Genomic DNA, 144,179 nt, shown 5'->3' with positions numbered 1-144,179 from the left:
AAATGAAAGTATGACACTACTTTTGGCAGAAATTTAGGCTCTGTTCGCAGAACAGCCTTATCCTAATGAAACAACAGAAAAAGAGAATTGCAAGACAAGTTTTTAATTCAGACCCATGCCTCATCGAAGTGATTACCAATAGAAACGTCAGTTTTCAAGACAAGAACTTAAGGTCAGCCGACCTTAACGGTTCAAACAGTGGTTTCTGCCGAACCGACAGCAGCAAGGTGCCACCGGCTGTCTAAATGGAGGTTTAAGATGGGTAACACCTTGGAACAAAGTCAGAACCTCGGGCAACAGAGCCACTCTCCTTTGAAAGAAGATGGACAAAGCAGACAGTTGCACTTTCAAAGACTGTAAGCTTAAACCAGCCGAAAAACCATCCTGGAGAAACTCCAGAAATCTAGTTCCCTTAAATTTAGAAGTGTGAACTCACTGTCTTTCACACCACCTGATATAAGTCTTCCAGACTTTATAATAATTGGCCGCCGATACAGGCTTCCACGCACTTATCCTAGTTCGGATAACTGCACCCGAGAAACCTTTCTTCTTTAACAAGGAGGTTTCAAAAGCCAGGCCATCAAATTGAGATGAGCTAGGTCCTCGTGAAGAAAAGGTCCTTGCTTGAGTAGGTCTGGTTGAAGAGCAAAAGGTCATGATGCTATCGACAACAGTATGTCAGAATACCAAGACCTCCTGGGCCAATCTGGAGCTATCTGGATGACCCTCGACCCCTGCGTCCTCACTCTCTTGATGACCCAAGCGATCATGGGAAACGGTGGGAAGACATGTGCGAGGCTGAAACACCACGGAACCATCATGGCATCCACTGCCCATACTGTTGGATCCCTGGTTCTCAAACAGAACTTTGGTACCTGACAATTGTGTCTGGACACCATCAAATCCACCTCTGGGAGCCCCAAAGGGATAAAATGTCCTGGAACACTTCCAGATGTAACGTCCATTCCCCTTCCAGCAGTTCTTCTCTGCTGAGGAAGTCTGCATCCACATTCCAAATTCCCAGAATGAATACAGCCGATAAAGCAGGAATATTTGATTCCGTACCAGTGAAATGTCAGAGAGACTTCTTGCATCGCCATCTTGGTGCGAGAGCCCCCCTTATGGTTGAGATTGTCCAACTGAATTCGAATGGGAGACCCCTTCAGAAATTCCGACACCTGCAGAAATGCCTTCCAAACTGCACAAAGCTCCAGTATATTGATCAGCAAAGTTGACTCCGAGCTGGACCACAGACCCTGTAACCTTAGATTCAGGGTCACTGCTCCCCAGCCCCTGAGACTGAAACATAGAATTTGATGGCAGATAGGACTTGGCCCATCTAGTCTGCCCCTTTTTTAAACATGCTACCTGAAACCATACTTGATCCTTATTTTTTTTGTAAGGATATGAATATGCCTATCCCAAGCATGTTTAAATTGTATTTGCCTCTAATACCTCTGATGGGAGGCTATTCCACTTATCTACTACTCTTTCTGTGAAGTAATTCTTCCTCAAGTTTCCCCTGAATCTCCCTCCCTCTAGTTTCAGTGCATGTCCTCTTGTTCTGCTGCTCCTCTTCCTGTGAAGAATGTCTCCCACCTGTACCTTGTTAAAGCCCTTGATATATTTAAATGTTTCAATCATGTCCCCCCTTTCCCTTCTCTGCTCCAAACTATACATTTTAATATCTTTTAGTCTTTCCTGGTATGTTTTGTGATGTAGGCCATGCACCATTTTAGTTGCCCTTCTTTGTACAGTCTCTAATGTATTTATATCCTTCTGGAGATATGGCCTCCAGAACTGAACACAGTACTCTAGATGAGGTCGTACCAATGACCTATACAGTGGCATTATTACTTCTTTCTTTCTACTGCTGATACCTCTCCCTATGCAACCAAGCATCTGACTTGCCTTCTTTATTGCTTTGTTACATTGCCTACCTGCCTTTAAGTCCCCTGAAATAGTGACACCTAGATCCCTCTCTTCCTCAGTAGTTTCCATTATAGTGACATTTATACTATAGTTAGTCTTTGGATTTTTGAGACCCAAGTGCATGATTTTGCATTTTTTGGCATTAAACTGTAGTTGCCATGCTCTTGACCATTCCTCTAATCTACCTAGATCATCAATCATTTGTTTTACCCTTTCTGGTGTGTCTACCCTGTTGCATACCTTAGTGTCTTCTTCAAAAAGGCACATTTTACCCTCAATTCCATTTGCAATATCACCAATAAAGATATTAAAAAGTACTGGTCCAAGTACAGATCCCTGGTGTACCCTTTTCCACCTTTGACTGTACTCCATTTACTACAACTCTCTTTTTTCTGTCCTGCAACCATGCTCTTATCCATTCAACTATATTAAAATCCAATCCCAAGCTTTCAAGTTTAACAGTCTGCGATGTGGGACAGTGTCAAAAGCCTTACTAAAGTCTGGATAAGCTACATCTACAGCCCCACCTTGATCTATTACTTTAGTCACCCAGTCAAAAAGTCAAGATTTTTTTGACATGATCTTCCCCCAGTAAACCCATGCTGTTTCGGATCCTGTAAATTGCTGGTTTTGAGAGATTCTACAACTTTGTTTTAAGAGTGTTTCCATCAATTTCCACACTACTACATACTAGTAAGGCTCACTGGTCGATAGTTGCTTACCTCTTAGTTGCTTACCTCTTCCTTTCTTCCACTTTTGTGCAGTGGGACTACATTCGCTGTTTTCCAGTCCTCTGGGATTACTCCAGTAGCTAGTGACTACTTGAATAATTCTGTTATTGGTTTTACCAGCTCCCCTTTAAGCTCTTTTAGTATCCTTGGATGTATCCCATCTGGCCCCATTGATTTATCCACTTTCAGTTTTGAGAGCTCTGTGAGGACTTTCTCCTCTGTAAATGTACTTGTTTCTCCCTCAGTTTTCTGACTATATTTGCAACTTAACTGTAGCCCCTTCCCCTCTGTTTCAACAGTGAATACTGACAGAAATAATTATTAATATAATCAGTACTTGTTTCCTAGCATGGTGCCCACGATTTTAATCTTGTTACATAGTTTTGATTGCATCGCATGCGACCAGATCGCATGCGATGCGATTAATGCAATCAAAACGATGATTTCATTGTACAATCACCCTGATGGGTGAATAGTATGTTATATGCACCCCCATTGTTAACGCCACCGCCACTATTAACGCCAACCGATACGCGTCCTCCGACCTTTTCATACCCCCACTATCCACGTCAGCATGGAGTTGATTTTATATAGTGTGGCGAGCGCAGCGAGGGGACGTGGATAACTTCACATGTATTACGCGTCCGCTCGCTGCGCTCGCCACACTAGATAAAATCAACTCCATGCCGGCGTGGATAGTGGGGGTATGAAAAGGTCGGAGGACGCTTACCGCCGCACTCACCACGCTTCGGGTTGGCGTTAATAGTGGCGGTGGCGTTAACGATGGGGGTGCATATAACATACTAATCACCCATCAGGGTGCATGTACAATTAAATCATCAATTTGATCGCATCACATGCCATTTCTTTTAGGACCCGAAAATCAGGTCCATCGCATACCACTAATTAAGGCATGCAATGGTATGCGATGGGCGCCGTGCTAGGAAACAAGTACCATATGATCTGCTATTACATTGTCCCCCTCAAGAAGACTTTCACTCTGTCTTTAGTCTTATTATTCCACTTTTTGATTTTCTCCTTGTGACCACCAACCAATCCCATGACCGAAGGGAGCTGCCCAATTGAAGGGATTCCAGATCCGTCCACCACATCAATGAGTCCCTTGAGACAGAAGAAGGGTTTCCTGTTTCATGGATTTCGGATTCCCTGACCAACTGGAAAGGATGTTCCATTGGAAGGGCTTCAAATGAAACCTTGCATACTGTATGGTCTTGAAGGTTGCCACTATCTTGCCCAGCAAGTTCAAGCACTGCCATATAGAAGGATTGGGAGACTGGACAATGGCCAGCACCAACAGACCAATGTCTCTGGCCTTCGCTTATGGGAGGAAAACATGATGTAGTTGTGTATCCAGAACTACTCCCAAAAACTGTAGTCTCTGGGTGGGAATCAGTTGAGACTTCGGGAGATTTAATAATCCACCCATGGTCTTGTAATAACTGAGTTGCAACCGACAGATGATCCTGCAACTTCTCCGCTGACTCCGCCTTAAACAAGAGATCGTCCAAGTATGGGATAATTACAAAAAAGGGAGAGCCTGAAACTGTAGATGAAGATTGCCTATTGTGAAACGCAGACTAGACTGTTTCTGCGCAAATAGGCACATGCAAATAAGCATCCTGAATGTCCACGGATTCTAGGAATTCTTCCGGTTCCATACTTAAGAGAACCAACCTTAGAGATTCCAACCTGAAGTGATCCTACCACAAATGAAGGTTCAACAACTTCAGGTTAAGGATAGGTTTGAAAGATCCATCTGGTTTGGGGACCAAGAAAAGAATGGAGTAAAATCCCTTCTTCCTTCCTCCCGAGGCACCAGCAACACAACACCTTTCTCGAGAAGAGATGTTGCCGCCCCCAAAAGGGCTTTTCTCAAGCAAGCTGCCCGTGGTAAGGGTGCTGTAAGAAATCTCTTTGGGAGGAACTCCCCTGAGATGGATAGTGTATCCTTGGGAAACCACATCATGAACCCAAGTATCCTGGATGGTGAGAACCCAAGAGTCTTGATACCGCAGGAGGCGACCCCCCACTCTGTTCCCAGAACAGGGAGCCTCCACCCCATGACGTGGACCTGGGAGCCCTACCTTTGCCAGAGGAAAATCTTCCCCTACAGGGTTGTCCTTTATTGGATGCACCCCACCCCCCCCGAAAGGAGGAATGGAAGGATGAACGGAAGGCTCCAAACATAAGAGCTCCCTGCTTAGTAGCCATAGTGGGAAGAAACGTACTCTTCCCCCCTGTGGCCTGTTTGATAAGGGATTCAAGTTCTAAGCCAAAAAGCCAGTGCTTCCAATGACGTATTGGACTTGCTACCAGCTTCCCAAGCTTTAAGCCACAGAGCTCTCCTGGTTGTCACAGAAATGGCGGACTGCTTTGATGCCATTTTACCGTCCTTGTCACCATCCTCACAAACATATACAGCATATACTAACTTCTCTGCTAAAGCAAAAGCTTCTGTATCAGGTTGAAGCTGAGAACACAAGGTATCAGCCCAATCAATCATGGCCTTAGAGACCCAGGCTGATGCAATAACCGGGCGCAGGGTAAATCCAACCCCTTCAAACACAGCTTTCAGACAGCCCTCAATCTTTTTATCTGTGGGGTCTTTGAATGCAGCACCCCCTTGCACAAGCTGTGGATTTTGACAACCTAGCAACAGAAGCATCCACCAGTGGCATCTTCTTCCACCAGTGGCATCTTCTCCCACAATTGCACATGCTCCTCCGGCATGGGATACAGATTTGCAAACCTTTAAGGCATAAGGAGCCTTTTAACAGGCGTCTTTCCCGCCACCCCAAGCAAGTCTTTCATGCCCTCATCCGAGGGAAAGGTAACCGAATCTCTGCGATGCTTCTTAAACACACTCAGTTGTGGTATCTTATCCACATCAGTAAGATTTAATGTCTGCTTAACTGCCATTATCAAATCTTCAATACTAGGGACAGAAGACTCAAACACCTGCCTGGGAGTAACAACCTCAGAGGCCTTCGCAAACTAAAAGCATTCATATTGCAGACACTGTGGAGTGTCCTGCATAGCCTGTAATAAGGCAGGGTCCCCCTGAGAGGGGGTAATGGAGCCCACAGAAGGTTGTGAGGGTGAGAATGGTCTAGGGGACCTAACCAACTTATCCCATTGTCTATTCAAAGCCTGCACCAAAGCAGTTATAGGCCTCCCCAGGGCAGCCGCCCACACAGGTTCAGGCTGCTCAGACATCTGAGACCAGATGTAGAAACGTCCAACCTGGAGATAGTTCTGCACAGCTTTAATCAGATTTTTCAAAAGCTGCTAGTGGGTGGATCTGTACCCGTATGACCGACCTCCTCAAGACGGTAACAAACAAATACAACAAGGGTTGTGCAAACCAACACTTTAGGGACAGATCCTCACACCAGTGCTAGTAGGATAGTTACTACTGTACATCCCTTGTTAGGAGACAAGGTTTCTCTTCTCAAATTAAGATATCATAGGGAGGGGTGCACTCCTGATACAGGCTCTTACTCACATCCCACGGAATCACTCACCTCAATGTGTTTATATAGTGAACTCGAGAGAAGGCAGCATGGACGGAAGTGGGGACATCATATATTTTCCCCGAATGTAACGTAGCCACGATCAGAAGTACACGGCCGCGAAACCGGAAGTACTCGCCGATGACGCGGCGGGACCCGGTGCTTTGAATGAATTGATTGTATTCGCCCTATATAAAGCGGGGAAACAGTTCTATGGCCATTATCCTTGATAAAGGACACAGGAGTGTCTGAAACGCGTTGGGGTGGCCACATTGGAACCAAGGAGCAGAGGGAGGATTGGAGTCTTGACCAGCTTTTGGTGTGGGACGTTACCCGGGTATACCATCTAGCCTCACCTTTTACCTGTTTGAGAGCCTGCTGGGTTCTCCATCTTCTCCAGTCCATTCTTTATCTCTCCTTGGGACTTTGTTACTTGTATTTTTAATTGTCTTGTCGAAATAAATGGTGTTGCACTATATCTCCTGTACCATGAGTGCACCCCTGCCTATGCTATATAAAATTGGAGAAGAGGAACCTTATCTCCTAACAAGGGATGTACGGTAGTAACTATCCTACTAGCGCTGGTGTGAGGATCTGTCCCTAAAGTGTCGGTTGGCACAACCCAAGCTCAGACATCTGGGCTTGAGCCCCACTGGGCACAGATTCACATGCAGGGCACAAATCCTCATGGTACATCTGTTAAGCAGTTAATTTTTTTACTTTGCATACTTACAGTCAATTAACAAGGCAGACGCTCCCGCCCCAACAACAGCACTACACCTTTCTGTCATAACACACACAGTGCAAAATGTCAGGCGTTCGTTCAGAATAATATATCATTGTACTTAACTGTCTGTGCTGCTGTAATGTACCCTCAGCGGTCACCAGGGAAAGCGCTGCTTCAGAAAAAACGTTCACTCCGGTCTGCAGATAGAAATCTCCCTTTCAGCTCTGCACAGTGTGGGGAAAAGGGAACCAGATTAGAGTGAAGGAAGAGACCAAGTCCCTGCTTCAGCGGGGAGGTAAGCTGTTTTGGCGCCCTCCCCCTGCAAGCCGCTCCTTACCAAGCGTTTCTTCTGCCTTCCAGTGTCTCCCCTCAGAACAGGATCATTTGGAAGTGCCCAGTTGCATTGGGCTCCTGAAACAGGCATCACCACCATAATGGAGTTCAACCTGTAAACCCATTAAAATGGCGGCCGCCATTGTGGGGGGTCCATCGCCCATGATTCTCCCCCCCCCCCCTAAGCAGGGAGCCAGCTGAGGACTATCCCCAGGGCCCAGGAGACCTCTCTATAAGGTCAAAGCGCTGTGCTGAGAGAACAGACAGCCTCACAGCCTCTCTCAGCACACAGAAATCTGCCAGGACATGTTTCGGTCAGCCTCTGCTACACTGTCAGTGTAAAGGCCCCCATACACTATGCGATTTGGGCACAATTTCACCCGATACGGATGAATCGGGCCGTGAAAACGGCCCAAATCGCACTTGTAGACATCCCTCCCGATCCGCAGTCCCGTGCGCATCGGATCGGGGTCGGGAGGTCTGACGGGCTACACCTAAAATTTGCTAAATCCAATTATCAATGTTGATATTTATATGATCAAAGAACAATAAGTGAAAAGCGTAGGTTACGTATTATGTCCGTAACCTGTGTACCCTTTATTCCTAGCTACGTGCGAACAAAACGTAGCGCAGAGTAGCGTACCTTTATCGTGTATTATACACGGAAGAACCAATGATTAATAGGAGATCCCTTCGCAGGACTCTGTCTCTAATCTGCGAATACACTTTTATGGACAATGTCCGTAATACACCTTATCGCTAGATGCGAATAATAGACGGGACCACAGTATAAAGGTGAGGAGATAGAAACTCCGTAAATAGTGTATTTAGTCCCTAATGGACAAAAGGGGATTACAGAAATAGGAAAAACACAGGGTTACACGTGATGCAATTGTCTAACAATGAATATACAAATCAAACTCTACTAGGGAAAGAAAACAGGCACAGAATACAATCAGCCAACAATACAATAAAAGTAAGTACAGGGACGGTCGGGAGGTCGGACGGGCTACACCTAAAATTTGCTAAATCTTATGTGCAGCCTGGCCCCAGAGCCATGCGGGGGACGGCAGCGGGCGGGGGATGCTGGCTAATATAGAGCCAGACAGAGGGAGCAGGGGCAGGCTGCATAGGGAGCCGGGCAGGAGGAAGCTGTTCCGACTACAGCGCGGGAGCTGATTGGCTGTCAAAGGTCTTAGGCAATCAATGGCTTCCTAGTCATCTGTATGGGCGGTTTTTTTTTCAAGTTATCTGCTTCTCCCGGCTCCCGCCGCTGTGCCCGGGAGCCAGAGTGTTCGCCCTCCCCGGCTCCCTGCTTCCGCGCTGTCATTGGAACAGATTCAAGTTCCTCCGGCCCCCTATGCAGCCTGCCCCAGCTACCCCTGCCTGGCTCTCTATTAGCCGACATCCCCCGCCCGCTGCCGTCCCCCACACGGCTCCCTCCTCCTGCAGCTCCCCGGGGACTGCATATGATAAATCCATACGATTTATCATATGCAAACCTTGGTACATCAAGTGCCTAATTGTGTGTCCACCTCCCGGGGAGCTGCAGGGGTCAATCCTAGGGACAAGATAAAAATCAAGATAGAAGGGAAAGGGGGGACATGATAGAAATCTTCAAATATATCAAGGGTTTTAACATAGTACAGGAGGGAAATTTTCTTCAAAGGAAAGGAAGTAATAAAACACGAGGACATGCACTGAAACTGGAGGGAGGTAGGTTCAGGGGAAATGTTAGAAATAATTACTTCACAGAAAGGGTAGTGGATAAGTGGAATAGCCTCCCATCAGAGGTGGTAAAGGCTAAGACAGTAGAACAATTTAAACATGCTTGGGATAGGCATATAAATATCCTTACAAAGAAATAAGTATTAAAAAGGGTTGAGATTACCTGAAGGGTAAAAAAAAGGTACAGACTAGATGGGTCAAATGGTTCTTATTTGCCGTCAAATTCTATGTTTCTAAGTCGGACTAATGTATGGGGGCCTTTAGGAAGCTTCCTCTGGAAGCTTTACACTGTCACTTGAACTAACTAGGTGAATATTAATAAAAAAAATAAACCCCTAGCTACTCTAAAAAATGCTCAGCATAGCACCCACTCCAGTGGGCACCTAAAACGAACTGAGGAATGCTGGGATGCAGAATGGAGGAGCCTGCCTCTAAAAGACTTTGCGCATAGGTGCCTAGCTCCTGCTGACCCTCCTACATCCCAAGGTTGAGCTGTGTCACCAGAATGGAAGAGAGAGAAATTATATTATACACACAATGGACCTGATTCTGGTTCACCCACAATAACAAACTTCTTCTTTAATAGGCAAAACCATGCTGCTTGCACTGCCGGTGGGGCTGATGTAACATGTGCAGACAGGGTTAGATTTTGGGGCAAGTTATTTTGTTTCTGTGCAGGGTAAATACGGACTGCTTTATTTTCACACTGCAATATAGATATCAGTTTGAAGTACAGACCCCACCCAAATCTAGCTCTCTTTGCACATGTTACATTTGCCCCACCTGCAGTGCAGCATGATTTTGTACATTAAGGAATGAGTTTGCTTTTGCGAGTGAAGTAATATGCTGCAAAAAAAAAAATGCACTCACTTAAAAAGCGTTTGAAGCTATTTTTAGAAAGTCATCTAAATTGCAAAACTTTGTGCAGCTATTTTATTTTGCATGGGGTCTCAGAATAGCAAAAGGAAAAAATAATAGAGGGTGTCCCATAGATTTTAAGGGACACCCTATTTCCTCCCCCTCCACACACACACACCCCAAAATAAAAACCCTCTCTCCATAACACAAACACTGGGTAATAAAGAATAACTTTATTTCACCTCTAATTCAAACCTTGGATAACCCATGTGTGTTTTATATGACAGCCCTACAACTTACTGGCACTTCTGCTTCACATGACTGTTGCTAGTGCAGGTAAAACACACCATAGGGGTTATTTTCGGGGAAGGGCTTATTTTAGCCCCTCAGTCCTGCTTTTATCCACATCATGCCCCTCAATCACCTTATACTTTAAGCACAACTGTCGCTCTCCTTTCCTTCTGCGTTTTTCAGCCACTCAGCCTTCCCGCCACCGCTCAGTCACTCCGCTCCCACCTGTGTACAGATGCTGCTCAGTCCTTGAGATGCACAGTGATGTCACATGCGCAATGCATCCCTGGGATCGCTGATGCCAGCAGAGGCTACTAGCAGCAGCATCCATTTCATGCAGCGGGGGGATGGGGGGTGGAGCTGGAAGTTTAGCGCAGGGACTGGGTAAAATGGGGATTTAGTTAGGGCTTATATTCGGGGTAGGGCTTATTTGGAACCGTTGTCTAGAAATAAGGGTAGGGCTTATTATCAGGGTAGGGCTTATTATCGGGGAAACAGGGTAAGTGGTTAGTCAGTGGCAAGCAGAACTTCCTAGCACACTTCTATTTGACTGGGAGCACTGGAAACAGCAGGTGAAAATAGTTCTTTAGAAGGGGACAAATAAAAAGCATCTAGAAGAAATAAAAACATACCTGCACTGTACGGAAAAACAATACTAAATTCCTCGGAAAGCAGTGATGCCCACAGTATAAATTATTATTCCTACATTTGCGCAAATATATGTAATAATATCTCTGAATTCTATTATCATGTAGTGTTCCAGACTGGTGACTAATACCGTTCATTGTGCGGAAAGCAAACCATGAACTATTTTTTACCCAGAATCATCCCTCCCTATCATGCACCTGAGTGATATTACTAAACTAATTGCATATTATTTTATTTATTTATTAACAGTTTCTTATATAGCGCAGCATATTCCGTTGCGCTTTACAAAGGAGACAGTGATACAACAAACAGGGTATTTACAGACAGTCAAAATGTAGGAGGGCCCTTCTTGCAAGCTTGCAATATATAGGGAAATAGGCATTGATACATAAGGATAGATACTGTATTCTTTATTGCATTGATTCCACCAGAATGCAAGGTTCTATGACTGGTTCTGGAATTTGATAAGCTTGCCTGAAGAGATGAGTTTTTAGGGAACGCTTGTAGGTTTGGAGACTGGAGGTTGGGACACATCTGCCAGTATATATATGCCCACAACATAAACCTGCATAGCAACATGACGAACATCCCACTATTGCCACACATGAATCCTGTTGGGCTGGGGAAGGATTATGGTTAAGTCTCCATGAATCTTTTTAATATTCTGCCTAATGCAGAACATTGGTCCCTGACCCTGCGCAGCTTGAACAGGGTAACTCATGCTGCTTTCACACCGCAAAACCTGCTTTAGACCAGGTATTTAAAAAATTTTTAAAAACGGGTCAGAGGCAGTTTTCCCCCTTTCACACCTAAATACCTGGTCTAAAGCAGGTTTGCGGTGTGAAAGCGATAGAGATAACGACAAATTCTGGCTGATTTGGGGGGGGGGGGGAGGCTGGGCAGCCCCCCCCCCCACCAATTAATCAATTTATACAGATGACGCCTGGGCAGCCTCACGCCGCCCCCCCCCCCCCCAATAAATTAATCAGTTTCGCGGGAGGACCCGAGGGCAGCCTCCCCCCCACCCCCCGGACTGGCCACAGTGCACGGGGAGCAGGACTGAATGAGAGCCCCCGAAACACTCACCGCAGGAGCCAGCTATCTGCAGCACTCCGGTCTCTGTCCGGCGATACAGGCGAGAGAGGCTGCCCGGGGGTCCTCGTGCGCACGGTATGGACACAACGAGGGGGGGGGGCAGCGAGGGGGGGGCTGCCCGGGGGTCCTCGTGCGCACGGTATGGACACGACAGGGTGGAGGCGAGGGGGGAGAGAGGCTGCCCGGGGGTCCTCCAGCTCCACAGCACGGATCCTACCTGGGCAGCGCAGCGGGTCCCTACAGTGTATGTTATATCAGTGGCGGGATCCCTGCAGCGTATGGGAACTAGTAGCTGCAGGGACCCCACCACTGATATAACATACACTGTACTGACCCCTCGATTATTCCCCTCCCTGCGCTGCCCAGGGGGAGGTGGGGGGGGAGGAATCCCGTTTCATATCCGTTTTGACACCAAAAAAACGGGTCTGAAACGGGTAGGACCCTGCTTTTTTACCGTTTACAAAAACTGTAAAATCACTTTGCACCTTTCAGACCGCACAGATTACCATTACAAAATGGTTAAAAATCAGCAATATACCGTTTTTTTAGTGCGGTCTGAAAGGGGCATTAGTAACACCAGTCTCCACGCTTCTGATGAAGGATAATATCCGAAAATGCGTTTAAGCGTACCACCATCCAGCTTGACCTTTGGATCTGTTTGGACAGCTACAGATTGGCGGACCTTGGACTGAGCCCCCTTTGTTTCCGGGACAAGGGACCCAGACTGAAGGAGGACGCGATAACCATCTCATGTATGCTGTTTGCCTGGTTTATATTGTTCATGCTTTTACCAAAGTCACTTTATTGTAAGTGCATTTTATAGATTAAAAACTTATTTTATTGTATTGACCTGCACTATGCTGCCTTTTATTCTGTCTCCCTGTATGTGCAATAGGGGAGCAGTTGATACAACCACGGGACCGTCTGGATTTTGGTCATATATGTGATACCAGCTGAAGTTGTATTTGGTTTTGTATCATTACCTGCAAGGCTATCAACACCTTGGGGTTTATTCTAGTTCATTCTTTATGACAAAATCCTTCTTAGATGGACAAAACCATGTGCACTGCAGGGGGGCAGATGTAACATGTGCAGAGAGAATTAGATTTGGGTGAGTAATTTTGTTTCTGATGCAGGGAAAATATTGACTGCATGATTTTACACTTCAATATAGATCTCACTTTGTAGAAAAACCCCACCCAAATCTAATTCTCTCTGCACAAGTAACATCTGCCCCACCCGCAGTGCACATGGTTTTGTCCATCTAAGAAGGATTTTATCAGAAAGAATGGACTAGAATAACCCCCCTTGTAACATAGCTATCACTGAGCGCTATTATTGCCTATCTACATCTTGTTGTTCTATCCTGTATTTTGAGTAGTCTCAGGTGTTTCTACTCTGTTGATTGGCTTATAGCTGCACTGTGTTTTAATTGCGCACCTATCTGGTTCATACCTTCTTTCTCTGGTACCAGTCTCCAAAGCAATCATGGCCTATTTAGCATGGGTTTGTTCAATAAACTTATTGTGTGGTAAATCCCCTAAAGGGGCACACACACTGAGCGATTTTGTGCTCTTTTCTAAATGATCGGACTAGATTGCTTAGAGGTTAAGCACAGCTCGCTCCCTGAGTATGCCCCCGAGGTATAGAGATGCGCAGTCCTGCACGCCACTATCGTCCACTAGTTAAGTCAGTGCAAGCAGTCAAACTCTAGTCAAATTGCTTTGCAAGTGACTGCAAATCTCGGTGTACAGAATGAGAGACAGCGATCATGATCTACATCATCCTGAGCCACTAACCCGCCTTTTCTCTGCTTAAGTAAAATTGCTTAGCACACATTGCTGCATATGTATGGGCTCTCTATGGGTGATCTGGACACCGGGAAACCGACTATCCTAAAAGGTTAGCAAAATGGCTTAGCACACATCTGAATGTGTGTATGCCCCTTAATATAAAAATACTACATATAAAAAGTGTTATTTATTTGTACTTTACAGCTGTTTACCAAAGGAACCAACTCGTCCTCATCTAGAACATAACGGCTGCCTACGGGTAGACAAGCTGAGCTTTTGTGCTAAAGCTAAACATTACCCCCAAATCCAGTCACTGGCACTTTTAAAGTACAATTGCAGATTTATTTATTTTTCTCTGTATGAGTATGACTGGATATATATCCTCAAACTCCACAAATATCTGACCCAATAAAGCTCTGTCTTGCAGTTTGATAAAGGGAAAGATAGGGACTGACAACGTTTATTAGCCTCTGAAGTGCCAGTATGGACTAGCTAGCCATAATTTCATGCATTGGATTCATATCTAAAAGACTGTCAGTTTTGGCATAATCAAAATTGGTCACATTCTTTGGGGAATCATTCTCTTCACACATGTTGTCATTCTCTATAAGGTAACTGACAGTCAGCAGTCAGAGTTTCAGTTAGAGGTGACAAATGTGGGAGGAAAACACACACGTGTGTGGAAGAGCATTCTTGGAACATACTGTATCATTGTGTTAGGGTGCCTTCCTCAGAGTAACAAATATTCATGTATCATAACCAGAATAAAAGGTGGTAGTTCAACAGATGTAGGGCTTAATATAGACCTGGCTACAGGGCAAATGTGTTCTCAAAATGGGCAAAACCATGTGCACTGCAGATGGGGCAGATGTAACATGTGCAGAGAGAGTTAGATTTGGGTAGGGTATGTTCAAACTGAAATCCAAATTTCAGTGTAAAAATAAAGTCAGTATTTACCCTGCAAGGACCAAAAAAAAAAAACTCACCCACCCAAACCTAACTCTGCACATATTACATTTGCCCCACCTGCAGTGTGAATCATTTTTCCCATTTTAAGAATACATTTATACTGCGATCAGGTCTGAATTACGCCCTTAGTGGTAAATTAAAAAAAGGTTTATTGCCAATGTTTCAGGGCCCGACAGTCAGATAAAAAGGCCATTGGGACTTGAAATGTTGGCAATAAACCAGGTTTCATTTCACATAGTACATATCACCCTAAGCCTCGAAAAGTGATAAAGTGGAAATAACACACCAGCCAATCAGCACCTAACTGTCATGCTACAGACTGGGTTTAAAATGTCAGTAAGGAGCAGATCGGCTGGTTGTTTAACTCCCCACCTTATCACTTTTTGAAGCTTAGTACATCTGGCCCTAAGTCGGTTGAATGCCACCTATTCTTCTGGTTATGGATTATTGAATATTGTTCATTTAAAGAACTATGAGACTGATGTAGAGATGGGCGCATTTTATGCAAGGGCGGAAAAAATATTTATATTGCATTGAAAGGACAGTAGTGTATGGATAATACGGAGGCTGTGTGGGCAGAGATAACTGAAAATAACAAAAAACACAAAAATACAATTTTAATAGGGGTATGCTACAGGACGCCGAACATTAATGAAAGGGATGAGTCTCTACTGTTAACCAAAAAAAAAAAAAAAAAAAAAAAAAAAATCGACAGACCAGGGGCAGGTACTAATTATATGGGATTTTAACTATCCAGACATTGATTGGGCAAATGAGTCATGTAAGCCAGAAAAAAAGCAGAGGGTTCATAAACCTACTCAAGGTTCAGTTTACCACACAATCAGTAGTAACTCCAACTAGGAACGAGGCACTATTGGATATAGTGTTAACAAACAACATAGATCTAGTTTGAAATACCAGAGTAATAGAACACCTAGGGAACAGTGACCATAACATGGTTTCACTAGAAATAAGCTTCTGCAAACTACAACATACAGGAATGGCTTAAATATTAAATTTAAGGAAAGCTAACTTCTAATTATTTAGGGATTCTTTAAAAGATATTGAGTGGGAAGCAATATTTGAGGGGAAGAATGCAAAAGAAATGTGGGAAACCATAAAAAATGTGCTCAAATCACTAACAACTAAATACATCACAAAAAGCAATAAAAGTAAATTTAATAAGAAAAAGCCATCATGGTTGGATAAAAAAGTAAGGACAGCAATCAACAATAAGACGAGAGGATTTACATTTTTAATTTTATAAGGAGAACCTGAATAAAGAGGCATTCAGCAAATACAAAGATTTAAATACAATTTGTAAAGGGGTAATCAAATTAGCTAAAAAGGGAAAATGAGGAGTGCATAGCCTCTTAAGAGCAAAACCAATCCCAAGAAATTTTTCAAACACATCAATAGTAAACAAATAATTAAAGAGAACATAGGCACATTAACCAATAAGGATGGTAAAAGCTTTACAGAGGATAAGGGTAAAGCAATACTGTTGAACAAATTTTTCTCATCAGTGTTTACCAGGGGAGAAAAGACAGTGGAACTTACAAGTACCGCAAATGAAACAAGCAAGCCAGATCTTAATTTTACTTTCACAACAGATGAGATAAAATTGCGGCTCAGCAAAATAAAAACAGACAAATCACCAGGCCCAGATGGGTTTCATCCTAGGGTACTAAAGGAATTAAGGTAGGAATTAGCAACCCCTCTGTATTACATTTTTGATAACTCCCTTACATCAGGTAAAGTACCAAAAGACTGGAGAATAGCGGAGGTAGTGCCAATATTCAAAAAAGGGATGACCCAGCTAATTACAGGACTGTGAGCCTAACATCAATAGTGGGTAAATTATTTTTTTTTAATTTAAGGTTTTGTAAGGGATGGCATCCTGGAATATTTAGATCTTCATAGTTTAATTAGTATTAACCAACATGGGTTTGTGAAAAGTCGTTCATGCCAAATTTACTAGGCTTCTATGAGGATGTCAGCAAGAATCTTGATAATGGAAATGCTGTAGACGTGGTCTTTTGATTTTGCTACGGCCTTTGATGAGGTTGATAAACAAAATGGAGGAACTGGGACTAGGGGTAAGAATTTGTAGGTGGGTAGGGAATTGGTTGTGTAATAGAGAACAGAGAGTGGTTGTGTATGGCGCATTATCACATATGATACCAGTACTAAGAGGAGTCCCACAAGGGTCGGTACTAGGGCCCATTTTGTTTAACATATTTATTAACGATATTGGGGTGGGAATACTCAGCGAAGTTTCCATCTTTGCTGATGACGCAAAATTGAGCAGAGTAATTAGATCAATTGAGGATGGCTCTGCACTTCTAAATTATCTCAATAAACTAACAGTGGTACCCAAACTGTGTGCCTAGGCTCCCTGGGGTGCCTCGGGAGACTTGCAGGGGTGCCTCGGGTTGGCCATCCAGGACCAATGCAAATTATTTATGATCAATTATTTCTGGACAAAACCAGTGCTGGTGGCTGCCAATCATAAAATGTGTACAATCAGAACCAAATCCTGCCCTTTACCACATAACTGAACCTAAGAAGCACATATAAACACAATCTACTTAATTGTATATATATTTTTCGGGACCTAGGAGTGCCATGGAAAAATTCTAATACTTTAGGGTGCCGTCATTAGAAAAAGATTGGGAACCCCTGAACTAGACGATTGGGCAAGCAAGTGGAAAATGAGGTTCAATGTAGATAAATGCAAGTTTATGCACCTTGGGAGACATAACCAATGTGCTAGTTATAATATAAGCGGGGAGGCATTGGGTAATTCAGAACTTGAAAAGGACTTAGGAGTCCAAATAGATAACAAATTGGGGTGCAGTGCTCAATGTCATATAGCAACTAACAAGGCAAATATAATACTAGCATGTATAAAAAGGGGTATGGAAACTAGGGACTCAAAAGTAATTATGCCACTCAGTGGTGCAAGTAGAATTTTTTTCTTGGTGGTACTGATAGCCTCCACCCAAAATGGGCATGGTCATGTGTCATCAGGGGGCGTGGTCACACAAAGCTAGAGGAGTGACTAAATGACAATAGAGGCGTGGACACAGGAGACAGGGAATGAGAAACTGGGAATGACTGGGGGTGGGTTGGCTCTTGCTTGGGGGAGAGCCAGGCAGCTTGTGCTTACAATAGTGGAGCCTGCTCTTCATGCTGTCGGCGCTGCTGATGCCTGTCAGTGTGACAGGCTAAATCAGCAGTAGCCGGTAGCTGCATACAGCACCAATCATAACGCTGGGTGGGCGGGCTGCGGATGCATTATATTTAGACTTAAAATGAAAATAGAAATGACAGTGGATCAGGGGTAAGTGGTACTGCGTACCTGCAACATATTTCTTACAGGTACTCCGTACCACACCGTACCCCCTTACTTGCAACACTGATGCCACTGTACAAAGCACTGGTTAGACCACATCTTGAATATGGAGTACAGTTCTGGGCCCCACACTATAAAAGGACATCATAGAACTGGAAAGAATCGAAAGAAGAGCAACAAAACTAATAAAGGGAATGGAGAATTTAAGCTACGAGGACAGATTGAACAAATTTTGATTGTTTACGCTAGACAAGAGACGTTTAAGGGGGAACATGCTTAAAATGTACAAATATAGGGAACTGTCCAGTGTACTTTTTAATACAAGGAAGAACTCTAGGACACGTGGGCACAAGTTTAGATTAGAAAAGATTTTGTTCCCTTAGAAGGAAAACGTTTTTCACGGTCAGGGCAACTAAACTATGGAACTCTCTTCCTGGTGAGGTGGTGTCGGCAGACACAATAAATAAGTTTCAAATAAGGTTGGACAAACATTTATTGATTAAATACATCCAGGGGTACAATTAAGAAAAACAATCTGTCTTCAAAAATAAAGTACAGGTTGAGTATCCCTTATCCGAAATGCTCGGGACCACGAGCATTCCGGATAAGGGATTTTTCCGGATTTTGGAATAATTTTTTTTAAACATACCTACCTGTCCCCTGGCGGTGACCCGATGGTCCCTCTGCGTCCATGGAGTCCTCCGGCGTCCATGGCAGGCCTTCAGCTTAATCTCCGGCGGTCTCAGGAGTGCATTGCGCGAGTTCCCAGGTGCGCCGGTGACGTCACCGGCGCGCGCACATACTCACGCAATGCACTACTGGGACCGCTGGAGATGACAGAGAGGATGCTGAAGGCCTGCCGTGGAACTTGAGAAGTATAAAAAAAGGGTTGGGGGGGGCTAAAAAAAATAAATAAATAAATTTGAATTATTCCCAAAAAAACACGGTTTTTGGAATAATTCGGATACTGGATGCCCGGATACGGGGTACTCAACCTGTATTCAACCTGTATTCACTACTTAAAAACAAGGGTTAAGCTAATAAACCAAGGTTGAACTAGATGGACGCAAGTCTTTTTTCAGCCTTAACCACTATGTAACTATGTATGCTCTAGTTTCACACTAGGATAAGTCAGTAGTATAGCGGCCTAGTCTATGCCAGTGGCTAGCCGCTAGAAGTGTTGGTACTTGTTTCCTAGCACGGCGCCCGTTAACTTAAGGTATGCAATGGATGCGACTGACACGATTTTAGGTCTATTTTTAGCCTTTTCCCCGACAATTAAAAAATCGCATCCATCGCATGCGATGCGACCGATGCGATTTTACATAGGGAGCAATGTTAAATGGGCCAATGGACCCGATTTTTCATTGTATACCCACGCTTATGGGTATTTTACATGACAAATGCTGCCCCCCCCCATTGTTAACGCCACCCCACGATGAACGCCAACCCGAAGGCGAGTGGCGGCGGTACGCGTCCTCCGACCTTTTCATACCCCCACTATCCACATCGGCGTGGAGTTGATTTTATATAGTGTGGCGAGCGCAGCGAGCCACCGAGCCCGAAGCGCAGTGAGCGCAGCGAGGGGACGCGTAATACCTGTGAAGTAATGCGTGTGCGCTCACCACGCTTCGGGCTCGGTGGCTCGCCACATTATATGAAATCAACTCCACGCCAACGTGGATAGTGGGGGTATGAAAAGGTCGGAGGACGCGTACCGCCGCCACTCGCCACACTTCGGGTTGGCGTTGATCATGGGGTGGCATTAACAATGGGGGGGCATTTGACCCATCAGGGATGGGAAACAATAAAAATTGGGGTCTGGGGGCCATTTAACATTGGGGGCCAATGTAAAATCGGGTCTCAGGGACCATTTTACATTGATTCCAATGTAAAAATCGCGTCAATCACATCGCATGCAATTTGGTTGCATGCGATGGGCGCAATTTTGGGGGGTTCCGATGAATACAATTTTTATCGCTAGCGCCGTGCTAGGAAACAAGTACCAAAGTTGGAAACACACAAGTGTAAGTGGATCAGGATCTGCGCAATAAGAGGCAGCTGGGACGTATACTCTATGAGCATATGCGAATCTAGGGGGTGGTCCGGGGGTGCACAGGACCACGTGTCTCTAGCCCCCTGGGAACCAGAGATACTGCCAAGCAAAGCTGGAACGTTTTCCCTATAGGATAACATGGGACCCGCTAATTCCGACCCCCACCCATTTCAACGGCTGCCAGTTTCCCCTTCGGCATCACTGAAGCTTGAGGTTGATCTTATTAAAATCCAAATCGCTGGGCCTTCAATCTAATACCAGGCTGGATCCATATGGGTTAATTGGTTCCAGGGATATTGAGGTTAAACCGTTTTTTTCATTTCTTAAATGTAATTTCATGACTGTTTATGTTCTTTGAGGGCAGATTTCTCTGGAACCAAACAGCCCTGGACCAAAATCATTCGAAACCAACTCAAAAGTTCTTCAATATGATACTGGTCTCATGTAAATGGGTCAGTTGGTTCAGAAGATATAGCTGGTTGGTTAAAGGGGGGTAGGGAGAGGGGAGTGGTTGTCTCTCTCCCCCTCACACCAGAAAATGCAGGGACTAGGCTGGTGTATAAGGGGTCAGCCTGGGAATGTCCCTGCATGATCCTGGGACCATATTCCCGGGTAAATCCCTGCATTTTCTGTTGTGAAAGGGGTATTTCAAACAGCCGTGACCTGCAGTGCTCTGAATACAGCCGGGCAGCCCCCTGCTCTCTGCCCAGCTGTCAATGACTGTCACCCCTGCAACTTCCGCTCCAATTCTTCACCCCGCTTTCACCTCAGCCCGCCCCCCCCTTTAATCATGTGGTGCAGGCGCCCGGCGTGCTCCCCCGACATCACGCACAACAATAGCATGCACAATATTTCAAATGTCCACTCGGCTAGAGGGGACACCAGGAGGGGAGCGGGAGCGTGCTCTGCACTCCGCTCCGCTCTGCTCCTCTCCCCATAGAAGCAGCTGCACCACTCTCCATCTCTCCCTGCAGCAGCAGCAAAGGCTCATATAAAAATTTACAGCAAGTGGCACTTTTGGGGGCATTGCTTAAGGGACGCTACAAGTGGCGGTATGTGGGGGCATTACGCATAATGTGTGGCTTAATGTGTAAGGGGCATTACTGTGTGCAGCATCATGTGTAAGGGGCATTATGTGTGCAACATCATGTGTAAGGGACACTATGTGTGCAGCATCATGTGTAATGGGTACTATGGTGCGCGGCATCATGTGTAATGGGTACTATGGTGTGCGGCATCATGTGTAATGGGTACTATGGTGTGCGGCATCATGTGTAATGGGTACTATGGTGTGCGGCATCATGTGTAATGGGTACTATGGTGCCATCAAGCAAGAGCACGTAGGTAGGCAGCACTTATGTGGCAAATATGTAATGGGCATTACGGTTTGTTATATAGTATGTAATGGGCATCATAATGTGTGCCACAATGTGTAATGGGCATTATGGTGTGTGGCCTTATGTGTAATTCGGTACTTGTGGAGTATCACGGCTCCTACGATGGCCATCGCACGGGAAAAAAAAATCGCATCGCATGCGATTGCATGTGATTTTTAACAGAAAAGCATCCAAATGCATTGAAATTAGTATGAAACATGTTCAATGGCCCCAAAATGTCATTTTTGAGGCTGTACCACCCCCACTATCAACGCGAACCCGAAGCGTGGCGAGCGCAGCGAGCCTGCGAGGGGCGGCGGTACACATCCTACGACCTTTTCATACCCCCACTATCCACGTCTGCGTGGAGCTGAGAATAGAAAGTGTGGCGAGCGCAGCGAGCCCGAAGCGTGGCGAGCGCAGCGAGCCCCATAGGGGACACGGATACCTTCACAGGTATACGCGTCCCTTCGCGGGCATCACAGGTGTCCGCTGCGCTCGCCACACTTTCTATTCTCAACTCCACGCCGAAGTGGATAGTGGGGGTATGAAAAGGACGTAGGACGCGTACCGTCGCCCCTCGAGATCGCATGCGATTTTGTAAAAATAAACTGTAAAAAAACGACAAATATCGCATCCAATCGCATGCCATTATATATGGCATGCGATGGGAGCCGTGATAATTCACAAGTACCTGTAATTCTTATTATGGTGTGTGGCTTTATGTGTAATGGGCATTACTGTGTATGGTCTAAAGTGTAATACCACACCCCTTTGTGATGCCACGCCTCCTTCACATGAGGCCACAGCCACTTTTTGCCACGCAAAGGTCCCCCTTCTGTTATGTCTAGATCCGGGACCACCCATTACCATAATTCTAGATTCGCCTATGTCTATGAGGGTGTTCTTCCTCACCCCAAATATATGTGAACACAAAGAGCAGGACGAGTACCCTTCACCAGCGCTTCAATAAGTAAATATATATGAAAGATCAAATACTTCCCCTTGTATATTTCAGGGAGATTCTCCTCAGAGGGCGAATGTGATTATATCCAGATGTGGAAGAAGAATATGGTCATAGCATAATACAGGTTTTTTTTAATGACACCTATATCTTTAAAAATACATGCTCAACATTCTTTGTGTTCATGTTTTAATATGAAAAAATTCTCCAATAAATATATTTTCAAAAAAAAAAAAAAACACACTTTAAGGTTAATCCACATATATAAGGAAAAAGTCATAAAAAATACAAAAAAGTTTTGCACACAAAACATCTCCAATGGTGAATAAATAGCCAGAAAACTTTTACCGAAGATGGTGGAACTGAATGGTTAAAAACAGTTCAAGAAGAGATTTGAACAGATTATAGTATATGAAGGGGGAAATGTACTAAAATGTGTATTCTACTTCACATGTGATGTTGCTATGGGCAACCAATCAGAATCTAATTCTTATTTATTTAGCACCCTCTGGAAGATAGTAGAGAGGATCGGATTGGGGCATATCAACTGTCATGGAGTCCAGGAGAGTGATGTTTGGGGTGGCAGTAGGTGTGGCTCACCTTTTTGAATATTGGACTGTGCTGCAGGCTCACATCTGCAACTGCCACTGGCAAGGATGCCCAGGAACAGAGCATTTTGTACCTAATGGAATAAGTCACGTTGGAGGGTATGCATTTGTGTTAAAATGCCCTTACTGTACTTGCTTAGGTAGGCAGAAGTCCATGCATATCATGAGCTCTAGTTGAAAACCAGATATACACATTGACGCAGGAGGGGTGGCAGCATGTACAGCCTCTGTCGAGGCCCCCTTCCCTCCTACACCTGCTCTAGCTGGTAGTGCAGTAGACTGAGCACTAGAATCAATAGTAGACACTATTACTGTGCCAGAGTCTAGTGCACACGCACAAGTCTCTGGGGAAATGGCACGGAAGCCATTTTCCTGGTGATTCTAGTACTGCACAAAAAAAATTCTAAGTGATTTCTCCAACCAACATGGGAGTCAGAGTGGTAAGCTTTGAAGTAAATGGGTTCATGATGTGCACCCTTCATAGATATGCCAGTGCATAGGAGGTGAACGCATGACAAGTACAACTCAGTTGTACTCTATGTCCGTAGAGGTGAATGTATTGCATTTTTCTCTGAACACTCTGCAGCATCCTGTAACTGCTTAAATTCATGTGGTACAACAGCCATTATTAAGGATCCCAAATTTGCTGAATGAACAGCATTGACATGATATTTCACCACCATGCCATTGTGGCCTTTTACATGGCCCCATGGTATTTCTGGGGGCTCTTAACAAGTCTATGAAGCTTTCATTTTTTCATTAATGTGCAATATCACACTGTAGCAATATAGAAGCTCACTTCAGTATGGTTTCCCTAGCAACCACCTTTTCTCTCACTCTCATTGCCCAGTGCTGTCAGGGTTGATATCTCAGCTGATTGCTGCTCTTCACTGGTTATCACAGGGATGTCACTTGCATAAACACTGTAATAATTATTTGGGAAAAACAGAGCTCAGTCATAATAAATCCATTAGATGTTTTTGAATGGCAAGTACATTATGGGGAAAAGACATGCACAAACAATATGTTCCCTAGACATGGAGCAAAATAGATTGTACAAAGGGAACAGCTTTGGAAATAAATGTAGCACATATTAACAGTTACATCCATGAATGGCTGATTGTACAGTATATTTTCAGATGGGGGGGGGGGGGATGAGTCTGTGCTACTTTACTGGAGAACAACATATGAATAATGCACATTTTATAAGCAAAACAGACACGCTAAACAGGAAGTACAGTAATAGGTTGCAGTGTATAATGTAGAAGTTAACTATAATTACACACATTCTGACAAATAGCAGAATATCATGCGGTTCATCCAGTGACCTAATGAAATACTTTACTCTGTTTCACAAGTTGGTGGTCCACTACAAAAATCTAATTATGTATGGTCAATGTGATTAGCAAAAGAAGTGCTGATAGCTGCCAATGGTAAAATACGAGGACAAACAAGCGGAACCATGACCACCACCTCATAACTAAACCCAAGGATGAACAATAAGAACAATTTACTTACACCCCTTTCAGACAGATGCAAAAATCCCAGGATTTTTCAAGTGCATAATCCCGGGACTAGCGTATGTCTGAATGGCTCTACCCAGGATGTTAGTTGACTAAAATACCAAGTAAGTACCAGGTTTAATATCCCAGGTAGAATGTTGGAAAGTGGTATTAGTTTAGTATTATTTTGCAGAGTATCTCAATAAAATATTTCTCTAGCAATCCTGTGACAGACACAAAAAATGTGAAGAAATCGTGTCGATCTTCCAGCAGTCTACATAATGCTTGTGTCAACCTGTTGTCCTATTTCATGTGTCGACCTAAGCCCTGTCAATATTAAGCGGTTGACCTAATGTTTGTCTACCTTCATAGTGTTGACCCTATGACCCCATACCCTTTACCTGTATGCTGATTTCTTTACATTTGGGAACATCCTCCGTAAGCATGCAGGATCTTCAGTCTTTATTGAATATTCACGTAGGAAGTCACATTGGCTGGGATATATCTGTTGGTGGAATATAACCAATGTTATCACCATACATCACGGGTTCAACCGGACTCATGTCCACCCTGTATCCACTCCTACCACTTCTCTTCAGACTCATCTTTCTAGCGTCTGACCCTTTGTCTCTCTTCACACTCTCTCCCCATCACTTTACCCTCCTCTCCTGTCTCAACCTCAACCACCTTCCTTGTGTCCTCCAGCCAACCTGTCTTTCCAGCTTGTGTCCTTAGCTCCAGAACGCGGCTCCTCTTCAGTGTCCAGGATTGTGATATTATCTCACTGCACTTCATCCCCATTCAAAAAAACTTTTATTGGGCTGCGTGGGCTCTGCTGCCTCTGGCCAGAGAGCCCTGGAGTGCTTTTTCCCTTTGGTAGGTCAGACATGAAAGAGTCAAATTGTGACATACTATGGGTATTCGGGTACAATGAACTGGGTATTAGATTTCTTCTCTATGGTACGTCGTACAGCCAAGAATTCACCACTAAGCAGTTGATAGGTTATTGGAAATACCAGAATGGATTAAAAAATATACACAAGAACTTATATATCTTCTACCCACACCAAACTTATAGCCTCTCTGCGCATAATAGTTTTCTGCACCTAGTACTGACCGTCGTAGTAATGCCCTTTGCATTTAAGCTCCATTTTTCAAGGTTTGTGAAAAGATGGTTATTCAAACCAGAATGTGAAGCTTAGGATTGATCGGATAGGTAACATAGGGTGAAAATGGGCTACAACTTTGTCACATTATTAATTTATTAGTTTCAAAAATACATTTTGACACAACTGCACATTTTCAGTGTGCATTCTATCGTAGTGCATTCAGCAAGACTGTGACGTTTATAGTAGTATTTGATCTAAGCTTCATTAGACTATGAGCTAGAGGTTTGCCACCAAGCCAGAAACCGGTCTTCTGATTATGCTTGCAGCATAATAAAAAAAATCATATTGGTCTCTAAATAGGTATTCTTGTAGTTGATAAAAAGAAGCTTTGTTAATTTGTGTAGATTTTCATGTTTTATTTCTGCCAGTGACAATATCATCATCTAGGTCAGTGTTTCCTAAATGTCATCCTCAAGGCACCCTAAGTGTACAGGTTTTAAGACCATCCATTTTAGTTCACAGAGGGTATAATTAAAAGTGGCACCAGTATGAATCAGTGATTAAAGGATACTCCTAAATCCTGGACTATTAAGGTGCATTGTGGACCAGGTTTGAGAACTGATCTAGTAAACATTGCATGCTCCTTATTCATTCTATTACTTGTTCTCAGGGTTGCATTGTGCCAGTACAGTCATCCTATTGATATTTTGGTAGCCGGCGCATGTGCAGGAGATAGCAAAGGCTCTGGCACAGGGTCATCTAAAGTGATCACTAGAAAAATTGCACTAACTTAATGGCAGAGGCATAGGCGAATCTAGAATTATGGTAATGGGTGGTCCCAGATCTAGACATAACAGAAGGGGGACCTTTGCGCGGCGTAGCAAAAAGGGGGCGTGGCCTCATGGAAAGGAGGCATGTCATCACAAAAAGGGGTGTGGTATTAAACTTTAGACCATACACAGTAATGCCCATTACACATTTTAGCAAACTCCGTAATACCCATTACACATAAAGCCACACGCCGTAATGCCAATTACACATAAGGCCACACACCATAATGCCCATTACACATTGTGCCACACATCATGATGCCCATTACATACTATATAACAAACCGTAATGCCCATTACATATTTGCCACATAAGTGCTGCTTACCTACGTGCTCATTGCTAGGGGGTTCTTGCTTGATGGCACCATAGTACCCATTACACATGATGCCGCACACCATAGTACTCATTACACATGATGCCGCACACCATAGTACTCATTACACATGATGCCGCACACCATAGTACCCATTACACATGATGCCGCACACCATTGTACCCACTACACATGATGCCGCGCACCATAGTACCCATTACACATGATGCTGCCCACATAATGTCCCTTACACATGATGCTCCACACATAATGCCGCTTACACATGATGCTGCACACCGTAATGCCCCTTACACATTAAGCCACACATTATGCGTAATGCCCCCACATACCGCCACTTGTAGCGTCCCTTAAGCAATGCCCCCAAAAGTGCCACTTACTGTAAATTTCTATATGAGCCTTCGCTGCTGCTGCAGGGAGAGATGGAGAGTGGTGCAGCTGCTTCTATGGGGAGAGGAGCAGAGCGCAGCGAAGAGCATGCTCCCACTCCCCTCCTGGTGTCCCCTCTAGCCGAGTGGACATTTTAAATATTGTGCGCGCTGTTATTGTGCGTGACGTCGGGGGAGCACGCCGGGCGCCGGCACCACATGATTAAAGGGGGGGTGGGCTGAGGTGAAAGCGGGAAGAATTGGAGCGGAAGCTGCAGGGGTGACAGTCATTGACAGCTGGTCAGAGAGCAGGGGGCTGCCCGGCTGTATTCAGAGGACTGCAGGTCACGGCTGTTTGAAATAATACCCCTTCACAACAGAAAATGCAGGGATTTACCCGGGAATATGGTCCCAGGATCATGCAGGGACATTCCCAGGCTGACCCCTTATACACCAGCAGTCCCTGCATTTTCTGGTGTGAGTGGGAGAGACAACCACCCCCCTCTCCCTACCCCCCTTTAACCAACCAGCTATATCTTCGGAACCAACTGACCCATTTACATGACACCAGTATCATATTGAAGAACTTTTGAGTTGGCTTCAAATGATTTTGGTCCTGTGAAACTGGGCTGTTTGGTTCCAGAGAAATCTGCCCTCAAAGAACATAATCAGTCATGTTTAACCTCAATATCCCTGGAACCAATTAACCCATATGGATCCAGCCTGGTATCAGATTGAAGGCCCAGCGATTTGGGTTCGACTGAGATCAACCTCGAGCTTCAGTGATGACGGGGGCAGCCGTTGAACTGGGTGGGGGTCAGAATTAGCGGGTCCCATGTTATCCTATAGGGAAAACATTCTAGGTTTGCCTGGCCGTATCTCCGGTTCCCAGGGGGCTAGAGACACGGGGCTGGGCTCGTTGGAAAGCACCATCCCTCAGCTACAAAATGGGCTAATGGGTGGTCCTGCGCACCCCCGGACCACCCCCTAGATTCGCCTATGGGCAGAGGGGCCAGGTAGTATCGGATTACAGGATGCCTATTGAATAATTCTCTGCGCCAGGAATCTGTGTGCAACTCACACATTGCTCCCACTATAGATATGCCAATGCCTGATGCATTGCTCTTCAGAGTGTGGAGAGTCCAAGCTATGCCAAATACAAGACTGTTTCATAGCAGCCATTTGTATTTATTGAGGAATTTCTTTGCAGTTTCACCCACTTCCATCTGCAGATACACTTGTGCTAGGTTTAGGTTTCATGAAAAAGTCCCCCCATGCAAAGACCAATGATAGCCCCAACAGAGGATATTTCACAATGCGCAAAACTGGCTTCATATTGAAATCTCTGAAGACTTGTTTGAGCCTTGATTTTTTGTAATGCAGTCACTCCATTCTACCAGAGAAAGTATACTTATTCTTCTTCCGAACAGAGTGGAAGGCTGGAATACTGTAGTTTATGGATGGATCGAAAACCATATTATTTTTTTTCCTAAGTAACATCTTATCCCACAAAAAATGGTCCCACTGACAAAACAACATCACAATATTAATATGCCAACTGCAACATTAATAATCACTGGTAGGTGAAGTGAACAACATTGATTATCTCGTTACAATGGGACCTGTCAGGTTAGAGTAGGCAGCAAGTGGTCAGTTCTTGAAGTTGGAAAAATATATAACTGGACCACAGGATGTATGCTCACAGGAGTCCAAAGGCTGAACCTTTGGATTCCTGTGAGCATACATCCTGTGGTCCAGTTATATATGGGCTTTCATTCTGGTTTTTCTTGGGACTATTAATACTCCCATTCAACCCGTCTCAGTGGTAGAGAATTCTCTGGGCAGTGCCCGATCCTACCCTAAGTGATTCTTTTGATCAATCTTTTGGCATACCCATTTCAATTTTATCGACATCTATGAACGCAGATCCTACCATTGCTGTATATATGAATTGCACATCAGTCGAGCTAAATTCAATGCTTTCTAAGCACCTGATAAAGTCAACTCATTGACGAAACGCGTTGGGCATGTTACTCCATTGGAAAGACCAAAACTCTAAAAGATCTTAAAATTTAAAAACATTTTATTGTGTTCATTATATTGCCCATGGGGCATCCTTTTATTAAATTATGTTTTTGATTTAATTGTGTGTAAATTACTCATAGCGTACTCTGAATTCTTTCTTTCTATCTCGAACACTCTTTTGGGTCCTGTCTAACAGGGGGTCCTCAGAGGTGCTGCTATTCATACTGTGTGCGGTTTTTTTTTGTGTTTGCATATCTAATGGTATGTTTGTTTATATGTATACATAAGAAAGTGGAGGATAAATAAAATAAGAGAAGGAGGAGTTAGTGGGATAGGCTGAAAGGTAAAAAAAGATGGAAGAGGAAAGAGAATAAGAAGAGGAAGAAAAAGGAGGATAAGAAGGAGAAGAGCACAGAGTCTGGCCTGCCCGTCTGCAGCCTTAATCTAAGGAATCACAACCGCATTTCTATAGTTTCTCTATTTGCGATTAAAGCATATATCAATTTGTTTCACCACGTCAGGTGATATGGTGTTAATATAGTTGTTCCATAATCGTAGTTCCATAGGAGGCCCTTTTGGGATAAAAGCATCTATCCGTAAAATTCTAAGGACAAAGAAGAGTTTTCCTTTAAACATATTTAAAGATGGCGGTAGAGGTGAGATCCATTGTTGTAATATGCATTTGCGTGCAACATTGGATATAATAGTAAATGTTTGTGGTCTGGAGAGAGTCTGGTGGAGGTGTCCATTATGCCAAGGGTTGTCCATTCTGCATTCCCAACCATGGTCCTCAAGGCACACCAACAGTGCAGGTTTTAGTTATATCCAGGCATCAGCACAGGTGACTTAATTAGTAACTCAGTTATTTTGATTAAACCATCTGTGCTGAAGCCTGCATATCACTAAATCCTGCACTGCTGGTGTGCCTTGAGGACCATGGTTGGGAATGCCTGATCGAAGGGATAGAATGTTGACATGTCATTTCACTTGGACCCAGAAGCTATGGATTCTTGGGCATTCCCATAAGCATGGCTGGTGAATGATGGCATTTGGTGCACAATGCAGATTCAAGCATACTTATTACATTAGCTCTAGATGGAGAGAAGTAGCCTCTATAGAACAATTTATATGTAATTTCAGTGTAAGAGGTGCTTGGTAGGACTGATAATGAATATTTTAGGGTATTTAAAATGTCAGTTATTTGGAGGTGTTCTAGCCAGGTTGTCATTCATGAGCCGTGATTGATTGAAAAGTAGGGGGTTCTTATAAGTGCGTAATAGAATGAGACAGGTTTTATTGGATGAATTGAGAGAGACATAGCTTCATTTAGTGGGTTGTTCCATTCTTTTATTTGGATATTTTTTAAGAGGTCTTGAATGTAATGAGTTGCCTGGAACAGGGCAAAAGTATTATTACGTGCGGAAATATATTTTTTCCATGATCTGGTTTATAGAAAATGGTTTTCGGAGGTGTGTATCAACTAATTGACTAATTGTCTTTAGGCCAGAATGATCCCATATATAGAAGGGGTAATTATTCTCTCCGTGTTGAAAAGCTGGGTTATGATATAAGGAAAGGAATAATGAGTATAACAGACAGTTTCCAAGTGCGTCTTATTTTATACCAAACCACACGAGTTGATAGAAAGAGTATTGGGTTTTCCAAGATTGGGGGAGGTATATCTTTTTTTTGCATGTGTAAGAAAGCAATTAGATGATGGTTTGGTAATAGTTGTTGTTCTAGGTCGGAATCTGCTTATTGGTTTGCAGAGGACAACCAGTCTTTAAAATAATGGCAAATAGCAGCAGGATTATAAAAGGATACATATTTTATACCTCATTCCTGTTTATTTCGTTGTGAGATTTTTAGGCTGATTTTAGGACTTTTGCCAGACCAGATGAATGAATGATGGCCGAATTAATGGTTTGTTCATCTTTGACTTTAATTAATAGAGGCAAGACCTGAATAGGGTATAAGAGTTTAGGAAAGGAGATCATCTTGATAAGTTGTGCTCGACCTTAAAAAATATAGTTGAAGGTTATGCCAGTGTTTTAATTCGGTGATAACTTTGTTTATAGAGGATTATGTTTAAAGAATAAAGTTGTGTTTCAGTAGTTGTATGCCTAAATATGGGATACTAGTAGAAGCCCAGGTAAGATTTAAATTGTGTGTCCATCGGGGGTATCTGTCAAGAGAAAAGAGTAATGCCACAGATTTTTGAATATTTATTGTGAATCCTGATATTTCCCCATATTGTGAGATTTTCTCCATCACTTGGGCAAGACTATCTTGGGATTAGAGAAGCACAGTAGTAGGTCATCAGCAAATGCTAGTAATTTTACTTCCCTTCTTCCCACTTGAATGCAAAAGCATTTTAACCCGGTTGGCAATAGAAATTCAAACATGATGCATTACAATCACATCTACAGTTCCAATACCGACACTGCATTAAAAAGCATCACAACAATGTCAACGTTGTTCCTTTAACACAATTCTGTTGGTAATACAGTTGTGTCCCATTAAATTTACTGCCACTTTACCTGTATAGTCACAGAAATTCTGATAAAAGGGATTCCATATCATACTGCTTTCAAAATCGCAAAATGAAGGTTCGCATAGGGACTTTGAAACTGTTCAATCCCAGCGCAAACCTGCATTTTGGGATAATCACGTCCCCACAGCGAACTGGCATTATTGCCAGGTCGCTGACATCATCCAGGGGTGCAGCAGGGAGCCGGCCAGTCATTGGAGGTGGGGGAGGAGGCATCCATTAGAGCTGGTGCTGCTCCAAGCACTGCCTCCTCCATAGTGTGAATGGGAAAGGGGTCACTTGACCCGTTTAACCCATTCACACTTCCAAGCAACATGGCAACAAACCAGTAAGAACTCTGCATATTTTACCGGTTCATATTGCTACGCGTTTATGGGACACTGTAACCCCTTTCACAATGCACTAGTTACCAGGTCAAACGGGCTTGTACCCAGTAATTAGTTGCAATGTAAAAGGGGTACTAGAGATTTTCAAAAGTAAAATGGATTTAATCCAAAAAACTATTTAAAATGCAATATTTGTGCACTTCATAGACAATACAGAGATCTATTGCACATTTGGCACACAAGTGGGTTAATAGATATATGAAAGACCTCTGCTTTAGAATGAATTTGTGCAGATATTGCCATAGCAACTGAATGGCAAGATGCTTTTCGAGGTAGCCAAATGCATTCCCAGATCTCAAGTCGTGAGTGGTGAAGGACCATGTCTATTACTTGTCATTATATTCTAATAAATGTTGGTAGAAAGACTAAAATCAATATACACTTCTTTGTGGCTGTTATTTACCCCAGTGACCGGATTAAAGGATTTCTGAAGGTCAAGCAGCTTCATAATTACCTTAGAGAATTGTGGACTTTAGAACATAAGAACCTGTACTTATTTTATTTTTAATCACTGTATATCGTTTTGAATAAGATAGAGTACACCAAAGAAAGCTGTATGGATGGTCTAGGAGCAGATCTTATTTCTAAGTGACTATACCTGGCTTCCTTCAGTCACATTCAGTTATAGTACTATTAGGACGCTGCATACTCTCACTGGGATCTTTTGATACTGGAGCAGTTACAAATAATGGATTCATGTATGTATTAAATATTTATGATGTAACAATTTCAAAGCATTGTGTTACATTTTGCCTAAAGTGTCAACTATACTACTATAGGACAGGCATTTATAAGTTAGAGCTCTTCAATGACTCCTAGGTTGCATTTCTGAGCAAACATTTTTAATTTAGAGACATACAGCAAGTGTAAAAAGCCCATTTACAGCCGAGAAATGAGGAAGGCGGGAGAAGGGATACAGAGTAGAAGTAGTAGAGGAAATGGCTGTAATTCACATCAGAAGAGCCAGCTGCTATCGGAATCCAGCACACATCACTTTAGAAAGTACCTTATTAGCAATGTACACCACAGACTTCATTATTGAAATTTTCTGATATGTCAAAGCTGACCATTGCCATAACCATAGATTCTTAACTGGAACATCTACAGCTAATAAAACATGCTTTTGATGCAGAGTTTAAAAATAATAAAATTGACATTTTTAAGGTTACCTTTTTACCATTTTCCAACTGTTGTATCTTGATGGCATATGTAATATTAACACAGAAGGAAGCTTCACCTAAATTCTGTTATCTATACCTTAACCTTCTCATTAATTACCATTATTTTAATGACTGACATAAGGGCTGAGTAAGAGTTGGGCGATAACCTCACAGCCACGGCATCTTTTTGCAGACTTCTCTGAACCACTACTTCGTCTGAGAACATAGGATTAGACCAGGGGTAGCCAACTCCAGTCCTCGAGAGCTACCAACAGTTCATGTTTTCCAGACCAACTAGCTGCTGCACAGGTGCACTCTTTACTCACTGCCAAATTACAAATGATCCACAGGTGGATATAATTACTTAGCTTGTGATTCTGTGAGGTGACCTGGAAAATGTTAACTGTTGGTAGCTCTCGAGGACTGGCGTTGGCTACCCCTGGATTAGACCATCTGCATGACCAGTGGACATCTAAGTTACCCTCAAATTACTCACGAGTTCCAGCCAATTCACATTACTGAAGCCAGTGGAGCCGTATCAAAGAACGTAGCCTAAAAATAGCAATAGACCACTGCTGACACATTCTACATTACTAATTGTACAAGTCTCTTCTTCATGGATCATAGGACCATTAACAAGTTTTCATTCTACTTTTCAATCCACTAGGTATTTGGAGGTAGTGCTTACAAAAATTATAACTAAAGGGGTTTTTAAATAGTGACATATCTATTTTTTGATGCAATTACAGGGTTCCCCATCTGGAGAATACAGGGTAGGGAGGTGCTTTATAAATGGCTGTATAAGAGTAGTACAACAACCTCACTCATGAATTGTAGAATTAAGTGGTATACAAACTTCCTTGAATCACTGTGATCAAACTTGATCAAACTTCCTTGATCACAGGTTATCAAAGTTCTCAGGACCCCACACAGTGCATGTTTTGCAGGTCCCCTCACAGAATCACAAGTAAAATAATTACCTCCACCTGTGTATCTTTTAAAATGTGTCAATGGTTAATAAATGCACCTGGGCACCTCCTGGGTGACCTGGAAAACATGAACTGTGCGGGGTCCTGAGGACAGAGGGCCTTATTCTAGTTCACTGACAAAATCCTTCTTAGATGGACAAAACCATGTGCACTGCAGGTGGGGCAGATGTTACTTGTGCAGAGAGAATTAGATTTCGGTGGGGTTTTACTTCAAAGTGAGATCTATATTGCAGTGTAAAAATGAAGCAATCAGTAGTTACCCTGCACAGAAACAAAATAGCTCACCCAAATCTAATTCTCTCTGCACATTTTACATCTGCCCCCCTGCAGGGCACATGGTTTTGTCCATCTAAGAAGGATTTTGACAGAAAGAGTAAAACTAGAATAAGGACCAGAGTTTCAGAACCACTGCCTTAGAGTATCAGCATTTTCTTTTATTGTCACAGCGCCCCTAGCATAAAAGTGGATGTAGACATTTTGAAAAAATATAAAATTAAGTTACCTGTGATCCTTCGGTTCAGTTATGTGGTGTAGTTATACTTCTGATTGTCCACATTTAGGATTGACAGCCACTAGAACTGCTTTTGTCTAGCACTTTGACCATAAATAATTCGAGTTGGTCCTGTACCACCAACCCAAGGCACCCCTGCAAGAGCCACATGGCAGCACGGTGCCTAGGCACACAGTTTGGGAAACCACTGCCATAGGTGGGGCAGATGTTATTGCGGTACAATAGTGGGCAAATTACTAAGCAAACAATTTATTAACCCTTGGAGTGCTGACGTTGCTCTGAGAGCTCCTCAAAATATCTGTTAAGAATACCAGCAATGCTCAAGTGACTGTTCTTTTTTGGTTGCAATATTTACCGGTAACTAAACTTAAAATTAATTGACTTGGCTGTATTTGCATTTATTTATACTAAAAGAACAGTCGCTGTGAGCGATGCTGGCATTTTTAGTGGATACTTTGAGGATCACTCACAGGAACATTGCTAAAATAATAACATTTAAGTGCCAATACACATATTCCTTATAATGTGTTGGATTATCCATGCTGAAATCGTTTATTGAAATGGATCGGATAATTATCAGGGATGTATGTAAAAACAGTTGGCAGTAACCAATGTATGCTGAAGTTATTTAAACATGTCAGCAATGGATCGACAAAAAGGTTTACTGTCATAGTGTCAACATTTACCATGTTAGATTATTTTAACAAACGGATAGCCGCATGCCACCTGTTGGCATGGTGAACATTGACACGTGGACATTCTAGACGTAGCACTGCACTATGCAAAGCAGTCCTCCCCCACTGACGGCGCCAGGCAGGGGGAAAGCCGCTCAGTGTGTATGAACAGAGATGATAGCAATCATCACTGTCCATACACGCTGGGCATAATCACCCAGTGTGTATGGACCTTATGTGTTTTGGATCAGAAGAAAAAAAAAATTCACACATCTTTATTACAGCATCAATGTTTATTATAGTTAACAATTAAAAAAAATGCTTTGAAAAGCTACCTGTATGTTAAATTAATTGTTAGAATAGAGCTTGAGGTCATGTCATTATGATATACTATTTTCAAACACACATACATACACACACACACATCCATTCCATATCTTGGGGATAAGGGGAGGGAAGGAAACAAACACATTACAGCCGATATGCTTATTTCAATTAAAAAAAAAGCTAACTTAAGAACAAAAAAAACATTTGATAGAAATACGTGTGCAAATTATCTCTCCAAGGACCTGACTAGAAGATTAGCAGTCCCTGGCTCTCAAAACTGGACACATCATAAAAGCGCTAGGCTCCATCCAAGCGGTTGCAAAGGTCTTAAATGGGAGCCTTGGATGTCGTTTTAATGCTTGGTGGAATGAACAAATGCGGAATAATGGGTAAGGAATCTACAGAGTATCCAGTGACCAAGGCACAGCCATGTCATCTGTGAAATAAGCCCTTATTTCCAGGAGATTAGGGATAGCCTCACAATACAAAAGAAGTGGTGACTGGTTATCATTCAGAGTTTCAAACACAAACCAGGAACTACATGGTGGCAATCAGTGGAGAAACGCCTGTGCTGTGATCATACATTATATAAAATATGGGATAATTGTGCATTCTTTTAACCGGTCAGCTATACCACACAAAGCATGAGCAGATCTGTCCCTAGTAATACCACAGACATTACTGTGACAGACTAGTGCCCTTATGGCAATAGACCACATTGAGTGGACAGACAACTATTTTTAGGGCTATCCACTACAACCACCCTTCACCAGGGTGTAATAACAGTGATCTAATAAATAAATGTAGAGGGACCATACACATGCATAATTTAACTAGTTTCTAGTATGTGTATGGTCTCTTTGGTGCAAATGTCATATATTCTGGCTTTGATCTATGAAACGTTACAAATCTAATGGCAATGCCGAATGAGTGTTACATTGGTGACAAGCTCAGTACATGCAGAGATCATCATTCTTTGGCAGTGGGCAGGATATTATATGAAATATCACACTTGCATTCTCTGCTGCATTACCAGGTATTCTGAGCACTGCTTGTGAGTGTGACACGCGGTGATTACAGGCACTCACTATTATAACTAGCTGCTAAACAATGTGATGGTGACAAAACCTTCAGAATGTGACATTTTCTATGTAACAGGCAGAGATTTCTAATTAATGCATAATAAGTACATTAGAGTTTCAATAGAAATTAAAATTATGTTTAAGAATCTCTCTATAGGAATACACAAGAAAGAACATATTTGTTATAGGGGGAACCCTTTAAAACACAGATGAAAATATTCTGGCACTTTCAAAAGCAATTTAAGTTCATATCAGACTGGTCTAGGGAAAGCAGAAAATACATTTCTATGCACTACCTAGAGGCAGTGAAATGGTTCAAATTTGAGGTGCACAAAACGGTTACTTAGATCGGTATATCCCACCAGGAGATAAATGGTCATCACTGAAAGAGAAAACTTCTAGGAAACCATTGGGCCCGGCATATATTTGTTGGCACATCACCAGTATCCAACTTGGGGCTCAACTATAGGTCAGCTACTGCAAGGATGGCCACAACTCAACCAATGGCCAGATGGTGAAAAAAAGCCAGTCAGTCATTTTGGCGGAACACCATGCAGTCAGATAAAGTCTCCTTAAATCAGGACCTTCCTTTGCAAGAATGATATACTTTGACCTAGAGGATTCATCTGTGAACTAGCTGGTTTACATTTCCTAGACCACAGAAGAGAATAACCTCAATACTCATGAAACAACCATTGCAATTAAGACAGGCAAAGTCTATAGAAATCATCCACTACTACATGCAAATGTTTCTACAAATAGGGTCTACCTGGACTTTATCACTTACCAGTAATAGAATATACAAATTTTGCATTCATTTACAAAGGGTTGCCTCTTTCTTTGAATGGCATTTCCTCTGGCTGGAATGTTCATTTTCTCATCCCAACTAAAGATCTTGGTGAGTGAAATTTATCAACTGGCAATGCTGACAGCCAACGCCAATAACTGACAGTGGTCGGCTTGGAGAAACCATATGGCTAATAGTGGTAGACTAAAAAGGGTTAAATAACTGCCCCTACATCACCACAGCATATGGCAAATGTCAAGTACTCATTAACTTCTAATAAAAAGTAACAGTTTCAGTAGGAGTCAGAATGGACAAGATGGCAGGTTTGTGTTTTGTTGCCCAACCTCTCCAGCAGGTGGTTAGAAGATGCTGTGTTGCTATTGCATACGAATATCACAGCTCTTTAAGTATTGAAGGATATGGTGAAGCAGTAGTGTGAGCAACGTATGCCAACTCCTCCAAATGAGTGCAATGGAAAAGGTTTCCAACATCAAGCATTTTTGCTTTGCATTATTTGATCAGTTAAGGAGCCGAAAGCCAGAACCGTCAACTTTTTCTGTAAACCAATTGGACACCCTAAACCTTCATGCATGGCCTCAGGAAGAGTCGGCGCCTTCTGTCTCGATGGCAGTAGTTCCCACAGCCTCCCGGATGAATGGGAGGCGCCAGGTGGGGGGCCAACGCAGGAAGACGGGGGGTCGGAGGGTGTAGAGAGTGGAAAAGTGCTGGCCCCAAAAGGAAGGGGAGAGGCGCAGGAGCCCATCCGGACAGGACTTCAGGTCTTGGGGGTGGGTGAGAGAAGGGAGCATGGACTCAGACAGAGGGAGGGGCTCTCTGTAACCAAAATGGAAGGCAAGGCAGAAAAAAAAAAAAAAAAAAAGAAGAACAGTAAGGGGAGGGGGGAACAAAAAAACATGAAAGAGTTATATAGGTTCTTATTATTAGGGGATAAAATGGAGAGGCAAAATTAACGTTTAAAAATGGAAATGCAGGAACCCAAATGACCGTGGATGGGGACACAGGATGGGCTGTAAAGAGGTGAAAATGGAAACCACAAGTAATGCATGGAAAGAGAACATAAAGAAAGATTATTAGCCCCATCTTACCATATACATTGAAAGTAACAACAGTAATTATCAGCAGAACAGGCCTCTAATGGCCAAGATGTTAAACTGGCTCTAAAGTAAAAATCCACAGACTGTTAGATTTTAGGGCATTACAGGTGAAAAGGGAGCGCAGCATGGCAACAAGTAGATACAGGTTATATGGAAAACTACTGCTGCACAAATTTTACATACAATATACACTGCTTTTTTTGCACAACTTTGCAAAAAAATTAGACCGGTTAGAAAAGAAAAAATATTTATATAAAATCAGCAGAATGTAGTTCATATATTTTTATAAGTGCTAGCCCAACAAATGGAAAAGTCCCTAAGGGGTATAATTACAGGGTAAAGCCCTAAAGCCTATCAGCGAATTGGAGAAATAATGACATATGACTGAAAATTTTATGTATGGGCAAAGGGTACAGTCATTCAATGGAGGTAAGGTGGTGGATCTGCTTTGTCAAGTCTACTCGTGCAGAGCTACCTGGATACCATGGAACTTGAGTGAGACTGGCTAGAAGTGGTGGTGGCTGCACTGAGTTGTGAGAAACCACTGTGGCTCGATTCCAGGCTGGTCATGGAACCCCTAAAGGAAGACAGAAACATTATACAACTACTATACAGAAAAGCATAGTTTTCAGTTTTCATGGTGTTCAGTTATAGACATTGTTCAGTACCTGAAATCGTCAGAGCCAATGATCTCTGTGTAGTACATGACTTTGCACTTGTGTGAGGAGACTTGTAAAGAGGCAAGAACATCATCCACACGTGGGAGGCTGCTGGTGGCACAGGCAGGCATGCTGTGAAATTTCCACTGCAGGATATAGAACCCCGGCCAGCGAGTCACGTGAGAGCCCTGCAGATGAAAACTTTAGTCTGTGCAGCAAGAAAGTTATTAAAAAGGACTGCAATAATTAGCAAGAAGTTACCTGTACACTCTCGCCCTCCTTACAAGTCAGCGGAGATTCCACCATGCTGTAATCTCGGCCCAGTTGCCAAGCCTTATCAATCAGCTGCACATTGTTGCCAACTGGAGATGTTATGCCATGAGCTCCAAGGGTGTCCCGTTTGGGTACTTGTGGTGCCCTCTTGGAGTGGTAAATGTTAAAAACGATGTCTCCTTTGCACACATCAAAGTCCCAGGTGATCACACAGGAGGCATCCACTATTTGAATTAAAATCTGGAAAAAGGTACAAAGAACACAAAAACTGTTTAAACCCTAGAACACGTGATCCATCACAGCACAATTTAGTACAAAGAGGTTAAAAAAAAAACAAAGTTTCAAACTATGCAGGCTAGTCTCCGCAGAACAGAATATATTAGTATTATGGAACACCAATCAGTTGAAAATAGGTACATCTATTAAAAAGTAAAAAAATACTGTGCATTCTTTAAAATACAGAATAACCCATAAGGTAACACAATATTAATTTCCTTCTTCAATATACCTTTGTAGTTGGTAGCACCCCTTGCGAATGGTCTTTAATATAAATGTTGTGCTAACCGGGTGAGATGGCCTTTGTTCACTTTTACACAATAGTAGTTTCAGAAGAAAACGCAGAGATGGACAGGTGCCACAACCAAGACAATAATGACACGCAAAGTAAGCAAAGATTATTAAGCTAATTAACAAAGAAAATATTTAGGGTGATCTCCAATCTCACAGACCCAAAACCTGACAGGGGAGATGGCTGCGAGGCCTTACTCAATGCTGTCTTCCCCCCACAGCATTGAACAGGGGTTCTCGGCAGAACGAGCCCGACATCACAAGCTGTCGGGCTCGTTCTGCCGAAAAAAGCAGGAAATAGGCGAGTTCACGGCTGGAGCTCGTCTATTTCCATCCTCAGCTCAAGGCCACACCCCTCTCTCGCCGCTCGGGACATTGAATCCCGACTGCCGAGCTCAAGTCGAGCAAAGCGAGAACGGGACAGGGGCATGGCTATCGAGCTTGCTCAACAGCCGTACCCCTGACATTGAATACCCCCCTTAAATTCCAAATACAGAAGAAATTTTTTTAGAAAAATCAATGGAGTTAAATGAGTATTTGGCTTAGAAAAGAAACAATTTGCCCTCAGAGAAATACTGCGATCAGGAAACCCTTATGGGTGTGAATCATGAAACATATTGGAATTTCAGCCAACCTACCTCATGTGGAGCACCCTTAAACACACTAGCTGACTGGTAGATCGTCTCTGTCCAGAGTCTGATATCCTCACTTTCCAGTTCCTCTGGAGTCCGGTAAAGTGCTTTGGGAACCAGCCCACCTTCCGGAACCTCACACTGCAAAACCAGTTATATGCATTAGGGACATGAAGCATAGTGCATGGTGAATGCAGAAACATCAGGATGTGGTTAGATCTAATAATCCTTGCAAGATGTGTTCCAATACTTATAGCAGTTTCTTTAAAGAATAATTATAGAGAGAAATACTGTAACTCATATTAATATGTAGAGACTAGGAATCAAACCTGCATCATCCAGTATGATTTACCTATGCTTCATTAATAGCCAGTATGGTTGACCCACAGAGACCACCTGAAAGTGCACCCCAACTACCCCAGTAATGCTCACCATGCATTCCCCGCCAAGAAAGTCTGGAATCACTTCTTTGTCAATGTAATCAATTAGTCCACCTGGGCCTTGATAGTCATTGCCGGCATAGATAAGGAACTTCTTCCTGGTATTCTCATCTATGAAGGGACTAACCTGAAAAATCACAAAGAAATGAAGGATTAAAATAAAAGGAGCTGAACTGAAAAAAAAAAATTCAAAATGTATCATAGTCGGAAGAATAGACCGTAACCATAAAAACCATTTGCTGATTTGAGGTAATTTAGTAGTAGTAAAGTAGTATAAAAGCCGAAAGATTCAGGTTGTATTTAGAAAATATACTTCCATGAAGAAGGTTTCCCCTTTTTTTTTCCTTAAAGAGAAATTTGCATAGGCTGGGAACAAATATATTGTTTTTTGTTTAATACAAACTTACCAATGTCCACAACACTGGAAACACTCTTGGGGCCCGTAAGATCAAAAGCCGCCCCAAAGTCTCTGGGTAATTTGTTTCAACCACTTCAATGATGCGTAGCAATGCTTTCACTCCAGGTCTCCATAAATGCCTCATATTTAGCCCCTCCAAATCTACTAGGCAGGTCCAAGAGCTAAAATGTAACAGCAAATCACATGAAAATTAGATCAACTTTAGTAATGAAGGGAAAGCTATTTAATTATAGCATTTATATAATTTTTGCTTCCATTTAGTCTATTTAGTACATCAGTGTTTAAAGCGTGTGCACCTAGGGCCAGAACATTTTATTGTAAACATATATTATTTCCCACTTGTCTAATCCGAAACATTCTGCAATTAGGTGAACATTCTGGAGATTAGCCTGGCAAACTTGCACAATTTATCCACTGGTGCAATTGTGCATGTCATGCCAGGAATACATGCATTCTGGTAGTGCCATAACATGAGGGCAATAAAGGCCAACAGAAAACCACCGACTGAGTTTGATTGTGAAAGGACAACGACAAGAACTTCTAACAATGGTGATCGATTAATACGGAATGTTGGAAGTAGTCAATAACCCTATTGCAGAAATCCACTGATATCACCATAAGGTGGCACAAATAAGAACCAGTATTAAACAGAAAAAAATCTGTATCAACAGATCAAACTAAAGCTACGTGACTGTATAGAACAAATATGTTTATTTGTAATAGAAGTGCTGAAATAGTAAAATAAATGTAGGACTATAAATTCATAATTTCCATAAGTATTAAAGAACCATACTCTGCTTTTGAATAAATGTCCTTATGGGGGCCAGCAAGCAAGTTTTGCTTAACTGGTGTAACTACAACAGACACATCAGAGCCACCTTGTGGTGCCAGTGGTATACTGCATTAGGTAAATGTATGTCTAGGTGCATTATATACTGTATTTTCTCATAGCTTAGCACAGGGGTTCCCAAACTTTTTTGAATCACGACACCCTAGTGTATCGGAATTTTTTCGCGGCACCCCTATGCCCAAAAACAATGAATTAGATTGGGTTTATATGCGATTCTTAGGGTCAGTTATGTGCTAAAGGGCAGGATTTGCTTCTGTTTGTACACATTTTATGATTGGCAGGCACCAGCACTGGTTTTGCCCATAAATAATTAACCATAAATAAATTGAATTGGTCCTGGACCACCAACCTGGGGCACCCCTGCAAGTGTCCCGAGGCACCCCAGGGAGCCACGGCACACAGTTTGGGAACCACTGGCTTAGCATGTTTTGCTTCATTTTTTGCTATGGTCTGTCAATTATATCGAGACAGAGTGTATTTTTTATACGTTACATTTGAAACAGCTTAACTAAAGAACATAAAAAAAAAATAAAAAATTAAGAAAACTAAACTAAAACTTCACCTGATGGGTCGCCCAAATATTTTCGTATTTTCCTCACAGCGCCTAAGCCCTTCTTCGTTAATGGACAGCACCTGAAACCAAAGCGGATACTAGGTTAATACGCTAGAGAAGATAAACAAATCCCTTTTCTAAATATACATTCACTTCTCATGGAAAAAAAGAATTTCTCACAGTAAAAAATAAGTCAACCAAGTCCATCTCGGATACACTGCAGACTGTGGGTTTAGAAAGAAGGCTGATCAACATCCACTAAATAGATAAAGCTATTGGCACTCTAAGCCCTCCCTTCTCTTCCAGCTAGTAATTTATTTTATATAAAGCCCAAAAAAAAGGGACAACGTCACATGTAACAGACAACCTAGGCAGTACCAAAAATTTACCCTCTATCGGCAGAACAGGTCCAACAGCTTCTAAAGTTGGGCCCGTTCTGTTGTGACACCGCTTCAATGCTTTCGCTAAAGACAGCACTGAATAGGGAGCTGCCGCTATTTCCCCTGTCTGAAATAGCAGTGGCAGATTGCATACCCCCCAATGTCTATCTGCTTTGGGAAGTCCCACAGTCTGCAGTGTATTTCAAACAGCTCAGCCTACCCTTTCACAAACCTGATGGACAAAACTGTTAGTTGTGGCCAAAAACTTGTGAAACCAATAAACGAACATGAAATGTGCAATAAAAACTAATAGCTAAGGCAAGTGTTTCCCAAATAGCACATGGCCTGAGGAGGATGTGCCTGGTTAGTCTAGCCATTGGATGCACACACGTAAAAAAAAAAACCTGAACCCCCAAATTTCTTGGACCAGGAGAGACTGGCAACAACACCTTCCTAGAAGGCCAGCTTAGAGTAGATCACTGACCAGACAGAATGGAAAAATTAGAGAAGAACAAAGTAGACTGAAGCATCAGAGACCTTCTTTTTCCTTCTTGAGGAAGCAATTACTACAGAATGCCAGCAAAGTGTAGCTAAGATGCCCACACAATACTAGAGCAGTAATTCTCAAACTTGGTCCTCAGGACCCCACAAAAGGTCCACAGGTGCATTTATTACTCACCGACACATTTTCAAATATTCATATTAATATGGGATAATATTATTTTACTTGAGTCTGTGTTGAGACCTGGAAAACATGCACTGTGTGGGGTCCTGAGGACCAAGTTTGAGAACCTATGAACTAGAGAAAAATAAACCGCGCAAGCTACTAGAGATGCTGCAGAATGGATGACACCAAAAAGGAACTATTGAAGGACATCCAAATGCAAACTGCCCCTAAAGCTGCATTTACAATGTAATGCAGAACAAAATAGACATTATAGTCTTGTATAGGCACCTCTGGCTGTTCATTTGGTCCAGGCAGACAAAACACTCCAATCTCAGTTGAGGGACACAGACCTTCAGAAGAGGATTCAAGACAAGTGCAGTAGTCCCCGATGCAAAATCGAGAAATACAGAATGCATCTGGAGTGACAATCAGCAGGACACTGAGAAAAAAATGAAACCGCATGCAAGGACAGGCTTGCAGTTAAACCTCTAGCCCCACTTATGGCTGCCTCCTAACCTTGCAGGTCATCTGACCAACATTGTATGGAGGGGGCAAGAAGATACTCATACAAAAAAAAAAAAAAAAAAAAGGAGCAGACAAATCTACCCGGCACCTGAACTGCGGTGGCCACCACCACATGGGGCTTAGTTGCCAGTAGAGAAAAGATCAATAGCTAGAAGACACCATTTAACAAAGCCTTGATGGAAATGATAGGAAGTCTCCACAGGCCTCCTTTTAGCAATGTGTGGTGCTGTATATCCCATAGTGTGTACGGGTCTAACACATTAAGATAGTTTTAAACAGGTGTTTAAAAGTAAATGTCTGATGTAGAGTAGATGCTAACTAAACACTGAACATGAATTAAAATGGATACCTTTCATGACCTCTTCCAAACTGAATGTTCTTCTATAAATAGGGAAACTTACATGCCTGAGGAGGGACTCTTCACCAAGAGCTCTGACCAAACCTTTTGTGTCCATCTGTCCAAGCCTCAGCACATACAATGGACGACCATCTAAAAGGTTACACATCAACATATAGTCACCCCAACATTACGTGCCAGAGCAAGTAAAGTTACTTTAGTGGTGGATTAAAAAAAATAAAATAAAAAGTAATCAATACTACAAATTGCAGCTTATGACCATAAAGGCCTCACTGGGGCTTTTATGGCACTTTATTCTTTTTTTATTAGTCTTCTAAGTTTATTTTTGTGCACTAATTGAAATGTATATTCCTCTTAAAATGGGCTCATTAATATCAGTTGGAAAAATAGTTCTGTAAAGGCCCCCATACACTAGGGCGACTTGTCCTTAGGACAAGTCGCCCCCGACTTCCCCCTGAGCTTCCCCGGCTGCTCCCCGGGGGAGCTTGATTAGATTGGCACTTGATGTGCCATTTTTTACATGTGATAAATCGTCTCGATTTATCACATGTAAAAAACCCGGGGAGCAGGGGGGGGGGCGCTAAGAGGTGGGAGCTGGTGGGAGCAGGGGGGCTGGGGACGCTGCGGGGGACACGTCTGTGTCCCCCGCTGCTGGGGACGCTGCGGGGGACATCGTCTGAGCGGCGAGAAGGTAGAGGGAGCAGGGGGGGCTGGAGACGCTGCGGGGGACACAGGCTGCATAGAGCCGGGCAGGGGAAGCCGGCCGGGAGCTGTCAGTAATGAATAAAAAAAAAAAGCCCATACAATGAATAGGCAGCCTGTGATTGGCTGAGCGCTCTCTCAGCCAGTCAGCAATTGGCTGAGAGAGCGCTCAGCAGCCAATCACAGGCTGCCCATTCATTGTATGGGCTTTTTTTTTTTATTCATTACTGACAGCTCCCGGCCGGCTTCCCCTGCCCGGCTCTATGCAGCCTGTGTCCCCCGCAGCGTCTCCAGCCCCCCCTGCTCCCTCTACCTTCTCGCCGCTCAGACGCTGTCCCCCGCAGCGTCCCCAGCAGCGGGGGACACAGACGTGTCCCCCGCAGCGTCCCGAGCCCCCCCTGCTCCCTCCACCGCCGCGCCGCCCCGCCCCACTAGGTCCCAAGTCGGGTGGTCGGACGTGCAGCAGGTCCGACCACCCGACGCAGATCCGATGCGCACGGGACCGCGCATCGGATCTGAGGGGACATCAAAACTAGCCGATTTTGGTCCGATTTTGGCCAGATCCGACTGATCTGGCTGAAATCTGACCAAAATCGGCTAGTGTATGGGGGCCTTAATGCTTTTCATTTTGTGTAGTTCACAGGCTCATACAATAATTGTCTGAATCATGTATGCATGCTGCGTATCATTTAATTACAGAAAGTAGGTAACAGCTGTTGCAGCAATTTGACCATCAGAACTGCTGCATGTTATGACAACCTTGAAAAAATGTTAAGGTATAACCTTAGGTATAACCTCTAATTTGGCATAAATTGTTTTCTTGTAGTCAAAGATCTGTAAGTCAGTAGGACAACTCCTCATAGCTAACATACTAACAAAAATCTGAGCTATTCAACGATTAACATGCAAATAATGAGAGCATTAGCATGGCTTCCATTTTAAGTTTCTATTTTCCAAAACTACTGTGTTGTTGGTACTCTTGTACATGATGGAGGTCTGATTTTACCTCTCATGAATTCATAACATGGAGCAAAAACAAAAATGCAGACCTGAATCATGGTGGTGCCAGCCCCCTGCATAAAAATCCTGGAGAACTTGTGGGGGGCTCCACGTGCTTAGTAGGTAGTCTACTTGGTGCTGTTTACGCCAGGTAAGAGATTGGCACATGAGTTCTCTGGCCTTGTCAATATTGAAGTCGCGTGCTCGCAGGAACCTCAGGATGTGCTCATCTTTCGGGATCTATACGTATATAGATTAGAAGTTATGTTACATAAATAATGTCTCCTTGAGGTATGAATATACAACAAGGACTATAGACTAATTTAAAAGGCTCACACAGAACATGGAAACACTTACTTTGCCCTTGTGGGTTTCCTGTAGCCATTGTCGCAGGCGAATAAGGCAGCTCTCTTGCAAAGGTGTGAGGTCTCCCAGATAACGTTTGATGTAATCTGCATCTAATTTATCTACAAAAAAAAAAAAAAAACAACCACACCAATAAACTAAGAAGATTCCGAGACACAGATATGAAAGTGTTCCCAACCTCACTAGTTTCCAGATTACAGTACTGCTCATGAAAGTGGCTGGAGACCTTCATATCCCATCACACCTGATCAAGATTAGGGTGTTTTTCTACATCAAGCTTTGCAACCGGAATATGAAAACATGCTTCCTCTGCAGGCTTCTTTGATACAAGATTATACCCTATAACAGTTTCCAGATTCTACAATTACGGTACAGATTTTAAGGATATCCATGATTGAGCACAGGTGACTTAGTTAGTACCTTAGTTCATTTGAATAACCAAATGCATTCTAGCATTGGTATCCATAAGACCAGGACTGTTACATCAGTGTTTGAGAAGCTCTGCCTTATAACATAATTACAGGTTACTAATAAAGATTCCAGACACTACTGGCATGTTTGGTCACCAGATAGATTAATAAAAGCTGCCGTCTTTCCATTTCATAACTTTGGTCATTTACAAGCTCCTCAAAAGACTGGAAAGTTCACAAGCACTGGTTTGAAGACTGTAGCTCTAGGACGCATACCGTCTGGAGTGCTGCTGAGGGGCTCAGTTGGACTGGATGATAGGACTTCCCTGCTACTGTTCCCATCACTAGAGGTTATGGTAGGTATATTCTGGGCAGCTGACACAGCATGGACTGAGGTAGATGTCTTAATCTCTTGTTGTGGTGTTGCGTTAGGAACCCATCGAGGCAAAGATGTAATGCCCTCTTCCTCCATTTGCTTCAAGTAATACTCAATTATTTCTTTACCCTGAAGAAAAAAAAAAAAAAAAAGTCAAGCAATGAAAGACTATCATTTCCTTTTTTTTCTATTTTTATTACTACCATATGTGGGATGTACTTACCTTTTTGATGTTGCTGGTGTACTGTTTCATGGCAATCTTTTCTACTGTGCTCTCAAAACCGAAGAATGACTTGATGTCCAGGCTAGCAGACTGCTCAAAGCAAGTCCAGTCATCATTGTCAGGGTGTACCTTAACAACAAAATTTACAAAAAAAAAGTTTAAATCATGCTTTGGGGAACTGGAAGCAAAAGACCATTCCCTAATATAACATTACACACATGTATGAGTAAAATACTCTACACATTGAAAATAAATAATGGAGGAATAGCAGCAGGCCCACCATAAATCTATACGTCAGGAGTACTCAAAATGTTTTATCGCTCATACACAGTAGCATTGCAAAGCACAAAACAAGTGAAGTGACTGCTAATGCGATAAATTCTATAAAGTCGTGCTCAGTACTCCCCTCCACCCCCCTCATGCTCAACTACTGCTGCTTTGCACAACCGCCCCTCCTGGTGCCCAAGGATAACCCTGCCTTCAGGCTGCATTTACAAGAGGTTCTTCACAGATTCCTGCTTATTGTGAGCTGGTTCCTCTGAGTGACTACGGTCTTTCTGTTTAATCTGTAAGTTTCCTACAGCTCAGAAGCCCCAGGACCTGAGAGGGGTGCCGGATGCCTCACTGACAGTCATGATCCAGTCAGTATACGACACTGAAATTCAGACCAACAGTGGCTATTGTCCTTCGACCCCCAAAGAGAGAAAATAGAACCTGTGACCAGCAAAGAGAGCCTCATAGCCCACAAGGGGCTTTTTTGCCCTCTCCCATCCATACCAGCGGCCGGAATCCGATGTCTGTATACTGGACAGCCGGAATCCTGACCGTCTGCCAGTCATACCACACCCCCTAGGAGTACCGTTGGTAAGATTATTGGTGATACATATCAAGCCATGCAAACAGGTTTGGTGAGGAGAAAAAACTAAGCACTCATCTTCAACAAGCTGGTAATGAAGCATTACAGTTATTTATTTATTTTTTAGGAGACAAAGCAGACGTGCAGGAGTCAGAGGGGAAAAAAGGGTTATGGCTTTTATGGTTTTAAAATACTTCATAAGGACTCACCTGTAAAATGTTTAGTTCATTACCATACACACTATAAACATAGAAACATAGAATTTGATGGCAGATAAGAACCACTTGGCCCATCTTGTCTGCCACTTTTTAAAACATATTACTTCAAACCATATTTGATCCTTTTTCTTGTAAGGATATCAATATGCTTATCCCAAGCATGTTTAAATTGTACTTCTGTATTTGCCTCTACCACCTCTGATGGTAGGCTATTCCACTTATCTGCTACTCTTTCTGTGAAGTAATTCTTCCTCACATTTCCCCTGAATCTTCCTCCCTCTAGTTTCAGTGCATGTCCTCGTTTTCTGTTGCTCCTCTTCCTGTGAAGGTCTCCCACCTTTACCTTGTTAAAACCCTTGATATATTTGAAAGTTTCTATTATGTCCCCTCTAAAGTATACATATTAAGATCTTTTAGTCTTTCCTGGTACGTTTTGTGATGTAGGCCATGCACCATTTTAGTTGCCCTTCTTTGTACAGTCTCTAATGTATTTATATCCTTCTGGAGATATGGCCTCCAGAACTGAACACAATACTCTAGGTGAAGTCGTACCAATGACCTATACAGTGGCATTATCACTTCTTTCTTTCTACTGCCGATACCTCTCCCTATGCAACCAAGCATCTGACTTGCCTTCTTCATTGCTTTGTTACATTGCCTACCTGCTTTTAAGTCCCCTGAAATAGTGACACCTAGATCCCTCTCTTCCTCAGTAGTTTCTATTATAGTGCCATTTATACTGTATTTAGTCTTTGGATTTCTGAGACCCAAGTGCATGATTTTGCATTTTTTGGCATTAAACTGTAGTTGCCATTCTCTTGACCATTCCTCTAATCTACCTAGCTCACCAATCAATCACCCTCCTGGTGTGTCTACCCTGTTGCATACCTTTGTGTCATCTGCAAAAAGGCACATTTTACCCTCAATTCCATATGGAGCCAAGGTAAGAAAATGTGACTTCGATCAAACATGCTTTATGCAACAGCATGGCAAGAAAAGGTAAATACTTACAGTGTAACAGCAATACTCGTGAACAACAATTCGGCTTGCAAAAGTCTCATTGTGAGCTTCAATGTGCAGAGTGCGGTCCCGTCTATTTAAGGAATTCTTCTGGATAAAGTATACGTAGTCTACTCCAGCAATCTAAAAACAACATGAGGGTGGGTTTAACTAGCAAAATAGGGATGGGGGCTTGCAGTTCCTATATCTGGGTGTTTTAGGTAGTGAAGAAGAAAACTAGTGGAGGAGGAGTAAGATACTACAAATAAAAAACAGAGTGAAATATCAGAAAAATACTATTGGATATTAAAATTCCAGTGCCCACCATTATACTTCATATTATGGGAAGATGGACCATTTTCTCTCAAAGTAATCCATTGTACGAATGTGAAATAACCTGCCAAACACTGAACAGGGCAATGGTGGTTGGACGGCAAGAATGGCTTTTCCGCCAAAAAAATAAATAGCCACCCTCGCCATACAAAACCACTCTTGCCGCTGCATTGAATACACCTCTTTATGAGTATTAAGTTGGATGGTGGGCACTGATGTATAGATATTATAGGAATACCACAATACTAGGTTTAATTTAGTCACCTTGGTTTGGATCTTTTGCCTCTCCAAGCTACTCAAGAGACTTTTCTACTCTCGCCTCACTTAACATTGTGTTTTCTGCGATTACTATTCAAGTGATAGTCTACACTAGTAGCCCTGTGTTATGAACACCCCATGGAGGAACATTATAACCTATAGTGGACTCACCTTTTTAAGCAGCCGTGGGGCATCAACATCCAGCTTGCAACGTCTCTCCGCCACATGCACTGCTCCATCCTCACTGATGTATTCATTCATGATATCACTGCCAACAAACATGGGGATAAGATGGCACGTGGGGAAACGACGCTCATACGCCTGCGTATATGAGAGGGGAAAAACAATGAGTAAGATCTGTGGAGTTAACATTTCTTGGGGATACTTTGTAACACAAATACAAAATTTGTAACAAATACAGCAGACATTTTTGCGAACAACCAATATTTGCTCTATTTGCCATGATTCGGCATATAACTGCAAATGACCCTATAAACTCTGTAATAAAGGTATGAAAATGTACAATCCTTTGCATCAATCTCATTAACAGCATACACTAAAAATTCTACACAAACGTTTTAACTTTTGAATCATGTAATCATTAATGTTTTCAGAAACAAAAACAAGACAAAAAAAAAAAAAAAGTAATCACATGCTCATGAAATAATATTCATCATAGTGCATTCAGAATAAAACAGCACTGGTGCACTACAACGGCAAGAGTATCAGGCCATTCCAAACCTACATAAATGGCAAACAGTATATAAAAGAACGAAATAGAAAAATAAATAATACATAGCATGATAAAAGTTTTAACGCTTAATCCATCCACAAAAGTATGTACCGTTCTTCACATATACTTTTCAAAAGCTCCCCCTACCATAAAACAAATCTGTTCTGAACAGACAAACATAGGACACTTAAATATTCATAAGTGTATATGTAAAAATACATTAGTCGAACAAAAGCCCAGACAGCGGGAACATTTTTATATGACAATATGAATGAAAGCTCACAAACTTTTCTTTCACTCATGGTTAGTGGTTGGGTGAAGCCATTTATTGTCAAACAATTGGTAGTGCGCCAGTGGTAGTGCACCACTGGTGCACTACCTTTAGGGGTCACCCCACCCTCCTGTCGCCCTCCTCACCGGCAATCATACGCCGGAGCTCCCCTGCCACCAGCCGCCATTCACTATTTGCATCAGTGACTTAGACGGCAGGCTCGGCACGGCTCGGGTGCGCTGGGGTGTTGAGGCGCCCGAGTCCTCCCGAGCTGCCGCAAACATCACCAAGCCTGCCGCCTACGTCACTGAGTGGTCGTGTCGGAAAAATCGCATCGGTCGCATCGCATGCGACCAAATCGCATGCGATGCGACCGACCCGATTTTTACATTCAATTAAATGTGAATAGGGTCCCTGGGACCCTATTTTACATTGGATACAATGTAAAATATTCCCCAGACACCCAATTTTACCCCCTCAACGCCGCCACCCCATGATTGACGCCAACCCGAACCGTCGGCGAGCGCAGCGAGCCCGCGAGGGGCGGAGGTGCGCGTCCTCTGACCTGTTCATACCCCTACTATCCACGTTGGCGTGGAGTTGAGAATATAAAGTGTGGCGAGCGCAGCGAGCCACCGAGCCCGAAGCGTGCTCGCCACACTTTATATTCTCAACTCCACGCCGACGTGGATAGTGGGGGTATGAAAAGGTCGGAGGACGCGCACCGCTGCGCTCGCCACGCTTCGGGTTGGCGTCAATCGTGAGGTGACGACGGGACCATATACAATGTGAAATGGGTCACATTGGCCCATTTCACATTGTTTCCTATGTGAGATGGACTTAATCAAGTCCATCTCATCTTGTGCCATTATAAAATGGCACAAGACCGACGCGATGCTCCCGATTTCAATGTTAAAAAATATTTTAACATTGAAGCCTATGGCAAAATCGCGGGCATCGCGTCGGGGGCAATGTTAATGGCCGCGACCGACGCGATGCCCCCGATTTTGACGGTAAAATGGACCTGTTTTCAAAGGAAATCGGGTCCATCGCGGGCATCGTGTACCTTAACTTTAAGGTACACAATGCCCACGATTGTGGCCGTTCTAGGAAACAAGTACCCAAGTTTTTACACTCCACCTTTCACAAATAGGATATATACCATATCCTAGCGGTTATGATACCAACCCCAAATTCTCAATACGAAGAATCTTGACAGGGGCTCTGTACATACCATAACCCTCTACCCATACCACCCTAACCCCTATTTGCATCAGCCAGACCCAGGTATGGGTCATTAGGTCACCCAATATTAGGTCAACATGCATTGGGTGTCCATGTCAACTGTCAACATTCAGGACCAAAACTGTGAAACTCATGTTGACCTTTTGACTGTCACCTTGCCATTGTCAAACTAATGCTTGTGTCGACCTTCCAACCCTATTGACCTAAGCCCTGTCAACCTTTAGTGGTCGACCCGAGAAGGCTGCTTCATGGCTTACAAGTGCTTTAGTTTCTATTCACAAGAAAGGTGCTATATAAAATGTAAAATAAAAAGCTAGAAGTGGCTTACTAAATGAGCCTTTGCACATCAGATTTTCTCAGCACCCAATAATATTTGGAATGATTAAGGAAACAGACATCTGAAGAGCAACTAAAGTAGATGGTACAGGCCTTGCTAACATGTCTTCAGCTGTTGTGAATCTATATATCCTAGCATGCTGCCACAGTTTTAGCATTTCTGGATAACAAATCTGAGACAGGGCACTGAAGTTTCACAAAAGCTGGAGAGCCACAGGTTGGCCCGTCATCTACTTGTATCCATAATGTACAGAGGAGGGATATGGTCACTAGGTCTACAGCAGGAGGGTCGACATGGGGAAGGTCAACAGTCAAAAGGTCGATATAGAGGTTTTCACATTTTTTTTTGAGCCGACAGGCGGTATTTCATGCCGTAACATCCACTAGGGCATGGGGGAAGAATAAAATAGTGTGCTGAGTGATGCACTGTGCCCGAAGCATAGTGAGCACAGTGAACCATGTGAGGGGAAACTACGGTTTAGTGTCCATGTCAACGGTGTAGAAATTCAGGGGAAAAAAAAAAATTGAAAACCCCCATGTCGATGCTATGACTGTGGACCTTCCCCATATCAACCTAATGCTTGTGTCGACATGACCGTGTTGACAGTCATGTCGACTTTAATGCATGTTGACCATACTGCTGTCTACCCAATGATCCATACCCACAGAGTGGGCAAGTTTGGCATCTGAATCAAATGCAGCCAAATAAGTAAAACAACGGTAAATATACTGTAGCTCCACTTATCATGCAGCTAGAACTCTAGGAGGGGGGGGGGGGGGGGGGGGGGGGGAGGAGATCAGTATCCGTGCAGATAAAGGCATGTGTTCTGCTTCCGAGGTCCTATGCTCATATTAATAGGGCCTAACTCCACTGATCAATAAAGTTGAATTATTAAGTGCCTGAATTTGTATACGGTATTCAGTCTAGTGCATGAATACTTCTCAATTTCTAAGTGTACATTTTTTGTGGGGCAGTGGTTAGCTTTACCACATTGTAGGTGCTGTACACACTATTTTAGCAGAGGCTTTATGCCTTCTTCTGTTATACTACACACTCAGGGTAGATGGGAAGTTCCGAGTTGCATTGTCAATTTTTTTAGAAAACAATCCACATGCTCTATTTTTATTAATACCTTGTGAACAGATGGGCATTTTGCAGCCCAGTGGTCAGTAGTGTTTCTCAAAGTGCCATGATCATGTATTCCATTCTGACCACAGTCCTGTCTCAGTGGGGTCTGTATGTTACCCTCTCTTCTCTTCCCTCACATACACTAGATCAGGGGTCCTCAAACGATTTTGCTCTGGGACCCCATCAGACAATACAAATAGTTATAGGACCAGAGCAAGTTACTGCAGAGGTCTTCACATCACAGGTGTAGTCAGCAGACCTCACATCATTTTGGGTCTCCACAATGCTGCTATGTATGTGCTGAGTCTAAAATAACAGACAATCCAACCGATTTTTCAGACTCCTTGAATCACTGACTGATTAGAAATGTCATCAGCCTGATTGTCAGCAACATGGAGTCGTGAACCCATGCTGATAAGATCGGGACCCACAGTTTGGAGAACCATTGCAATAGATACATAGAAGAGCATACAGATTGCAAGTTATACTGTGCTCGGATGATAGGGAAATTGTCAATAGGTCAACACCATATGGTCAACATGGTCAAAAGGTTGGCAAGTTCAAATGATCTAAAGGTCAATGGTTGACTAGTTTTTGAGATTTTTTGCAGCTTTTAATACTTTACATCCACGTGAACTATAACAGGGCAGCAGTAGCAGAGCAAAAAATGTTTCCTGAAGCAATGCAGTGTACTGACTGAGGTATTGAAACCTGCAATTTCACACACGCACATAAAAAAAAAGGTACTTATGTAGTATCTGGGCTGCCGATTTCTAAATCGGGTACATCGCATCGCATGCGACCATCGGATGCGATGCGATGCGATGACCCGATTTTTCCATAGGAATCAATGTTAAAATGGACTGAGTCCATTTTAACATGGAATTCAATGGGAAAAAGGGGTCCTTTTCATACCCCTACTATCCAAGTGGGCATGGAGTTGGATATAAACCTGTGGCGAGCGTAGCGAGCCACCGAGCCCGAAGCGTGGCGAGCCCCGCGAGGGGACACAGAATACCGTCCCCTCGCGGGGCTCGCTTCGCTCGCCACGCTTCGGGCTCGGTGGCTCGCTGCGCTCGCCACAGGTTTATATCCAACTCCATGCCCACTTGGATAGTAGGGGTATGAAAAGGACCCCTTTTTCCCATTGAATTCCATGTTAAAATGGACTCAGTCCATTTTAACATTGATTCCTATGGAAAAATCGGGTCATCGCATCCGATGGTCGCATGCGATGCGATATCGCATCGCATCTGATTGTATGCCTTAACTTAAGGCATACAATCAAAAAATCGGCAGCCCAGATACTACATAAGTACCAAAAAAAAAAAAAAAACACTCAGGAAAACCTTTTAATGTGACCAGTTCCATGTTGAACTTTTCAATGTGTCAATATTTTTTGTCATGTGCCGACTTGTGCATTTCAACCTTTCGGGGTTGACATAGATACAGTTTATTTTTGAAGTTATACCCAGTTGCATGGGACGGATTCAATATGTCCTACCTATTTTGTTAACACTATATAAAACAACGATAATAAAGTAGTCTTTTATTTCACTGGCTAATGATACCTACACACGTAGCAACATGATGTGTGCCGAGTGATCTGGCGAGAACACTGGCGATCTGACTAGATTTTACTGCATGCGGTATAAATCTAGTCAGATCGAAGGGCAATAGCACAGTGCATCCTTATGACTATGCCCCCCTCCACCACTATTTTGGGTAATTTTAGATCTAGTCAAAATCGCTAAGAAAACTTCCCAAGATCGCTCCGGTAAGATATGGCTTCCGATGTTGCCGATATAGTGAACATCGGAAGCCATATCGCATGCTTTTTTAGGGCTTGCGAGCCCGATGCACGCTCCCGTGTGAGCGCAAATCGGCAGCCAAGACTATATAGTGCAGATCTGCACTATATAATCTAAATTGTGCCCCTCCCATGCATGCCGTGCGATCTGATCGCATGGGGACTCTTAGTACGGCATATCGCCCCCGTGTGTACACACCATTTGTGTTGTATTTCAGGAAAATATAGTAAACACACTAGGTCAAGAATGTTTTTCTTCTGGTGGTTAATGCACGCCTGCATTGGTTAAATAAAAGCAGTAGTCTATTTAGCACAGTGATTCATTTTGTTTGCAATAGACAAACAAGGCATTAATTAGAAGCTTTATGACTTGGTGACCACAAATGCAGGGAGTGGTAAAACAGATATTTGATCACTTCCAGAATCATTTGAACATAGAAGAAAAATGTTTTCACCAATTTAAAAACCTCAGCTACACAGTTTTGTGTAAGAGAGAGATACAAAAAAAACCTAACAATAAAAAACCCCAAACAAATGTAATAAATATAAAATGGCTTTGAAATGTAGAGCAGGAATCCAGTGAGGTTTAAGTTTTTTCTGTCAGCAAAAGCAGGACTTTTTTTTGGCAGTGCGTTACAGAAAATATTTGGCCATTCACATCAGTCCCTGCCACAGTGAAGTTACCATCTAATACTACTTTCAGACCGCAAACCCGTGTCCAACCCTGCATTTTGAACACGGGTTTGTCCTTGCGGAGAGCCGTGTCAGACTCTTAAATTACCCCTTTCACATTGCACTTCAACCCGGGTATTCCTAGGATGTGTGCTTACACACTTAAACCGTGTCCGGGCTGGAAAACCTATGTGTGTCATTAAAAATGGCTCACAATAATGATGTCACATAGGAATCAAAAGTGAGGGGTGGAGATTGTTCACAGCATTGAAGCAGCAGCAGCACCCCTAATGTTGAGCAATTCCCTCACCTCCTCATATGTCCAGAGAGGACACATTGCTGGAGAGCAGGCTGTAAAAGTGTGGAATACACACTGGACAAGTGTGGATTGCAGGCTGAAGAAGTGTGGAGCGCAGGCTGGATGGTGCCTGTGTCCCGTGGTCCGCAGCTCCAGCGTGCGGCTTGTTGTTTTCTGGGGTCAGACTGCTGACCTCACAGGAATCCACCAATAGCGGCATTTCATAAACAGCAGTGTCGGATGACACGGGTCGGGGCCTTTCTGACCGCACAGAAACACGTGTTAGAGCCGTGCCCAACCCTGGTAAAGACAAGGGTTGAAAAGCTGTGTTGCTCAACACGGGTTTTATGAGTGTGGTGCTTTCATACCGCACCTTCACCAGTGTTTAAGCCCCGCGAACACGGCAATAACCCGTGTTCACAGTGCGGTCTGAAAGCGGTATAAATTTCCTACAACATGTACGCACAAAGGTTCATTTTTTTTTGTCAGAAATAAAGCAAAACATACCAATATATTTTTGGATTATGGGAGGAATCCACCCAAGCAAGACATGAAAACATAAACTTTACACAGTTAGGGCTATGACCTCAGTGCTGTGAGGCAGCAATGCTAGCCATTACACCAACCATGCTGTGCACTCTACTGTACTTTCAGGCAAACAGTACATTGTTGCCAAACAGTACATTGCTGGGATGTTGGAATGCAATAATATACACTATATTAAAGAACATTACTAAAAGCATTGCACCTCTAGTGCAATTTATATGTTCATTTTGAATGGTACTTATGATAATCATATATGTAAAAAAAGTTATGATTATAGTTTTTGGAGAGATTTACTTAACCCAAATCAGGCACTCCTACAGTTCTACCATTACCATTGTGCTGTGCAATGATGATGCTGCTGGCACCTCTAGCATCATGTCCAGCATACAATAGCTGATATAGAGTATATAGAAGCAGTTATTTGAAGAGGTCCATTACTCATGCACTTCGTACTATGCTCAGTTGGCTTGTACGTCACTCGAGGCACTTATTCTCCTTGACTGAATTGGGTCACAGTGGGGGAACACAGCTGTGCTCGCATGGGACACTGAGAAATCAAGCAGGGGGCCTGGGTGAAGTGAAAATCAGAATGAAAAACAGCAGACTGCTCTTATTTCATTGCAGAAAATCAAAGAGGAGTATAAATTGCAAATATTTCAGGGTTTTACTGTATATTTACTAGTCCCTATAAAAGCCATATTTCAAAGTTTTATTTTAGAAACGGATTATGTAGCAAGTAAAACAGAGGGGTTTGGTCACACCATGGCCTCAACTGTGCTTGCGTGGGTTTTCTCTGGGTTCCCCCACAATCCAAAAATATACTGGTAGGTTAATTGGCGCCTAATAAATTAACCCTATAATGTCGGTGTGCATGTATATGTGGTAGGGAATATAGAATGTAAGCTCCACTGGGGCAGGGATGGATGTGAATGCTCAAATATTCTGTATAAAGCGCTGCAGAATGTGTGCGCGCACTCTATATATAAAACTGGTAATAAATAAATATTTTTATTTAAAAATTAAAAATGTAAGCGCTGGCTTGTTAGCCACACCCAACAAGGCCTTTTATCGCTTTAAAAAAATTAGTAGTATATTCTTGTAAGTGCTGATAGAAGTCTTTCTTACTGTTTTGTACACACATATGGCATTAATATTGCCGCACAGCTAATACCATGGACAATATGGGCAAAACATGGCCATATTTCTCTTCTGTTTTATTGTATAAACACATGTATTTACTGACAACATGCAACTAATTATGTCCTACGCACAACAGTCATAACTAGCCAAAATCATTTTCATTAGGAACAACTAAAGTTTGGGTACAAACATAATGGTACTTGTGAGTTATCCGGGCGTCCGATTTTGAAATCGGGTCGGATCGGGACATCGCATCGCATGCGACCATCGGATGCGATGCGATGACCCGATTTTTCCATAGGAATCAATGTTAAAATGGACTGAGTCCATTTTAACATGGAATTCAATGGGAAAAAGGGTCCTTTTCATACCCCTACTATCCAAGTGGGCATGAAGTTGGATATAAACCTGTGGCGAGCGTAGCGAGCCACCGAGCCCGAAGCGTGGCGAGCGTAGCGAGCCCCGCGAGGGGACACGGAATACCGTCCGCTCGCCACGCTACGCTCGCCACGCTTCGGGCTCGGTGGCTCGCTACGCTCGCCACAGGTTTATATCCAACTCCATGCCCACTTGGATAGTAGGGGTATGAAAAGGACCCCTTTTTCCATAGGAATCATTTTAACATTGATTCCTATGGAAAAATCGGGTCATCGCATCCGATGGTCGCATGCGATGCGATATCGCATCGCATCTGATTGTATGCCTTAACTTAAGGCATACAATCAAAAAATCGGACGCCCGGATAACTCACAAGTACCAACATAATTTGTCATCTAATCTGATGTTTAGCCATAATTGCACGCTGCTGCCTGTTTGCTCTACACATCAGATGAGACGATCCGGCAGCCGAATGCAACCAATGAATGATATACTGCACGCTAGATCATATTGTACTGTGTGTAGAGGAAACCAATATATCATTACATTGGTTTGCCGTGATCCACATCATTGAAATGTGTAACCAGCCTAAAGGTGTGTACACACTGCAGGATATGCGAGTCCTGATGCGATCAGATTGCATCGGGACTCGCATCTCACGGCATGCTAGAGGGACACAATTTACATTACATATAGTGCAGATCTGCCCTCTCTATCTGGCTGCCGATTTGCACTCACACATGAGCGCGCATCGGGCTCGCAAAGTGAGTAAAAAAAAGAGTGCGATTTGCATTCAATATATCTATATATCGGGAACATCGGAAGCCAAATCTTACTGTGTGTACACACTATAAGGCTCTTCAAAAAAATAGAAGTTATAATATCAGCCTTCAAAATAAAGATAAGCAAAACTTTTACATTATTTCCAATCTCCCAATTATTGAATCACACTTCGTAACCACTCCACAATCCCTATTAAGACCTCACACATTTGACAAGGACTGAAAGTAAAAGGTGATATTCCGCACTGAATTTGGCAGAGAAAAAGCATTTGAATCGATAGGCGTTTTAAAAAGTGTGTTAAAAAGAAAATGACACCTTACAGTGTTTCACTCTAACCACACGTTCTGCTTTCAGCCGAGTACACACTGAGGCGATGTGTACCTGGACAATATGGAGGCCAACATGTTGTACAGTGCATACAAATACGATCCATATAATGAAGGGCAGAGTGACCTCTCGGTCTGTCATTCATTACATTGCAGTGTCGCCTGCGATATGGTTCAACGGGCCACGTGAAACGCAGCCATCTGGACGATACTGTATGCTAACACTGCCTGATCTGAAGGAATCAGAATGACATATTGGCTGGAATCTGCATAATTGGGCAGAAATCGCTCCAGTGTTTGCAAAGCATTACTTTCTTTTGTACAGTGAAAAAAAAAAAAGTTTGTTGAATTTGTTTGTATATAAAAAGGTTGTAACACAAGCAAAATAACATTACTTTACTCAAGACTTACCTGTGAAATAAAAAAAAAAAAAAAAAAGATTAATATTTATAATCCGGTACTCCATTTACACCCACTTTGCAAACTAGTATAGGCAGAAAGGTTTGTTTTGACACAACTTAGTTATTCACTTCCATACTGCAGCACTACTGGATCATTTATATATGGGCAATATCATCATGCCCATCTAAGTGACACTGGCAGTATTGCACCATTAATGGGTGGCATACTGTAGTACACTTACCGGTACTCATTAGGTGTCACAGATGGTAAGCTATTGCTGCATACCATCAGAAGTTAGTCAAAGGCTTGTATATAAGAGAGTGTGAACATTTACTATTTTGCATCTCTGAGACAGAAGCAGAACCTTAATTTAAATGAGTTTTATGAAGGGGAGTGGTATGATATCCTGGCGGTCGGGCCGTGGATCACCCCACCGCTGCGGGCTCGCTACGCTCGGCACACTATTTTATTCTCCCTCTGTGGGTGTCGTGGACTCCCATAGAGGGACAAAGTTCCGGCATTGCGGTGGTCGGGATTTTGACCGCCGGGATAGTGACCGCATTCTTTATGAATTATTGGTCTACTATCAACAAAGCTTTAGGAATGATCAGTGTCTATGACATTTAACTTTAGTAGTATCTGATAAAGAAAACAATTCAGGTTTCTTTGTGGCACAGAAAAGGGAAACTCTTTATTAGTAGTGCATGCAGGAAACTATGGGACAATATGGTAGGTTTACATTCTGTGGATTGAAAAAGACATTTATGTGTTACACAACGTTATTTGCACACAGGAAGTAACTGAAATGTCCTCCTTTCTAAACAAATGTCTATAATAATGCACAAATATTTATAATAGAGAACAAGAGTAATATATAATGGAGCGGGATATAGGAAACTATCTAGAAAGAGATTAATTAAAATGGAGCAAATGCTAATGGACCAATGAGATATGAAGTCACTTGCCAATATCCTGGTTCTTCTAGCCTTGTGCATTCAGATGAAATAAAATGGACTAACAGCATTGCAGACCTTGAGGACTTCTACAGTCATGGTTGGGGTGGTAAGTCTGTCTTTCACTTAGGTATATAAGTGAAAGGAGAAAATAAAAAAAGTGGAATAATAAGACTAAAGACAGAAAGTGGAAGTCTTCCTGAGGGGGACAATGAAATAGAAGATCATATTAATTATTTCTGCTCAGTGTTCACTGCTGAAAGAGAGGGGAAGGGACCACAGTTAAGTTGCAAGTATAGTCAGAAAACTGAATGAGAAACAAGTACATTTACAGAGGAGAAAGTCCTCACAGAGCTCTCAAAACTGAAAGTGGATAAATCAATGGGGCCAGATGGGATACATCCAAGGATACTAAAAGAGCTTAAAAGAGGAGCTGTTAAAACCAATAACAGAATTATTCAACCAGTCACTAGCTACTGGAGTAATCCCTTTTGACACTGTCCCACATCGCAGACTGTTAAATAAACTTAAAAGCTTGGGATTGGATTCTAAGATAGTTGAATGGATAAGAGCATGGTTGCAGGACAGAAAACAGAGAGTTGTAGTGAACGGAGTACAGTCAAAGGAGGGAAAGGTTACAAGTGAGGTACCCCAGGGATCTGTACTTGGACCAGTGCTTTTTAATATCTTTATTGGTGATATTGGAAATGGAATGGAGGGTAAAATGTGCCTTTTTGCAGATGACACAAATGGTATGCAACAGGGTAGACACACCAGGAGGGGTAAAACAAACGATTGATGATCTAGGTAGATTAGAGGAATGGTCAAGAGCATGGCAACTACAGTTTAATGCCAAAAAATTAAAATCATGCACTTGGGTCTCAAAATCCAAAGACTAAATATAGTATAAATGGCACTATAATGGAAACTACTGAGGTAGAGAAGAGAGGGATCTAGGTGTCACTATTTCAGGGGACTTAAAGGCAGGTAGGCAATGTAACAAAGCAATGAAGGAGGCAAGTCAGATGCTTGGTTGCATAGGGAGTGGTATCAGCAGTAGAAATAAAGAAGTAATAATGCCACTGTATAGGTCATTGGTACGACCTCATCTAGAGCACTGTGTTCAGTTCTGGAGGCCATATCTCCGGAAGGATATAAATACATTAGAGACTGTACAAAGAAGAGCAACTAAAATGGTGCATGGCCTACATCACAAAACGTACCAGGAAAGACTAAAAGATCTTAATATGTATAGTTTAGAGCAGAGAAGGGAAAGGGGGGACATGATAGAAACTTTCAAATATATCAAGGGTTTTAACAAGGTACAGGTGGGAGACATTCTTCACAGGAAGAGGAGCAGCAGAACACGAGGACATGCACTGAAACTAGAGGGAGGAAGAATCAGGGGAAATGTGAGAAGAATTACTTCACAGAAAGAGTAGTAGATAAGTGGAATAGCCTACCATCAGAGGTGGTAGAGGCAAATACAGTAGTACAATTTAAACATGCTTGGGATAGGCATATTGATAAACTTACAAAAAAATAAGGATCAAATATGGTTTGAGGTAACAGGTTTAAAAAAGGGGCAGACTAGATGGGCAAAGTGGTTCTTATCTGCCGTCAAATTCTAAAGTCTATCCAAAGAATATCAAAGCCCTCCACATGTGGCAAAGGAGAATGCTTAACCTCATGGCTCTACCGAGCTAGCAATACCAAAAGAATTGACCAACGCCCACTGCCCTGGGAGATCTCACCTAACCTATAGAAGAGGCACAGAAATAAGGTAGGTTTTAGAAAGAACCGATAAAGCAAACATGAATAGTTGTGCAATGTATATGAAAATAGACAGTAATGTCACTGGCAAATGGTATCTATTCAGCATAAGCTGTAATGCTAGTGTTCACGCTAGGCTGTTTTAGCAGGGCGCAGCGCCCTGCCCAATTTTTAAAGGACAAATCGTGCCCTGCCGGTTTACCAGCACCCTACTAAAACAGTTGACCAGCATGCGTGAAAGCAAAGGAACTAGGAAGAGCTTGGGGGAAGGAAGGAAGCCCAGCACCTCTGTAGTTGGGGCACGCCCCCAACAGTGACAGCGGTGGTCTGGACCGCATACTTTTGAATGAGGTGCATAGACATGTGTCGACCGAGTTTCCACACTCCTGTGAGCCGGAGCATGACCTCGCATTTAGAATTCCTGGGTAGGCCAGAGTAGCGGCAGGTGTCCTGTTCCATGGTCTGTTACTGCACTGTAGCCCCGCCGCTGCTGAAAAGACAGAAACTGCCTCCTCTCCAAATCCCAAAAGAGAGCAGAAGCTGAACAATAGCACAAATGGTTAGCACACATCTTTATGTTATAAGGCATCTGACTGGGGAAGCTCATCATTTGTTTGTGCGAATTAAAACTTAAAGGTCCATACACACTGGGCGACTATGTCCAGCGTGTTTGGACAGCGATGATTGCCTTCATCGCTGGGGGAAAAGCCGCTCAGTGCATACACACTGAGCGGCCTTTTCCCCTGGCCAGAGCAGACGGTTGGGTAGGACAGCTTCGCATAGTAAGGAACTATGCAAAGCAGTCCATCTGCTGGTAATACCAGCAGATGAACGGCTTTTACGGCAATGATGCAGGAGTGCGCAGCAGCGATCACCGCCGGGCCATACACACTGGGCGGCTTTGAGCTGTAAGCTGCTCAAACCTGCTGTTTTAAAGCGACTTTCACCTCAAAGTCGCCCAGTGTGTATGGGCCTTTAGACAGACTTTGAGACCACTTCACTTTCATTTAAGCCTGGCCTACACTTGCACCTGACAAATTACATGTAACTCAAAGTTCCTCATCAATTCACACTTTGCAGTAGATTGGTTGAGCCCACAAAAATATAGGTACAGAGGACTTCAATTAGGATATTAAACAAAGAAGCACCAGGAATGCAGTCAATTCAGTAAAACCAAATGGTTTATTCAGATTGTGCAAATTAAAGGCTCTGGAACATTTTTTTTTTTATATTTAAAAGGACTTTATACAACAGTGGTCACCTATGTTATCACCGATACTAACTTTGTGAAACTAAAACAATCTTAAAAAAAAAAAAAAAGGACAAAATATAAAATGGAAACGTGTAATCTCTGCTGCAACCCTTTGCACTGAGGGGGTTAAATAGGCAGCTCATTTCCCATACAACGCAGCACTGCTAGCTCACAATAGAGCTCTCTCAGAGGAGGCCCAATTCAGGAAGCCAAAATATTCCCCTTCTGTAGCTTTCCCATCGACTAGACCCACCCTAAAACTTTGTTAGTTGGAAAAAAAAAATATGTATGTATAAAATGGGGCATTTACTGATATAAGTCAAAGAAGACAGAAGTGTATGCTGCACAGAAGAAAAATTTAATGAAAGTAGCATCTCAACCCAGTAATCAGAATTTGTATATGCTCTTAAGTGACTTAAAATCTCAATGCGCTGGCGGTGACCTCTGAAATCAAATAAGGTACTAAAAATATATACAGTTATTTGCCAAGTGCAATCCACAGTACAAAAAAGGGGATTTCTTTTGTGGAGGAACAGTTTTATAAATTGTAATATCAAAGTTTTAGATTGATAATATAATTTATAAAAGTGTTCCTCCACCAAAAAAATAAAGAAAATATTATCTTTTTTTTTTGCTTGGTCTACGATAGTTTAAAAGAATGATTGGTTATTGTACTGTGCAAGCTTGCAGTCATATTCACGAACAAGTGTATTCAACCTATTTTATTATAATAAAAACAAAGCTTGAGATCACACATTTACATTACATTGGTAGGTATAGAAGACTTCTTACTTCTAGGTGCATGCTGTACACCATTGGTGTCAAACTCATGGCCCTCCAGCTGTTGTGTAACTACACGTCCCAGCATACCCTGCCACAGATTTCTATAATTATATAATGGATTGCTAAAACTGTGGCAGGGCATGCTGGGACCTCTAGTTCCACAACAGCTGGAGGGCCTCGAGTTTGACACCAGCAGCGATGGAATGAAGGAACTTGCATGCCTCAAGAAGAAACGATAGGTAGACTATAGTACATATAAATATTCTGAAAAACGTAACCACATCCACCACCAAATATTCTTTCTGTTCAATTTATTTTGTTCAACAGCTAGGAGTAAGCTTATTGACCTCATTATAAAAAGGCGGCCCTTATCAGTTAAGTAACAAGCAACAATAATTAAAAGGAGAACATGGAGAAACAAAAATACATTTTTAATGTTGCTTTTACATGGTTGGCCATGCCAAATATCCTCTCCAATATTAGCAATCATGTGAGCTAGGTCACTATAAGCTGCGTGTGTACTGGCTCAAAGGAAGCACAGATGTAGCCGGTTTCAGAACACACTGTTCTTGGGAGTGCTTGCATACCAGCTGACAAGCACAAGAAATCAACCCAGCCTCCCACATTCCATTTCCTGAACAAACTAAACACATATTCTGATTGTAAAAAAAAAATGATGATGATCAATGTGAAAGACTGCAAATATTCCAGATTTAATAAAAATAAATAAAAAAAAAGCATTCTGGAATTGTTTAATGAAAACTGTACAACCAAGAATTTGGAAGACACCTATGTGATATTAATAAATGTTCCGGAACGATAATCTGATCAGTATGCACCCCATACACACCGCGCTATTTTTAGCTAAGTCGCGGTGGTAAATACAGTTTTTTTTTTTGCAACAATACCTTGGCATCTAAAGTACCAGGAGATCAGATCGCACGCTGATATTCAATTGAAGGTGGATAATGCGCTGATTATGTTCGTGTTTAGCACAATCGAGCATTAAAACGGGTCACTTATTACCTAGATCAGTTAGTCACCCGAGAGACGTAAATGCAGAAATGCTGGCACAGCCAGGCAGCCATACGTGCAATGGTAGCTTGTATCGCACTGCTGCTCACCCAAAAGTGCTCACTACTCTATGGAATAGCTTACACTTTTGAGCAAGATCACAAATGCAGCAGGTGTCACAAATTTGTGCTAGTGTGTGCATTATATTCTCTTGTTTTCATTAATATCCCTAAAAATCAGTCACAATGAAGGGGGGTTTGCAATCCTCCGCTGCTATTGCTGACGGGGAAATAGCTGCGGGGCCTTATTCAATGATGTCTTTACTGACAGCAATGAAGAGGGATCACGGCAGAACGAGCCCGACTGTCGTCCCGTTCTGTTGAGATCCCGGCCGTAGATCGACAATCCACGGCCATTTACGCGGACACGCCACCGTCGCCGATGAGCAGGCGGGACATTGAATTTTAATGAACCACTCTAACTAGATTGGAGCTTCGTCATACAGTACTTTTCTTTATTTTTTGTCTAAAAAGCAAAACTTTAGGTGTCTTGCCGGAACGAAAGATATTGACTTACAGCAAAACGCTTTTGCACGTAACTTATTCAGGTCAAGTCACAACTTTTCCACACATATCTCAATTTCAACTTTTTCTAATGGACAGGCCTCTAATATTTATATATAACTTAACTGCATGAAACAGGCCAATCAGAGTCCGTGTCTTACTAGATGCACATCTGCAACTTTATGTAAGTGCCACTACAAGCCATTTCTGGTGTGTATTTGTGCGTCCTGAATGTGCAAGGATTGACTCGCCTATTTTCAGAAAGTACATTTTTCACAATAAACTACCAGTCCATAGGATTTTCACCAGTCCTATGGCAAGTGAAGAGTACTCATCTGAATATGGCCTTCAATATGAGCAACTATTTCAGCAACACACCCATAACACAAACCATCTCTATGGTGGAAATTTAGATGAGAGATTCAGAAAGTGAGATTTGGTAAGAAGTTAGGTGTGATGTGAAAGGGCTTACCGGTTACAGCTAACATGGTAATACGAACTGGGTAAAAAGAAGGGTTCTTACCGGTTCGTTGCCGTGCAGTGTGAACGGGTTCAATCGGGTCAAGCGTCCGTTTCCCATTCACACTATGGAGGAGGCAGCACTTGGAGCCATGCCAGCTCTAAGCGCTGCCTCCTCCCCCGCCCCCCATGACGTCAGCGAACCAGCAATATTGCCGGTTCGCTGATGCGATCTGAACAGACCGCAAATGCAGGGACGCACCAGGTCCTGATTCGACCCTGCATTTGCGGTGTAAAAGCAGCATTACACAACCTACAGTACAAAGTATCAGTATTTAATGGGAAACAAATGCAAATGCAGGACAAAAAGGGTCAATAGGAGGCATTCTGGATTGGTTCATCTTGTATGTTAAGGGTAATTGTACCATAATGAATTTATGCGATTGCTTCATGTAAAGATCAAACTTATTAGTTACAATTGCTTGTGATAGGAAAAGGCAACTTGAAAATACAAAGGAAGCGAAATGCCCTGAAGCAATAGAAAAATAAAAAGACATTGTGTACGCAAACATATTCAACATCTATTTCTCTTCCCATCACACAGGCGGCACATCTCTCTGACACCTAAAGGTTCAGCATATATGAAAATCACATTAGCAAAGCTGCAAGGGATTTTCATGGCAAATTATTACAGGAAAAAGCCTTGCAGCCTGAAAGACAGCTGAAGAGCTTTACAAATCTACTTTACTGGCTGTGCACTGGATTTACATGACATCAAAGCAGGCAGATTTTAACCAGACCCTAAAGGCCTGTATTATTTTGAGCAGTGACAGAAATAACCCTGTTGCAGTGGATACAGAAACCACCAAAGAGGAGCGCAGGAAAGCCAGGCATCCCCTAAATACGCGCAGAATAAAATGGCATTAGGAATACAGGGGCAGATTTATTAAGCTCAGTGAAGTGATAAAGTGTCTGGTTTTTATCAATCAGCTCCTACCTGCGAAAAATTACAGGCCGATTGGCCGGTGATAAAAACCAGACACTTTAAAGGCCCATACACACACAATGATGTGTCACTTACGAAACATTGTTAACGACCATCATTCACTTTCTCCCTTGAAAGATCATAAATATTCAGAAGAACGTTCGCCCTGCACGATGGTAACGACCATAGCCAAATATGCGCACCATCGGTTGTCGCCCGTCGTTGAAGGCCTACACAGTAGACTATGTATAACGATTCACCTCCAGAACGACATCCTTCATGGTCGTACAGGGAGGTGAATATAATGGAATCGTTTATCGTCGTTTGCCTGCTATCGTCTAGTGTGTATGGGCCTTTACACTTCACTCAGATTAATAAATCTACCCCACAATACTGTACAACCTGATTACTACATACAGTACACACACTATCTTAACAGAGTGCAAAAGTATGACGCTAGAACAGGTGTAATACATAGTACAGGTATCAGGTCTTATGCATAGAGGTTTGATTACTTACAGCCATAATTAATTCAAAGCCGTGTTTATATACCCGGACAGGCGATTGGTACTTCTGCACCATGGTGACGGTATCTTCGTGCACACTTTAGAAACCTGCAGAGGGGGGAGGGATGGAGATAAAAAGCTTTGATGAATAGAAGGGGATTATTATGGGACAATTTTATAATACAGACATATCATACAAACGTATAGCGGGTGCCCAATGCACTATGTACTCTAATCTAATGAAAGTATTCTGCACTTTATTCTGCTGGCATTCTAATAACAGCTGCCCCATTTCATCCTATGCTGCCTGCCTCCTGCACTCACATAAAGGGAAGACCAGTGACATGACACTGAGATACTACAGAACCCTCCATCAGCTTCTATTTGAGTGTTTTCATCATGTAAATTATGTGAAGCATGCAGGAGTCCTCAGCACTCATCATACACTTGGCTACTGGCTCTACATCAGGTAATAAAAGGGAATGCATGTTTGTTTTTATACTTCAAGCAAATCGCATTACTATCCAAAATCCTTTCATGAGCAGTACAGTCCCAGCTATAGCCTTCTTTGTAAAGGTCAGGATTAGCTAGATCTAGACTGAACAAGTCAGAACCCTTAAGAGGAAAACAATTGCAACTGTTTCTTGGAGTGGCACCAACTGCATGTAAAATTATAAACCGTTCTTTCGCTCATTCAAAAGAAAAGGAAAAACTAAGTGTCTGTTGGTACACCTTATTTATTCTAGGTAAAAGTATACCGAAAATAAATAGGGGTTACAGTACTGCTTGGAGGCGGAAAGGAAAGACGCAATCTTTATTTTACAGGCAGGCTCAAATTTCTCAAAGCTGCTAATGGTACAAATGAAAGCATTTGTATGTGTTCATGGGACAGGAGGCATAATTCAGACCAAAGCTGCAATTTTTGCAGATGGACAAAACCATGCTGCACTACAGATGAGGCAGATGTACAGTAACATGTGCAGTTAGTTTGGGTGGGGTGTGTTCAAAAATAAATTTTTAAACGGCAATCATTTACACTGCAAAACCAGTGTGATTGTACAGTGTAAACCAGTGATTTTCAACCTTTTTACCTTGCGGCACACTAAATAAGATTTGAAAATTGCCAAGGCACACCATGAGATCCCCACAGGGCAAAACACATTGGCCCCCACAGGAAAAAAACCAAACCTATTGCCCCCCCATATAAAAAACAATCACACTGGTCCCCACAGGTAAAACAAATAAAATACATTGGCCCTTTAAATGAAAAGAAGAGACCAGTAAATAACACTTGAACTGGTGGTGAATGTAAACTAGTTTGGGGATCTCTAGATCTGGAGGCACACTTGAGAACAGCTCAAGGCACACTAGTGTGCCACGGCACAGTGGTTGAAAAACACTGGTGTAAACGATTGCCGCTTTAAAAAAAAAAAAAAAAAAAAAAAAAAAAAAAGAGATTTCTCACCAAATCTTTCCCTTTCCGGTTCTCTCATTCTATTACATTTCCCCCACAGTCTTATTTTTCTTTAGATGTATGTAACATAAGTTCTAGATAAACTGACTGTGGGGACAAAACTGACTGTGGGGAACAAAACAGTAATACAACAAGAATGACAAAACCCCCCCCCCCAAAAAAAAAAACAAATAGACGACAGAGATTCCTTCCTCCTTTACTGTACTTAGCTGGGAAAATGGATAGAAATGTGCCCTCAATATAGGTGTTGTACTTTTACTAAACTAATCTATTATATTAACAGGGAGCATGGATGCATGAGAAATTGAGCATTTATAGTTTTAACATTAAAATTTTTACAATGTATTAGTTGAAACACTACACTGGCTAACTGGTCTTTTTAGAGCAACGTAAGCATGTATGTAAACATGAAGAAGAAAAAAAACCACAAAGCAGTAACAGCAAATAGGTGTGAATGAAACTGTACAGATAATGAACTAGATGCACCAGAACAGTATGAAACAAGTGACTGGACAATGTTATTCCTCAGTATGAAGGAGCATCAATACTCCACATTCCCCAGATTCCCCAGATACAGTATTGTACATCTTGGAAACCAAGAGAGCACCAATAAGGCCAAATGAGAAGAATGCAGCAGCAGTGTATTTTTCAGTGTGCTGAACCATATAAAGAACTACTTCTAACGTGGTTAAAGCTAATATAAACACATTTACTTATTTTATAACCAGTTATTTACTGTATAGTGCTCACATATTCTGCAGCACTTTACAGAGACTATTTGGCCATTCACTTCAGTCCCTGTCCCAGTGGATCGTACAATATATGTTCCCCACCACACGGACACATACACAAAGGCTACTTAGGTTAGGAGCCAATTAACCTACCTATTTTGGATTGTGGGATTAAATACGTTCCTGGAGGAAACACACACAAGCAGGGCGAGACTATATGAACTTCACACAGTGAGTGGGAATCGAACCCATGACCTCAGGCAATAATGTTAACCAAGACACTACCCGTACTGTGCACATATAACTTTTCAGATGTCTTACTGGCATTTTAGAGTGCTTAAGTCAGGCATAGCCAAACAATGGCCCTCCAGCTGTTGTGAAACTACAAGTCCCATCATGCCTTGCCACAGTTTTGCTATTAGGGAATGCTAAAACTATGGCAAGGCATGCTGGGTTGTGTAGTTTCACAACAGCAGGAGGGCCACAGTGTGGCCTTGCCTGGCTTAAGTGGTGACCTGTGCATCATATCAGACACAACATAGTGTTAGTAGACTTATACCCCCCCCTTTTTTTTTTCTGGAGCCGGAGTGGTGTGCTCCAACACCCAGTGCAGTGAAGTAAATCGTGCAGAGGGGACACACGTACATATGAACCCTCTCCCAAAGGAGAAGGGCCCCGTTACTCCCCTAACCCCTTTCAGCCAAAAGGCACAAGTGGGGAAAATAGGGATCGTTGGGTCCTCATCGCCGAAGCTCAGAGAGACCCTCTTCCCTCAACCCTCGGAAGGGTTAGGGCGTGTGGGTCCTCTGCATCGAAGTTTGGAGAGCCCCTCGGCAGGCTTTCCTTCGCCTTGCAGCTCAGGGTCACCGGCGGGGACCACAGCTCTCCCCAAAAGGAGAGAGCTTTGGTACGTGGGTAGTGGGTAGACCATAAGGGTCGTACACACAGCCCATAAAAAGACGTAGCAAACTAATGAAAACATGAAGTGACAAACGTGAGAGGGGGAGAATAAATATAGAGACCCCAGCCAGAAGGCCGGGGTGAGGACGTGCAGCACTAACCTAAAGGGAGAGTTTGCAGTGCAGGTGCCATACTAGTGCATGGTGCCCCAAGGTCCACCAGTGCAGGGTTCAGGCCAATCAGCATCCGACCAAGTATTTCTCTGCCCTACCTAGGGTGTTTTCCAACCCCTGGCATGGGAATGGATACTCCACTGGATTTTCCATTGACTCCTTTGAGGGTTGAGGCCCCCTCGGAAGAGCAATCTACTCAGTCTCAGTGTTTCTCGCATCCCAAGGTTAAGTACTAAGCTGGGCTTTTCGCTGAAGGCTATGAACCTCAGGAATGGGAGCAATCTGCTCGGTCCCAGCATTTCCCTGCTCCTTGGGAATGGATACTAAACTGGCCTTTTCACTGTCTCATACATCAGGGGCTAAAAACACCATCCAGAGAGCCACCTACTGGGCCCAGTGTTTCTCCCCTCCTTTACCAGTGAAATTACGGAATCACCTCCCACCAACTGGCAAGGGTGAAGGTACTCAGACAGACTTTTCCCTGCCCGAGCATAAGGGGTCCCATACCCTCCGCCCAATGGAGCAGTTACGCAGTCCAGCCTCTCTCTATTCTTCTGCCAGGGGCCGGTCCGCACCTACTGATAAGAACAGATATTACACTTGATCTTAGCCAAAAGGCAGAGAGACTTATACCCATTTCACACATAAAAATAACTGATTCCAGACACACTTTGAAGGACCTGTGGGTAGCAAGTCCTTTTGCAAAAACTAAATGGCAGGAACCCATGTAGATTCTAGCTCCTGTTGTACTCCTTACATATGCTGCTATCTGGGTGAACGGATCATTGTAGTTTTAAAATATTTTGGTAATAAGCTCATGACCATACAAAGTGTGATTTGGCCACTGCTTTGCAACACCGTTAATAATACCACTATTTTCATCATGCTTTACTATGTCGCTACAAGGTATCCACAACGCCCAATTACATAAATGAATAAGCAAAACAGTGATTTATAGTTGGATATAGTAGAGAACAAGTACAGGGTACAAAATAATGTATTAAACATTTCAAAGTAGTTTTCATTCTAGTACCTGCACCAGTCAACCCGGCCAGTTCTTTAGCCTACCTGGGGTGTTGCTATCTGCTCTATGGCTTCTAGCACATTCTGGTCGGTATCACAGTGCTGATAAACTGACCAGAGTGTGCTAGAAACAACAACTCAGAGAGCGACAACCCAGGCAAAAAAAGAGGAACTGCGTAGGTTGTGACTGGTGCAGGGTACTAGAATGAACACTATCAAAGCACAACAGGCACATGTATTAAGGTCAATTTAAGAACTATGAAGGGTTGGGGGAAGCAGAAGGGAAAAAAAAAAATGAACTGGTGCATTTTTTCTGTTTGTTAAATTAAGTACTCTGTCCACTATTTATACTGAAGCAGGATCAGCAACTTATGTAGCAGTAACAAAACAGTATGTGGACAAACATATGAGAGGGATTGAAGCAGCTTATGATAATAATAATAAAGAAACAAAGTTATATATAAACCTTACCTTAAAACAAACAAATAAAATAAATGCTGTACAGACTCCCGAGTTATATGGAAGCAAGGAACAGTGCTTTTGAAAGTGCAGGTTTTATGTAACACATCTGCAGAGAGAAAGCAGATTACATTTAGTTAATGATTTAAAAAAAAAAAAAAAGACATCTAATACACAAATGGTATAGTAAGCACGCCATATCATAACACATACCAGGTAACCTTCAATAAGGAGAAAGGTTTCTAGATTATAGACCAGTGATGAACAACAAAGTAATTCAGCCTTTACTTGTGACTCCCAACTGCTTTGCTATACTGTGTAACCCTGATTACAGTATAATTTTATTAATATAGTACTCTTCTCCAAAAGAACTCTTAGAGACCTCAAACATAATGCAAATAATACATAAGATTTAAGTAATACAGCAATAGACTAGCCAAACATATAAAAAGAAAACCTCAAGTGCACAGTATCCATAAAGCAGTATTATTGTACGCATTTTGAGTAATAACTTCCACGGGTTGTGCATTCCACCAAAATACTAGATGAGGCAGCCATCTTGTGCGCATTGAATAGGATTACCCTGGTTACCCCTAGAAGAGATTACACAAAATGGGTTGACTGCAGCGTCTAAACACTCAGAGTAGGGTCACAACAAAACCAACATGTCCATGTAGGTTTCATCCAATCCAGAACTGTACCAGATGAGGCAATCTTGTTGGGTGCACTACGAAGGTTACACTATGGGCCTTATTCAGATCTGAGCTCAGTACAAATTTGTTTGCAAATGGGCAAAACCATGTGCACTGCAGGTGGAGCAGATGTAACATGTATAGAAAGAGTTACATTTGGGTGGGTGTGCTGAAACTGAAATCTAAATTGCAGTGTAAAAATGTAGCCAGTATTTACCCTGCACCGAAACAAAATAACTCACAAATCTAACTCTCTCTATACATGTTACATCTGCCCCACCTGCAGTGCACATGGTTTTGCCCATTTTCCAAACAAATTTGTACTGAGCTCAGATCTGAATAAGGCCCTGTCGGAGGGGAGCCATACAAGGAGCCAAATGCATATATGGGAAAACTTACACTTCTGTAGCAGTATGATATACCCTGCATAGACAGATCCACACAAAACATCCTGTGAGCGGAAGGAACCGTCTGAGGCAATGTGTAGGGCAGTGGTGTCAAACTCATGGCCCTCCAGCTGTTGTGGAACTACACATCCCAGCATGACCTGCCACAGTTTTAGCAACCCATTATATAAAATTTGTGGCAAGGCATGCTGGGAAGTGCAGTTCCACAACAGCTGGAGGGCCAAGAGTTTGACACCACTGGTGTAGGGCACGAATGTGAGGTACACATTACAGGACTAGAACACAGTGGGATGGAACTTTGTGGATTCACTATTAATTACATGGTAAGGACACAGAAGGGGGAAACAATGGGAATCGGTCTCCCCTTTGAAGGTTAAAGGGCCAATAAAGGCATCCCCAAAGTTTAACAGTTTGCCAACTGCTGTTATACAAATTCCACAGCAGTAAGTTTGTAGATAAGGGAGTGCTCTAGTGCCAATACAGAGTCATCTTCCTTTAGGTAAGCATATACACTTACCAACTGACCATTGATAGGTCCTCTTAATGGGCATTATTCTGGTTCACTCTCAGAGGCAAATTCCTTCTCAAATGAACAAAACCATGTGCACTGCAGGGGGGGGTGTAACATTTGCATAGATAATTAGATTTGGGGCGAGTTATTTTATTTTTGTGCAGGGAAAAAGACTGACTACATTATTTCTACACTGCAATATAGATCTCACTGAAAAAAAACAAAAAACACCCAAATCTAATTCTATCTGCACATGTTATATCTGCCCCACATGGTTTTGCCCATTTGAGAAGGAATTTGCCTCAGAGTGAACCAGAATAAGGCCCAATGACATGCCTGGCCTGGCATTTAAAATATGTTGTTTACAGACATATCAGGTGTACACACCATCTTCCCAGCGATATCGCCTCAGGTTTACAACACACTTCAGCTAGGTTTAATCATTGGCAACCAATCAGCTGCTACTTATAATTTTATAGACTTCACTTGATAAATGTTACCTCGAGCGGATTGGTTGCCATGAGCAGCTTCTCCACTCTTTTACTGCTTCAATAATTTCCCCATTTTTTAGAAATTTAGCCATCCTTGTTCCAAAACCTGAATATCACATTGCTTGAATCAGGTTGGTTGGGATCGGCAACATACTTAATTTTTAGTATCTTTAGTAAAGCTATCCCTAAAACTGGTAGGATTTAATGGGGATGATTCAATTGTTTATGGTGCCTGATCTCCCATCTAATGTGATGTTAAATCAGACGGTCAGTACTCAATTATGTTTTTAATTGAATCCAGACAGGCCCAGTTTAGTCGCGTACAATGTCTTAACACAAACAAACTGGGCCACACCCCCCCAAAATAGAAGTCATTCCATATTTCAGCATACCAGCGAGTTGAAATGTGTCTCCCTGCAGGTATACCTACCTGAAAGGAGAAACAATTGAATTCTGTTGGGTGCTATCTAGGAGGTGGCTGCAGGGAGAAATAACTGAATTCCCCCCAACCATGTTAACCGTGACCTGTAAAGAAAGCAGTTTATAAGAAAACATAACGAACAAGAAAGACTCTTCTAACACAACCATCTCTGTGAAATAACAAAATGCAAATTACAAAAAAAATATGCAGTAGGTTAAGCTTTTCAGATGTGAAATAAAAACCCACAGAACTATTATTTTGGCCAATAGCACATTCTCTGCATAAAACATACTTGCATTAACATACGGTACCTTTCACACCTCCCACAAAAAAATAAAAACTTTTCTATTTGAATAACGGATTGAAGCATGGTCAAGGCAGGTAACATCACACTGGAACAAAAGCCAGGCAAAATGCATATACAAAAAAGCCTCCTTATAAAGTGGGTTATTTTCCCCTTTAAACCAAAGTGTATAAAGGACAGCAAACAACAAACACAAAAAAACCACAGCAACAGCCAAATAAATGAGAGGTACCCAGCCAGGACGCCACATGCAGTTAACTGTTCTTTATTCTCAGCCCACTAATCAGGAGTGATAAATAGAAGACTGGTTTACAAAGTGTGTATATTTTAATGCAGACTTTTTTCCCCCACAAAGGCTGATGTGACATTGCATTGCTGTGACAGATACTGATGAGATGCTGGCTTGTGGAACAGGACAGACAACTGCAGGGGAGATATGGTGCAAGAAAATGGTAATTTACTCTGAAAGGCGTCAAATCATCCCCACGCACAGCGCTGCTGCACACAGGCATCAGTACTCCATGCCCAAGCACTTGGATCAGGCACTGGTCACACAGCAGCACGGCATATGGGCTGTACCACCTCCCACAACAGCATCAGGCCAGTGTAAGGCTGTCCCCCCTCCCAATAACAGTGTATACACATAGCTAAACAGAACAAATATACAGACCCAAACCACATACTCAGTATATAACAAATACGCACATATATAACAAATAAGCACATATATAACACACACGCAATCACACAGGGCTGCAGGACAACCCATCGCCCAGAGAACGGGTGCTTACATAACACACAGTGGCTTCCGTACACACTCACAGCGCTAGACACACCAGCAGCACAGAGACCTCCTCTCATCCGCAAAGAACAACTTCATCTCCTATAAGAACACAACAGGACCTCTCACCTTGATGGATATGTGGGCTCGGGTCTGTGTCCGTCGGGCTCCCGTCCCGCCGCTGTGACACCAGACACCGGCGGCCACCGTCAGCTTTCCACCGCGCAGGCGTCAAACTGTAGGAGCGTGACGTCAATGATTAGACCCCTCCTCCTCCTCACAGCGTCTTCTCGCATTCCATGGCTGGTCGCGTGCCTTCTGGAGTAGGGATGGACATCGATGGTCGATGTTTCGGAAACATCGATGGTTTTCTTTCGATGTTAGTGTTTTTGCCATTTAATGGTGACCTTCCGATGTTTGTCACCATCGAATGCTAATCATTCGATGGTGTACCGATGGTGGCTTATTTTTTGTAATTCCCAAAACATATGCCTCCCCTGGCTGCTGTGTCTGTGTCAGGGAAACTTCCTAGGTTCGTTGGAGGCTGTCTGACTTTCTCTCTGCTTCCCTCCCTCTCCCTCTCTATGGTTGCTGTAGCTGCTAGGCAACAGGGCCCACTGCTAGTTCTGATTGGCTCTCACTGACTCAGAGAGCCAATCAGAGCACAAACCTCACCCTGCAGCACCAGTCACTCAAACAGCAGCAAATTTCACAGACACACTGAGCTCTGGAGGATTCAGAGGAGACGTCACTGAATGTTATACCAGCTCAGGCAAGCTACAATAATAATAAGTACACAATACAACTAGCTACAGATATCTGTGAATGTCAGTCACATACAACACTCATTAATATACTGCATTAGTATTACCAGGCAGCAACCACTATATGATCATCAGTGAAGTGTTGGTCAGAGATTGTCTGTTTCTGTGAATATAGTGAGGAACAATATACACAGTCCTGGGGTACCAGTGGAATGGACCAAGCTAAAGGTGCCCATATACTGCTGCGAGGCCTCGCAGCAGTGTACGGACACCCGACAGCCTGCAAGCTGCCAGGACCTTCTTGGAAGCACGGACGCATGCGATCCGTTGTGATGGATGCATGCGTCCCTGCTTCCGGCCCGCCTCACCGCCAGGAGGAACGGGTGGACGGCCTGCCGGTCCGACCACCTGGTCGGGTCCGATGCGCACGGGACCCAACGGCATGTCAGTGAGAGGCGATTTGGTCCGATTTAACGTGGCGATTGGTCGCAATTGGCCAAAATCAGACCAAATCGCCTCAGTGTAGGGGCACCTTAACTGTTTTTATATATAGTGAACTATTTTTTTATATTACGTGACCTGGTCGCTCAGCGACTGAATTGCTGGTTATCAGTATTTTACTGGTGACCAGCGATTCTAGCAAGTTCCTGCGACCGTCGCTGGGCTGCGGTGGGAGCGCACACATGGCGAAGGTCGCTAGGTATCACCGGCAATATGGTCACTGAGCGACCATATAGCTGACGATGGAAGCTAGAATCGCCTAGTGTGTAGCATTATTAGTGGTGCCCCCTCAGATCCTGGCACCCTAGGCAGCTGCCTAACGGTAGAGCTGGCCCTGCTCTTTGCAATATTTAACTCACCATATTAATGATGTGATGACCACTGTACCATCATCTCCCTTATTTGTGTGTGTGTGTGTAGTTACACTTGCCTTAATAAATAGACATTTTCCTATCTGGAAAAATAGTGAAACCTAAAGCGAGTTAGTTTACAATTTATCTATTTTTATTACATTTTGATTACTTGCTGTTAAAGTGTTAATAATGTGTACAAAATGAATATACTACTTTATCATTGGGCATTGTGTGAATATTATATATGTATATTATACACACAATGTCCAGTGATAAAGTAATATGTTGCTCAGAGCCTGGGCCCTGTCACCAAACCCAATTACCACCTTACAAATGGCAATACAGGCTTTTGCGCATGCGCTAGTCATATAACTAGTTTTCACCATCGAATACTTTTGATGCGATGGTTAATTACCATCGCATCGAAAGTTTCAATGGTGGAAGTACTTTGATGGTTGGCTTCCGATGTCCATCCCTATTCTGGAGCCCTGGGCGGGGACAATTTGCAAGCGTAACGGTGGTTACGTCGTCACTGTATGAGATCACGTCTCTTGCGTGAGCCGGGAGCAGCGGGGGGCCGGGGGATGTGTGCGGACTGCGGAGATTAGAGATGGCCAAAACGGGTCACTAGCAAAAGCTGGGATCCAGTAGATCAGTCAGTGAAAAGATACGTATCTTTTTAGGCAAAACACCGGTTCGCTTTGAAAGAAGGGGTCATTTGATAATAACGAAGCATAATTTGTTTTACAATCATTTATTGCCATTTTTTTTACTTTTTTTTTTAAAACAGTGAGCTGAACAAATAAGAACATACATAAACGAGTAAAACACTGATCGACGGCTGAGTGCAGAATCGCCATCGATGGCAACCATCGATGGCGTCTGCACCGATGGCCATCCCTAGCAGCAGCAGCCTTGTTATTCTTTCTTTTACTTGCAGTCGCAGCACTGAACTCAGTCTCCTAAATTAGTACATCTCAGCTGCCACAGGTGGCAGTGCTGAGCTCAGGCAAATGCATTGTAATGAAAAACGAAACTGAACGACGGATCACCTTTTTGGGATCGGCGGCTCCCTCAGTCTTTTATGGGATCCGTTCAAAAGACCCGCTTGGTTCGCAAACGACAAATCTCTAGCGGAGATGGAGCAAGTCCCGAGGTTAGCTGAGCTCTGCAGAGAGATCTGTCTTGGCAGATGGACCTGCTGTAGGTTTGCCCTCGAAATACATGCACCGGCCTGACCAGTCACACTATGGGGTCTATAGTGAAAAGCCCTTCGCGAAACATGCTGCAGAAACCGTGACTCATAGTTGCTTTCTCATATTTAAAAGGGGAGTATTGTATGCAGGGCCGGCGCCACCACTAGACAAATCTAGGCATTTGCCTAGGGCGCCGGCCACTGGAGGGCGGCATTTCGCCCCCCCCCTGCCGCGGGGGTACCTGTCCTGCGGCTGTGTTTATAAAGCTAGCGGCAGCGGGGGGTCCCTGCAGTCAAGAAATAACGAGCGCTATCCGCCTGGCTACGCGGAAGCGCTTCTGTTGTGGAAACACTGGCCGCACGCTGATTGGCTGAGATTCAGCCAATCAGCGTGCGGCCAGTGTTTTCACAACAGAAGCGCTTCTGCGTAGCCAGGCGGATAGCGCTCGTGATTTCTTGACTGCAGGGACCCCCCGCTGCTGCCGCCGCAAGCTTTATATACACAGCCGCAGGACAGGTACACAACCCCCCCCCCCCCCCCCGGGGCGCCCCCACCCCGACTCGCCTGGGGCGCTCCAGTGCCTTGCACCGGCCCTGACTGTATGCAAAAGGTTGCATACAATGGGCCAGATGTACTAAGCTTCAACAGTGATTACATGGAGAATGATAAATAACCAACCAATCAGCTCCTGCCTGACATTTTTAAAACATAGTGGGCAAGATTTAATGCCTCCCGAGTTTAGTGGCAGTGGGGCAGATGTATTAAGCCTTAACAAGAGATAAATCCAAGGGTGATAAGGAGAGATAAAAATCCAGCCAATCAGCTTCTTACTGACTTTTTTCAAACACAGCCTGTAACATGGCAGTTAGGAGGTGATTGGCTGGACGTTTATCTCTCCTTATAACCCTTGTATTTATCTCTTGTTAAAGCTTAATACATCTGCCCCTTTGTGAGATATATGCTGAACGCGGACGTTATTTTAAAAGGGGAATAAAATTACAATGCATTCTGCCTTGTAAGTTAATTCCCCTTTTAAAAAACGTCAAAGTTCGGCGGATATCTCACACTGCCACTAAACTCGGGCGTAGGGTGGCCAATTGCGGGATCCTGGGATTTGGCCCCAAAATGTTCAGGATTTCAATCCCAGGATTTCGGAATTAGACTGCGCATGCGCAGTCTAATGCCAGGCAACGTCTGAGCAGCCGCTCAGACGCTGCCCGGCTGTTCCCCACCCGGTGTGTGGCCTGCGCAGCGTGATTCGTCATAGGTCACAGCGTGGCATCCCCAGCACCCGGAAGACACTCATTGGCTGGCCTATACCAGCCTCACGCGTCATACCCGATGTGCCTCCCAGCTGCCCACATCATTCACAACGCCTGCCCCCCTCCACAGCTCCCAAAAAGTAAGTTATGTGGGGGTACAGCGGCAATTTTCTTTTAGGGACACCAATCCCGGGATTGAGTATTTTTCAATCCCGAATCCCGGGATTGAGCATTTTTCAATCCCGATTCCCGGGATTGAAAAAATGCCCCGGGATTGGCATCCCTACTCGGGCGGCATTAAATCTCGCACAGTCTGTGACATGGCAGGTAGGAGCTGATTGGCTGGCTCTTTATCACTTTCCATTTTATCACTTCAAGCTTAGTGCATCTGGCCCAATGCGATCCAGCCTCCCAGCAGCTGCGGAGTTTCACATGCAAAGTACTGCATGTGATGCCTCACACTAATAGATGGCCGCCTTTAGAACTGCTTTCCCATATACAGGTATGAAAAGAGGGATATAGATTATGGCAAAGTATACCCTTAAGCATCTCATACATAAAAATTTGTACCAATTGGGGAGGGGGCGTGATCACAGTGGCCCAGATCCACAGCAGAGGCTCCTACAGTGAAAGCAGCACTGATTGACGAGGAAGATGGTTATTGTACAGTAGTTGCCACAAAGGGAGTGAGGTCTTCCAGATTACTGTACAGCTGTAGCACTGACATGGAGTGCAGGGCGGCTTCTGCTGGAGTTGTGTACATGTGGCTAAAGAGTAGGGATGGCCATCTACCATCAATGATTTGAATGGCACAGCAAAACCAAGTTTTTTTTCCAAAAGTAGGTAAAGTTATCGATGGTCATCCGTCACATAGTTTGTTACTATTGATGGCTGGTTGCAATATCGCCATCAATGGTGACTGCACTTATGGCCAGCCCTACTTTTAAGTACTGGCGGCTGCTATACGCTATGCTGTGATGGCAGTGACAGGTTACACATACATTATACATCGTCATAATGATGGCTGCTTGCTCCCTGCCATGTAGTGTTCTGTTGTACAATAATTATAATGCAAGGCCACTCCAACATGCATCTATCATCACTTACTGATGATATATAGATTAGCTGCACGATCTATGGCTGCTGCTGACAAGGGATGGCTATCATTGCCTTTGTTATCGATGGCAATAAAGAAACTGGCCATAGATAGTCATACTATGCAATGGATAAGCATCAATGTTTTTAACATATCGATGGTCATCCATTTACTTAGACTGATTAGCCTTTGGGCAAATCAAAATAGGGGATCGGAGCAGAGCTATGCTCAGTGTCCCAGTCCCTAGGGGGGAAATAAAACTATTTGTTTACATATAGTTACATACTGTAGTAGGTAAGGCTGAAAAAAGACTTGCGTCCATCTAGTTCAACCTGGTATAGATATCCATTGCTGATTTGGTAGGTTCTGATATTTTACAGACAGATTATATTTCTTATTTGTACCCATGGATGTTTTTCTCCAGTAAATGTTTGTCCAACTTTGCCTTGAACGCATTTAATGAGCCAGCTGTTACCACCTCTCTGGGAAGAGAGTTCCAGAGTTTGACTGTTCTGACCGTAAAGAAATTCTTTCTACTAGCTGAATGAAATCTTTTTTCTTCTAATCTATACTCATGCCCTCGTGTCCTAGATTCCTTTCTAGTAGAAAAGAGGGTGTGTGACAGTTCCTTATATTGGCCCTTGATATACTTGTACATGTTGAGCATGTCCCCCCTTAAACATCTCTTTTCCAATGTAAATAGTCCCAAATTGCTTAATCTCTCCCCGTAGCTTAAATTCTCCATTCCCCTAATAAGCTTTGTTGCTCGCCTTTGGACTTTTTCTAATTCTATGATGTCCTTTTTATAGTGTGGGGCCCAGAACTGCACTCCGTACTCGAGGTGAGGTCTCACCAATGCTTTATACAGTGGCATAATTACCCTTGAGTCCCTAGTTTCCATTCCCCTCTTAATACATGCAAGAATTTTGTTGGCCTTTTTTGTAGCTACATTACAATGGGCACTACATCCCAGTTTGCTATCTATTTGGACTCCTAGATCCTTTTCAAGTATGGAATTACCCAGTTTAAGCTTGACATCAATGGTGGGAAACCATCTGGTTCTCCCTCATCGATGGCAAAACTATTCTACATTGGCCATAAACCATAGATGATTTGGGATCATCGATGGCCATCCCTACTGCTGACTGACAAGATGGCAAACTTTTCCTTCCAGTCACGTGGTATGGTACACCACACGGCATGTCTCCAAGTCCCAGAGCGCACACCTCATGGAAGCATAGACACTATGAGTCCCAGCATGCAGTTCAGCAGCCTTGTGCTTCCCTGTCCCCTCTCTGGTCTCCTCTCTGTCTGCATAGGGATGGCCTGGTATGGAAAACATGATGCATACTATATCACCTAATCTTAATAACCTTTCCCCACATACTCGCCAATTGCAATGCCATCTGTATTTGGGCATCCTGATTCTTTCAAGATTCCAGTGCCTGTCTTCTGACGGTGGTCTGTATGCCGGTGTCAGAATAATGCCTGCATCCTGACCGCATCCCTTGAAAAAACATGGGAAAATGAGCTGAAATGTATTTTGCTCCTTCTCTGTCACTCGTCTTTTCAGCCCAGTAACTGCCCTTTGACATGGGCACGTGTAGAGGATGTAGTGCAAGGTGGTACAGTATAAGCACATTCCGGGTGAAATGTAATAGGATGAGAGAATCAAAGTGAGAGATTTGGTAAAAAATGTCCAGTTTTTTTAAAGCGGCAATCATTTACACTTAAAAATCAAGCTGGTTTTGCAGTGTAAATGATTGCCGCTTTAAAAAAAAACTGGAGATTTCTTACCAAATCTCTCACTTTCTGAATCTCTCATCCTATTACATTTCACCCTCCCAGTGTGAAGACTTTTTGGATTGCCAGCATGTGAGCCTCCACCTCTCCCTCTTGCAGGGTCTTTATAGGAGGATGATGCCAGAAAGGCAAGTTTTCAGAAATGGCTACTAAACCTTACTATATGTTACACCGATGTCTTGCGCTACATAGTGATATTTTCCAGTAGACCGTTCATGTACTACGTAAATTAAGTCTTATAGATGTGTATACACATCTAGCCTCAATATGCAACACATCGTGAGATGCCAGGCCGCATGCAACTCTGTTAGTGTTAGGCAGTGGGGGTTTTTTTTATTGCCAAAAATGCATCTTAAGGCCCCCATACACTATGCGATTTGGGCACGATTTCACCCGATTCTGATGAATCGGGCCGTGAAATCGGCCCAAATCGCATGTTTAGACATCCCGTCCAACCCGATGCCTGGTCGGATCGGAGTCGGGCAGTCGCACCGGCTGCACATAAGATTTCCTAGCAGCGAGTGGGGAACGCCGGAGAGCCGGGCAGGGTCAGCGGCAGCAGATGCTGGGGAGCTGCAGGGGGAGAGCCGGGCATGGTAAGCCTGGCTTACTGGTGAACCGGTGAGGGAAACGAGGGAGCTGGGCAGGGGGAGCAGGGACTCACTCTGCAAGGGAAAAAAAAACAATACAAATGAATGGGCAGCCAGTGATTGAATTGCTGATTGGCTGAGAGAGCTCTCAGCCAATCACTGGCTGCCCATTCATTTGTAACGTTTTTGTTTTTTCCTTGCAGAGACTAGTCCCTGATCCTCCTGCCCAGCTACCTCGTTTCCCTCGCCGGTTCACCGGCATCCCCCCGCACGCTGCCTGTGTCCCTATTTGCCAAATATGCAGCGGGCGGGGGGGCACCGGAGAGCCGGGCAGGGGACACAGAGGCAGCGCGCGGTGAACCGGTGAGGGAAACGAGGTAGCTGGGCAGAAGGATCAGGGACTAGTCTCTGCAAGGAAAAAAAAAACCATTACAAATGAATGTATGGCCCTTATTCTGAATCGGACGGTACAGCCCGCGTGCGGCCGTACCGCCGATGTTTTTAGTCTGCACATGCGCAGAGGTCAATCTGCGCATGTGCAGCCCCATTCGCCGCAGACGTATTTCGTCCGCCGCAAAGGGGGCGTATAGGGGCGTGAGGGGCTTCATACCCTCATTTCCCTATGTATACGCCCCGCGTTTCATGGGCGTTCCCATGCAAACGCGGGGCGTATGCATGCTAATCAGGGTATGACGCCACTGATGGGGGCGGAAAGCTGACGTCGCCGGATGTCAGCTCTCAGCCCCCATACAAGCTATCACACGGACGATTGTCCGTGTGGTCTCAGCTTGCGGGAGCTGCTGTGGCGTGCGGCCCTGCCTTCGATGGTTGACGACCATCGAATGCAGGGGGCAGCTCCCACCATGGTGGAGGCGTACGCCCCACCATTTTTATGCGGATCGCCAGCCGTCCGTGTACGGACGGCCGTGGCGATCCGTCTCGTGGGCGGGGATTGGTTTGTGCGGCCGGAGCACCGTGTGCGGCTCCGGCCGCACCAACCAGAATAAGGGCCTATGTGAGGTAACATGTACCTACCAGTATATAAAAACAAAAGCCATGTGAGGTAACATGTACCTACCAGTATATAAAAACAATAAAACGTGTTTACAACATATCCTTGTGCCATGGTTTTGCAGTGAGCAGTCAACACCCACTTTTCATGACCTCATCTCTGTGTGCCTTTAAAACTGTCCTTTTCTTATGAAGTAAGAAAAATCCGGCTTCTGTGTGAAAGGGGTCGACACGGGAAATACCCAGTTTTTTGTTGCTGTTTGAAAGGGGGTCAGCACCATTCAGTGTAGTTCTACCCGGGTTTTTGTATCTGGGAAATACCTGGGTTTTTGGGGATGTTCTGTCTGAAAGGGGCACTAGTCGCCGCTGCAGCTGCCAAGTCCAGGCACCTATCACCGCTGACAAATGTCCAGTTCAATCTGCAGCCACCATCCAGGGACCAGCTGTAGGACCAACTGTCAGCTACCACCTCCCTGCTCCAGTCGCCGGCACCCAAAATAAGACCCATTCAGCAACCCTGACAGTACACCACCTCGTTATCCCCACATCACATGATCAGTACAGCCTCCCCCCACCACACACACAAACATGTTCACACCCCTATCCCCCCCCCTCAGGAAAACACCCACACATTTTATATATACTGTTAATGGTGATTAAACTATGACCAGAGATACAATATGTGAAAAGCGCAGGTTACGTAATGTGTCCGCAACTGGCTTACCCTTTATACCTAACTACGTGCGAACAAAACGTAGCGCAGCGTAGCGTACCTATTAATTGTATGTTATACAGTTAAGAACCAATACCTTGATAAGAGATCTCTTCGCAGGACTTTGTCTCTAATTCTGCGAATATACTTTAAAGGACAGAGTCCGCAATATACCGTATCGCTATTATGCGAATAACCAGACACGACCACTGAATAGAAGTAAGGAGGTTAGAACTCCATAAAAAGGTTGTATTAAAGTCCCTAATGGACAAAAGGGGGTTACAGAAATAAGAAATAAACAGGTATAACAAGTGATACAATATACTAACAATGAATACTAACAAACTCTGCTAAGGGGAAAGAATACGATAATACAAGACACAATCAGCCAACAATACTACAAGGATAAATACCGTGAAAAATGCAACCGTTACCCGTCTCACTCTAGTATGCGAAGCGCAGTCCGGTCAGAGCTCACTATCGTTCAGGAATGAGCGATAGTCCGGTAGGAAGGTCCAGGGAAGGTAGTTGTGCCGAAGTGACCGAGCCTGCTCCGGGTCGCCTATCTTATAGGGTCAGAAAGGGGAGGTCAAAGGCCATTCTCATTGGTCAGAGATCATATGTCCGGTCCACTGTGATTGGAGGTTAGACGCTGTACCTGGTCTGACCAGGTGCAGGGGAGTGAACTTTAAGAGTCCTTTGTTCGGTGGTTTCGGCGTCAGCAAGGATAAGAACCGGTTTTATCTAGTTTCCTTTGTTAACTACTTACAACAGAAACTGTCTCTGGAATATGGATTTAATCCATAACTTTCGGACAGTGTACATTGCGAAATATTCGCAATGACCGGAATACTCCGCATAATGAGCTGAACGGAACGGTACTAAACACGATATAGACAGGTGTGTGCAGGGCTAACTAAGCTATGTGTGGCGTTCTAAACCTTTTAACTATATTTCATTTCGTGTAAGTGTGTTATTATGAATTTATATGTGATAGTATGTCTACCCTTCTGGTCCACATTGTCACACATACTCGGGTATGGAAACTTTATTTGCGCAACTCTGCGAACCAAAATGGCGGCCATACTATCACAAAATGGCGTGTGTGTACCTAGACTTCCACAGTCCACCCTTTAACAGTAAATATAAAACTGTTACATTACAAAACATTTCACACGACAATACAGAAATTCATAATCCTAACAGAGAAATTGGGATACATGAATTAAACATATAAGGGGAGTAAGCCATCTGCTCTCGGCTGATCCAGGATCATGGATAAACGATGGGCCGCATTTATCGAACAACCTACTCAGGGTCACGAAGGATAATGTACAATTTTGGGATAAAAATAAAAACAGGGGTGGTTACAACATATACACGTTCACAAATATGGTTTCCTTAAAGGGAGGTGGTTTCGATTTTAGGGTCATATACCAAACCCTGGTCTTCCTCTGTATCTCTCGTTCTTACACTCATGATTTCGGTACGTTTTGTCTTTCCCCGGGTCACCACCTTTATACATTTGAACAATAGCACAAAGACTATGATGGTACCACCGATACAGAGAAGGAGTTTTCCTATGCTAGCTATGATCCCCTGCGCCCATTCTCCTAGACCAGAGAACCAGTGCATTGGATTCAACCAGGAGGTCCATTCGCTAACTTTGTTACCTATTTCTGCCAGGCTGATATTATGTTCCCTTCTAAATTCCCATTTAAGCTGAAGAATCTCATCCATCCGGTGATCGATGATTTCTTCTGGGTCTTCAGTATTGTTGGTGATATATGTACAACATTTCACCCCAAACTGTGTAGAGAGGGTGACACAATATCCTCCTGTCATAGCTGTCAGATAGTTCAACACCATTCGATGTTGAACTAGCTCTCTTTTATACGCTTGTAACTCCTTCCCAGTGTATCTAAAGGTGTCATCATAAATCTCAGTGATGTTATCTACCAAGCTTGCTAATGCTTGTATATACTTAAAATTGATAACTCCTCTGGCGGTATGGGTGATATCTAATGCAATGAGGAATTGGATACCGAACGACTCGTGTATCATTTCAGAAGCTAGGGGTTCTTTTCTTATTGTTAAATCCCTTTTATGGATTTGGTCATAATGGGTATGAGTGTAAGGAGGAGAAATACCTCTGTGTACGTTCATCATCTCATCGTGTGTGAGGGTCATCACTTCCGGTAACACTCTGCCTAGATAACAAATACCAACGTAGTTCATGGAGAGCCATTTGTACGCCCTTCTACCACAAATATAATAAACATCGTCAGGGAGAAAATAAGGGACAGAGTATTTCATTATCTTGTCACACATTATCCATAGGAACATCCCCGTCCCCTGCTCCCTGACTCGTTCCTCACATGTTTCTGGCTGTAGGGTCATATTACAGTAGCCGGCTGATACTCTGCCGGCCATCATTTTACTTTTCTTCACCGTGTAAACATATTTATAGTGTCTTCCACTGGTTCGGATTTTTAATAATAATTCTTTATCTATGGGCTCTCCATCTGGACGCTGGGAGTAAGTTATTGTCTGGTTTTGCCATGTCACTTCCCAAGTACCAATTGTTCTGGAACTTGAGAAGTTCATACATACCAGGGATTTATCCACTTGGTATGGGTGTAATCTAAGACTAGGGGACCTGGTATACAGGTATCTCTTATCCAATGGCCTCCCCTTATTTAATACGCTTATCTCTGAAATATTGAGCGGGTATGGGACTAGGCCTACACTACTCCTTTTATGTAATACTTGAGAACACACCCAGCATTCTGTTTGGTTTAAAACCTTACCCACTAATGAGTGGTAATCACTCAAAGGATGTTGGCCGGTAGTTGCCTTACTGGTCGACTGACATCGCTGGATGCATCCTTCTTCCATTTTAGGTTGACAATACCTACAGACACAGTACTCACCAGACAATAAATCATCACATAGCCCTTGAACTACGTTTTCCTCATACCTTTTACCTTCTCCTGTCATGGGCAAAGTGTCAAGCTGGTTTAGGGATTCTACCTCACCCATATCTGGGTCCATTATTACACTGTCAGGACTCCGCTCCGATCGCTCTAGAATGTGGCAGCCACCAAGTATTTTTGGATGAAAGAAAGAACACAGAAAGAAAACAAAGACATATATGCATAACTGTGAACCTTTTGCTTGGAGTCCTTCCATCATCTCTGCCCAGGAGACTTTTATTTTGCTCTGCTCTTAGACCTTTGTTCGCTCAGGTTGCTCGACCTTGGCTGCTTCTCAGTGTTCCCGAAACAATGCTTCTAGCGACACTTCTTCTCTCTCGCTCTCTGCACACTGGGATTCTGGGTTACTGGCTTTCTTGCAGTGGGACGAATGTATCCAAGTCTCTCTCTCTGCGACTTTAATCGATGTAGTGCTGGTCAACAAAACTTGGTACGGTCCTTCCCAACGGTCTATCAAACAACCTGAGCGTAAGAAATTTCGGATCATAACAAAGTCTCCTGGTTTAAGATTATGACAATTCTCGGTAGGCATATCAGGGTTCAGAAAATTCAGCTGCTTTTGTTGCTCCCTTAGCTGTTTGTTTAGCTTTAGGATATACTGTACAGTTAGCTCATTATTACATTTTAGATCATCCTGTGGGTCTATCATGATGTGTGGCTGCCGACCAAACAGTATCTCGAAGGGGGACAGGTTGAGCGGAGTCCTGGGAGTGGTCCTAATGCTATACAACACAATAGGCAGTGCCTCTGGCCATAACAACCCTGTTTCAGCCATAACTTTACCCAATTTGTTCTTAATAGTACCATTCATTCTCTCAACTTTGGCGCTCGCCTGGGGACGATATGGAGTATGAAGTTTACTATTAATCCCCAGGAGTTTACACATGATTTGGAAGACCTCTCCTGTGAAATGAGTGCCTCTGTCACTCTCAATGACCTTTGGGATACCATATCTACAGACAAACTCCTGACATATTTTCTTTGCTGTAAAGGTAGCGGTGTTGGAGGCAGCGGGGAAAGCCTCCACCCAGCTGGAAAACATGTCAACACAAACCAATACATATTTCAAATTTCTACAGGGTGGTAACTGTATGAAGTCGATTTGTATTACCTGGAAAGGGCCTTCTGTAGGAGGGATGTGGGATGGCTCTGTTGGGATGGCTTTTCCAACGTTCTTCCTCAAACAGGTGAGGCATGACATTGCCACTCTACCTGCTTGAGAAGCGAACCCTGGTGCACACCAGTAGGCCTTTACCAGCTTGCACATACCTTCCTTCCCAAGATGTGTCAGCCCATGGGCCGCCTCGGCTAGACTAGGAAGGTATGCTCTGGGGGCCACTGGTTTCCCGTGTCCATCTCTCCAAAGTCCGGTGGACTCTTGGCCACATCCCTTCGACTTCCATACTGCTCTTTCCTGTGGGGAACACAAATTCTGCATGTCTATCAGTTTGGATGTGGATACCATGTTCAGTGTACAAAGGTTGGTGGGATGGGTAAAAATATTTACAGGGCATGCGGCCCTTTTCGCTGCCTCATCAGCGCGGCTGTTACCAAGTGACACCGGGTCCTTCTCTGATGTGTGAGCTTTGCACTTGATAACAGCCACTCTGTCTGGAAGCTGAATAGCTCCCAGAAGTCTCCTAATATATGTCGCATGCGCCACTGGTGTGCCAGCCGCCGTCATGAAATTTCGGAGGCGCCATAGGGCTCCAAAATCATGGACTACTCCGAAAGCATATCTGGAGTCGGTATATATGTTGACTGATTTTCCTTGGGCCAGTTCACATGCTCTGGTTAGTGCCACCAGTTCCGCTACTTGTGCTGAGTGAGGTGGTCCCAAGGGTTCAGCTTCCACAATACCTTCTCCATCTACTACTGCGTAACCTGTGCACAGCTCTCCCGTGTCCGTCTGTCTATGACAGCTACCATCTGTGAATAAGGTTATGTCTACCTCACTTAATGGGCTGTCGCTTATGTCAGGACGTGCTGTGAAGGTCTGATTCAGGTAGGTCATGCAATCATGTTTGTCCTCACTCTCACTAAACTCTGCTTTACCATATTCAGCAACATTTCCATCACCCTCCACCCTTTGTGCCTTGGAGGGCACATGAGGAAGAAATGTGGCTGGGTTTAATGTGTTGCATCTTTTGATGGTAATATTTACTGGGGCCATCAGCGCCAGTTCCCACTTAGTGAACCGTGCTGAGGACACATGACGTGTTTGGGCAGAATTTAGGAGAGCAGAGACAGCATGGGGAGCATGAACAGTTAAATCGTGTCCCAGCACTACGTCCTCACTCTTACTTACTAGTTGTGCTATTGCAGCCACACTTCGTAAGCAAGTTGGGAGTGAGCGTGCTACTGTGTCCAGCTGGCCACTGTAGTACGCTATTGGTCGGTTGGCATCACCATGTTTTTGTACAAGTACTCCTGCCGCACACCCACCTGATTCAGTTCCGTACAGTTCAAAGGGTTTCCCATAATCTGGCATTCCCAGTGCTGGGGCCTTTGTTAGGCTCACCTTTAGTTCCTCGAAAGCCAGCTCAGATTCCTCAGTATGAGAGACCCGCTCAGGCTTAGTTGAGGAAACCATCTCTTGCAGTGGTAATGCCAGAATAGAGAATCCTGGGATCCAATTGCGACAGTATCCACACATGCCTAAGAACGTACGGATCTGATGTTGGGTCTGTGGCAGTACCATGTTCTGAATCGCTTGGATTCTGTCGTCGGTGAGGTGTCTCAGCCCTTGGGTAAGGCAGTGACCCAGATACTTAACCCTGGTCTGGCATAATTGCAGCTTATCCTTTGATACTTTATGTCCTGTCCCTGAGAGATGCATCAGTAGCTGTCTAGTGTCATCCACTGATGACTCCAGTGACTCAGAACACAACAATAAGTCGTCGACATATTGTATCAGTATCGAACCACTCATGGGTTGAAAGGATTGTAAACAATCATGCAAGGCCTGGGAGAAGATGCTGGGGCTGTCTATGAATCCTTGGGGGAGTCGTGTCCAGGTATACTGTACTCCTCTGTAAGTAAAGGCGAACAGATACTGGCTGTCAGGATGCAAAGGGACGGAGAAGAATGCTGAACACAAATCAATGACTGTGAAATGAGTACAATGAGGTGGGATTTGCATTAGGATGACAGCTGGGTTTGGCACTACGGGGAATTGGCTCTCAACTACCTTGTTTACCCCTCTTAAATCCTGCACTAGTCTGTAGCCCCTCCCCCCGCTCTTTTTCACAGGAAAGATGGGACTATTGGCCGTGCTGGAAGTTCTAACTAGGATTTCCTGTTGGAGCAATCGTTGGATCACTGGAAATATTCCTAGCTCAACTTCAGGTTTTAAAGGGTATTGCGGTATTTTTGGGGCTATCCTGCCTTCTTTTAAGCGGATTTCTACTGGAGCTACATTTGCCATTAGCCCAGCGTCCTGTCCATCTTTAGTCCAAAGGGAACCCGGTATTTGTGCTGTAATTTCAGCTACCCTAGATGGATTTGATTCTACAACAGTAGAACACAACATTAGCCTCTGAGGACTGTCCAGCATATCTTGCACTTCTTGTGTAAGATTTTTAGGAGTGTCCAGGAATACCCCATCGGGGGTGCAATAGATGACACATCCCATTTTGCATAGTAAATCTCTACCCAGAAGGTTAGTCGGGGCCGCTGCAGCCAACAGGAAAGAGTGTTTGGTATGCAAAGGCCCGATTGTAACCTCTGCTGGTTTCGTCAGTGGGTAATGTTGTATTTTTCCTGTTACCCCAATTGCCGCTACTGATTGGTTAGTGAAACCCAAGTGAAGAGGAGTGTTGAGAACAGATCTGGCCGCCCCTGTATCAACCAAAAAGGTTTGCCTTACTCCAGCTATATCAACCTTCACCTGAGGTTCCTCTCCAAGGTGTTGAGTTAGTCTAACTGGCTGTAGGATACAGGTATGACCTGTTTCCTATGGTCTGACCTGGGTTGCCCTTAGCACAGTGTCAGCCATCAGATGGGGAGGAGGCATGTTGCGTGACCTGTCTGTCTCCTCCCATTGTCTAGGGGCTGGGTATCTCCGTGTCTCACCTTTGTGAGATTCCCATTCTCGCTTATGTGTCTGATAACTCCTGGGGTTTCCTGACCTACAATGAGCTGAGTAATGACCTTCCCTATTGCAGTTGTAACAGATAATTGGCTTTCTACCTGTGTCCCTGGTGTTTCGTGGTTGTTGGTATGCAGCTTTGTTTGGGGCATTAGTAAGGGCTTGGATGCTAACCATCATCAGTTTGTCAGTTTGCAGTTCCCTGTGCTTCTTGATGTTGCGGTCGTGGTCCACAGCAGATTCCCGTAGGGCATCCACTGTCATTCCACGCCAATTTGGAAAAGAAGTTTGGACTCTGGCTCTCAGGTTTTCCCTAAGCCCTTCCACCAGCACAGAGACAATCATCTCCCTCAGGTGGGGGTCGTCCTTAGGCTCGGAGACACCAGTGTACTTTGATACCTCCAGTAAGGCCTTTGTAAAATAATCAGCAGCAGTTTCGCCATCTTTCTGTTTGATGGTGAAAATCTTGCTATATTCTACTGCCGCAGGAAAATATACTCCCAACTGTAAGTTAATCAGGCGTATATTCTCCTGGTTGATCTCATCATTTATCTCCTTGTCCACTTTCAATCCACTATCCTGAATGAATTTCGGGATGTCAATGTGAGTGGGGAGACAGGCCCTCAACATGATTCTCCAATCCTTGTTGGTGGGCTCATCAGAGTTTCCTAGATCCCTTACAAATTTCCGGCACACTGCCAGATCTTTCCTTGGGTCAGGGAAATCTGTAATGATGGACCGCAGCTCTAACCGTGTCCATGGGTTTAGCATGGTCATCTTTCTGGTAGGTATCACACCCTCTCTGTCTGCCTTACCATAGGGAACCTCCAGTGTGCGTACAGGGTATGTTTGTACCACATTCGCATTACTGGGACCTGCTTGGGAGTCAATTGTGTCTGTGCCGTGTGGTGCATCATTACCTGAGTCCGATACTATGCTGTTGGCATCAGCCGTCTCCTCCTCCTGTGCTGGGGCCTCAACAGCGGGTTGAGCTTTTCCCTCAATCATATTAATTGCATGAGAGACGGCCAGTGCCAACAGCTGCTCGTTTTCCTCTCGGGTTTCCTTGTAAGGGGATAAAACAGGGTACAAGTTAGTAACAGGTACATGATTACTTAGGTCTTTCTTATGAGACATTAACCCCTTCGGCACATATGGGGGTGGGGGAGCTGATTCTAGTGTGGCAGCGGTTGCATTTGCATTTTTATTGTGGCTGATTGCATCAGGTATTGCCAGACCTCTGGTTCCCCATTGTTCCTGTCCTTCCTTCTGCCACAATTTAAGAATATTTATATGCTTCACTCTCTCCTTACGACTGGAGAGTAGGCATATTTCATCTTTTACTGCCGATAAGATTTCTGGATCGAAGCTACCAACACTGGGAAATTCTAACTTGCTGCCTTGTGTCATTTTTCTCCATTTATTTTGGTAAACAACTGCGAGTTCACCGTGCTTCTTGCACATAATAAAAGCCGCCGATCCTCTTGGCCGGCTTGCTTCCTCCCTATCTTGCACGTTATCACAGCGTGACCCGTTATTACCCATAGTTACAGGAATAAACGTTCACAGCTTAATAGATATCGGTGGGTTATTAATTATCTGAGAGCTCCCCAAACACTCACTTCTACAGCTTCCTAGAACATCCCACAGTCAAGCAGGTGCGAAGGATACGAGGTATGATACTCAATCACCAAGTCTTTCAACTAGCAGCGAACTTCTAGCCAACTTGCTTGATGCGGCACAATTTTTCCAGGGTATAACAAACTTGCTTTCCTATACCCCCAAAAATCGGATTTCTAAAGTAGCTAATCGGAAACAAGTGCGTTCCGATATATCTTCTTGTACCCTCCTAGCGGAATTAATTCCACTGAAGGGGCAGTTCCTATGGGCACGTCGTCACGTGAACCCTAACCTTGTCCTACTTGGACTGTCCTACACTGGACTACACTGCGCTTGAGTCGTGTCGTCACACACCCGTTCGCCTCAGTTATTTTTCACACTGGGCGCTGGTTACACCTTGGTCTTATGCATATATATTGAAATATTTCTGTACAGAAAATCTTCCCAAGTTGGTAGCTTTTCACTGGATACTTATGCAGGTATAAATCCCTTATAACACTCTATAGGAATCTATTAAAATAATGCTTGAGTTGCTTGTTTTAAAAAAAAATGAACAAAAAGAAAAAAACTTATTTTCTTTTATTAATCACCGCCTCATTCACAGTATATTGCTATACTGTTTAAATAAAGCTAGTGGTTAAATACTGTTCACCTTTGAGTTCCTATGTGTGCTGCATGTGCAGTACCAATGAACAGCCACGTGTGTACATGCACTGTTCACAGGCCGCCGATGAATCGGCCACCCACGTGTTCTATAGTGTATTTGCAAGGTTGCACTCGGGTTTCGCTATACGCAGTAATTGCGCCTAAATGTGGAATAAATCCCTTAACTCCGTCCGAAAGTTACGTATCAAGATGCGAAATAAATCCCGCACTTAATCCGTAAATCTCGTACAAAGATGCGAAAATTTCCCGATATGGGCACGTGCGCGCGCACCTTGCGTAATACACAATAGACGCTTTACGTTACTGCAAAAGGCCCAGGACTTGTCGCCACGTGGCTGAGTCCCTGGTTTTGCAGTAACTAACAAAATGTTATAGCTTTGCACAGAGGGGATCCTCTATGTACTATAATAAACACAGACTCCACGTGTGCGACCCTTATCGCACGTGGTACATATACTATAATAAACAAGCAGCCCAAGACACTATACCCCGTTAAACTACTTGTGGCAGGCAGAAGTACAGTTTACTAAACACTTAGGTATGATATGCTTTAAAACACGTGGCTTTCACTTATTGTACTCCGGGTTCAGCGCTAGCACTTCCCGAACCCCGCACCGCCGCGGACTCGGCCTATCCAGCAATGGAACCAAATAAATACTTTACTTCCACCCTTTTGCTGGTATAGGTCGGGTCGCACGCCTGGTACTGAGTTCTGGAATGTGGAGCGGACGGACGTGCCCCCAATTGTTAATGGTGATTAAACTATGACCAGAGATACAATATGTGAAAAGCGCAGGTTACGTAATGTGTCCGCAACTGGCTTACCCTTTATACCTAACTACGTGCGAACAAAACGTAGCGCAGCGTAGCGTACCTATTAATTGTATGTTATACAGTTAAGAACCAATACCTTGATAAGAGATCTCTTCGCAGGACTTTGTCTCTAATTCTGCGAATATACTTTAAAGGACAGAGTCCGCAATATACCGTATCGCTATTATGCGAATAACCAGACACGACCACTGAATAGAAGTAAGGAGGTTAGAACTCCATAAAAAGGTTGTATTAAAGTCCCTAATGGACAAAAGGGGGTTACAGAAATAAGAAATAAACAGGTATAACAAGTGATACAATATACTAACAATGAATACTAACAAACTCTGCTAAGGGGAAAGAATACGATAATACAAGACACAATCAGCCAACAATACTACAAGGATAAATACCGTGAAAAATGCAACCGTTACCCGTCTCACTCTAGTATGCGAAGCGCAGTCCGGTCAGAGCTCACTATCGTTCAGGAATGAGCGATAGTCCGGTAGGAAGGTCCAGGGAAGGTAGTTGTGCCGAAGTGACCGAGCCTGCTCCGGGTCGCCTATCTTATAGGGTCAGAAAGGGGAGGTCAAAGGCCATTCTCATTGGTCAGAGATCATATGTCCGGTCCACTGTGATTGGAGGTTAGACGCTGTACCTGGTCTGACCAGGTGCAGGGGAGTGAACTTTAAGAGTCCTTTGTTCGGTGGTTTCGGCGTCAGCAAGGATAAGAACCGGTTTTATCTAGTTTCCTTTGTTAACTACTTACAACAGAAACTGTCTCTGGAATATGGATTTAATCCATAACTTTCGGACAGTGTACATTGCGAAATATTCGCAATGACCGGAATACTCCGCATAATGAGCTGAACGGAACGGTACTAAACACGATATAGACAGGTGTGTGCAGGGCTAACTAAGCTATGTGTGGCGTTCTAAACCTTTTAACTATATTTCATTTCGTGTAAGTGTGTTATTATGAATTTATATGTGATAGTATGTCTACCCTTCTGGTCCACATTGTCACACATACTCGGGTATGGAAACTTTATTTGCGCAACTCTGCGAACCAAAATGGCGGCCATACTATCACAAAATGGCGTGTGTGTACCTAGACTTCCACAATACATATACACACATATACACACACACAAACACACACATACACATACAGTTCAAAAGTTTGGGGTCACTTACAGTTTGCCTTATTTAAAAAAAAAAAAAAAAGCACTTTGAAGATAACATTAAATTAATCAAAAATACACTATACATTATTAATGTGGTAAATGACTACTAGCTGCAAATATCTGTTTTTTTAAAGGAATATCTACATAGGTATATAGGACCATTTACAGCAACCATAACTCCAGTGTTCTAATGGTCCATTGTGTTTGCTAATCACGTTATAAGACTAGTGGATGATTACAAAACCCTTGTGCAATTATGTTAGCACAGCTGAAAATGGGTTTGCTTGTTAGGATATAAATCTGGCCTTTCTTTGAACTAGTTGTGTATCTGGAGCATAACATTTGTGGGTTTGATTATCATGGCCAGAAATTTCATGTGAAACTTGACAGGCTATCCCATGCAAGAAATTGCCAAGAAACTGAAAAAACTTCATACAATGGTGTGTACTACTCCCTTTCGAGAACAGCATAAACAGGCTCTAACCAGAGTAGAAAGACAAGTGTGAGGCCCCAGGACATAACTGAGCAAGAAGACAGGTTGATTAGAGTCTTGAGTCTCCAATTTGGGAGATAGACGCCTCACAGGCCCACAGCTGGCAGCTAAATTAAATGGTACCCACAAAATGCCAGTGTAAACGTCTACATTGAAGAGGCGACTTAGGGATGCTGGCCTTCTAGGCAGACTGGCACAGACGAATCGAAGTTTGAGGTGCTTGGATCACACAGAACAACATTTGTGAGACGCAGAACAAGTTAATATTTTGGCTAAAAATTTTGGCAGCAGTTTTGTGCATGGACCTTGCATATTGTCACACTGAGAATGTTTCAATGCCGCATATACACAACTTACTTTCATTTCCACTTGCGGTTCAATGACCGGTAAAGGGTTGTTTGCACTTAGGCAAAGTTTACAAAGGGTGTGCTGTGTATATATGCACATAACTTTGCATATAGGTGAAAATACACGTTACTGCTGACTTGTGTTAAACTCACCATTAGCCACTGTTATGGGAGCTTAACATGAGCAAGATGTACTTGGGTGGACTTCTACATTTCTTCAACTCTCCCATATCTGCACAATGGAGGTTATTCCAATTAATTTAATTAACGCAGGGGAGTGATTTTTAGAGATTTAGCATGCTTGTGGGGAGATTCGTAGTGCATACAGCGTTTAAACAAATTCCCTGTGTATTATGTATGTTGTACATTGATATACTTGGCAATAAAGTGATACTGATTCTGAAATGACTCGCAAAGCTGAAAAATTTGCAGCTTTGCAAGCCAACGAGAATAACCTCCAATTTTCCATAGGAGAATTGCAGCCTTAATTTGCTTAATAGTTAACTGTTACTTAGTGGCCCAGTACCAGCAGCACAATGCTGTAAATAGTTCTACTATACAGCAGGTGTGGAGCCATCATGACACAATTTATAGCACATGAGCCTAATTCAGACCTGATCGCAAAACACCTTTTTTTCTCAAATGAGCAAAACCATATTAAAGGCAGGTGGGGCAGATGAAACATGTGCAGAGAGATTTAGATTTGGTTGAGGTGTGTTCAAACTGAAATCTAGATTGCTATATGAAATATAGCAGCCAGTGTATACCCTGCACAGAAACAAAATACCTCATCCAAATCTAACACTCTCTGCACACGTTACATTTGCCCCACCTGCAGTACAGCATGGTTTTGCCCATTTAAGAAAAGAGGTGCTTTGTGATCAGGTCTAAATTAGGCCCCATGTCCCCACGTGGACATTTCCCAGGGGTGTATAAATTGTAGGGGGTCAGGCCTATATACCAAAGACGCTTAGTCAGGATCCTACACAGGGAGCAACAATGCAGAGCGATCTAAGCAATGTAGATCGCTCAACAAGATCGCTCAGCACACAGCACTGCACAGCAATGTGTGCTGAATGATCTGCCAGTGTTCTCTAGTGAGAACGCTGCCCCTGACTGATGATCTGACCAGATTTATCCTGCATGCAGTTTAAAAACCTCCCAGGAGTATCGACGCATCGACATCGCTATGGCCCCTACACATAGGGTCATTTTCTAAGAGATAATAGCCAAATCGCTTAGAAAATGGGCTGGATCCTGAAGAAGATATCTTGCATCTCGAAACATGTCGGCCCAGACCCAGTGTACCTAATCAGGCAGGGAAGTGTGTAAGGTGAGTTAAGCTAACCCGTGAATATATTGGTGAATGTTATCTGGTTTGACTTCACCAAATACCACTCTCCTTCCACTCCAGACCTTTTTTATTTTCCCTTGATGTTTTTATTCCCTATAAATCTTGTTAAATGTACGAATAAAACGGATAAAAATAAACCTTGATGAGCTTCCATTTTCGCCTCACCACGTGAGTACGGGTACGCCACCCTATTTATCCACCTAAAGATACCTTTATGCACTTATATCTCTGTTGATACAAGTGAGTTTGGTACGCCACCAATGCTCATAGTGACACAGAATAATTAATATCATAAACCCCTAAGATATTTCACATTGTGGATTCTTTCCATTAGTTTCATTTTTTCATACGGACATCTGGAGATATCGGGGACCAGACATTAGAACCTTGGATCAGTAAACGGAGGAAAGAATACAATACAGGAGAGAAAAGGGAAGTATTACACTCCCCTTTTTTCTTTCATTTCAATCGCACCTTGTCCAAACCAAAGGGAGCGCCCAACAGTGGATCCCTAAACCCATTGTATTACGAGAACGCTGCCCCTGACTGATGATCTGACCAGATTTATCCTGCATGCAGTTTAAAAACCTCCCATGAGTATCGACGCATGGGCATCGCTATGGCCCCTACACATGGAGCAATGTCGGGTAATTTTCTAAGAGATAATAGCCAAATCGCTTAGAAAATGGGCTAAAATCACCCTGTGTAAGCCCCACAAGGAAGTGTAATTTTTATTTTTGAACCAAAGCCATAAAATCCCAGACCATTAAGCCGTGTACACACGGCAGCGATATGGGCTATAATCGCTGGAAATATGGTCTCCTCTCTGGTCGCTGATGAAAAGGAGAGACGGAGAAATATATTGCCGGGTGCGTGCTCCCGTTTTCCGCCCCGTTATAATCGCTCGGCAATATATTGCTCCGTCTCTCCTTTTCATCAGCGACCAGAGATGATGAAAGGGAACCTCTGCCGGGGGAGACCCAGAGGGAATCAGCTGGTTGCAGGAGCAAGCTCCTGCGACCAGCGATTATAACGGTGCGGAAAACGGGAGTGCGCACCCGGCAATTTATCGCCGGGGCACACTCCCATCACTGGCAATTTGGTCGCCAGCGACCATATTCCCAGCGATATCAGTCGCTATCGCTGCCGTCTACACGGCTTAAGGCTTCAAACAGACTAAGGTAGATAATAAAAAGTAACCTAATCGTGCTTGACCAGGAAGCCCCTCAGATACCAGTACACTGTATGGTTTTGGAAAAGATAAAAGGACCTTATTCTGGTCCACATGCAATGCTGCAGATTTATTTGAATTAATAATTAGCCCAAACATCCATTTGCAGCCGTGGATGCGTGAGAAAAATCATTCGATGGTCGGCGGCCATTGAATGATTTTTCCACCATTTGCAGAGGTAAGACACCTCTCTGGTATTACTTCTGCAAGTGCCCTGTGTGGGACAGGCAGCTGACATCAGCTTATGTCAGCTGCCCGCTCCCCGTGTCACTGAGCCATTTGCATGGGAACGCCCATGAAACGCTGGGCATTTGTATGGGCTCTGCCCACCGCCCTGCACTGCTAGGTGCGAGCAGGACGGTGAACAGAATGGTGGGTGTGTGGTATAAGAAGTCACTGCACAGATCACTATGCCTGGTTAAAATTAGTCCAGACTTCTCTTTACACATGGGTGTACTTGGGTCCCACTTTTTTTCTGCCAGTTCTGAGCTGATGGCACTGCTGGACATCTATCAATTTCAAAGGAAAGTAAGCATGAGGTCTTTCATCTGATGAACTGAGTTTTCTTGGTGCATCTACAGCAGGGTTGCCAACTTTTAAAAGCTCCTCTCCGGGAGAAGCCCGGAGAGGAGACTTTCATCAGGAGCTCGGGGGCGGGGCTTAAACGTAAATCATTAAGCCCTGCCCCATGAAGGAAAGTTACTCAATTTGCCTATCTCCGTGGAGGGGGCGGGGCTAAATGACGCAATTATGACACTTTAGCCCCGCCCCCTCCCCAGAGATCTGCAGACATAAGGTAATGTGACCCGATTTCCGGGACCCTCCCGGCCATTCCGGGAGGGTAGGCAACCCTGATCTACAGACCTCAATGTTGCCTGTTTCTTTGTGCAACACATCTTAAAACCCCACTTTGTGCAGAACATTTTTAAACCCCAGCCTGCTTTAAAATATTTGCTTGGGAGAGACTTTGCTGATGCAGTATAACTGAGAGGAAGAAAAAAAAGTATAGGTCCTGTCCTAGATGTTGTTTCCTACCACAATCCAAAAATATACTGGTAGGCTAATTGGCTCCCAACAAATTAACCGTGGAATGTCTGTGTGTGCGTGTACATGTGATAGGGAACATAGATTGTAAGCTCCACTGGGGCAGGGACTGATGTGAATGTCCAAATATTCCCTGTAAAGCTCTGCGGAATATGTGTGCGCTATATAAGAAACTGTTAAAAAATAAATAAGTATAACTACCTTGTGTCTGTTGCTGTGCTGTCTTGCCATTGTGTATGAACTGTAACACAAAACAGTCTTCCACAACCTCACCTTTTGTTGTTTAGCAGTTTGGCTGTTCCTGACCCAGCTTTAGCCTCCTACACCACTAATAATGTTAATGTGTTTCAAGCTACATATGAAAAATGAAGTGCATTTATCACCTTTTTTTTGTATGATAGCTTAATCATGCACCTGACTATAATACTATAAAATCCCTGAATTTGTGCAAGTGTACCTAGGAGAATTGAGACTGTTTTGAGGGCAAAGCGTGGTCACACCAAATATTAATTTGATTTCTCTTGTTCCTTTTGCATTTGGTCAATTGTAAAAAAAAAAAAATAGTAACAATTGTATTTTTAAAAGCATTCTCCATCTGCCTTACTGTATATGTGAATGAATGATGACATAGGCACTCACCCATAGTAGCGTTATTGTTGTTGAAATGAGTAACTCTTCTGAACCATGAAAAGCAGGAGAATCCATTTGCCTTTCCTTGGTGATCTTATGGGATATGACGTTCTAGCAGGTACTCAGGTGAATGGGAATATGATGAAACTAACTCAGTATGTAGGACAAGAGACTTCAAGGGTAATTGGGTGGTGTGGGGTGTGTTTGGATTCTGGACGTAAACCCTGAATTTAGGCTGCTCCCAACCTTAAAGGTATATCAGTGGGAGAACTAATCCATCTTAAAGCATGACAGTGGGACATTTGGGAGACAGAGTGGTGAGACGTCAACTGCAAAGTAGAGGAATCAGGGTGTACATTAAAGATGGACAGTCAGCAGCTTTGCAATTAACCCACCCTCCAACAAGCGGCTCTCAATTCCACCCACCAAAATGCAAATACAGCAGGTGTCAGAAAGACACCTCTTGCATTGCATTTGCTATCCAAGTGCAGCGTTCATAGACGGATGTGATGGTTGCAGGTTTGGCCAGGTTTATTCAGCCTGGCCATTTACTTGTAGCTTGTGAGGCCAGGAAACATCCCTGCAGCCATGCAGATCCTGAAAAATAAGGTTGACGTGTCTTATACATGAATGCTTGCCAAGAACGCACACCAAATGCCAGTTTGTCAAATTAACAGTGGCTGAGAGACACTTTAAGTGGACTCAAAGATACAGTGCCATACGTGTGGAGGGCTCATACGCAGTTTGCCCATCATCAGAGGTTAACCTACATCTACCAAAATCGGAGCCAGCAAGATACGTCTTAGTTGGTAGGATTAAGGGAAGTTAGCGGATCCTTGTATCATGATGCCGGCATTGGTATTCTGTCTGCAGGTCTTCAGTGTTTACTTTCTACTTGCATATCCTTCACTCTACACATTGTGTAATTCTAGCTAGAATTTCTTCTTTATGTTGGAGTTTTCACTAATACAATAACATTGGCTCAGAGGGAATTGTCTATTGAGGAAATTCACCTATTTTTCAGAACTTACTCACTATTTTTCTGAAATCTGATGTGCTTTTGCAATAATACACACCCCAGCACGCAAGGGTTATCCGGGACTTCCTGCCTTCCATTGTGAGTCACCAGCAGTATGACCCCTCTCTCCACTTACAGGGAAAGCATGAGTCTATATAAAACTTCTCCATCCGACAGGCTTTTGCAAGCTGGCTGTTCCTTTTTTTTTTCTTCTTCCTCCCAGCTAACCCACAGCTCCTTCTGTGACAAGGCTGGTCTTAAATGCTACCAGCACCATCTCCTCCAGCAACAACTCCTCCTGGAGATTAGCACTACGTGACCATGTCTGGCAATTCCACTGGAAGCTATCGTCTCCATTTTACTCAGACATCAGGTTTCTATGAGGATGTCAGCAAAATCCTTGATAATGGAAACGCTGTAGATGTGATCTTCCTAGATTTCGGTAAAGCCTTTGATTCAGTACCACACAAGAGGTTGATAAATAAAATGGAGGACCTGGGATTAGGGGCAAATATCTGTAGATGAGTTGGGAACTGGATGTGTAATAGAGAACAAAGTAATTGTGAACAGTGCAGTATCAAATATGATACCAGTACTAAGTGGAGTGCCACAGGGTTCAGTTCTAGGACCCATTTTATTTAACATTTTTATTAAAGATATTGGGATGGGGTTACTCAGCAATGTATCCATCTTTGCATACGATACAAAATTTAGCAGAGTTATTAATTCAACAGAGGATGTCGCTGTGCTTCAAAATGATCTTGACAATCTAGATGAGTGGGAAAAATGTGGAAGATGAGGTTCAATGTGGATAAATGCAAGGTCATGCACCTTGGGAGACATAACCAGTGTGCTAGTTATAACCTAAGCGGGGAGGCATTGGGTAATTCAGTACTGGAAAAGGATCTGGGAGTCCAAATAGATGACAAACTGGGGTGTAGTGCTCAATGTCACATAGCAGCAAAAAAGGCCAACAGAATTATAGAATGTATTAAACGGGGCATGGAAACTAGGGACTCAAAAGTAATTATGCCACTGTACAAAGCTTTGGTTAGACCACACCTTGAATATGGAGTGCAGTTCTGGGCCCCGCACTATAAAAGGGACATCATAGAATTAAAAAAAAATTAAAAGTAGTGCAACAAAGCTAATTAGGGGAATGGAGAATCTAAGGTACGAAGAGAGATTGAGCAATTTGGGACTATTTACACTAGAGAAGAGACGTTTAAGGGGGGACATGCTCAACATGTTCAAATATATCAGGGGCCAATATAAGGAACTGTCAAACGCCCTTTTTACTGCTAGAAAGGAATCGAGGGCACGAGTTTAGATTAGAAGAAAAAAGTTTTTGTTCCCTTAGAAGAATTTTTTTTTATTTACGGTCAGAGTAGTCAAACTTTGGAACTCTCTTCCAGGAGAAGTGGTATCAGCAGAGACAATAAATATGTTTAAAATAAGGTTGGATAAACATTTAATGGTTAAAAACATCCATGGGTACAAATAAGAATCATAATCTTTCAGAACATACTATACACAAAGGGATAAGTTATAAAAACCTAGGTTGAACTAGATGGACGCAAGTCTTTATTCAGCCTTTTCTACTATGTAACTAAGGGGGTTATTTTGGTTAACTCTTTCTGACAAATTTCTTCTTAGATGGCCAAAACCATGTGCCCTGCAGGGGAGCAGATGTAACAGGTGCAGATAGAATTATATTTGAGGGAGTTATTTTGTTTCTGTGTAGGGAAAATACAGACTGCTTTTTTTTACACTGCAATATAGATCTCACTTACGTAAAACCCCACCCAAATCTAACTCTCTGCACAAGTAACATCTGTCCACCTGCAGTGCAGATTTTGTCCATCTAAGAAGCAATTTGACAGAAAGAGTGAACCAAAATACCCCCCTATGTAACTATCTCCACTCTGCTTGAATGTAGCCTCATATACACCACAGGAGATAATGCAAGCACATTACCCTAGCAAATGCATAAAATACATTCTACATATCTCACTCCTCCCCTGGCATATACGTCACAAATAAAATAACATCATTTTCACAAATTTGTATTTTGGCAAATCTGACCAACCTCACTAAGGGCGGATATTCCAACATCCGCCCCCTTCGCACACATAATTATCGCATATGCTCTAACATATGCGATAATTATGGCAAAGGACAGCTTTTGCGTTAAGAACTGTCCTTTGCGGTGAGTCAGCGTGTCCCGGCGGCTCCCCCCCCCCCTCCATTACCCGGCGCTGCTGCTGCGCCGGGCTCTCATCCTCCCTGCACCCGGAAGAGGATCATAGAGCAGGGAGGAGGACACAGGTGAGGGGGGTCGGTGCGGGGCGGCGGTGGGTCGCGGTAGAAGCCCATATGCTTCTATGGGGCATCGCCAGCTTTTTCTGGCGATGCCCCCTGTCGCGGTAACCCAGTGGGGGATGTTTTAGAGCATCCCAAAACCCGTTATCGGGTTTTTACCACATTTTTAGTTTAGAGAATCTCCCCCCAGGTATGAAGACGGCTTTTATTGACCCCCTATCAAATATAAAAATGCATGAGTAATCTTGGTGTCCCTGAGCACCTGAAGATGAGAATTGGCCCCAAGGATGTAATTTCAACTGTGTGCACTTGTCTTAAAGTCTCACACATGCTGCAGATGTGTCTTTCTTCAGTTGTTGTCATCTCCAAAGACTCGCCGATGTGTGCGTACTTTCGCACCAGCAATCCATTCACTTGAATGGAAGGCCAGTGGGTGCTAGTGTTACAAACGCAGCATAGCTACAAGAGGACACATCTGTAGTTCTGCTTTAACATGTTGTCATTGTCCCTACAATTATCCTGCCAACCATGCATTGGTTGATAAGAACCATGTGAACAAGTGGTAAACAATAATGGGCCATTTACCATATGATCACATTTGCAATGCGATCTGTGCGAGATCTACCACCCAGCATCGCATTGCAATATGATATCCTATCTAAGTGTAACACTGAGTAGATGCAGGGTCAGGAGCTCCAAGAGGAGCCTGTCGCTGCAAACTGCTCAGCCAGGAGTCTGCGCATACGCAATTCCCTGGCTGCAATGGGCTACTGTCATCTTACATTGGCGGTGGCCCCGGAATCCAATCCGAAGCTGCCTTTTGTTGATACATCGGGCAGCATCGCATCCCCCATAGACATTTATGTGGTATGCGGACAAAAGCAGAGCAGAAGGGATCACAGCAGAGATTGGAGATGCGCAGTCCTGCCTGCATACATTCAGGGGATATTTAATATTTGCGACTAATTGTTTTCAGAGAATTTGCCTCAAATATGCATTCACCCACTCGTTTGGTCCAGCCACACCTCTATTTCTTCTGCTATTTCAGGTTTGCTTTCTCATGCTCTCCCAATGATGTAGCTCTTGAACGATTCCCTACAATATTATCACCACTTCGCTCGCAACTTTCTGACTATTTCACTCTGAATGATTTCCCAGATATTTCTACGTTTACCCTCTGGTTAACACATAAGGCAGTTTTAAAGGGACACCTAATCAGCATGGCTTCCAGAAAAAAGAATGTCTCGTCTGAGTTAATTCACTTTCTATTAACCTTCAAACTTTGTATTCGCAACATAAATTGTGTTTTTATCCAATATTTTTGCTTGACCTCTGTGCAACAAAGTCAGAACTTGATATTTCCAGACAGGTGGCCAAGAGCCTAAAATGGCTTTGCTAGTTCTTCTATAAGAAAAGAGACAAAGTGGACAGGATTCTTGCGGCATGACTATAATGTTCCAGAGCCCCCCAAAAATTATACCAATGTGAGATTCTCATGACCAATAGGTTTATGAGCCTTCTGCTATTAGAGCTGCCATTTTAGGCTTGCTACACTGACCTGTACAAACTCCCACCTCATCTCTTTTGGCCCACCCTGAGCTGATTTTGGACATTCTTTCTAAATCTAATTTGCCAAAAGTATCCCAAAATGCTGAGGATCATCTTTATACCAAGATCTTGATTTAAAAAAAAAGATAAAACTATAAAATACCAAAAAAAGTAAAATTTCCTGGCCCTGATGGGTTTACGGCTCCATATTATAAAAAAAAAAAAAATGGTACTTATGAGTTATCTGGGCGCCCGATTTTTTGATTGTATGCCTTAAGTTAAGGCATACAATCAGATGCGATGCGATATCGCATCGCATCGCATGCGACCATCGGATGCGATGACCCGATTTTTCCATAGGAATCAATGTTAAAATGGACTGAGTCCATTTTAACATGGAATTCAATGGGAAAAGGGGTCCTTTTCATACCCCTACTATCCAAGTGGGCATGGAGTTGGATATAAACCTGTGGCGAGCGTAGCGAGCCACCGAGCCCGAAGCGTGGCGAGCGAACGGTATTCTGTGTCCCCTCGCGGGGCTCGCTACGCTCGCCACGCTTCGGGCTCGGTGGCTCGCTACGCTCGCCACAGGTTTATATCCAACTCCATGCCCACTTGGATAGTAGGGGTATGAAAAGGACCCCTTTTCCCATTGAATTTCATGTTAAATGGACTCAGTCCATTTTAACATTGATTCCTATGGAAAAATCGGGTCATCGCATCGCATCCGATGGTCGCATGCGATGCGATGCGATGTGCCCGATCCGACCCGATTTAGAAATTGGGCGCCCAGTTAACTCACAAGTACCAAAAAAATGTATCTGACCTACTCATTAATCAGCTCCATTTCTGTTTTTATGCAGTTCTTTGTGGCTATCCTTTCTCTCCTGAGATGCTTGACACTAGAATTGTTGTTACCCTTAAAGAAGGTAAGGATCCACTGAACTGTGCTAGCTGTAGACCCATCTCCCTCCTTATCTTTGACTTGAAACTTTTTGTTAAAATCCTGGCAAAGCATCTGAATTCATATTTTCCCTCGGATTTATTAGGATCAAGTAGGGTTTATTCCAAGACATTACACAAAAAGTGCTGTTGACCTCATTCAGATCTCAAACTCTAGAAGATCCCCTACTATCTTATGCTCTTTAGATGCTGGAAAAGCCTTTGATAGGATTTTCTAGAGTTTCCTGAAGGTAGCGTTCTCATGGGTCTCCTGGTTTTACAGATTACCCATTCTGTATTCCTTCTGGTCCACTCCATATTTGTAATGGCATTCAACAGGGGTGCTCTCTAAAATGTGTCCTCATTATTGAACCACTTGCTTCTAAAATGATATCCTATCCAGAACTATGTGGGTGCAAGTGGGCCATGCCATGCCAACCTCAAAATTTCTCTCTTTGCAGATGATATCCTCCTTTCCCTGACTCAACCAGCAACCTCCTTTGTTAATATTGTTCTAATCTCTGTTTTTCAGTGTTAAGGGAGTGTACACACAGGCTGGATGCTAGGGGATTTTGACTTAAGCAATATTGCTTAGTCAAAATTGCGATGTCGCTGTCAAGAGAAAAGTCGGTGGCCATTTCCAGCAGCAACCCGCATGTACAGCTGAAAGAACACTGCAGTGCCTAGTCAAAATATTATTGCCTGTAGTGTCCATTTGGCCAGGCGACAGTTACACTGCGGGGCTGCGCATAGCTATCGCAGGCCGCAAGGGGCAATTCAGGCAAACCAAAGCGATTGTGATGATGTAGTCAAAATCACTTTGAAAACTCAACAGTACCGTCTCAGGTTAAAGATTAACTGATTGGTCTCAAATGGAAGCAAAGTCCCCCACCTCTTCTCTCTGCGCTTAAGGCCCAGATTTAGCATCTTGCAGCAATCGAGGGAATAACTTCTCCATGGTTAGACCTGTTTTTTACCCAGGTAAGGACATCCTGATTGCTTATCAAGTGCAGATCCTGAGTGTTTCCTTTATGCATGGAACTATAGGTAGTAACTGTCAATCTCTATTTCTTTACTTTAACCCACATGTTGCAGTTTTTTTTATTCTTTTTATTGGAGGCTCACTGTATATGCCTATCCTTTAAATGCAGTTTTGTGGTTCCCCACCCTCCACCTGTATATTGTTATTTTCCTGTTACTGGCCGATACACGTTAAAAACAATGATACATATTGATCTTTTGTATCTGCTTCTTTTAGAATGGGCTTTAGTACCATCTGCTCCAGCACATTAATTGCTGCAGGTGCTACATGATTAGACTCCTCAATGTCAAGCCTAACGCAGTCGCATTGTTAAGGTGCCCACACACTAGAAGGATTTTTGGGCCGATTGGACGATTTCCGATAAATCGGCCGATATATCGTCCGATGTTTACAGATAATCGGTCGAAAATCGGCCGATTTTTGTCCAATGCGCGCTCCCGTGGATCTTTAGCTGAATCTTCTGATCTTACGTGCTGCACAAAAGATCAGAAGATTTAACAAAAGATCCATAGGAACGCACAGGGGATCTTAAGAAAAATCTTTGGTAAAGATGTCTGCTTGCCTGAAATCTTTTGTCCAGGACGGAAAAAAGATTTCAAGGCTAATTTATGCGCACATCTTACGATCGCAGATCTTTCTAGTGTGTGGGCACCTTAAGAAACAAGTTCATTATCATCTCAAATGACGAGATGAGTCAGATAAAGTGGGGTAGATGTATGAAGCAGTGATAAGGGAGATGTGGCCCATGGCAACCAATCAGCACTGAAGTAACATCTACAATTTGCAACAGAATCTGCTGCGCTATATTAGAAACTGGGTACTTGTTTCCTAGCATGGCACCCATGATTTTAATCTTATTACATCGTTTTGATCGCATTGCATGCGATCCGATCTAAACAATGATTTCATTGTACAATCACCCTTATGGGTGATTAGTATGTTATATGCACCCCCATTATTAACGCCACTGCCACTATTAACACCAACCCAAAGCGTGGCGAGCGCAGCGAGCCTGCAAGGGGCGGTGGTACGCGTCCTCCGACCTTTTCATACCTCCACTATCCACGTCGGCGTGGAGTTGTTTTCATAGTGTGGCGAGCACAGCGAGCCCGAAGCATGGCGAGCGCAGCGAGGGGACGTGGATAACTTCACATGTATTCCAAGTCCGCTCGCCACACTATATAAAATTAACTCCACGCCGACGTGGATAGTGGGGGTATGAAAAGGTCGGAGGACACATACCGCCACGCTTCGGGTTGGTGTTAATAGTGGCGGTGGCATTAACGATGGGGGTGCATATATCATGCTAATCACCCATCAGGGTGCATGTACAATTAAATCATCGTTTTGATCGCATGACATTGTAATGGCATGCGATGCGATTTTAAAATTGTACAGTGCGGCTCTTAGGACCTGAAAATCTGGTCCCTTCGCCTACCACTAATTAAGGCATGCGATGGGCGCCGTGCCAGAAACGGTAAATAAAATAAAAAAATGTAGAGCAACTGATTGGTTGCAATTGGCCAAATCTCCTCCAGCTCACTTCTGCTCCCTTCTCACATCTACCCCAGTGTGTGCATCGGTTGCCTCTCAGAGGATCCTCCCAGGTTGTATGCTTCCACGCACCCTCCTAGAGGGTCTGCCATGCCACCAACCTCTACTGATCAGTTAAGGGTAGGTTTTTGTGACAATATGCCACACAGAAGCGCTGATAATATCAGTTTTTTTATACTTTTCAAGAATCTGATCTGAGGAAGCCGCCGACACACCAGAGGCGGAGAAACGCGTATGTAAGCCTCTAATCTATCACCAGGAACCGCTGATTATCGCAAAATCTATGGCCATTGGGCTAACAGAGACTGTGACTGGTACATGGATCTAAATAACATCTAAGCCTGGGAGTGTGGAGTCCTGTTGGATACAAGGAAAGGGGGCATCTATACCCCACAAGGAGAAGACTGCCAAAAGCACACCAGGGAGAAATATTTCCAAAAACCATAATATATGGTCACAGATGAGAGTGATTCTCTGAAATGCGGGACTGGTAACTATATCCATTGCCTCATATATATTTCAAAAGCCTAAATTACCAAAGCCTCATTAGTGAATATTACAGCCTCATAATGAATTCAGTTATATGTTATATGTAGTTTGTCATGTCTGTCTATTTTATTAAGAAGTGCACTTCGAATAATTGTTTTTTATGCTATATGGAAAATAAATTTGTATTTTGAATATATACCAATTGTGTTTATTGTTCTGGGTGTAGCTGCGCCTCCTATAAACAGAAGTTGGTGGTTTCACCAATCTTCTACCCCCAAAAGCTCTACTGATCAGTTAAGTTTTAATACATTTTCTTCACTTTGAAAAAAAACAAACAGGTGGTTACTAGTTCACAATTAGTTCCTATAGATCAGTGGTTCCCAACCTTTTCTCTCTCACGTACCCCTTGATTAGGCTTTTCATTGATAAGTACCCCTCCTCTCATTTTGAAATATGGACAGTACTTAGTGGTATGCGGATCCTTATGCATGTCCTTATATTAAGGAGGAGCGGAGGAGTAGCATACAGCAAGGAATCATTCAAATTACAGAAACTTAGGGGGCGTGGCCACGGCGGACTTGTGAGTAGACGCACTCATACGCTGCTACACGCTACAATTATCCTGTTGCCCATCCTGTGTTTGCTAGGCGATACCTGGCCACCTGTGGTGCTGGGGGAGGCCTCCAAGCACACCCCGGTCACCTCAGAAGAGGAGAATAACCTGCTGCTGCACAATCCATCCCACTGCGGCGCTGTATTAATATATACATGGTGTTTGACAGATACATGTACCGGATCTGATTTATTATAGGACCCTCAAGTAAGCATATATAGAGTACAAGTTTAGTAACAAGTATGGTATGGAAATTATGTTGGTTAGCTAAGTTAAGTTTTCATATCCTTTAGTGTTTAGTGAAAGGGTTTGACTTTAGATTAGGAAATTGTGGTTTATCAATGTAACCAACCCATGCATATAGTGTGTGGGCTTATCTCACTTTGGGATAGATTTATTATAGCGGCATGTCCTGCATAGAAACATAGAATTTGACGGCAGATAAGAACCACTTGGCCCTTCTAGTCTGCCCTTTTTTTAACATGTTACCTCAAACCATATTTGATCCTTTATTTTTTTGTAATAGCAATATGCTTATCTAAAGCATGTTTAAATTGCACTACTGTATTTGCCTCTACCACCTCTGATGGGACGCTATTCCACTTATCTACTACTCTTTCTGTGAAGTAATTCTTCCTCAAATTGTCCCTGGATCTTCCTCCCTCTAGTTTCAGTGCATGTCCTCTTGTTCTGCTGCTCCTCTTCCTGTGAAGACGGTCTTCCACCTGTGCCTTGTTAAATCCCTCATTAGCGAGGCAAAGCAGGAGGGGAGACAGGCAAGATGTATAAACATCTTGTCCACCGAAGCGGGGGAACGCCAACTCCCCCCTCCAGCGCTATCCCCTCCTGGAGACAGAACATCAGTTAATACTGATATGCTGTCTCCTTCCCCCCAGCCATCTCACTGCGCAGGATCTCGCTACTCTCACAAGATTTCCAACGCAGCTCAGAGCCAGCGCTGTCCCTGCTGTGGGCATAGCCGCTATCGAAGCCGATAGCTGCAGGGGGTGGAATGGTCAGCGATGCTCACCGTTCATAAATTAGGCAGGAAGCAGGCGCACAGTACAAAAGACCCCTGCTCAGCAGGTGTCAGATCAGGGGAAGCGGTATCCGCTGCCATAACGCACAGGGATAGTGCATATTTCCCTGATCGCCCAGTAATAAATCTACCCCTTTGTTCCATTCAATTTCCATACCACAATGATTAAACTAGTAAGCTGTGGCACTAGTTGTCTGAACAACATCATTCAGAAATATCATGTCAGCCCTGCAGTACAGCCAACATAGGTATACTTCTACATTTGCCTGTGTGTGTGTGCAACCAGCCCACGTATTATACAGCTCTAGAAACTGTAGGGTATACAGGAAGCAATCTGTGCATATTTTCTAAGCAATCTAGACAGATTGCTTAGAAAACAGCACAAAATTACTACATGTGTACTCCACTTAACACTCTGCGTGTAACATCTGCAGAGCAACCTGGTTTCACCCATTAGAGAAGACAAAAAAAAAATGGCTTTGCAATGGAGTGAGTTAAGCAGTATACGCAGTGAGTTATTGGCTAATTGACCTAGATGCACTGAGGATTTTTACGAAGCGATTTTGTCTATGATTGTCTGATCTAGCCAAAATTGCCTTGCCTGCAAAGTCCATTGATGCTAGGCAATTCTGACTTCATCAGGCCATGCATCAGTATCTAAGCAGGTGAAACCATGAGATTTTTACCAATCTTCTACGTCACAGGTTCCCAAACTCAGTCCTCGGCACCCCACACAGTGCATGTTTTGCAGGTCTCCTCACAGAATCACAAGTGAAATAATTAGCTCCACCTGTGGATCTTTTGAAATGTGTCTACAGTAATGAGTGCAACCTTTGCACTTCCCGGGTGACCTGGAAAACCTGCACTGTGTAGGGTCCTGAGGAACCCCGGTTCTAGGTGATTTTGACTATACACCCCTTCAGCCAAGAGTTGACACCCTTTTCCCACTGGGGAAAAACCCATGCTTTTCCATTACAGGGCAGGCAGAACATAAACCAAGTTTTACTCACACCCCCTATAGTGCTTTCTAAACTTTATACTTAAGACACCTTATCAGTCCAGGTTTAAAAGTATACATATTGAACACAAGTGACTTCGGGTGTGGTATAACACACAGACAGCCGGGATTCCGACAGTCATTATCCCGACTGCACAGCGGGGGAGCGCAATGTAGCCCTTTGCGGGCTCGCTATGCTCGACACGTTGTGGGCACGGCGCCAAGCTATGCTCACCACCTATTTTATTCTCCCTCTATGGGAGCAGTCGGTATTCCGACGTCAGAGTAATGACTGTCGGAATCCCAACTGTCGGTGAGACGGCCGGCACCCGTGACTTCATACCTCATTTTATTATACCATCCGTGATCAAGCATGTATTGACTCAGCATTTTTCTGGTTCTGATTAAGATTTTTATTTCTACCATGCTAATGCCTACATAAAGATAACCGGGCATATATTTTACAGCCATCAGTCACTTCATGAATTGTGAAGAGTATCATTCATTTCAATCTTTACTGCATTTTATTTCATAGATTATAAACAGGTAGTGTTATGTTTAGCAAATTAAGAACTCCCCAAAATTACATTTAAAATCATTAAACTAAATCCTGGTACACTATAAAAGTTTAAAATATATCGCTCAGAAGAGCCTTTCAAAATGTTATTTAAAAACAAGTCGTGCACAGGCACAATATCTTTAAACTACCCTTCTAATTCTGTACATGCCACCAGCCATGGATCTCACCCCCTCCTTAGGCAAGTAGAAAAATAAAATAAAGAATCATACACAAACGTTTCACTTGAATTTTTTATTTTCACAGGTGATCTTATTGGACTTTCACACCCAATGTTTTACCAAGGGAACTATTTACACAGCTTTATCCGTTAAAACACCTTAATCAAATCACTATGTGGAAAAGACAAGCCACTTCTGCTACCTAAATAAGATGTACCATGCCTATATCATGTGACTGGTTGTATTAATTACAAACTTACCTCACCTACAAAAGTTACACATTAATTGGGGTTAATTTAATTTCCAGCTAATCCATACCTCCCAACATGACCCTCTCCCGGAGGGACACAATGCTCTGCTCCTGGACTTCCCTGGTAATGTATGACTGCCATCACCTGTGCTGAAACACCTTTATTATCAACTAACCTGTTTAAAAAAGGTGCTGGCAATCATAAATAAAGATGGAAGTCCAGGAACAGAGCGTTTTGTCCCTCCTGGAGAGGGTCGTGTTGGGAGGTATGGCTAATCCTTAACCCAGTCAAATCTGCACAGATGCAGGAACTTGCACAAAACGTTTGGTGCACCATAGGGAAGACTTGAGTGGAAATTGGGCATTCCACCATGCAAAGGGTGCCATTGCTGGAATTAAACCAACACATCAATTTGCACCCATCCCCTGGAATTGAATTTCAAAGAAAACCCCACTAACAATGCTACTCTACAGCAAGTGAGGCTAAACATTGAATGCATAGCACTGCCAAACAATTAGCCAAGGGAGGATTTTGAGTCACATAGAATGCACCCTTCTGCATTTAACAGAAAAGATAACTAATCAGTCTATTGTATGTGAAATAAAGCAACATACACCTTAACCAACACTGGCTATGGTAAATATCATATTGTGCATACACTTAAGGATACTGGCCACCAATATTCAGTGAAGTCACCAGGGCCTGGTAAACACAGTTCGATATAGCTGCACGTAAAACCCAGTTTACCCCTCTTGAAATAGTGATTTCCAGCAGGGATCAATGATTAATTCACCATACTCTTGCTAAAATAAAATAGCAGGTTATTTTTGCATTTAAAACTAAACCCTTTCAGTCACTGGCAGGCCTGGAGACAGAGCACAGCGACTGAGGCCCTACACGGTTCATGTAGAAAAAAACAGTGTACTGTGTGAGCCGTGAAACGGTCTCAAGGTAATCTGGACATAGGAGATGGGGATTTAACAGTGGGGAACACCGTGGTAGCAGAGAACATCAGTCCTATACGCCATAGCGTAGTACGCAACACGGAAGCCACATATGCAGAAGACGTACATCAGCAGCAGCGGACGGCCACGCAGTCTGGAGCGAACATTTTCATCCAGGAACGAGCCAGGAAGCAGCAGCCTGTAAGAAAGGAGGGAAACAAGTCAGCTCCAACTGCTCCTACAGCAGCAGCAACGCGCCATCTATTGTGCCGGGGAGACTGTGCGCAGTATCATACATGGGCATCAGACACTAGGAGAAACCCACACCTGTTACTGCCCAGAGAGCCCTAGCGAGGGCCATCCCTGGGGGATTGCTCTAGGTCAGTGTGGCCCGGCCGCCAGGTACATCAACATGGAGCCGAAACCCAGACCACGTGCAGCGAGTAGCAAACGCTGTAACTGTACGCACCTGTAACGAGGGCGCCGCCACTCGACGTCTAACCACTTGCTGCAAACAAAACACCCGCGCCTGCCCAATGCGCTACTTATGTAGGCAGTAGGTACGATATTTACTACGTCACGCGTCTGGTACACGAAGCATCCAATCGTATTCGGAGATTTATCAGTAGCGTCGGCGCGTTACATTGATGCTACAACGTGTCGGTGATTTTAGTCACGCCCAATTACGGCACGTCAAAATGGGGCTGCGGGCGTTGTGAATTTACGTCGGGTTGAGGGTAGGAAGATATGTGAGTGGTCACGTCGGTCACGTGGCGATGGAGAGAGCTATGCATTGAGGTCGTTAGTTAGAGTTATCATTGCCATATATGGCAATAGTGCAATTGCCCATCGATAATGGCATACTATGCAATGGATGCCATCGATGTTTTTACATGGCTGGTCGTTTATTTTATTTATTTAAAATATCTTATATTGGGCAGCAAATTCCATTGCGCTTTGCAATAGGAAACAGTGATAAAATGTATTGGGTAGTAATTGTTAATAAAACAAACTGGGTAGTAACAAACCGACATACTGTAGAGGTAGGGCTATTTCACACGCTCCGGCTCCACGGAAGCCGTGCCGCACACAGTAGTAGTTTACAATGGAGGGGATGGCCACAGTGTGAGGAGGGGCCGTTCAGTGTGAATGGACACAATTGTGTCCATTATTAACTACAGTGTGCAGCACGGCTCTCAAGCTTAGAATCTACAGACCAAATTAGATGGCCAGCCATAGTTGGTTTAGCGGGTGGAAATAGGAATGACCATCATAATCAATTATTGCCATCAATGGGGCAGATGTATGACTGGGCGATATGGGGGAGAAGGGGTATCAGTGCATGTTATGTTCACTGATACCGCTTCTCCCCCATTTATGACGGAGCCAGCGTGCGGTAAAGGACAGGGGCACTATGCGCCCCTGTCCATATCGGCGCTGCTATCTAAATGATAGCAGGCCGAATGTATGAACGGTCAGCTGACCGTTTCGCACAATGCCTGTCTTGGCTGCTGTTAGCTCTGGGCTGCGCTGGGGATCTTGTGTGATTAGCGAGATCCCGCGCATGCCCAGTCCAGCCGGCTGGGGGAAAGGAGACAGCACATCAGTGCTGTGTGGGCGTGGGGTGGCAGGTATGGGAACGACCTGCATTTTATAGGCATCCTATTCACATACCATGGTGCTGCAAATCTTAGTCACCAGAGAGTGACTTAGATTTGCAAACGCTTTAGAAATCATTCAATGGTTGGCGACCATTGAATGATTTCTGCTCCACACGCAAGGCTGCGAATTCACAGTGTGAGGGGGGGCAGACATTTGTGTGGGAGGCGTTTAGTTGGCTCACAAAGCTGAAAAATTTGCAGCTTTGCGAGTCAACCAGAATGACCTCCTAAAGCTGTGTACACACGGGGGCGATATATTGCTCAGCGATATATTGCTCAGTGTCTCCTTTCCATCAGCGACCAGAGCTGGTCACTAATGAAAGGGAACTTCTGCCGGGGGAGCCACAGAGGGAATCAGCTGGTTGCAGGAGCAAGCTCCTGTGACAATCGATCATAAGGGGGCTAAAAACGGGAGCAAGCACCTTAAAGCCCCGTACACACGGGGGAGATATATTGCTCAGCCATATATGGCTGAGCAATATATTGCTCAGTTTCTCCTTTTCATCAGCGATGGTCACTGATGAAAAAGAAACTGCCGGGGGGAGCCCGGCAGTGGTAATCAGCTGGTCGCAGGAGCATGTTCCTGCGACCAGCGATCACTACAGGGGTAAAAACGGGAGCACGCACCCTGCGATATGTCGCCGGTGCACACTCCCATCGTGGGCAATATGGTCGCTTAGCGACCATATTTCTCTCGATATTGTACAAAATCGCCCCCGTGTGTACGCACCTTAAGAGTAGCCATGCTGATGTGAAGGGAAAATGGAATTTTCGGGAGTTATTTTGTTTCTGTGCAGGGTAAATACTGGCTGCTTTCTTTTTACACTGCAATTTAGATTAATTAATTAATTAATTATTTATTAACAGTTTCTTAAATAGCGCAACATATTCCATTGCGCTTTACAATAGGAGAACATGATACAACAAACTGGGTATTTACAGATAGTCAAAAAGGTAGGTGGGCCCTGCTCGCATGCTTATAATTAGAGATGAGCGGGCCCGGATCGACGGGATCCGGCAGATCCGAACATGGTGATCCGAGTCGGCTCGGGAGTTCCCGCCTGAATTCCGGCCTGAAAAAGAGGCAAATCATCATCATCGCGCTGTCGGATTCTCGCGGGATCTGGATTCTATATAAGACGCACGCGCGCCCCGCCATCTTTACTCAGCATAGGAGAGGGAAGAGGGTGGTTGTGCTCTGTGCTGTGTGCTGTGCTCTAATAATAATATATTATTTTGCTGCTGCTCACTCGATTGGGGTCTGCAGGGGCTGCTAAACACAAGTCCAGTGTATAGGGGCTGCAGTGGCCAGTGTACAAGGGGCTGTACAGGGGCTGTGTTCAGTGTGACAGGGCCTGTGTACAGTGTGACAGGGTCTGTATCCAGTGTACAGGGGTTGTGTCCAGTGTACAGGGGCTGTGTACAGGGGCTGTGTTCAGTGTACAGGGGCTGTGTACAGGGGTTGTGTCCAGTGTGACAGGGCCTGTGTCCAGTGTGACAGGGGCTGTGTTCAGGGTACAGGGGTTGTGTCCAGTGTACAGGGGCTGTGTACAGGGGTTGTGTACAGGGGCTGTGTACAGGGGTTGTGTCCAGTGTCCAGGGGCTGTGTCCAGGGGCAGTGTCCAGTGTGACGGCTGTGTCCAGTGTACAGGAGCTGTGTCCAGAGGCTGTGTCCATTGTCCAGGGGCTGTGTCCAGGGTGACGGGCTGTGTCCAGTGTCCAGGGGCAGTGTCCAGTGTCCAAGGGGCTGTGTCCAGTGTGACAGGCTGTGTCCAGTGTAAAGTAAGAAAAATAAATAAAAGTAATAAATAAAATAAAAACACATTTTTGGAGGATGATGGAGGAGGAAATAGTGGGAGATCAGCAACCTGATAGAAGTGCTGAAGCTTCTACCACCAGTCATGACAAGGCCGATACCTCTTTGTATTTTTTGCTCTTTGGAGCATTTCTCTTTTTTGGGGGTAGTTTATTAAACTGCCACCCTGTCTGCCCCTGTAGTGCCGCTCTGCTTCCAAGATGTGCCAGGTTGGAAGTGTAAGGTCCACATGTATGTGATGCCCACTGCTGTCGCTTAGCTCAGTCATCCAGCTACCTCGGTATAACCTTTTGGCCCAACTACAGTTAATGAAAACAATTTTGTGAGCTGTGAAGTGATCAAAATTGACTAGAAATGAGTGGAAACTAATGTTATTGAGGTTAATAATACTTTAGGGGCAAAAACAGGCCCAAATTCTGTTATTTTAGCAATTTTTTGCATTTTTTTAAAAAAAATCCAGACCCAAAACCAAAACCCGCAAGGGTGGTTTTGCCAAAAGTAATCCAGATCCAAAACACGAAGGGAGATCCAGATCCAAAACCCGAAAAAGTGGCAGCCGCACATCTCTACTTATAATCTATAACAAAATAAGCATTGATACACAAGTATAGGTGTTCTTGCACTAGGTTTTATTGCATAAAGTTTTTGTTCTAGGTTTTATTGCTTAAAGTCCACCAGAATGTAAAGGCTATTGGTGGGCTGTATGATACAGTGACCCAGCAGTTTGGTCAGGAGGATGAAAAGTGTGAAAAAGAGAGGAGAGGGTATATGTGGCCTGTACAGTAGGGATGTGATTGGATATGAAAGTAATATGAAGGTTATGTGGCTGATTCTGGAATTTGATGTTTGCCTGAAGAGGTGAGCTTTGAGTGAATACTGGATTGGAGATTGGATGAGAGTCTTATGCTGGGTACACACCAGGACGACTAGGGCACGATTCTGTCAATTTAGATCCAATTCCGACCGGTTGTATGCAGATTGTATGTACTTTTGTGTGTTTTTGTCATTTAATTGATCAGATTCCGATCCGATGCGCGTACATGCCACTCGTTTGGTCGCATCTTTGGTCCTACGCGCTGCAGGTAGGATCCGGCAATCCCAGGCCGACCGACCGTCAATCGTATGCAGATCGTGAGTGTTTTTTGCCGCCTCCGTCGTGCGTCCGTCGTTTGATCCAGCCTCTTTGAGTGGCATTTCCTAAACACTCCCCCGGCGCCATGTTTTTCCACATAGCAAACAGTGCTGGCGCAGCAGTTGGACTCTCCTTCTTGTCTCATCTCCCAGAACAACAACCTGGTATGTTTGCACTCCCAATGCTCTCCTATGCATGCCCACTGTTGCCACCAATGTATATAGTGTGTATAGAGCACTGGTTTGTCAACCGTGCCCCTGACCATGTCACTGTTTGCTCGGGTGGGCCCCATGTGTGTATATATATATATAACCATTGTCCACCATTGCAGTATTCCATGCACTCCTCTCTGCTAGGCCCCATTCACCTGTGTGTGTGTGTTTGTGTATATATAGATATATATACATAAACCATTGTCCACCATTGCAGTATTCCATGCACTCCTCTCTGCTAGGCCCCATTCACCTGTGTTTGTGTATATATAGATATATACATATAACCATTGTCCACCATTGCAGTATTCCATGCACTCCTCTCTGCTAGGCCCCATTCACCTGTGTTTGTGTATATATAGATATATACATATAACCATTGTCCACCATTGCAGTATTCCATGCACTCCTCTCTGCTAGGCCCCATTCACCTGTGTTTGTGTATATATAGATATATGCATATAACCATTGTCCACCATTGCAGTATTCCATGCACTCCTCTTTGCTAGGCCCCATTCACCTGTGTTTGTGTATATATAGATATATACATATAACCATTGTCCACCATTGCAGTATTCCATGCACTCCTCTCTGCTAGGCCCCATTCACCTGTGTGTGTGAATAGCAATCTGCACAATAAAATGTATAGTGGTTTTCATAAAAGTTTATTAACATTTTAAATACTTAAAACATAGGTAAACTGGTAACTATAACTATAAAAATTTAAATATGAAACAAAACATGTATATAACTATAACTATAAAAATTTAAATATGAAACAAAACATGGATATAACTATAACAACTAAAATGGTTTTATCTTTTTACAGTCCCAATGTCCAACGCAAAGGAACAAGAATTTTTAGAAGGGTTTATTGAGAAATATCATTCCCATGAATGCCTGTGGCGAACAAAATCAAAAGAGTATTCGAACAAAATGAAAAGAACCCAAGCCTTGGAGGACTTGTCTCGCTACAGTCTCCCATTTCACCCAGAGGCCAATGTAGAATGGGTGCAGAAACGCATCCAGAATCTGCGCACAGTGTTCTTAAAGGAACACAAGAAGGTGGAGGCTGCAAAGAAGTCTGGTGCTGGAGTCGACGAGATGTATCAAACATCGCTCTGGTACTAAGACAGGTTGACGTTCACCCTCAGCCAGGAGTCGATGAGGACAGGAGTAGTCCTGATGGTCGAACAGGAAAACCAAGAAGTCACGGCGCAGGAGGAGGAGAATTCGCAGTCTGCATCGGTGAGTCTATTTTTTGGGCTATCTAATTGATTCCTCCTGCCAATCCACAGCCCCCTCCCCATTAAAGTAGGCCATGTACTCTTCCCTCACCTGTTTGGCTCGTGCACTCCCTGTGAAGTGTTGTGTTGGGGTTTGCAAGGAGGATATCTGCACTACCTCCTCTGGCAGATCTTGGTCTTCTTGGAGTGCTGTGCCTGTAGCCCTTTGCTGTGTGGGTTTTCTGCGGAGCAAATTCTGCAGGACACAGCACGCCGTGACAACCCAGTCAATTTTGTCCACCCTCAGGTTAATGGCAGTGTGGAAAATGCGAAACCGGCTAGCCAGGATGCCAAAAGCATTTTCCACAACACGCCGTGCCCTGGATAGCCTGTAGTTGAAGATCCTTTTGTCATGGTTCAGGCCCCTTTGTGCATATGGCTTCATGACATGCTCGTGCAGGCCAAAAGCCTCGTCTGCCACAAAAACAAAGTTAAGCCCCTGTTTAGTTTCCTGGACAGACGGCAAGTGAAGGGTGTTCGCTATGAGCCTTTCGTAGAACTTTGTGTCCTTGAAAGTGCTACCATCCGATGCACGGCCATTCCTTCCTACATCCAGGAAGATAAACTCATAGTTCGCATTAACAACAGCCATTAGTACAATGCTAAAATAGCCCTTGTAATTAAAGTAGTAGGAACCACTATTGATAGGCTGGGCTATGCGGACATGTTTGCCATCAATGGCTCCACCGCAATTTGGAAAGTTCCATCGCTGTTCAAACTCCTCTGCGATGACTTTTCATTCATTCACGCTGGTAGGGAACTGAAATTAGAAGTAAATAGAATTGATTAGTAAACATGTTCAATTTTTTTACAGCTTGGTGACTACCCACCTGCAACCCCAGACCTATCTGTCCTATCTGATAATGCATGCACATCGAGCGAAGCTCCTACTCCGGCACGTACTCCGCCACCCACCCTGGAACCCACTCCACCACTCCCCCGTGCCAAAAAAATGCGTGGCAAAGGAAAAAAGGAGAAGCAGCAGCACATGAAGAATTAATGATGCGGGCACAGCGAGTCCTGCAAAGAAACCCGGACAAACATGACAACTACTTCACTTATGTGGCAGAGTGTGTTCGCAACATGGCTCCGGACCAGCAACTTACTGTACTTTTGAAAAGTTATGCATGGAGTTGGTGTATAATGGCAGTTTAGGGTATCTCAACAGTGGCACTAAAATAGTTGGCATGGGTAGTGCACCAGACACACCACTGTCATTAGAATCACCAGTGCCTACTCCGCCTGCCACTGTACCAGGCCAGTCGAGCACAATTCCAACACATACCCAGTCAACACCTACACAGCCTTCTCAACCCCCCCAGTACCGTCAATTCTACAGTTCTTTACTGATAGAAGATCCAGAGTCTCCTGTTTTTGAGGATCTGTCTTAAAAAATAGGCTATTTTATCATTTACCATCGACATGGTCTCAGCTGCAGGTATGTGATGGCCACTGCTCACATGGCGTATGGCGCACATCAATGGGGCCGGGACCATTGCATCTGCGCCATGCGCCATGTGGGCCGCAGCCTTTACATATCTGCAGCAGACATCCTCTGCCACACAAGGGCCACAGTGTCTTTTTTTTTTTATATGCTGCTACCTGTACCTGCATTACCAGAGGGAGAACAGGATTCTCCTCAATCTGGAGAGCAAACTCCATTTATTGCCCTTTTGTCTTTGCCAATAGTATGGGGTACTGTGCGGCAGACATGGTCTCAGCTGCAGGTATGTGATGGCCACTGCTCACATGGCGTATGGCGCACATCAATGGGGCCGGGACCATTGCATCTGCACCATGCGCCATGTGGGCCGCAGCCTTTACATATCTGCAGCAGACATCCTCTGCCACACAGTACCTTATCCCTACTGTTGTAAGGGCCTGTTTCAGAAGTTACCAGAGTGTCTTTTTTTTCTTTTTCTATGCTGCTACCTGTACCTGCATTACCAGAGGGAGAACAGGATTCTCCTCAATCTGGAGAGCAAACTCCATTTATTGCCCTTTTATCTTTGCCAATAGTATTGGGTACTGTGCGGCAGACATGGTCTCAGCTGCAGGTATGTGATGGCCACTGCTCACATGTCGTATGGCGCACATCAATGGGGACGGGGCCATTGCATCTGCGCCATGCGCCATGTGGGCCGCAGCCTTTACATATCTGCAGCAGACATCCTCTGCCACACAGTAGCCCGTACTTATTGGGAAAGTTTAAACTGGGTCATACATACTTAAATGTTTATATATAGTGTGTGTTTTTGTACAATATCTTTTATATATGGTATTATAATATATTTGTGTTGACACAATAAATCTATTTACTATTTTACATGTTTTACATATGAAAGGCCTAAAAAACCTGTTTCTGTCCTAGGCCTAAATTATAAATAAAAATATTTTGTTTGCACAATAAAGTGTACGGTGTATTTTTAATCCTTACCTTGCAATACTGGTACTGCAGCACCTTCACAATGGCTTTGCAGGTCTCCGGGATGATGAGGCCCAAAGCTTGGGTGGAGATGAGGGATCCAAACTTTAGGTCAGCAAGAGACCGTCCGGTCGCCAGAAACCTCAGGGTCACCACCAGCCGTTCCTCAGCAGGGATAGCCATGCGATACTTGGTATCCTGCTTCTCGATGTGGGGAGTCACCAGACGCAGCAATTCCTGGAATGTGGCATCATCCATCCTCAAGAAGTTACGAAAATTGTCTGGGTTATTTTCCCTGATGTCCCTGAGCAGTGGCATGTGCGAACGAGTCTGACGCTGAAGTAGCCACTGCTTTGTCCAGCATGATCTTTCTCTCCTGCGCTGGGCTCTCTGACGCCTGAGCTTCAGCACTGCATAATAGAGCAGGTACTGTTGCTGGTGACTACCCATCACTGCATTCTCCATAGTGCAGGGTTAAAAGACACTTTGTAATGGCAGGCAAAACAAAGTAATGTGTAAATAGCTATGTCCAGCGTTCAGCAGGTATAAACCAAGCCTCACTAGTAACAAAGCAGAAATACACTGGTTTAAAATGGCTGCTGCTATTCCTATTCCCCTCTGCTAGTCCAGCCCCTTCATTCAAATTTCAAAGGCCAATCTGACGACGGTCGCATGTGTTCTTGCAAAAAAACAAAAACCAGCGATCCGACCGTCTTAACGACCATCGCGGGCGCATCGGGATCGGATCTAGATCGTTCCGCAAAAAAAACACAATTTTTGCTAATCGTTTGCCTGGGAGCTCCCGGGAAGTCCAAGGGAAATCGTTCCATGGTCGTCTATCGGTCGTATACGACGGTGGTCGTCCTGGTGTGTACCCTACATTAAAAAGGCGGCTGGGACCGCTGAAACATGTTGGAAGATAAGTGAGTTTTCATTGTTTTTGTTTCTGTTTTTATTCTGTAATTGTGGCTTATGGCCGCTGGGCCACACCACAGGTTTTAATTAAACTTTTTTATTGAGACCGGTCCTCCTAACATTGAGAGTGGAGTTAAAGGGGACCATCTAAATCAGGGCTGGGCAATTGCGGCCCTCCAGATGTTGATGAACTACACATCCTAGGATGCTTTGTATTAGTTTTGCTATGTGGCCATGCTGAAACTGATGCAAGGCATGCTGGGATGTTTAGTTCATCACCATCTGGAGGGCCGCAATTGCCCAGCCCTGATCTAAATAAAGATACCATTGCACGTGTATAACACCTGTATTTGCAGTGAGTATGGTACGCAGTGACCTTGGCTACTAAGATTGGTTATCGGTGTGCTGTATTTGAATGTAACAGTTTAAAGAAACCTCTATATGCTTTAAGTCTCTTGTTAAATCAAAAAATACATCACTGGACACACAAGTCAAGCGCCATCATTTCCTTATTTGTTCTGGAGTATCTGCGAGCGAGGATTACCAAGTGGTCCTCCTTTTGGAATTGAGGCTGCATGGACTGATAGCGCCTTGGGACTTTTCTACACTTTTTTGTTTGGTTTACTCTTCTATCCTGATTTATATCAATGTTGGCCCTTGACTATAGAGTGAATATTTAAGATTCTATATGTGCTGTTTTATTGGAATGTTATGTCTTACATCTTAAATGCAGTTCCGTGTTTTTTTTATTCTGTTTATTGGGTGGGGAGTGACATCCCCATTGCGTATTGTAACAGCTGCTTGGCAACAATTATTTACAGATAATTGATACTACCTGTATATTGTGTTATTTATGCTGAGTTGTCTTTTGCATTGTTAAGGGGCCTACACACAGGGAGATTGCTGAGCTAGATCACGCAGAAAGATCGCTAAGCACAAATCGCTGAGCAATCTGTCAGGGCCAGTGTTCTCTGGTGAGAACATTGGCCCTGACCGGCAATGTGACTAGATTTATCATGCTGGATATCAATCACCAGGCAATAGCAATGCGTGGGGATGTGCTTCACTATCACTATGGTTCATATGCACGGCGCGATGTCAGGGCATTTTTAAGTGATTTAGGGCGGGATGTACTAAGGGGAAAATGCGGTAAAACCACAGTTTTACTGCATTTTCCTATGTATTAAAACCCGCCGCCACGTTACCGCAGTGTAGGGGCCTCCGCCGAAAACCCACCAACCCCCCCTCTCCCCCTCCCTTTGGCTTACCTTAGTCCAGGTCTTCCTGGACACGGAAGGTAAGCCCTTCCTCCCCCTAGTAACGCAGACAGACGTCCTTCCGGCTGCAAGGGGGAGGAGGAGGTGTGAGGGGAGAGGCAGGTGGCAGGGAGATGACGGAGACCCCCCACACACCACAGTACAGGTATCGCGCGGGGTCTCCGTCACTGCACCGCGATGCCAGACGCATATGTTAGTACATATGCGCTGGCATCACGGCGGGCAGGCGGCGATGGGTGGCAATGTATTTTAATACATCCCGCCCCTAGTGAGATTGCTTAGAAAATGCCCTGAAATCACCCCGTGTGTAGGCCTCATTGGTGTAGGGTGCTTAGTGAAGTATAGTACACAGTTACACACACAGCATGTGATAGTGAGGCACTATTGATGCTTTAGCCATCCTTTTACCAATGTCTTTACATACAGTTTACTGATGTACTAATCCCACCTACTGTTATGCTGGCTCCACCCATTGTTGATTTGTTGCCGCCCACATGAGGCCACTTTCAAAACATTTCCAGGGCCACTTTTAGTTCCCAATCCGTCCCTGTCTTTGGCCTTTATATACTCTTGCTGTATCAATCTCTCCTATCAGGTAATGATCCTCAAAATCAGAGATTTGGCCTGACAGGTCATTATCAAACCAGTTGTAGAGAACATTTAGATTTCACTAGGGATGTCCATCGCGCATCAGTGTTCCTAAATCAATGATGGCCTATAGTCAATTTTAAATACTTTTCTTTTATCTTTTAGCTGTTTGCCCAATGTTGTTTTTTCCCACACTGACTTTTTCAGTAAGACTGCAGCTGCACAGGGCTGTCAATCACAACTGTGCCCCTCCCCATCTATCATACAAAACAAAAAAACGGTCAACAATGGAAGTGCACAGAATAGTTTGTCACATTGTTATCGATGGTAAACATGGATGAAGGCAACCGACTGTCATCCCTATATTTCATTCATTCCTTTCAGTAAAAATATTCTATGGAAAGTGATGCCCTCTGGTGGGACAAAAGTATATTTGTTCGTAATTTCTATAAATTCAGTGATTGAACTGAATTCACTCTCATCTTTAATTATTGGGGGTCATAGTTTATTACAATATTAAATGCAATTATGATTCTTGCTAATTAATCTCCTACAGTGTAAATTTAAGTTATACATGTTTTGTTCTATTTGGATGTTACACAGAAACCTGCATGATACAGGTAATGGTTCATCGTGGTTTATACAACGATCCAGCAAGCCATGGCACAGCAGCTTGCCACCCTCCTAGCTCGCTCTGAGCACACCTTTTCAGTAGAGTGCTGCAGCTTGCTTGAACTAAACTTATCATTAGGTGGGAATGGGGAATAGGGAGGGCGACCAGTGCACAGGTTTAGGTTTTTTAGCTGTAATCAAAGCAAAATAATGGTTTCCACAAATATAATTTATCTAACAAGAATCCGTTGTTTCTCTGATAATTTGGGAGATGTGGAGGTGCACCCTTGCGAGTGAATTATGTATTAGCAAGAAAAGAAGAAAAAAGGAAGAAAAAGACTCTATTTTTGTTGGCTTGCTTGAACTAAACTTACCCAGGACCATATTTGCTTACTCTCTCGGAAGTTGCAGGACATGGTTTTTTTTTGGTAGTTCCCTGCACTGAAGAATAGAAAATATTCTGCTTCCTAAAGAAGTGGTTAGGATACAGAAAAAGTCACAGAAATTGCAGCAATTGGCAAGGGAGAAGGGGCAAGGTTGCAAAAATTGTGGCATTTAGCCTTGCCACCTATCTGTGGACATTTAAATTGCAACAGTTTTCTTATGTTGGTAGGACCTAATGATGTGTAAGTCTAGCCTTGTCCCCAGAGGCATAGGGAGGGTGGCTCCGGTGGAGCTCAAGCTCTGGGAACCGAGGAGGAGAGAGGGTGCGCAACTGATTTGCTGCATTAGCCGCAAGTTTCCCTGTTTGGGGGAATCCTCGCCATCCTGTGATGGCGAGGATTCCCCCAGAATGTTGAATAGAGCGAGCAGCCGGCGAGGGGGTTAAACAGCAAGGATCGCTGGTTTTCTGCAATCCCCGCTGTTTAACCCCCTCGCCGGCCGCTGCTTCCATCATTGAATATGGGCCATTGTGAAGGAGGACACGACTGTCAGGGGAACACTGCACCGTAGGGGTGAGGAGTCTCTGTCCAAATGCTGATGGAGACCCAGCGCCCCTCCAAAAATGTTCGCTATTGTAAAGGAGACAGATACTAGAGTTGCTCCTTCACCTCTAGCGTCTGTGAGGGAATTGCAGAGCGCCCAGTACTACCCCAAAGTGCAAATTCCGGGAGCGCTGTGGCCCTACAACCCCTAGCAATGAGCTATTAACCCCCTGGCAAAAAGCAGGTAAATCCCCTGACCATGAGCACATAAACCCCTCTGACCATGAGCACATAGGTAGCAGGTCTAAGATAAGATAAGTACACAGAGGAGACGGATCGATGAAGCACAGCAAGTGCCAGTGTGCAAGTTACAGGGATGAATCAGAAGAACAGAGTGCAGTGCACTGAAATTTACCAGGATGTACCGGTGGACAAGTACCGGCAGACAAAGCACAGCAGGTGCACGTTACCAGGATGTACCATAAGTGCAGGTTACCAGGATATACCGTAGGTGCAGGTTAACAAAATGTATCGGCAGGCAGAGTAGTACTTGGGTTGAGCTGATGGGCAGATATGCACAGCAGGAGAAGGGGATCGAACCGATGATTTTGCAGTGCATGTTACCAGGTTTGAACCGGATGGGCAGAGATGCACAGCAGGAGACCAGGATTTAACCGAATGTGGGAAATATTGGATCACGGGTGATATCATTCTGGACTCTGATCTCTCCAGTTTGCCAATGTCTAAAGGAAGCGGAACGGCAATCTGGTTGAAAGTTAGGATTACCAAACAGGGGGATTATGGGGCATGAGGGTGGTGCATAATCGTCTATTAGCAAGATCCCATATTTCTAAGGATAGTGCTATAACTGGGTAAGCAGATAGGCCTTTAGGTCTAGATGAACAGAGAAGCGAATGTAAGGTGAATAGTAAGTTTACACGTAAAGGGTTTGCTTCAATCATGACCCAGTATCTCTTTGATTTCTGTTGGTTCCACAGGACACATTGAGCAAACCTAGCTGCTATGTGGTAAAGTGTGTTCTCCCCATCTTTTATTTATATGACTCCAAAAGGGTGTCATACGGTGCCGTACATACAGATGGAACATACAACAAAATTAAATATGTGTGATCAACCGTGATGTTTTATTAAAAAAAGTAATGCCAGTAATCATGGGCAAATTTATGGGTCAGGCCCAACATATTCAGTCTACCCCTTCATGTTGGGGCCTCCTGACTGCCAAAGCAGCACCCCTATCCACCACCAAAATGTACTTACCTAGACATTGTCAATCTAATATACCACATCCATTCTAATGTGCTTTGCAATTGGGATGTTAAAATATATATTCAAATTATAATGGGTTAATGACAGAAACAGTAGTCCCTGGTTTCAATATCAAATTATTAGTCCTATAGACAATATAATTATATCATTTTAGAAATCTATAAGGTATGTGCTTTACATGAGTTAGAATTTGGATTCTAGTTGGCACGCACATCAAACGGCGCTTAAAGAGAATTAATTGCAGACAACTACTCCTCAAATATTTGCCTTTCAATTCATTTATTATAAACCCTGTCTCCCAGTAAAATAACATCTTTCATATTTACCTTGAAGTAGTAGTAACCTTCAATGAACACCAGATGGCCCTCAAAAGCTTCTTCAAAAAATATTTTTATAGAAATTCAGCAACAAAGAAAATAATGATATAATTCTATTCTGGTCACATGGTATATATTATATTCTTTTGTGTATTCTTACTGGGTATTTGAATGTATGAGTGTATAATTTTTGTGTATAATACAGAATCAGTGAATAAAAAACAATGCACAAAGTTTCAATTATCTGCAACCATATATAAAATTTATATTGTTCAAAGCATCAAGCATTGAATGCATGAATGCGTTCAGTTGAGGTCATTTACCAACTGAAAACCACTCTCTTTGCACTGCAAAATCAGCTACGGACCTGTGACAAGCGCGCATTGGATTTTGACGAGACATTTTGGATTACAGAGAAACGGCTGCGTCTGTATTTGGAACGGCATTGTTCAGAAACACATACTATGGATGGGGAGGATAGATATTGGGTGGAGTACATGTGCATTTATTGAAGGTGTTTTGTAGAGCAGTGGAGAAAGTGAATTTCAGGTTGTAGAGAGAGATTACTGCATTGACCTGAGAAAGGAGTAGCTAGGGGCTAGCGAGCTGGTAAGCGCAGCCCCAACGTTTGTGAAAGTAGAAATCGGTCCTGTCCTTGGTGCAAGAAATCTGTCTGAAATCAAATCACTCTTAGAAGCCGATTCAAACCTGCATGCAGAGCAGCAAATTTGGCTCCTCTGTCGTTGGCGGGGGTCTGTGCATGCGCTTAGGCACTAATGCATGTACAGATCCCAGCGAGGGCCTTCGGTGAAATATTCATTCATCAGTGCACTCACTGCAGCACAGGGGGCATTCCGGGGTAAACACCCGGCATTCATGGGCGTGCCCACACAAAAACGTCATTTCCCTGCCTGCTCGGGGCAGGCAGCTGAGGTCACATGGCTTCAGCACCCGATCCCAATTCAGAGAAAACCGTGCAGCCGAAAAGTAAGTCCTGGGCTTCTTTCGGCTGCGTGCAGAGGATTACTTTCAATTACCAATCAAAATCCAGACGTCAGATGATGCATTTTGAACCCCATTTACAATGCTAGTAATGTTTGCATAGCGGAGGTGGGGCAGAATGACACATCTGCTTCATCATCCCCACCAGCTCTCCTTGTTTTCCTGTGACATGCTCCTCCAGCTGAGTCAACTTGACTGCTGGAGAAGGCAGCCAGGAATTTGGCAAGTATGGATTAAATATTCTACTTGGACAATCATGTGAGTGCCTTTGCATATGTAATAAAGTTGTACAAATAAATCCTTCATTATATATTTGTTGAATGTCTAATTTCAAACTAGTTCAACAGCTTCATACAAAGAAAGCCAGTAAGTGGCACTGGCCATACATTGTTCATGTTCAACAAGAACAAATGTGGATGACTTTTGATGATCTATTCTGTCTTAACAATGGATTCTGGTTAATTCGCAAAAGCAAATTCTTTCTCTAATGGGCAAATCCATGTGCACTGCAGGTGGGGCAGATGTAACATGTGATGAGAGAGTTAGATTTGGGTGGGGTCTGTACTTCAAACTGATATCTATATTGCAGTGTAAAAATAAAGCAGCCAGTATTTACCCTGCACAGAAACAAAATGACTCACCCAAATGGAACTCTCTCGGCACATGTTACATCTGCCCCCCTACAGTGCAATAGGTGCATGTGCATTGAGATGTACACTGGGGGGACCAGTCTCTCCAACTTCACAGGTCCCTATTGCTGGGTCAGAGAGAGTAACACCTCAAGATGGTGTTACCTAGCAATGGATAGCCACTTCTCAGAAGCTCAGCAGGGGAATGATGTGATTTCTCTTCAGTAGTCCCCTGACCAAATAGGGGCGGTCATTGATAACCCATCAGAAGAAAGGGGTTATCAATGCATTATAAATAGACTCTTAATTAATTATTCTGTTATGGTGGTGGATGGCAGAGGTGCTCATATGGGGAACACAGCAACTGCTGTTCTTATTATCTGTTGTAAAAGTCACCTAAATAGGACCCAGCCAATAGTACATTGATCAGCTACAGAGCTTGAGAAAAATGGGCAGAATGATATGACTTATGTAAAGTAAATAAGTAAATAAGATGAAGTTAAGCGGCCAATGATAACACCATGTTCAAATCACGCTACTAAGCCCATGACTTGAGAAGATAAATGTTTGTGTCACTTATCGGGGTCTTAGCCCCTCTTAATAATTTCTGGTGGGCTCATGTGTTATCCGCATAAAACTTGAATGCACCTAATGCTTGGATAATTGCAAGAAACATTCATATTCCAAGTGTCTGTGTTATCTACTAGAATTAGGGGCGGACTGGGCCGGGGGGGCAGGGTGCCATGTGCCCCTCAGGCCGCTCTAACAGGTGTTTTGCGGGCCGCGTCCGTCTTACCTCTGCCACCACTGGCTTTCAAAACATGGCCGCCGGCTACAGGAACATGGCCGCCGGCCTCCAGGGCTATGTGGAGCAGGGCCCGGCCGCCTGTTCCTCCTGATGCCCGGCAGTGACAGATGCTGATGACGGTGACCGCCCGCCCATGCGTCTGTGGAGGAAGTGGATATTAAATCTGGCAGGGAGGGACTGTGGCCGCGGCCAAGTAAGCACAAAGCAGGGCAGATATGCTGGGAGCCACAGCAGCACGGAGGGAGAAACATTTCTAAGATGGGAAATCTTATGGGCCTATGCTCTGGACTTGCCCCCTAGGCTAAAAGTTGCCAGCCAGCCCCTGACTAGAATCCTGTATTCATCAAGTGCCTGTGTTGTCATTGATGACTGCTAATTGTACAGTTTCCAGCAGGCAATCTGCTACATTCTGTACCTTCCTAAACTCCAGCTGTTGCAGGTGTCTGGTCTTTGAGTTCTGGGCTTCTGGTCACTGGGGCTAATGCTGAGTTTCAGATTCTAATTCCAGTCCAATTCCAGTATTTTGATTCCATATCTGTGTTCCGGTTCCTCATTTCAGTTACCACTTCTAAGTTTTGAGTTCTTGATTCCAGTTTTAAATTACTCCATGTTCTGGGTCTCTATTGCTGATATGCTTCCGAGTTTCTAAGTAATAAGGTTCCATAGTAGGGATCCAATCCAGGCTTCAACTATACTCCTTCTAAACCCAAGGGTCCCAATACAGATGAGCAAACTCAGACATTCGTGACAGTTTGAATGTCACAGAATATAGGAACATTTTACAGACACATGATTCATAGCTAGAAGTATCTAAAAACGTTGTAAAACAGTGGTGGATTCATGAAAGAGCCTTCTAGAGAAGATGGCAATATGTAATTGTCCTGCAATTTAAAAAGTTTATGTATGAAACAGTATATTACTACACATGGGACCTTATTCTGTTCCGTTCGTTGTGGCTGTTCATTTGCACGGGAACCGATGTTTGTCGTATGCTCATGCGCAACAATATATCTACTTATGTGCATACGCTGGGTGCAGGCGTCCACGGCAAACAGACTGTTTGCTTGGCGCACGCACCCAAGACTGCGGTCGGGGGGGGGGGCATTGGCGGATAGGCACACCCATGGGAACATCCAGGGTTTCATGGGCGTTCCCATGGTAATCACCCGGAGACGTGGGTGCCGAGGGCGGGCAGCTGAAATCACTAGATATCAGCTGCCTGCCCATTTCCTCCTGCGTGTACACGCATATCTAAGTGACCTGAGAGTCACTATAGATATGCGTGCATTCACCACATCATTCAGCGACCATCGAATGACGTGAGAGTTTTCCTCTGGCCTGCGAATGGATATTTATGTTAAAAATCCATTCACAGCCCATCTGTATGAACGCAGAATGTGAGGGGAAGGGGGTCGGGTGTACTGGCATTCGCAGGGCAGCGTCTGGGGGACTCGCAAGGCTACAAAAGTCGCAGCCTTGCGAATCAACCAGAATAACCCCCATGATCAGAATATAAATGGTTTGTAAACTGAGTATAACATAGAATTTATATAGATTATATTCTGTAAGAATTTCTATTTTTGTAAAAGGAAAATTACGACTGCTGGCAGCTATGAAAATCTGAATCTCTCTCTCTCTCTCTCTCAAGAAGCATGCACACACACACACACACACACACACACAAACATTTTTCTCCTCTTGCAGAGCCTTTCAAATAAGAGCATGAAGCTTCCACTCTCCCTCCCACTGAGCGCTAAGGGATCTCTGGTTGCGTTTAGCAGTTATTTGTGCAGGATTTTGCCTGCACTCACGCAGCGTGTTCTGCCTGGGGCTGTAAGCCATTTAGAAGCAGGACCTGCTCAGATGGATACTGGTGATGGAAATGAAGAGTTCTATAAGGCAACTATGGGTGGCCCAGGGACCCTGTTACCACATGAAAATACTGTTTCAAGGCATTTGAGATGTTATTATTTAATAATAAAAGCAACAGATCCTACTATGAAATGTTAGATTTCAATCATCTTTGAAATACATGATTTATAAGCAGCATAACGAATTAATTTGAAATGTGTTTTTATTTCTCCTTTATAAGATATAGGGCCTTATTCTGGTCTGTGCGTACTTTCCCGAATTCTTACGGATGGCGTTTTTTAGCCGTCTGCGCATGCGTGGGCAACGCTATGCGCATGTGCCACGCATGGTCTACGTACTTGTTCGCACTAATACCGTACAGAAATGTGCACCGCAATCACTCGGGAAATATGGGCGTATTATGGGCGTCATTCGGAACTACACAGGGGCGTAGTTTCAAAGTGGGCTAAACTGGGCGTAAACATGGGCGTACATGAGGGAGTGCACTAATTATGGTAGGCGTGCATTCGGACAGCACACCGAATGCCAGGTTCCCGTCCGTTCTGACGCGGAAAGACCGTGCTTATGCTGTAAGACCGTACAGAATATGTGTGATTCCACCGCACACGCAAGGTTTGGATGTCGTCCGTAAACACGCCCTGGTCTTCCTGTGTGAGTCCGTCCGTATGGAGGTTCGGTGGGCGTTTCTACGGACGATGTCCGCACAGTGTGGCGTGCGGCCCGCTCCGAAAGATTTCGGGAAAGTACGCACCGACCAGAATAACCTCCATAGTTACGACAATGTCCTAAAAATGTGGGAAGTAATTTAATCTGTTTTTAATGCAATTATGTTGCTAATCATTCTAATCTGTTTCGGAACGTGGCAAATTCGGTCCCATTCCGATGCTTAAGGCTCTGCACATGCGCACAGTCTTCTATGCGCATGTGCAGCTCCCCTTTGCGAACGGTTAGCCGTTCGCAGGGATCGGGGAGCGCCGGGGGTCAACCATGGGAATGCCCAGGGTTATATGGGTGACCCTATGAAAACGATAGGCGTTCCCATGGGTATGTGAGCGGGGCGATGTGTGCCGGGGGCAGGCGGCTGACATCACAGGACGTCAGCTGCCCGCACTGCCTTCATCCCGGCACCCACAAATAGCAGTTTCCACTGACTTTTATGTGCAATGCCATGAGAAATCATTCGATGGTCGCCGATCATCGAATGATTTGTCCGGCAGCTACACATCCCCTTGCCTGTTAATGTGGGGATTCGGCGGCGGGGGTTGGTTTTTGGGGCGGCATCACAGGTTCTCTGTAAGCTGTGAAGCTAATCAGAATCGCCCCCATAGTATCATATGACAATCCATGCTTTATGGTGTTTCCCAAAACCTCCCTTCTTACCTTCCTGCTTTGGAATTTGTGTTTTTAGGTGTGCTCCTACACCATTGTTTCCTTCTTATTATGGTTACACTACAAGGTCAATCAGTGTGAATATTCTACACTCAGCAAGGAACATCCTATTACAATTTATATTGAGCAACATTCACTACATCTTAAGTTGTACTGGGGTCTGTGGAGACACAATTTTTGCATTTGTGTCTCATAAATATTTACATTTTGGGATTTAATGTTTTTAACACTAAAACACACTAACACATTTTATCCATCCACAAATATCATCTCCATAGAACAAGATGGCCCCCAGGCATAGTTGCCTACCCTCCTGCATTCTGCAGGAGACTCCCTGAAATAGCAGCAATCTCCCTCTCTCCCTCATTAGTCTAGCAATCTCCCTCATTTCACCTAGCCCACATTACACTGTCACATTTTTGGGGGAAAAAGGAATGAGAGATAGATACATTTACATTGAATCATCAGCACCATTTCAAAGCACTTTACCAAGTAGAGTTTATCTTACTAACTGCTTTGGGGCTCATCTACATTTGGATATAAGTAATTTTAAAAGATTCCTCTCAGATGTAGCAGTGCACACCCATGCTTATAGGTGCCATTTTCACAATCTCTCCATACATAGAGCTAAACACACCCTTTGGGTAGAGCCAGGGCAGGCGACAGGGGGGGTCAAAGGGGACAAGTGTGACGGGCCCCAGCAATCTCAAGGGCCCCAGAGCTTTCATGCCCCATCACAGCCGCTGGCCTGTCAGTGACCCTCGCGGCCAGGCCGTCTACTGTGCACCATTTGTGTGTGGCTGAGTCTGACTGACTCACTGTGAGCCACTGCTGTCTACTGTGTGTGCGCCCTGCCGTTCGGTGCACAGAGCCAACTACTCTGTGTGTGCACATGGCCTGTGGCCGCAGGTGCACAGCCATACCCACCGCTGGCACTGTAGCCTCAGTCTCTGGCTCCTGTACTTTTATAGCACATGCACGAGTCGTCTGTTCCGTGCCTGCTCGTAGTGCTCGGTGTTCTTTTGTAAAAGTGACAGGCCAGCAGAAGGCAGCAGCCAGGAGCCAGGCCAACAGGACTGAGAACGAGAGAAGTCTGCACCCGAAAGCAGGATCTGGAGCAGCAAAAGGTTAAATGAGGCTCGTACAGAAGAGGGTTGTGTGGATTTGGCATTAGGTGGGGGCCCCAGAAATATAATTGTACAGGGCCCCAAGATTTCTGTTGCCAGCCCTGGGTAGAGCATGACATGCCCCCTCAATTACCAACTATAATCTCCCTGAAACTAGTTTTCAAAAGTAGACAAGTATGCCCCCAGGTGACAATGGCAAGTTAGACTAAGGAGGTATATCCCAAATTGAATTACGTCTTTTTAAAAGGCTAGTGGAGTCCCAAATACTTTTACGTATTAATACAAACTTGTTTAATGCCCTGAAAATATAATACTTTATATTGTTGCATATTGTATATACTCATAGCCACTGCAGATTTTATCATGCTTTATTCTGCACAGATCTTGCAAATCTACTTAGGGGAGAGCATATTAGGAGGCTAGAGGCAACATAGATGCTGGTGTGAGCCCACCCCTCCTCCCCTGCCAACACCCAAATTCTAGTGGAGCTCGGACACACAATCCCCCTAGACCATATTTACTATCAACACCCCAGAATCACTCAAACACACCTATACCCACATTCACTATTAACACCCCAACAGCACCAAAATTTACATTCCCTCACCACTCTGCCTTCACTGCCATCACCACAGCAGTACCTAGGAACTAGGGATGGGTAATCATATGATGTTTCATCTGTAACATCGGATTTATAGTTTCAATGTTCAATGTTTAACCCTGCAGTGTTGAGGATCCAATGTTTCTTCAAAATCGCAAGGTTTCTCCCCCAATGTTTTCTCAATTTTCCCCCCAAATTTTTTTTGTGTCACCGTGTGGTGCTGTCACTGCTTTCGGCAGCCAGCTCACTTTTATATTCATTGACAACTTAAAAAAACTCAGTAACTCAAAACAAAACAGAACACACTGGGTGAGATGCACTAAGCTTCAAAACTGATAAAATGGAGAGTGATAAACCACTAGCCAATCAGCTCCTGCCTGCCATGTCACAGACTGTGTTTAAAAAATACGCTACGGAACCTACGTAGTGTAAGGCGTGCCGAATGGGTTATTTTCAGTGTCCACACCACCATCTATTACCTTTAGTAATGTTGTGGTAAGGGAAGCAGAGCGAGCCACGGAGCCGAAGCGTGGTGAGCAATCGTGAGGGGACAAATGCGATTCACGTAGCGCCTAACGTAACTGGCGTAAGCGGTGGCCGCAAAGATGAGGAGGTATCTTTAAAATAGCAGATTGCGAGCTGCTGTGATTGTTGCAATAAAGTTTTGCTTGTTAATGCTTCATTTTTTTTCCCCTCCATAACAAATTTTAGTTACAACATAACATGAATAATATATCCAATGTGTGTGTATGTAAACTCTAAACCACCAATTACATAAACTTAATAGAAGGATTCTTTAAATTTCAGAAGTTTATTAGTGTATTATTTGCTTAAATAGGCAGTTTATTAAAAAAAATATAGAAACATCGGTTAACATCGGTTTCAGAGTACTAATGTTTAGGTCTGTATGATGTTTTGTAACCGATGTTGAAAAACATTACTGATGTTTTCTTTCGATGTCCCATCCCTACTAGGAACACATTGTGCTCCCCCGGCAGCACCCAGACACAATCTCCTCCCAGGGATCTACAATGCAATTTATGAAGGTTAAGCTTTAGGACTCCTAATCCTGAATGGGCCCTGAGGCATCTTTTTTTCAACATAATTTATTGAGTTTGATTTTCACCTTTTGTTTTTATGTACTGAATGGTTATAGCTCTTCATTAATACCACCATGACATTGCTTCTAGTAAGGAATAGGCTGTGCTTGTGAGATGATTATTAATGGGGTAAAGTGTTGTGTGAGGTAGACATTTGGACCTTGCTGGATGTTACATTGTTGTTGCTGGTTGTGAAGGGGCCCCCATAACAGTTCATAGTTCAAATCCCAAAAATGTAGGTCCACCACAAAAACTACCTGTTGTTGCTGATCGGGTTCTTCCGTTCTTGCTTTTGACTGCGCCAACAGCAATAGCAAAGGCAGTAGGTCTGACATATCTGTGGGGGAAGATCCAACAAATTAATGGACCATGCACTTCAGCCTGTGTCCTGCCCCTTTGATGCTTCTCTAGATTTCCTATCTACCTTGGACATGTGCTCCATTGGGATGATCACATCCTTTTTTGGGAGACTGACAAAGAAGTCTTGAGGGGACAGGTACTTCACTGTATTCGAAGCCAGATGTTGGAGAGACTACAGGTAGAATGCTTATCTTTCCAAAATGATATGTCCACAGCATTTTTGACTTGTGTTGACTACCCCACTGATGATAGCTTATACAGTTACACACAGTAGTGTCCAGTGTGACTTTCGTCTGTTCCATATTTTCCCTATAGACTATTGCTACATTATCTCTAGTTATCCTGATACCTACATCTGTACAGTATTCAGCTGCCTTTAGCAGGGCATGGTGCACATTTTATTTTTGAACCCTAGGCAAAACATCAGCTTACTTCTTCTACCCCCACCCACATACCATTATCAACTTTCCAGGATTCAGGTGAACGGGTGGAGGTTCACCTGAGATCCTGGCAGAAGTTCAGCACCTGCCATTTGCATTAAGTTAAACAAGGATGCATCTGTCAGATTCTTAATTTTGTTATAGTCAGACTCAGGACCACCTTCCCAGATTCTGGAGCCCCTGGGCAACTGTCCAAAAGTGCCTGAAGGTAACGCCGGCCCTGGCCTTTAAAGTCACTGCATAAAGCAGTGGCCTGCATGAGACCATCTAACTTTGTTTACTCTCCATCTCATCTAGCTAGCAATAGGGCTCCATATCTGAATCAACAAAACCCCATTGACAGGACATTCACCATGTATAGGGGCATCCATCAAATCTGCCCTCTCTCCGTTTTAATTTTCAACCTAGCACTGAACATCCTTCTCTGCATTTTCACATTTCTGATGTGCTTAGAAGGTATCACTCTGGGCAGAGTATCTACTGTACTAAACTTACCACCTTTGCAGATGACCTTTTATAAATGAACTACTACTACTATTGCACATTCTCAGGGCCGGTGCTAGGGTGTCCGGCGCCCTCCTGCAAACCATACATTTTGCGCCCTTTCACATTGCCATTGCAACAAGCTGCAGCCCGATTGTGGGAGTGTATGCAACATGCGATCCTACTGTATGGAGGATCTCGGGTGCATGTACATGTACTGTACATTTTGCATACACCATCTCAGTGCTGTGTCTGCAAAATGTTGCAGGCACTAAAGGTGCCCATACACGCTGCGAGAATCGCATACGTTATGGGCTAGATCGCATCGCACGGCATGCATGCAATGAGTGTGCGATGTGATCCGAAAGCAGTACAAAAAGTATGTGCAGCACTCGTGACTGAGGGGAAAAGGAGGGGAGAGAAGGAGGAAATGGAAGAAGAGGGGAGGAGATAGAGGGGGTGGAGTGTTGAGGACTGGCAGCGGCACTGGCACAGCACACTGAGAAGAGGGAAGGAAGGGGAGGCGGCGCTGCTGCCTGTTCGTCATTTCATTGACAGCTGACAGGCGCAGGGAGCAATGGGTAGGGGGCGGATCCGGACATGACATGTCATCCAGGCATTCACAGACAGCGCTATATGCCTCAGCGCAAGTGTCCGTGAGGAAGAGGGGGTAGGTCGCAGGAGGAGGACAGTGTGTGCGCGGTGCAGGGAGCTGCTCAGCCTCTCCATACTGCCACCCGCTGTCAGACAGGTGCTGCGGGCAGCCTGCAGGAGGCAGTGACAGTGAGGGCTGAGACAGCTTCAGCAGAGCAGGGAGGGAGACAGCGCCTTTTCAGCATGGCGCCTCCCTGCTTTGCAGGAGCTGCTGAGTGGGTAGCGCCGGCCCTGCACATTCTTCATCTCTCCCAATCCTTGTCCCAGATTTACAACAAACTACAGGACTGTAGGCAATTTGACTTCTCCAAATATCAAGAAAAGATAAAGGACTTTTTTTTAGGCTCCTTCTTTAAGCACTCCCTCCCACTTTATTTCCTCAACATGAGACATCAAGATATAATAGTTATAAACACCTTATATTTTATCTACGCCTAGCTTATCTCCTTAATCAGGGCCGGCGCTAGCCGCTCAGCAGAGGATGCAAAGCAGGTAGGCGCCGGGCAGGAGAGGCGCTGTCCCTGCTCTGCATCCCCTGCTGTCACTCTCTGTGGCTGCCGGCTGCTGCTGCACCTGTCACACTGCAGGGCACGCAGCAGTGCCGGAGGCACAGAGCTCCCTCCAGGTCCAGGCTCCTAAACATCAGGTCACTGGTCAGCGCTGCAGTACGGACGAAAAGGGGCGAGGCTACACGGGTGGAGGGGGGCTACACGGAGCAGAAGGGGCGGAGCTATGAGGGAGCAAGACTGAAGACAGTGGACACAGGAGAGGATGAGATGCCAGGATACTAAAGTGTGTACTATGTCAGCAACTGATGTGGACACGTGTATAGGTAGTGCTGCTAATGTCAGCAACTGGTGTGGGCACTTGTATAGGCAGCACTACTAATGTCGGCAATTGGTGTGGGCACGTGTGTTGGCAATGCTACTAATGTCGGCACCTGGTGTGGGCACGTGTATAGTCAGCGCTACTAATGTCGGCAACTGGTATGAGCACGTGTATAGGCAGCGCTACTAATGTCGGCAACTGGTGTGGGCATGTTTGTTGGCAGTGCTACTAATGTCGGCAGCTGGTGTGAGCGCGTGTATTGACAGTGATACTACTGTCAGCAACTGGTGTGAGCATGTGTATAGGCAGCGCTACTAATGTCGGCAACTGGTGTGGGCATGTGTGTTGGCAGTGCTACTAATGTCGGCAACTGGTGTGGGCACGTGTATAGACAGTGATACTACTGTCGGCAACTGGTGTGAGCATGTGTATAGGCAGCACTACTCATGTCGGCAACTGGTGTGAGCACGTGTATAGGCAGCAATTCTATTGTCGGCAACTGGTGTGAGCATGTGTATAAGCAGTGCTACTAGTGTCGGCAACTGGTGTGGGCATTATGTATAGGCATCGCTACTACTGTCGGCAACTGGTGTGGGTGTTATGTATAGGCATCGCTACTACTGTCGGCAACTGGTGTGGACATGTGTATAGGCAGCACTACTAGTATCTGCATCTGGTGTGGGCGTTATGTATAGGCATCGCTACTACTGTCGGCAACTGGTGTGGGCGTTATGTATAGGCAGCGCTACTAATGTCAGCAACTGGTGTGGGCATGTGTATAGGCAGTGCTACTTCTGTTGGCAACTGGTGTGGGCATATTTGTATAGGTAGTGCTACTAATGTCGGCAACTGGTGTTGGCATATGGTTACGCAGCACTACTAATGTTGGCAACTGGTGTGAGTATGTGTATAGGCAGCGCTACTAATATCGGCAACTGGTGTGGGCACGTGTATAGGCAGCGCTACTGCTGTCAGCAAGGTGAGTCGGCAGCGCTACTGCTGTCGGCAAGGTGTGTAGGCAGCGCTACTGCTGTCCGCAACTGGTGTGGGCATATGGTTACACAGTGCTACTAATGTCGCAACTGGTGTGAACACTATGTATAAGCAGAGCAACTACTTTGGGCAACTGGTGTGGGCATTATGAATAAGCAATGCTACAAATGTGGACATATGCAGGAGTACCTGGGGCATTATGTGTAGCATAATGTGTGTCAATGTCATATGGGCATTATGGTGCATGGCATATTTTGTAAGGGGAATTATGGTGTGTGGCATAACGTGTAATGGGCATTATGGTGTGCTGCATATTGTGTAAGGGGCAAGATGTGTGGCATAATGTATAATTTGCATTACTGTGTGTGGTATCATGTGTAATGAGCATTGAGGTGTGAAGCATAATGTGTTATGGGGATTACGGTGTTATTGGTATTTTTATGTGACCACGCCCCTTCCCCGTGAAGCCTCGCTCCTACATTTTTGCGCGCGCCTACAGCGCGAACCCTCCCTGTATTTTAACTCATGGCACCAAAATGGCTAGTTACAGATATGTAAGGTGAATAATATTGTGCTACTGTGTGGTGTAATTTGGAATAGGAGTACTATTGTGTGGCCATTCCCCTTCCTTGTGCGATCACATGTCTTTC

General features: G+C 43.9%; 1 protein-coding gene, 1 long non-coding RNA gene, 1 other non-coding gene and 1 pseudogene across 4 annotated transcripts; 1 reads left to right on the top strand and 3 right to left on the bottom strand.

Moving 5' to 3' along the window:
• Nucleotides 1-35,711: 35,711 nt before the first annotated feature.
• On the bottom strand, nt 35,712-77,832 carry SEC14L1 (SEC14 like lipid binding 1). 2 transcript variants are annotated; one of them, XM_083147862.1, is made up of 18 exons: nt 77,664-77,831; nt 73,940-74,036; nt 69,181-69,275; nt 50,982-51,131; nt 50,232-50,363; nt 48,147-48,275; nt 47,824-48,052; nt 47,129-47,238; nt 46,822-47,011; nt 45,114-45,202; nt 43,150-43,220; nt 41,727-41,898; nt 41,312-41,446; nt 40,886-41,020; nt 39,669-39,920; nt 39,417-39,595; nt 39,224-39,325; nt 35,712-38,467 (listed from the first exon to the last, which is right to left on the bottom strand). In XM_083147862.1, the coding sequence occupies exons 3-18, from the start codon at nt 69,241-69,243 to the stop codon at nt 38,230-38,232; spliced, it is 2,376 nt and encodes a 791-aa protein (XP_083003988.1). In that variant the 5' UTR covers nt 69,244-69,275; nt 73,940-74,036; nt 77,664-77,831; the 3' UTR covers nt 35,712-38,229. The 2 variants fall into 2 exon arrangements, with proteins under 2 accessions (XP_083003988.1, XP_083003989.1); XM_083147863.1 differs by having other exon boundaries at nt 38,325-38,661; nt 77,664-77,832.
• On the bottom strand, nt 72,939-73,076 carry LOC146012783 (U2 spliceosomal RNA; annotated as a pseudogene).
• A 31,055-nt stretch (nt 77,833-108,887) lies between the features above and the next one.
• LOC146007129 (uncharacterized) lies at nt 108,888-112,404 on the top strand. Its single transcript, XR_014444249.1, has 2 exons — nt 108,888-109,110; nt 111,906-112,404. It is a non-coding gene; the product is annotated as an uncharacterized LOC146007129 (long non-coding RNA).
• Nucleotides 112,405-117,066: 4,662 nt separating this feature from the next.
• LOC146012827 (small Cajal body-specific RNA 16) lies at nt 117,067-117,224 on the bottom strand. Its single transcript, XR_014445826.1, has one exon.
• Nucleotides 117,225-144,179: the final 26,955 nt, after the last annotated feature.

The sequence above is a fragment of the Crinia signifera genome, chromosome 6 (genome assembly GCF_055691185.1).
Source record: "Crinia signifera chromosome 6, ASM5569118v1, whole genome shotgun sequence".
NCBI lineage: Eukaryota > Metazoa > Chordata > Amphibia > Anura > Myobatrachidae > Crinia > Crinia signifera.
The sequence above is the reverse complement of the archived record's forward strand: the minus strand, read 5'-3'. Positions and strand labels throughout refer to the sequence as shown.

What these genes read in the sequence shown, in the direction of transcription:
- SEC14L1 (XM_083147862.1), bottom strand. Translation starts at nt 69,243, where the DNA reads ATGGTGCAGAAGTACCAATCGCCTGTCCGGGTATATAAACACGGCTTT. An exon ending in TTCTTGGCGGGGAATGCATG is followed by an intron (nt 41,021 to 41,311) that starts GTGAGCATTACT and finishes CTGGTTTTGCAG; the next exon opens with TGTGAGGTTCCGGAAGGTGG. An exon ending in TCAAGTTCCATGGTATCCAG is followed by an intron (nt 38,468 to 39,223) that starts GTAGCTCTGCAC and finishes TTTTGGTTACAG; the next exon opens with AGAGCCCCTCCCTCTGTCTG.